The sequence below is a fragment of the Neofelis nebulosa genome, chromosome 1 (assembly GCF_028018385.1).
Source record: "Neofelis nebulosa isolate mNeoNeb1 chromosome 1, mNeoNeb1.pri, whole genome shotgun sequence".
NCBI lineage: Eukaryota > Metazoa > Chordata > Mammalia > Carnivora > Felidae > Neofelis > Neofelis nebulosa.
This window is the reverse complement of record NC_080782.1, coordinates 4008161-4151857: the sequence shown is the minus strand read 5'-3', so window position 1 is coordinate 4151857 and position 143697 is coordinate 4008161. Positions and strand designations below refer to the sequence as shown.

General features: G+C 50.4%; 1 protein-coding gene and 1 long non-coding RNA gene across 12 annotated transcripts; one reads left to right on the top strand and one right to left on the bottom strand.

The window, feature by feature from the left end:
- Positions 1 to 73328: 73328 nt before the first annotated feature.
- ICE1 (interactor of little elongation complex ELL subunit 1) lies at positions 73329 to 131267 on the bottom strand. Of its 4 annotated transcripts, XM_058714880.1 has the most exons (19): positions 130955 to 131267; positions 118141 to 118199; positions 117440 to 117474; positions 115228 to 115246; positions 114373 to 114484; positions 112528 to 112604; positions 111528 to 111565; positions 109317 to 109399; positions 109055 to 109094; positions 108913 to 108969; positions 101032 to 101118; positions 97855 to 98267; positions 90807 to 95570; positions 89491 to 89659; positions 86729 to 86889; positions 83612 to 83802; positions 81242 to 81348; positions 75414 to 75512; positions 74053 to 74382 (listed from the first exon to the last, which is right to left on the bottom strand). In XM_058714880.1, exons 1-19 carry the CDS (start codon positions 131036 to 131038, stop codon positions 74201 to 74203), a joined length of 6777 nt encoding a protein of 2258 aa, XP_058570863.1. In that variant the 5' UTR covers positions 131039 to 131267; the 3' UTR covers positions 74053 to 74200. The 4 variants fall into 4 exon arrangements, with proteins under 4 accessions (XP_058570853.1, XP_058570863.1, XP_058570934.1 ...); XM_058714870.1 differs by lacking the exon at positions 81242 to 81348 and having other exon boundaries at positions 73329 to 74382; XM_058714951.1 differs by lacking the exons at positions 74053 to 74382; positions 75414 to 75512 and adding an exon at positions 79754 to 80583.
- Positions 131268 to 131450: 183 nt separating this feature from the next.
- LOC131503592 (uncharacterized) lies at positions 131451 to 143210 on the top strand. Of its 8 annotated transcripts, none has more exons than XR_009257481.1 (5): positions 131451 to 136829; positions 137198 to 138170; positions 138471 to 139077; positions 140232 to 140908; positions 142344 to 143210. It is a non-coding gene; the product is annotated as an uncharacterized LOC131503592 (long non-coding RNA). The 8 variants fall into 8 exon arrangements; XR_009257482.1 differs by having other exon boundaries at positions 140229 to 140908; XR_009257485.1 differs by lacking the exon at positions 140232 to 140908 and having other exon boundaries at positions 131452 to 136829.
- Positions 143211 to 143697: the final 487 nt, after the last annotated feature.

Genomic DNA, 143697 nt, shown 5'->3' with positions numbered 1-143697 from the left:
GCTTGGCGCCCAGGATGCCTCTAGGAAGCCAGTAGGAGATGAAGCAAAAAGGTCAGCAGAGCCCAGAGCATGAGACCCCGTGTGCACATGGTATTCCACTCGTTCATTCCTTGGTCTTCTCTTCTGGTTTTGCACGAGTGCCTTCTGTGATGTGACCATCACACTTGTCATACTCCGGTGCTATCTCCAGTTCCTCCCTCCCTCAGATCTGAATATCTTAGGTCAGGGAAAGAACTGTCACTGATCACCTAGTATGTGAACCGAACCGCACAAGACCACATAGCGTATTTGGTTTGGGTTTTTCTACAACCCCCTTTGTTAATCTCGGCAAGCCAGATGAACCATTTCTGTGGAAGGTCAGGTAGGAGGCTCGTGACTGTGCTTCAGACAAGGAGCCCTTTACAGAAAACTTCACTCTGCCAACCACCCCACTCTTCCACTCCCTGGGCGCCAGCCCTCCTAATCACTCCCAGGTCCACGGGGGCCTTTGGGGTGTGAATATGCATCACTACTATGTGATCAACTACTGATTGTTCTTGATCCCAGTCATCTTGTGGGGAATTAAGATAATCATGGATTTTTTCAGCCACTATTGTGTTTATGTCCTTCTAGCTCCCTCATGCATAAGAGTGGTATGAGAGTAGTGATGAAAATAGGACAGGTTTTCAGTGAATCGTGCCCCCCACAGCTAGTGCTCTCCTGAGTTCAGACTGTGTTAAACCACTTTTCACAGACACAAGCACTGACTGAGTGTGGGGCAGTTACTGGATTTGGGAGGGAAAAGTGACATCTCTGGGGACAGATGTGATTTCCATTCAGAGAAAGAGAGAAACCAAGTCCCATTATAGCACATTTGTTAATCTCTTGACTGAAATTCTAAAAGGGCATCATGTGCTCCTGTGGGCTTACTGTTTACACACACACACACACACACACACACACACACACACACACACACACACAAAAGACCACACCTCATCTCATAACTATCCTTTTTAAAGTCCAATTGTAAAGTTTTATCCAAAGATAGCACAGGTGGGAAAACTGAGCTCTGAGAACTTTATCAGAGCTCAGCTTTCCCAAATGGGTAATGGAGTTCAACCAATCTTTTTACTTAGGAAATTAGTAGAGTGTTGGGAATCTTCCCATAGGTGCTTAAAAAAAAAAAAAAAAAAAAAAAAAAAAAAACGAAAACCAAAACCAAAACAGTTGACAACTTGGTATCCTGTTCAAGGTTGCAAAGTTCAACCTTCAGGGGAAAAAAACAAGCACCATAACCCCAACAAAAGACACACTAACTTCCATAAATAACTGGCAGGTGGAGACCAAGGCAGCACCTAGGACAGCTCCTCACCTCCCATTCTCTCCCCTCAACTTGGCACCACCTGACTTTCCATCTCCTCATCCACTGTTCACTGGACTGCAGCTCTCAGTCCTTCCTCTGACCAGTCCAGTGGCCTTTCCTTAGTCTTCAGTCCCCAGCTTTAACACTTCCAGCAATGTCTCCTCTTGCAATCCTTTCCCACTGGGCTCCTCTACCACCATCGTCACAGCATCCCTAACATCTGCATTTCCCCTAACTCTCCTCCTACAGTGCCCTCCTTTCAGTGGCTCCCCCCATCCAGCCCAACATCAGATCTGGAGATCCTACTACAGAATCTCATCCAGCCCAACATCAAATCTGAATGTCCTACCACAAATCTCATCCAGCCCAACATCAGATCTGGAGATCCTACCATAGAATCTCATCCAGCCCAACATCAAATCTGGAGATCCTACCACAGAATCTCATCCAGCCCAACATCAAATCTGAAAGTCCTACCATGAATCTCATCCAGCCCAACATCAAATCTGGAGATCCTACCACAGAATCTCATCCAGCCCAACATCAAATCTGAATGTCCTACCACAAATCTCATCCAGCCCAACATCAGATCTGGAGATCCTACCACAGAATCTCATCCAGCCCAACATCAAATCTGAAAGTCCTACCATGAATCTCATCCAGCCCAACATCAGATCTGGAGATCCAACCACAGAATCTCATCCAGCCCAACATCAGATCTGAATGTCCTACCACAAATCTCATCCAGCCCAACATCAGATCTGGAGATCCTACTACAGAATCTCATCCAGCCCAACACCAAATCTGAATGTCCTATCACAAATCTCATCCAGCTCAACATCAGATCTGGAGATCCTACCACAGAATCTCATCCAGCCCAACATCAGATATGAAAGTCCTACCATGAATCTCATCCAGCCCAACATCAAATCTGGAGATCCTACCACAGAATCTCATCCAGCCCAACATCAGATCTGGAGATCCTACCACAGAATCTCATCCAGCCCAACATCAGATCTGGAGATCCTACCACAGAATCTCATCCAGCCCAACATCAAATCTGAAAGTCCTACCATGAATCTCATCCAGCCCAACATCAAATCTGGAGATCCTATCACAGAATCTCATCCAGCCCAACATCAGATCTGGAGATCCTACCACAGAATCTCATCCAGCCCAACATCAAATCTGAATGTCCTACCACAAATCTCATCCAGCCCAACATCAGATCTGAATGTCCTACCACAAATCTCATCCAGCTCAACATCAGATCTGGAGATCCTACCACAGAATCTCATCCAGCCCAACATCAAATCTGAAAGCCCTACCATGAATCTCATCCAGCCCAACATCAGATCTGGAGATCCTACCACAGAATCTCATCAAGTCCAACATCATATCTGGAGATCCTACCATAAATCTCATCCAGCCCAACATCAAATCTGAATGTCCTACCACGGAATCTCTCTCATCATTAGTCCACACCCCACACTTTCTCTCTGTTCACTCCATCGATGTTGCATAAGCACACCTAATTCAATAGGTTGGATGTTGACCTTAACATTTCCCAATTAACTCTACTCTCTAATCATTTCCAGTTTAACAGTTGAAAGAAATTTCCTCAAAAATTTGCTCTTATATTTTTATCCAGTTGTCTTTTGGATCTCTTCTTTTAAAGTCTCTTCTATCTGCATTTCGCTTCCATTCGCACAGCCATATTCACCACTCATGCACAGACTTTTGCAATTATATTCTGTCTCTATCCTCTTTCCCCTCCAGTTCACTTTTTATATGATTGCAAAACTAATCATTATGAACCTTGCTTTGAGCAAGTCGCCCTCTGCTGAACAACCACCAGCAACTGCTCTTTGCCTGTCAGATAATGTCTAACTCCTTACCGTGAACTCACAAGATATCACCTAGGACTCTCCCGTTACATTATTTTCTTTTCATTATTCCTTTCTTCATTCCTTTAGTGCCTGCCACATGCCGGGCACAGGGTTACATACAGGCTACTTATGATTTCCCTGAATTATCACAACAATCTGCCAAGGTTGGCGCTGATGTTCTATTTTGCAGATGAGGGGATGAGACACGGTAAAGCCAGGAGACGTTGGCGGTCACACGCATCAGACCCCACGGATGTAGTCTCAACCGCAGTACGTATTATCATCCATGCTTTGTCCTGATGGCTAAACGTGTGGCTCTATGTTTGTGGCTAAACAAGAGCTCAATGGATTTACTAGATTCAGATCAGCTGCAAACTTCCACTGCCGCTCACATTGTCTTTGCAACGACGCTCAGAGCTGTAGCTTCACTATGCTCATCAAATCAAAGAAGTTTCCTTCTTTTAAATGCTAAGCAAGTCCCCACAAGTCCCCCACTTCCTATAATTAAAGGGACTACCTGGTAACAGACCATAATGATACCTGCAGCCAGTGAGTCCTGGAAAAGACCCAGAAGGGAAACAAACCCAAGAAGGTCCAGGCAAGATGGGGAAGGAAAATCCAAAGAGGCCACGGTATGGAAACCAAGATGAAAGACAGTTGTATCAAGGGGCACTGACTTCTCGAAGGCTACACGGAGGTTGAAACCAGTGATAGCTGAAGGAGGTCGACAGCTACCATTTATCTTAAGTCGGACCAAGCCCACAGAGGACTTTGAAATGTGCAGCATTTCTAAAAAAGGAAAATTGTAACAAATATATGAGAGCAATAAACAAATATAAAAACTTGAACTATTGGGTGTTCTTCCCTAATTGGAAAAAGTAGAAAAATAAAAGCATGATTCATTTGACTATTTCTGTTCAAGAAATTCCTTTGGCCAGAGCTGTGCCTCTTATTCAAGCAAAGGGGAGCTGTTGAGAGACAAGTAACAGACACCAGATGGGTGCTTTGGGATTCTACACCTGTCAGTTCTTTCCCCGTAGAGTGAAGTCCACCGGAGGATCCCAAAGGTGATAGGCTTTCGGCAGAGAACGTTTCATAAGATAATTCTTAGCAACTCATCGATTCTCTTCCATTTGCCAACATTTTGCACCTCGTTATGTGACCATGAATTAAAGATGTGATTATTTAGCACAAGTGGAAAGGAGGGAAAGTCTATTTTACTTTACTCTCTTCACCTAAGAGCTGCACCTAATGAGGCGTAAACCAACGGGGAAACTAATTTTGCTACATTTCCATCTGCTGCCCCAGTTTTAGTCTCCTACTTGCTGCTATCCCCAGCCACCACCTTAAGGCCGTCCTCCGTGGTCAGCTTACAGAACAACCATTAGCGTCTCCAAACTTAAGGTTCCACCCAGATGTCGTTTGGGTTTCGGTTTTAATCAGAGAAATAGCCTTGAGTACCTGCACACTGCAGACTGAATTTTGTTTTAAGAAACAAAAAATGTGAACAGGGTATTTTATGTATCAGTGCTTTGTGAATAATTTTCAAAGTGGCACTGAGTATCTTATTCTCCTTTATTCGTATCTTTCTGTGCGGTTTGACTTCCCGCAGCCACTAAGGGGTCATCGTCGGAGGGCCGAGAATATCTGCTACGTGGACCAGGCAGCATCTTGATTCTTCTCTCCCAGACTGCCCTCCCCTGTCTGCCAGCAGCACTGCACTGCCGTGTGGGGCTGTAAGGCTTCCACAAGGACCCAGGCCACTGAGTCCTGTGAACCCGTGGTCCCTGCGACAGGACACAGACACACGTGCTTACAGTATTTAGCAAGTTACGAACGTAGGGGTCAAGTTCTATCCCAGCTCTCTGGGGGGCTGGTTCCTGTGTTGTCCGACCTGCTTGTCCTCTGGCCTTTGGTCTGGTGACATCACCAGACACAAATAACCTTAAAACCTGGACCATATAGTTATATGTAAATATCTGAACAGTATTCTCTCACAACGAAGTTTCACCCCTAAACCGCCAATTTTGGAATCTAAAGCTGAGTTAATTTCAATATTATGTGTTGGACGCCTGAGTGGTTCAGTCAGTTAAGCATCTGTCTCTTGATTTCAGCTCAGGTCATGACTTCATGGTTTGTGGGTTCGAGCCCCACATGGGGCTCTGTGCTGGCGGCTTGGAGCCTACTTGGGATTTTCTTCCTCCCTCTCTGCCCCTTCCCCACTCTCTGTCTCTCTCTCTCAAAATAAATAAATAAACTTACAAAATTATGTTTTAAAGCACTTTTTTCTTATTGAAAAATGAGTATGTATATTTACCAAAGAAAATTTGGAAACTATATCAAACAGAAAGACAAAATTTAAAATCACTTCTATTTCCTATATTTACAGAGAACAATGTTATCAGTGTATCTTCTAGTATATATTGTTATATATATATATATAACATAGATATGTACACACTATAGATATGTACATGTATGTACATATACACATAGATATGTACATATATAGTACACAAAATATGTAATACACAGTCTATATATGTACATGTATGTATACACAAATATGTACATAAAATGCATAAAGTATGAAATCCATACTTATACATCATGTATGTATGTATATAAAGTATGCAATATACACATTACAGGTGTGTATATATGAGTCTATATACACACATATATATGGAGATAAAACAACAGATGTTTGTTTTTTGTTTTAGACGGGGAGGGGCAGAGAGAGGGAGAGTGAGATTCCCAAACAGGGTTCACACTGTCAGAGCAGAGACTGATGTGGGGTTTGAGCTCCTGAACCATGAGATCATGAATGTGCTGAAGTCAAGAGTCAGAGGCTGAACTGACTGAGCCACCCAGGCACCCCAAAACAATAAATGTTAACTGTGGGAGGAGCCAAGATGGCGGAACAGCATGGAAGCTTTTCCTGTCTCTTGCGTCCATGAAATACAGCCAGACCAACACTAAACCATCCTACACACCTAGAAAACTCACTGGAGGATTAACACAACAATCTGCACAACCTGAACCACAGAATTCAGCAGGTACGTGGCGCAGAGAGCTGAACTTGGGGAGCAAGAAGGTGCAGGAAGGGAGGTGCTTCTGTGAGCGGAGACAGGACAGAGACTGGGGGGGCGGGGGAGAATACGGGAAAAGCACTCCCCCCAAAAGCAGCTGGAGAGAAAGTGGAAAAGTGGAAACAGCCACAGGGACTGAACTAAAAAGGGAGAAGGGAGAAAGGCGAGGGTTTAAATTCCATTAAGACTGTAAACAAGGGGAGCGCAAGGGCTGCAACTCCGCAGCTCCCTACCTGGCGGTGCTCTGGTGGGAAGGGCGAGTCCCCGGGAGCCGAGTGGGGTCCGGGAGGTTCTCGGGCCACACGGGGAGAAGCGGTTCCACTGCCGGAAGGACAGTTGGTGGAGACTGTTGAAGCCACCCGGTCCCGGCAGACCCCAGAAGACGGCCACGTTCGCTGGTGCTGGAACAAGGTCGTTGAGGGTGAAGCCTGGTGCCAGGTGTGTGTTGCGATTTTCCATCATCCCTGAAAAGCTGCTGCTACGCTGTCTCGCGAACTTTTTCTGGGGGGGGGGGGGGGGAAGGCTGGCACCTGGCCGCAGTCTCGGGGCACCGGCAGCAGCAGGGTCCCGCGGGCGTTCCTGGGTGCGGCCGACACTCAGCCTTTGCTCAGGGAGACCCTCCCGCAGAGGGGCGGAGCGGGCCAAGGCCGCGGTCCTTGGGGAGTAAGGGGCCAGGGAAAACAGCCACGTCTGAGACAAGGCTTGGGAGAGAGCTGCTGCCGGGGGCCTGGTCATGGGCGGTGAAAAAGCGGGGAGCAGACGAGAGCTGAAGACGGAGGGCGGGTGCGCGATTGCTGAGCCAGGAGAACATACCAGGTGGCTGGGCGACGCCATTTTCACCATTCCCGCGCAGGCGCATACGCACCTACGAGCGCCCCAACTCTCCACCCCAGGAGTCTACCAGCGCCATCTGGTGGAGAGCGGAGCCGTTACACCGAGCCCCGCCCAACTGGGCCAACCTCGCTCTTCAAGAGCAGAAGTCTCACCGTCTGCTTAGTTTACAGACTATAAAGAGCTACATAGACTGACTTCCAGGGGAAACGAAGCAATTTCAGTCCTATGTCAATCTGTTAGCAGGTCCATCTATTCAAATTTCTTTCTTTTTTTCTTTTTCTCTTTTATAATTCTTTCCTTTTTCTTGAATACAGAAAGAGAAAAATTCATTTTTATTTTTAATTTTTATTAAAAATGTCTTTCTTTAATTTTTATTACTCTATTTTTTACTTTTGTGTAAATTTTTTTTAAATTCTACTTCCACCATTTTATTTTAGTCTACTTCAATGTACTCACCTTTTCAGATTTTCAAACAATTTCCACTTTTTTTCTTTTTTTTTCTCCTTTTCATTTCTTTTTCTTGAATGCAGAAAGACAAAAACTTCATTTTTACTTTCAATTTCTACCAAAAGTATTTTTATTTAATTTTTATTACTATATTTTTTGCTTTCATGTAATTTTTTTCAAATTCTTACTCCCATCATTTTATTTACATAAAATGGTAGATTACATCTACCACAGTGTATTCACTTTTTCAAATTTTCAAACAATTTCTTTTTTTTCTTTTTTTATCTTTTTTCTCTTTTTTGTTTCTTTTTTTCTCAAATACAGAAAAAGAAAAATTCATATTTATTTTAAATTTTTATTAAAAATATTTTTCTTTAATTTTTTTCTCTACTATATTCTTTACTTTTATGGATATTTTTTCAAATTCTATTTTACCCCCATCATCTCATTTTAGTCTACTTCAGTGTATTCATTTTTTCAAATTCTCAAAAGATTTCCTTTTTGTTTTCTTCCCCCCACCCTTTCTTTTTTCTCTAATCTGTCAAACCACTTTCAACACCCAGACCAAAACACCCCTAGGATCAAGCATCATCTGTTAGATTTGTGTGTGTGTGTGTGTGTGTGTGTGTGTGTGTTTTAATTTTAATGTTTTTTTATTTTAATTTTTTTTAATTTCAATTTTTCTACCTCACTAATTCCTTTTCTTCCTTCAAAATGACAAAATGAAGTAATTCACCCCAAAAGAAAGATCACAAAGAAACAACAGCTAGGGATTTAACCAACACAGATACGAGCAAGATGTCTGAACCAGAATTTAGAATCATGATAATAAGAATACTAGCTGGAATCGAAAATAGACTAGAATCCCTTTCTGCAGAGATAAAAGAAGTAAAAAAATAGCCAGAATGAAATTTAAAAAGCTATAACTGACCTGCAGTTACAGATGGATGCAGTGGCAACAAGGACGCACGAGGCAGAACAGAGAATCAGCGACATAGAGGACAAACTTATAGAGAATAAGAAAGCAGAAAAAAAGAGGGAGATGAAGGCAAAAGAGCACGATTTAAGAATTAGAGAAATCAGTGACTCATTAAAAAGGAACAACATCACAATCATAGGGGTCCCAGAGGAGGAAGAGAGAGAAACAGGGGTAGAAGGGTTATGTGAGCAAATCATAGCAGAAAACTTTCCTAACCTGGGGAAAGACATAGACATCAAAATCCAGAAAACACAGAGGACCCCCATTAGATTCAACAAAAACCAACCATCAGCAAGGCATATCATAGTCAAATTCACAAAATACTCAGGCAAGGAGAGAATCATGAAAGCAGAAAGCAGCAAGGGAAAAAAAGTCCTTAACCTACAAGGTAAGACAGATCAGGTTTGCAGCAGACCTATCCACAGAAACTTGGCAGGCCAGAAAGGAGTGGCAGGATATATTCAATGTGCTGAATCAGGAAAATATGCAGCCAAGAATTCTTTATCCAGAAAGGCTGTCATTCAAAATAGAAGGAGAGAGAAAAAGTTCCCCAGACAAACAAAAATTGAAGGAGTTTGTGACCACTAAACCAGCCCTGCAAGAAATTTTAAGGGGGACTCTCTAGGGGGAGAAAAGATGAAAATATAAATAAATAAATAAATAAATAAATAGATAGATAGATAGATAGATAGATAGATACCAAAAGCAACAAAGACTGGAAAGGACCAGAGAACACCACCAGAAACTCCAACTCTACAAGCATCAAAATGGGAATAAATTCATATCTTTCAGTACTCACTCTAAACATCAATGGACTCAATGTTCCAACCAAAAGACATAGGGTAACAGAATGGATAAGAAAACAAGATCCATCTATATACTGTTTACAAGAGACCCAATTTAGACCTAAAGACACCTTCAGATTGAAAATAAGGGAATAGAGAACCATCTATCATGCTAATGGTCAAAAAAAGAAAGAGTAGCCATACTTATATCAGACAATCTAGACTTTAAAATAAAGACTGTATCAAGAGATGCAGAAGGGCATTATATCATAATCAAGGGGTCTATCCACCAAGAAGACCTAACAATTGTAAACATTTATGTGTCAAATGTGAAAGCACCCAAATATATAAATCAATTCATCACAAACATAAAGAAACTCATTGATAGTAATACCATAATAGTAAGAGACTTCAACACCCCACTCACGGCACTGGACACATCATCTAATAAAAAAATCAACAAGGAAACAATGGCTTTGAATGACACACTGGACAAGATGAACTTAACAGATATATTCAGGACATTTCATCCTAAAGCAGCAGAATATACATTCTTCTCCAGTCCACATGCAACGTTCTCCAGAATAGACCATGTACTGGGACACAAATCAGCCCTCAACAAGCAGAAAAAGATCAAGATCATACTGTGCATATTTTGAGACCACAACGTTATGAAATGCGAAATCAACCACAAGAAAAAATTTGGAAAGGTAACAAATACTTGAGACTGAAGAACATCTTACTAAAGAATAAATGGACTAACCAAGCAGTTAAAGAGGAAATTAAAAAGTATATGGAAGTCAATGACAATGATAACACCACAACCCAAAACCTCTGGGACACAGCAAAGGTGGTCATAAGAGGAAAGTATATAGCAATCCAGGCCTTCCTAAAGAAGGAAGAAAGATCTCAGATACACAACCTAACCTTACGCCTTAAGGAGCTGGAAAAAGAACAACAAATAAAACCCAAAACCAGCAGAAGACAGGAAATAATAAAGATTTGAGCAGAAATTAATGCTATTGAAACAAACAAACAAAAAAAAAACAACAGTAGAACAGATCAATGAAACCAGAAGTTGATTCTTTGAAAGAATTAACAAAAATTGATAAACCACTAGCCAGTTTGATCAAAGAGAAAAAGGAAAGGTCCCAAATTAATAAAATCAAGAGTAAAAGAGGAGAGATCACAACAAACACAGCAGAAATGAAAACAAAATAAGAGAATATTATGAGCAATTATATGCCAATAAAATGGGAAATCTGGAAGAAATGGACAAATTCCTAGAAACATACTCACTACCAAAACTGAAACAGGAAGAAATAGAAAATTTGAACAGACCTATAACCAGTAAAGAAATAGAATTAGTAATCAAAAATCTCCCAAAAAACAAGAGTCCTGGGCCAGATGGCTTTCCAGGGGAATTCTACCAAACATTTAAGGAAGATTTAACACCTATTCTCTTGAAACTGTTCCAAAAAATAGAAATGGAAGGAAAACTTCCAAACTCTTTCTATGAAGCCAGCATTACCTTGATTCCAAAACCAGACAGAGACCACACTAAAAAGGAGAACTATAGACCAATTTCCCTGATGAACATGGATGCAAAAATCCTCAACAAGATATTAGCCAACTGGATCCAACAATACATTAAAAAAATTATTCACCACGACCAAGTGGGATTTATACCTGGGATGTAGGGCTCATTCAATATCCGCAAAACAATTAACGTGATTCATCACATCAATAAAAGAAAGGACAAGAACCATATGATACTCTCAATAGATGCAGAGAAAGCATTTGACAAAATACAGCATCCTTTCTTGATAAAAACCCTCAAGAAAGTAGGGTTAGAAGGAGCATACCTCAAGATCATAAAAGCCATATATGAATGACCCAACGCTAACATCATTCTCAATGGGGAAAAACTGAGAGCTTTCCCCCTAAGGTCAGGAACAAGACAGAGATGTCCACTCTTGCCACTGTTATTCAACATAGTATTGGAAGTCTTAGCCTCTGCAATCAGACAACACAAATAAATAAAAGACATACAAATCAGCCAGGAGGAGGTTAAACTTTCACTCTTCGCAGATGACATGATACTCTATATGGAAAACCCAAAAGATTCCACCAAAAAACTGCTAGAATTGATTCATGAATTCAGCAAAGTTGCAGGATATCAAATCAACACACAGAAAATGGTTGCATTCCTATACACCAACAATGAAGCAACAGAAAGAGAAATTAAGAAATTGATCCCATTTACAGTTGCACAAAATACCATAAAATACCTAGGAATAAATCTAACCAAATAGGTGAAAAATCTATACACTGAAAACTATTGAAAGCTTATGAAAGAGATTGAAGACAAAAAAAATGGAAAAAGATTTCATGCTCCTGGATAGGAAGAACAAATACTGTTAAAATGTTGATACTACCCGAAGCAATCTACATATTCTAATGCAATCCCTATCAAAGTAACACCAGCATTCATCACAGAGCTAGAACAAACAATCCTAAAATTTGTATAGAACCAGAAAAGACCCCGAATAGCCAAAGCAATCTTGAAAAAGAAAACCAAAGCAGGAGGCATCACAATCCCAGACTTCAAGCTATACTACAAAGCTGTAATCATCAAGACAGTATGGTACTGGCATAAGAACAGACGCTCAGATCAATGGAACAGAAGAGAGAACCCAGAAATGGACCCACAAACGTATGGCCAATTAATCTTTGACAAAGCAGGAAAGAATATCCAATGGAATAAAGACAGTCTCTTCAGCAAGTGGTGCTGGGAAAACTGGACAGCGACATGCAGAAGAATGAACCTGGACCACTTTCTTACACCATCCACAAAAAGAAACTCAAAATGGACGAAAGACCTCAATGTAAGACAGGAAGCTATCAAAATCTTCAAGGAGAAAGCAGGCAAAAACCTTTTTGATTTTGGCTGCAGCAACTTCTTACTCAACACGTCTCTGGAGGCAAGGGAAACAAAAGCAAAAATGAACTACTGGGACCTCATCAAAATAAAATCTTCTGCACAGTGAAGGAAACAATCAGCAAAACTAAAAGGCAACCGACAGAATGGGAAAGATATTTGCAAATGACATATCAGATAAAGGGTTAGTATCCAAAATCTATAAAGAACTTATCAAACTCAACACCCAAAAAACAAATAATCCACTGAAGAAATGGGCAAAAGACATGAATAGACACTTCTCCAAGGAAGACATCCAGATGGCCAACCGACACATGAAAAAATGCTCAACATCACTAATTATCAGGGAAATACAAATCAAAACCTCAATGAAATACCACCTTACACCTGTCAGAATGGCTAACAGTAACAAATGAGGCAACAACAGATGTTGGCGAGGATGCGGAGAGAGAGTATCTCTTTTGCATTGTTGGTGGGAATGCAAACTGGTACAGACACTCTGGAAAACAGTATGGAGGTTCCTCAAAAAACTAAAAATAGAACTACCCTATGACTCAGCAATTGCACTACTAAGCGTTTATGCACGGGATACAGGTGTGCTGTTTTGAAGGGACACATGCACCCCCATGTTTACAGCAGCACTATCAACAGTAGCCAAAGTACGGAAAGAGCCCAAATGTCCATCGATGGATGAATGGAGAAAGAAGATGTGGTCTGTATATACAACGGCGTATTACTCAGCAATCAAAAAGAATGAAATCTTGCCATTTGCAACTACATGGATGGAACTGGAGGGTATTATGCTAAGTGAAATTAGTCAGTCAGAGAAAGACAAAAATCATATGACTTCACTCATATGAGGACTTTAAGAGACAAAACAGATGAACATAAAGGAAGGGAAACAAAAATAATATAAAAACAAGGAGGGGGACAAAACAGAAGAGACTCATAAATATGGAGAACAAACTGAGGGTTACTGGAAGGGGTGTGTGGGGGGGATGGGCTAAATGGGTAAGGGGCATTAAGGAATCTCCTCCTGAAATCATTGTTTCACTATATGTTAACTAATTTGGATGTAAATTTTAAAAAATAAAAAATTAAATTAAAAAAGCAAAAAACAAAAAAATAAATGGCAACTGTGATTCCCATATATATGTGTATATATATATATATATATATACACACACACATATACACACACACGCCTATAGATAGATAACTATATATATAATACATATATCTGTAGATAGACAAATATATATAATACACATGTCTGTAGGTAGGTAAATATGATTCACTTTTATTGTATGTATATATGCATACCCATACATTTGTCTGAAGTACAATCATGTTTTACTTACCAAATTAAGGTAACCTCTTTCCACGTAGACTGTGAGCATGTTGCCATCCATAAAGGACCCACATCACTGCAAGCACCTAGTTCTGCTTCGACAGCACAGCCATAATAATATCTGGCCATGGGGGGCCATGGCCATGGGGATTCTCAGCAATTCACATGCACCGTTCCAGTTAAAGCATTTAAAGCTCGAAGCCGCACTACGAAGTGGCAGTGGGGAAACTGAGGCACCCGAACTTACACAGATAAAATGTGTTCAGCTGTTGAGATACTGGGGTATAACATGAAACGGATTCTGGTCTTCATCTCCAGGTCCTGGCACAGAGCTCCCAAGAGCCGTGTCAGACTCTTGGAGGGTCCCCTGGGTAGTTCCTGGGTGGAGACTGGTCACCAGAAAGACCAAACTTTAATTGAAAGCTGGGAACGTTCAGCCCCACCCACCTTCTTCTGGGAGGGGAGACGGACTGGATATTGAGTTAATAATCATCCGTACCCACGTGATGAAGTTTCCTTTAAAAACATCCCTAAGTGACAAGGTTAGGAGGCCTTCTGGGTTGGGGAGTACACTCAGGTGCCTGGAGGGCGCAGCCCCCAGACACAGACCCTTTTGGACCCCGCCTTGTGTACATCTTCATCAGGCTGTTCACTTGTATCTGCCACGACGTCCTTTATCATAAACCCATAAAAATAAAGTGTTTCCCAGAGTTCTGTGAGCCCTTAGAGCAAACTGTGAAACCTGAGGCAAGGGGTGTGGGAACCTCCCAGTGGCCAGCTGGTCAGAGCTCAGGCAATAGACTGAGACCTATGGTTGGTGTCTGAAGTGGGGGCCATCTTGTGTCTGACCCCTTCACGTGTGGGGTCTGTGCTATCTCGGGCTAGTTCATGCCAGAATTGAATTAAATTGTACGTTGCCATCCACAGAGACTTGGAGTACTGCTTGGTGTGGAAAACCCGTCATTTAATGGGTCTTCCTATCAAAACTCACAGAATCATAGCTGTCCCCAATGTTATTACTAAAAACGATCTAATGAATATCTTTATGGCCAAATATTCATGTGTATCTGTGATTATTTCTCCAGGATGACATTTTTAGAAGCACGATTGCAGAGCTTAAGTATATGATTACAGTAAAGACTTTTGGTGAGTGACTTCCTAAATTGTGCTCCACTGTTTCTTAATTTGTGGGCTGGTGGGGGAGATACGGCTATTTCTGCTTTTACCTATCATATCATGTACCACAGCAAACTCCTTGTCAGTCAGACAGGACCTCCGTCCCAGAGAGGTGAGGCTCCGTCTCTTCTCTTTCTCTGGGTGGGCCAAGCTGATTCGGCATTGTTGCTGGTAAACCACACGGGGCACTTTTCTGGAGCTGGGGCGCTGTGTCCTCTGCGATCCGGGACTGGCCCTCCACCGCACCTCGTGCCGACGCACCAGTCTGGAAGCGTGGCCAGCTTGTCGGAAGGATCCGCCATCAAGGTCTATCAACAGCTTTATTTGAAGAGAGCCCGTGCCCCGAGACGGCAGCTATGAATGCAGATCAGTATGTGAACGGACACTAAGTCTATTTATGGTCGTGCCCGGCAACCCTTTTCTTTCATTTCCCCTTTACCAGAAGCTTCCAAGTATAATGTGCTCGGCACTGAATTCAATCAATATCTGCATTAACATCCTTTCGAAGGCAACGGCCCATCAGCGTTCTCGCTTCCCGCGACCTTGCTCCACACGTAGGCTTGGCATGTGCTCAGCACCATCCTTGTGACTGCCCTGTCAGCGTGGGGCGGCGTCCGGGTTAATTAACCTTTAGGTGAAAATGCCGAGGATCCCTGTGATACGTGCTTCCTTCTCGCTCATTACATTCAGCTGGAAAAGCAGCGAGGTGCTGCAATAAATGCATTCATTAGGAAAATGATTAAATGCAGTTGCCTTTATTACCTTGGCAGTTAATCCTCTCTGCAAGGTGCCTGAAAAGTCACCCTCATCAGGGGGGAGCCCATGCCGGGGAGAGGCAGCTGTGAGAAGCCCAGGGTCCCTCACTCTCTCACTAGAAGATGAACTCGAGCTTCTACCAGTTCCACAAAAGCCCGGCCCGTCACTCGAGCACAGCATCCTCCCCTGCTTTTCCCCAGAGCCACCCTGCTGACAACGTGTTAGACGAGGGTGTGGACATCTGTCACCTGTCACCAGTGGGGAGTACAGACCACGTGGCCCACAGGTGGGAAGGCTCCCTGGCTGTCTAGCATCTCTGGACACTCAGTGTAGAGTTCTACCGGTGGCGTGAGTGGAAATTAGTAATGACAACTGGTAAGATTGGGCAACGTTTCCAAAGAGAGGTGAAGGGTTTCATTGACAGATGCCCTTACCAAGGAGACATGACCAAGGCCAAACAGCATCCTTCTGGGATGACCGTGCCATCTGATGTGCTGTGTCTCACCCTGGACGGTATGTTGGAACCTGATCTACCATTGCTCAACCCGGAAGTCTCACGGGGTCAAGTTCAATTGCATCCAGTGGGTAAACCGTCCAGAGAACCACTTTCTCTCTCTGCTTTGGGATGTGCTGCCTCTCCTCGTTCCCCTTCAAACCCAACCCTGACACCTCTCACCCTTCCCGGAACCACCAGGTTCCCTCCTACCCACACAGACACCGTTCCGCTGACCTTCCTGCCAATCTCACTGCCACACTCTTCCCAATAAAATGCAATTCATCCACTTACCTCACATTCATGCTCACAGCGTCAGTTGTCCAAAAGGGGCCTACCGCATAGTAGGTGCTCAGCAAACGTTCATAGAAGCCGACTTGGAAGCATAATACATGATATCTTCCATAAAGATTCAAGGAAAGGGAATCAGCTGTGCTACAGACTCCATGTGAAGGCAATAACTAAAATGTGTAAAGCTGACTCTGCAAGCTGACGTAGGACAGAAGGGAGAGGGGCAGAGAAGAAACGATTCTCCCACCTCAGTGCTCCTCAAGACGGACGTGGGTGTCCACTCAACACCAGCAAACCTCCTTATAAAACCACCTTCTGCCCCTCTCTCTGCAGGGGTCCCTGACCTCCTGCCTCTCTGTCCTATCTTCTGTATGCCATCCCGGAAAATACAACTGAATCTCATTAAAGGTAAAGTCCGAGACTCCAGAATTGTGACATTTACCAATTTCTATGGGGAAAACAATATCAAATTATTAAAAATTAAAATTCTTACCTGCGGTGAGTGAAAACCTCTTTTTCCCGGTCGGTTCTACACATTTGCTGTTGACAGAATCACTGCAAAGCCCTGGTGCATCCTGTTCTCTCCAGCCCCCCGTCCCGCACCCTAGGCCTCCGCCAGGTGGGACCGCACTGTGTCCAGCTGAACATATGCACTGAGTTTTCTCAAGGAAATCTATGAAGGAACTCCAGCTTCCTAAGACTGATCTTCCTTTTAACCTGAGTGAAGATTTACTGAGTCACTTAACTATTTACAGAGTGATTTGCTACTCTATTTGGAGAATGACAACAAGGTCCCCCAAATCCTGGAAACATCTTAAAAACTAAATTAACTTCAGTGCCAGAAGGCTTGTCTACTTTGGGCCTCTCATTCACGGAAATTGAAAGTGATGTCAGTGCTCTATCTACGAGGCCAGTCCAACCAGGGCAGCGTAGGAAACGGCAAGCCCTCAAAGCCGGTCTTGGCCCACCACGGGTTGATTTGCACCAGCAAATTGCCCTGTCTGCAAAATTCACTGAAGTCCCAACCCCCAGGACCTCAGAATGTGACCTTATGTGGAAACAGGGACCTCGCAGGTGTAGTTAAGCTAAGAGGAGGTCATACTGTAGTTAGGGGGCCCTCTAATCCAACATGGCTAGCGTCCCTATGAAAAGGGGAATTTTGGACACAGAGACAGGCATACGCCCACGGGGAGAATGCCCGTCCCGGGGGCGGGGGAGAAGCGACAGCCAGGCCTCCCACCCCGCAGAGCGGCAGGACCCCAACCAGGCGGCTGGGCCTGACTTCCCTCTCGACCCTGGCCCACCGCCCCACCTCAGAGAGCTCCTCTCTCTCCTCCAGGGCCAGTTCTTCAGCGACAGGAATCCCTTGGGACTGTGGACTCCATCAATCCCACTTGGAGAAAGCCAGTGAGGACAGGACACAGAAAGACAGTGAGGACAAGAGACAGGACACAGTGAGTGCATGGGAGGAAAGGGGAGGCCCTGGCAGGCCCCCGCCTCAGGGAGATGCCCCCAGGTGGCCCTGTTCAGGCCTTTGTGCCGCGGGGGCTCCCTTGCTCCGGCCCAGCCGGGGCTCAGAGCCAGAAGGAGGACATGCTTCTGCTCCTGACCTTCCCCACCCCGGTCCCTAAATCTCCCCGCCTGGACATCCTCTCAGGAAGTATCTCCACCCTGGGACTCACCACAGGGGGATCATCCCGGGCACCACCCCACTTGGTGCTTGGCCAATGGAACTATTTCCAAAAGTGGTATTTCCAAAAGTGGTTCTTTTTTTCGTGCGCAGACACATTCAAAGTGCTCGCCCGCAGACGCTGAGGGATGGTGCCCGTGCCACCAGGCGCTGGCATGGACCCCACCCCCGCCCCCCGCCCCGCCGGGCCATCGAGTGGTTATGCACCAAGCTTGGAGAAAGGATGCAAAGCTTTTGTACCCCACCCCTAGGCACCGGAGTCCCCCCTCTCTGCTTCCTCGACCCCAGTGGAGATGCACGACCCAGGACGTCTCCCCAACCTCCGCTGCAAGAGCAGCGTGGGCTGCGAAGCGTGGAAATGAGCTCTCTATCTCTCATCCGAGCCAATGTCACCGCGAGGCTGCTCTGACGTTCCCACATTGAGCTAACCTTGACACTGTGCCATCTGCACAGAAGCTCCCCGCCGTCGCATCCCTGCGCCTGCGACGTTAGGGGAGGTCTGTTTGCAGCCGACTCACCTGAAGCGCGCGTCACTCCTTCCTGGTATTCACACCTAGGTATTTTTTTTTGACATTCTAATGACTCTTAAATATGCATAATCATTTTCCAGAAAGGCATTCCACACTTTATAATCACTTGCATAAACCGACCAATTTTGAGAGCTCGCCCCTGGAAAGGGGGCACAAGTGAGCCGTAAATTTAATTTGCTCTCACATCTGCTGTCATTACGCCGGGGCCTCCTGGGCTCGATGACTGTCCAGGACTCATATGTTCTAACGCCTCAGTTTTTGTTGTGACTGTTTTTAATTATAAGCGCTTCCACCAAAATGAATCACCGTTCACAATTCCAGCCGGGGAAGTCATTTTTTTTCTACTGAGCGATACTGAGCCCAAAGCACATTCCGGCTAGAAACGCCGAGGCTCAGAACGAATCCATTAGAAGAGCGTCCTGGTTTGCTGCTGTCACTTTGTGTCCTGGCATGGGGAGGGCCATTTCCCTGGCTCAGTGCACCCAGCTAGAGCTCACCACCCAGCGGGAAGCCCTGGCCAGAGGATGCGGGGGTGGGGGTGGGGCTGGTGCAGGAGCACAGGCCCCCAGGGCCGTGGGGGAGGCTGAGGAGGGCTAGGAAGGGGAGCTGTGAGGCTGGAGCCCCCTCTCCCCATCCTGGGAGGTCTGAGAATCCGTATTCAAACTGGCCTTCCCCAGACGCTCAGAAAGACCCAGGGAGAGAATGTGTTTTATTCAGCAGCTGTAACTTTAACTGCCCTGGATTATAATCTGCACTGACTTTGAACCTCAGTGGGGAGATGGTGTGTGTGTGTGGGGGGGGGGGTCTGCCTTGGCAGCTGGCCAGGTGCCCGGTGCCCCCGTGCTGGCCTGCCCTGGCTTCCTCCAGCGAGGAGGCCCTCTCACAACGGTTCGGTGAAGTCTGGAAAGAAACAAGAGCCCCAGATCGTAAAAAGCACAGCCCCGAACATAAATTCTTGTTGAAGAAGAAAACAAAAAAGCCCCAGCGTGACCCCGCTGTGTTTTATATGGCTGAGGGGGTGTGATCTTTTTCTCTTAGAACCCAGCTTTTTTGAGGGTTAGTAAAGAGAAAAGGTGCTCTTTGGCTTTTGAAGGATAGTTTGAGTCTCCCGCAGAGCGGAGTCCTGACAGAAGCGGCCGCCCATGCTGCCTCCTCCCCTTTCGTATTTGCATCGTTCATTCATTTTTCCTGCGTGCTGCCTGACCACTCTCCAGGGCTCAACTGGGGGCCGGGGGGCAGGTAGATTGCTGCAGGGGCCCTGGAAGCTCACGGAGAGGAGACGTGGCGTGCCTGCAGGAACAGCAGCAGCTTCAGTCGGCTGGAGGGGCCATGAGGCCTCTGGCGGAGGACAGAGTTGAAACGGGCTTGGGGTGTAGGGCTTGGTCATGGGGGTGGCAGTGAGAGGCAGCTCCAGGCTACAAGGGCTGAGAGGAAGAAACAGGCAAGAAGTGATCGCAGACACAGCATGGGATCCAGAATGCCGCGGATACGAGGGGATACGGCTGGAAGTAAAGGTGGAGACCAGTCACAACGGCTTTGCACAGTCTGCTGCAGGTGTGGGACGCTGCGAGGCTGCGGGCGAGGGCACGGCGTGAGGGAGGCGGCCCTTTCTATGTAAGATGCTGCCACTGTGATCATCCTTACAGGGCGCAGCCGATGAGGAGCCGGAGCAAGGAGCCAGAGGCACAGAACTGGGAAGGGAAGGCTGTGGCCATCGGAGGGCCCAGCGCGGGCCAAGGCCACCGCTCGGCAGCCCAGCGGGCCTTTGCGGGTGGTGCCCACTGTGTCCTCAGGCCTCCGAAAGCGCGTGACGCCCACCTTAGAGACCCAGCAGAGACTGGGTCCAGTAAGTTGCCACAGAAAAGCCTAGATAACACACCAGGATCTGCCCTTGCGTCTGCCCAACCCCGAAGACCATTTCTACCCCTTACTTCACAGGGAGGGTATTAGAAATTAAAAACATATGTACCTATGTTTCTGTAAGACTTGGTGATGCCTTAATCTGGGAGTTTGGAAAAAGAAGGAAAATAAACATGGCTCAGTCACCATACAAAAACATGGAAGTTCGGTGGGGGGCGGGGGGGGTGGTTATTTGGGGAAAAGATCAAAAGCCAAGTGTCAGGCTTGTGTGCTTTATGATGAAAAAGGGGCATCCGGGATATGCTCAGGGAATGAACTACGTCGCACCAGGGACAAAGTCTTTGGAGACTGGGACCGAGAGGTTCTAGTTGTAGGTCTGTGCAGAAAAGCGGGGCCTGGGTCAAGGACTCAAGGGAGCGGTTCATTTTATCAAATCAGGAAAGTAAAAAAAAAAAATCAGAAAACAAAAACAGTATGGCCTTAGTTTGGTTATTTTTCTTTAATCTGAGTAGAAACAATCCATGCCTCTCGCCCCCCGCCCCCCCCCGGCCCCGCCAGGGCTAATTAGAATTAGAAGATGGGTCTGTATACCACAGAGGAAAGCAACCAAGCTAAGGCTATTCCAACACCCCATCTTCTAAGGACTGCCCCTCCAGGAGCGGGATGTGCCCGGCCCGGTGGCTTCTGGAGAGCGGGCTGGATTTAGTGACTCCCCTCGGAAGACAGAGTGTGGCAGGGAACCAGGTGTGAAGGGTCCGGGTTCACCAGCACCTCTGCCCCGCTCTCCAGGGAGGTCTCCATTCCGCAGGTGCACGAGAGGTGACCCCGTCCGGTGGGTGAGCTGACACCATGTGGCTCTGTGCAGCGCCTCCCGTCCCCACCGCCCTCAGCCGGCCGCACGCCTCTCACGGTGTCTCTGCGGAGCGGTGGGCACGCAGACCAGTCTGGGTTCCACTGAACACAGACCCACAAACAAACGGATGACGGGAAAGGGAGAGCCGGCCGCTGGAGACATTCTGACCCGGGGAGGGAGGGAGCGAAACCAGATAGGTCTTGGCAGCCTCCCCAGGGGAGGGCTGGGGAATTTCACATCCTGACTGTCCCCAGGGCCTTCCCTCCCATCTCTGTCCCCTGCAGGGAGGCTGGAGAGCAGTGATAAATGGCCTGTCACCTCCCTCGCCATCAGTCTCCAGCTGTTTACTGACACTGGGTTCAACTCTACGGATTCCAGTGACCCTTTTAAAATGGCTTCAAAATGCGTCATCCACCGCTGAACACAATCCCCCACTTTTGAGTCCTAAATGTTGTCACCGCTCGCTTTTCTCAAACCTGGTTTCTTTTTGCCCGGGAAAGGATGCTCGCAGAGAGGCCCCGGTCGGTACAGTAAGCTGCAGTGAGGTCAGGCCAGCATCTGAGGCGGAGGGAGGGCTCGTGGGGCCCGCACCCATGAAATTTCACCCCTGAGCGCGCCCCTCCCTGATGACACTTCTTCCCCCCGGGGGGGGGGGGGGGTTTACATGCGTCATCTCATTTCAAAGAGAAAACTATGAGGCAGAGGTGAGTAACTCGCCTGGTCACAAAGCGGGGAAGTGAGCAGGCCCCTCCAGACCCCTCTAGACCAGGCCCCGGCCTTGGGCTATGACTTCCAGCTTCTCAGCTTGTAACCCCGCCTCCTTGCAGTAACCATTGTGCGTGTGTGCGTGTGTATGAGCACACTTTTTACAAAAATACGATACTGCATAGACTGCTTTTTTAAAAATAATTTTATGGAGGTGAAATTCACGTAACACACAACCATTTTAACGCGAGCACTTTGGCGGCATTTAGCGCATTCATCATGTCTCGCAATCAGAGCTCTGTCTCATTCCAAAACATCGTCATCCTCCAAAGCGAAATCCACTCATCCTTGGGCAGCGTCTTACCATTCGCCCCTCCCCCTCCGGCAACTGCCAGTGTGCCTTCAGTCTCCGCGGATCTGTATGTTCTGGACTTCTCGTATAAACGGAATCATGCAGTATGTGACCTCTGGTGTCCGTCTCCTTTCGGCCAACACTATCCTCGAGAACACGCATCCACTTGATAGCGCGGATCAGGACTTCGTTCCGTTTTACGGCGGAATAAGATACTACTGTGTGGATGGACTACCCTTGATTCATTCATCCCTTATGGACATTTGGGCTCTTTCTGCCTTTTGGCTGTTGCACTTGTGCTGATGGCTATAAGCATGTCCTTGTTGAGTGCTTGTTTTCGATTTTGTTGAGTCTATACTGAGGCGTGGAATTGTAAGGTCACAGGGTAATTGTATGTTTAATTTTTTGAGGAACCACCAAACCGTTTTCCCCCCACAGGCAATGTACAGGGCTCTGATTTCTCCATACCCTCATCAACACGTCGTATTTTCCTTTTTTTTTTGTTTTTTTTTTTACTACTATTATAGCCATACTGGAGGGCGTGATGTGCTATCTCGTGCTTGTCGTGTTCATTTGACTGATAACTAATGGTGCATTTTTCTTCATCAGCTTGTTGGCCATTTGTACATCTTCTTTGGAAAATACGTATGCACATTCTTTGCCCCACTTTCGTAATTGGCTTTTTCTGTTGTTGAATTCTAAGTGCTCTTTACATATTTTAATGTATATATCAACGATCAATGTATAATTTACAACCGATTTTTTCCATTCCCGTATGTTGCCTTTTCACTTCTTCGTAATGTCCTTTGATGACAATATTTTGACGACGTCCAATTTTTGTTTTTTGTTGTCGCTCGTGCTTTTGGTGTCATACCTAAGAATCTATGGCCAAGGTCATGAGGATTTACCCTGATGGATTTCAGCTCCTATACTTAGATCACCGACCCATTTTGTGTTAATACCTGCGTGTGCTGTGGGTAGGGGTCTGACTTCACTGTGTTTTGCGTGTGGAGATGTAGTCACCCAGCACCACCCGTCCCAGAGATGATCCTCTCCTTGTGAGGAGGTGACTAGTGAGCAGTCTTGGCACCTTTGTTGAAAATCAATTCACCATAGATGTATGGGTTTGTTCTGCACTCTCAGTTTTAGTCCATTAGCTATTATCTCTATCTTTAGGCCATTTTTATTTTTGTAGCTGCATATATGGGTTTATAAACTTTTTGGCTTTGCTTAATAAACCGAATACGTTCTGCAATGACAGCACGATAAATGTCCTCCTACAACGTCATAACAAGTCAACCTTTTTTGGGTAAGTGGTCCATATTTCTTCATTATCAAGAGCAACATAATAATCACGATTGTAGTTTCATAAATGACATGAACCACAATCATTCCTCAGAATAGCTTCTTGCCCAAGATTTTGCAAAACTCTGAGAGTTTACATAGCTGTTGCTGAATTCCCTTCCTGAGAAGCTCTGCCAGCTGGTCCGGTCCCCAGACCGAAGCCACCAGCTCGGTCCCTTTTTCTTCTTTTTCCAACTGCGTTCCGTATCATCTCTTCTTCCTTCCAGTGTTGACATGAATCACACGTTGGAAAATGTAGCACACCCTCCATATTTCTTTAGCCCAGAGATTGAAAAAGGCAGCTCCCTTGGAAAAGCCTGAAAGCCCCATTCCTGGTGCGATGGCCCAGCGAGGACGGAGCCTGATCACGAGTGGCTCCTGGCTGATGCCTCCACTGGGGCACAAATGAAATGATGGGTCCCTGCATCCCAACCACACATTATCAGCTCTCGGTGATCGCCTTCAGAATGGAAAGATGTTTGAAACTACCCAGCATAAATAGTTGCTAGTCTCAGCTGAATGATGCTGCTAAACAAAGTCTTCTCAAGCCCGCCGGGCAGGGATGACACAACAGAGACAAAAACATGCCTCCTTTGACATCAGACATTGACCCTCCTCTCTGATTCCCTGAGAAGACACAGTTCTGAAAAATTCCTGCTCTGTGGCTGACACCTCATCAAAGCCACATGGGCTGCAAAGGTTCAGTGAGATGGAAACGTCCTTCGCCAACGAACTCAGAGCAGGGACTGCTGGGCCGCACATGGGGAGAAATGGAAGCGGGCTGGGGCTGCCGCTGTGCACAACAGGGGAGAGAATCAGGTCCCCCGTCCCTGCATGTCTGATTGTGAGATGCACTCTGCAGCCCGGGGCTGCCCTGCAAAGCTTCCTGCCCGGGTCCAGTCCCCGGGTAGGAGCACCGAACCCCTCGCTGCGCTGAGAAGCTGCTTCCGTAGCTGAGTCCCGGGGACAGCCGCTGGGAAGACAGAGCTTCTGGACTTTGCCTTTATTTCCAGGCTCTTTAAAGACTATGACACAGAGCAAATGAAGAATTGGCAATGAGGAGGGACAGAAAAGCAGGTGGAGAAAGTCAAGAACGCACGGGACAGCAGGAGAGAAGGAGTGAGGAACTGGGGGGAAACAAGTGAATACAGACACGACTTTCCGTTTACAGGTTCCCTTCACAAAGCACTTCAAACACCATCATCTGGTCATCTGCTAACTGTACCCCCGGGGCGGGAAGCATCAGCCCTTGTTTCCAGATGAGGCACTGGGGAGAGGAGACCCCCATGGTCTGAGCAAGGTCACGGGGCTCCTTCGCAGCAGATGTTTGCTAACCCAGGTCTCCTGGCTCCTGTTAGCGTCTCAGCTGATGCCAGATAGACAAATAAATGCACAAGGAAGAACATGTTTAAGAGCCCTGATTTAAAGCAGAGCAGAAGGGAGTTAGCAGAATGACTTGGGAGGAAACAAAGGGGGGGAAAAAGAATAGCTCTGAGTGGAGGAAGGGAAGGGGAGTGCGGGCCAGGAACAGGGCTTGGGGACATGGTCACCCCATCCCCATGGCCTCTGTGGGCGGCAGGGAACTCAGAGGCCAGGGAAGGTCACAGTTCAGAAGGAGCTGGCTGGAAGCACAGAAGCCAAGAGTCGAAAGGAGAGCAGCAAACAGCAGGTGAAGAGAAACTTCCAGATGGAGCAGAGGAAGGACGGAGCTCCACGGAGGACTATGCCAGGGCTCTCGCCAGGTTCAAAGCGGGAAACGCCAGGGGTGGGGCGGGGAAACCGAGGCAGAGCGACGCACACATCCGGACTCTGATCACAACCTTACGACACTTGGGATTAAAGGAGGCTCCCCGGGTGCCTTCTCTGCCTATTTGACACCTCCCTTCCAAAGGTGGCTTGAGAAAAGGATATAAAAGTTCACCTAAAGGTTTCCACTGCAACTCTCTGGTGAGGGACCGCCTGCCATGGCTTGTGTTTTTATTTCAGCGCTGTGCATTCACAAAACACGGTGATTTGTTTTCCTTGGAGAAAAATCAGAACAGAGTGGCTTTTAGTAGCCATTAATCCCTGCGACGTCATTCACCATTCTCTTCAAAGAGGGCAGAAACCAGAAACAGATTTCAAAGGAAGGCTCCTCTAATGAGCAGAGACAGACAGGCAATCTGGGAGTAATGATCCCTGAGCCTGTAATCAGCCACTGTGTTAAAAAGTGTCCCCAGACAAGAAAACCCTCGGAATCCAAACAAGCACACATCCTACCTGATGTGGCTTCCTCTCTCCAGAGAAACTCTTCCCCCTGTTAATTTCTCACTTTTTTCCCCCCTTCCTTCCCACCAAGACCCAGGCGAGAGGTTTGGGGAGTGAGAAGTCTGTTTATTTTATCTCGCCCTGTGGTTCTCAAGCAGAGATAACCCCCCTCCCCCCGCCCCTGCCGAAACCAGCACACGTACCGCCCAGGAGACATTTGCGGCGTCCAGAGATACTTTTGAAGGTCATGACTGGGCAGAGGTGAAGGGTGCTGTTAACTCTGGTGGACGGAGGCCAAGGGATGTACCTCACCAGCCTTCAGTGTGTAGGATGGCCCCTAGGACAGGGATCCCGGCCCAAATGTCCATGCAGCAGAGGTGGAGACACCACGGCTAACTGCATGACAGGAGAAATCACGCCTCGCCTGCCGCCTCTGACATCAGAATTAGTTCACACTCAGATCCCGGGTCCGCCATGTTTCCCACAAGTATGGGTTCCAACATTCGTAAACCCAAATAGGGACGTGAGTAGGTGGCTCATTGTTGCCGCCTTATCTACTGCTGACGTGCTGTCTTCAGGTTCAAGATGTTGCTGGCAGAGAAGGTTGGCCTTAATTACACACTGATCTGGGTGGGGATGGCTCCAGAATGTGTGACTGCCTGGGGTAGGGATGCGCCACAGAGAGTTAACTTCGGCACAGTCCACACATTAACTCTTTTTCTGCAAGAATCTCAGAGGCTATATTCTTACCCGCCTCATTTGCTGCACTGCTTTCTAGAAGTCAGCTACGTTCTCATGACTCATCCCGTCCTGATGGGATACTAAGAAAACGAAAGCCCCTCTTTAACCCTGGGCAAGAGGCTGCTGGGAACTTGGAGACTGTATGTGTCTAGAGGAAGAAAGGGTTGTGTAACTTTTTTTAATCGTGGTGAAAACAACAGAGAAAACGTCCTTTACAAACTGAGCATGTAGGGGCACCTGGGGGGCCCAGTCGGTTAAGCCTCTGACTTCGGCTCAGGTCATGATCTCACAGTTTGTGAGTTGGAGCCCCACGTCGGGCTCTGTGCTGACGGCTCGGAGCCTGGAGCCTGCTTCGGATTCTGTGTCTCCCTCTCTCTGTCCCTCCCCGGCTCATGCTCTGTCTCTCTCTCAAAAGTAAATATTTTAAAAAGGCATGTAACAATAGCTAACACGTGGAAACAACCCAAATATTCATCACCTGATGGATGGATTAACAAAAGCAGGAATGAAGGCCTGAAATAGTCTGCAGCGTGCATGAAGCTTGAAAATATTGCACTAAATGGAAGAAGCCAGATGCAGAGACCACGTGTGGTATGATTCCACTTATATGAAACGTCAGTAAGCAAGTCAGGTGAGACAGAAGTGGATTAGTGATTGCCAGCTTCTGGGTAAGCAGGGACTGGAGTGTTTGGGGCAGGTCTTGGGCCGTACAGGTGTATCAGGCAGATTACCTACCTAGTGCTAATTAAGTGACTTCTGATCGACTTCTGGGTAAGCAGGGACTGGAGAGGGGAGTGGAAAATGTTCCCCAACTATGTAGAGGTGACGGTTTCACAACATTGACAATGTACTAAAAACCACTAACATGTAGGCTTTCAAGTGGTTAAATGGTTAATTTTACATTATGTGAATTTATCTCGATTTCCAAAGGGGGGGAAAAACATGTTTTGGGACCCTTCACTTGGGAAAATCTGATAAAATGAGCTCTCTTGAATGGGAGGGAAGTTAAGTATGAAAAACCATTCAGAATCTATTGACTTATGAAAAATAAAGCCAAACAAATAGCAAGAATTATCACAATGTCAGGTGTTCGTGGATGGTAAATTGTATCATCCACTCTTGGCACCCGGTCCCCCAGTTCTGGGACAGAATAAATGAATACATGTCACTGAACATAAGTCAGTCCCTGATCACTGTCCCGGCATATTGTTCTGTCATTTCCATTTTTAATAGCTTTATGCAGCTTAATTTCACCAAGACTCAGAGAGCTGAGTGTAATCATGGTCAATGCCAACCCCCGGCACAGGTGGCTGCCTATCCACTGGGACCCTGAGATCTCCCTCCCCAACCCTATTTCTGCCAGTGGCATCAATGGATACCCAACTCTGGAGTCAAAACCTATTCTGCAGGTAGTCCTGGGGAGGAGACAGAGTGCCATGAGCTGTCATCTGTCAAGTCTGCACTACCCTCAACAAAGTGAATAGCATACAGGATGGTGGCCAGCCTCTGAGTTACCTAAACCACACTGCGCTTCCTACCAAAGCCTGGGTCAAGCTGGAGACCCTGCAAGCTTGCAAAGGCAGAAGACAAGAAGGAAAGGCATAGCCGTTCTGAAAAGGAGGTGGTTTTCAACAAAAGAAGATGGGGTGGGCTCCAAATAGGAGGAGGTAGGGCCCTGAAGGTCAGCTTCATTGCTTCCACCTGCCTGCAGACCCCACCTTGGGCTCAGTCCCCTGTCATACTGTGGTTAGATCTGACCGTCACCTACACGCTCCAACCCTGCCTTCTTTTTTGATGCTGCTAGGAAAGGCAGACTTCAGGGTTCCAGAATCTTCCAGCAACTTGTCAATCCCACAATCAAATTCACAGGGTCAAGGTCATTGCAGAAAAGCGGAAGCCATTCCAACCAAGACATTTTTTACAAAGGAGAGCAGGTGTGTCCAGACACTCAGACACTGGACATTGTTTCTCCTGCTCGTTGCTCATTGCTATGCTGCAACAGCACGTGAACGTGTTTTGGGCATTCGCCAGTGTTAGATTAACTGAGGCCTATTAAAAAATTTAAGAGCTTATTTGAACAAAACAGCTCATTCGGATTGGCAGCATCCAAGCTAGCAGGTAGAAAGGAGATCTGGGGCGCTGTACAGAATTAAAGATTTTTAAAGGCAGAGGTGACTGGAAACAAGGAAGTTCTACCGGCAAAAAAGAAAAGCAGGTTGGCTATTGGAAGGTCACCTTCCTTTAGGAAATCGAAGGAGTTGTAGGAAAGGAAAAAAAAAAATCCTTTCTACCCTACAAAATCCTTCCATCTGGTCTAATAATTTGACTTACATGAGACAGATTAACAGGAGGAAAAAAGCCAAAGTTTTATTACATGTGCTCGGAGACCCAATGACAAAACTGGGACCCAAAGAAGTGACCAAGGCACCCAGTTTTTATGCTTTTTGGACAGACAATAAATCTGGGAGGAATTGATAAGACAAAAATAACTTAACTTTAGGAGCTTTAATTAGTAAGGAATTCTAAACAGAATTTGGGCTGGGGTAGTAAACTAGTAAAAAGTAACAAAGGGTGTTTATACAGCTTTCGGGCTGTAAGTTCCATATCTCTGGTGATCAGGGTGTCTATTTACCTCCTGGTACAGGGAGGGTACCTTTCACACGGGACATTTATTTCCTGCTTTCTGGAGGCAAAGTGGGGGGCACAGTGTTCTTTTTGCACTGGCTGTTCTTAAGTATCTCTTAATTCAAAAATAATTAATCAATATGTCAGAGTGGTGCAGTTTGGGGCAGGTCTTGGACCCTACAGGTGTATCAGGCAGATTACCTACCTAGTGAAAATTAAGTGACTTCTGATTGACTTATTTCTGCTTCCATTTCTGGGAGAGCCCAAACTTCAAGTCAGTTAGTTCTCAGCTTGGTGACATGGGGCTTAGCATAAGCAACTCTGTTTTGAGACTGTTGTCTTGTTTTTGACAGAAGCCTGGGTTATTTTCTTTGATTTGAAGCAGGGTTTAAAAATCACCATAGCCAATGGAAGCTATCCAACCCTTAAGAAAAAATAATTTCCATCTTAAGATTGTGTCAAATGCTAAAATGGGTTTTGTTTTAAACGCTCAAACAACACCAGAAGGCTTTAATAAAACTAAAAAGAAAAACAAACTAACATATAAAGTTTCAAAAATCATAAACCCTCCTAGGCTCCTCCGGTGTGCACTCCCTATGCTTGTCTAAAAATGCACACAGAGGGGAAATGGAGGTTGTTTCGAGTTATTACCCCATCACATAAACAAAGGCAAACACCTTGCTTAGTTACATGCATGGTACCTGATGGCCAAAGCCACAACGTGATCCCTCACACCGGTCAGAGTGGCTGAAATTAGCAACACGGGAAACAACAGATGTTGGCGAGGGCGCGGAGAAGGGGGGACCCTCTCGCACTGTTGGTGGGAATGCAAACTGGTGCAGCCGCTCTGGAAGACAGCATGGAGGGTCCTCGGAAAGTTAAAAATAGAATTACCCTATGACCCAGCAATTGTACTACTAGGTATTTACCCAAAGCATACAAAAACATAGATTCAAAGGGGCACGTGTACCTGATGTTTATCACAGCCTCGTCAACAACAGCCAAACTACAGAGAGAGCCCAAGTGTCCTTCGACCAAAGAAGATGTGGTATGTATATACAACGGAATGTTACTCAGCCATCACAAAGAATAAAATCTTGCCATCTGCCAGGATGTGGATTGAGCTAGAGTGTTAAGTGAAGCGAAGTCAGTCAGTCAGAGAAAGACAAATACCGTATGATTTCACCCCATGTGGGACATACGAACCAAAACAGATAAACATAGGGGAGGAGGAAAAAAGAGAGGGAAGCAAACCATAAGAGACTCTTAACCATGGAGACCAAACTGAGGGAGGTGGGTGGGAGATGGGCTAGATGGGGGATGGGTATGGAGGAGGGCACCTGTTGCGACGAGCACTGGGTGTTACACGCAAGAGACGAATCATTGAATTCTACTCCTCAAGCCGGTGTTACACGATACGTTAACTCACTAGAATCTAAATAAAAACTTGAAATTAAAAAACAAATTATGGTCCCAGAGGCTACGAGAGCACAGCGGGGGTGGGGGTGGGACCAATGCAGTGTTGGTCTGGCCAGAGACCAGCCCTCTCCTCCGCGTTGGCCCACCGGGTCTGGCGAGTAACGGTCGTCTTCCCCATTGTGTCCTTGAAAGAAGCCCCCGCTTCTGAGACCAGCCCTCTCCTCCAGGTCTCCCGAACCATCTGACTCTGATTTCCTCTTCTGCCGGGACCCTGACTGATCCAAGCCTGGGGTCCGGCCCTGTCCGCGACGGCCACCAAAGCCATCACCAAAGCGCCCAACATGAGCTACTGTTTTGTTTCTCCCGGTATCATGCAGCAGAAATTTGAAGACCTCCTGACAACAGAGGCTACGAGAGCACACTGCACGGCCCCTCCTGCCTGCACTGACCTAAAACCCCTGTCTCCTTAACTTCCTCCTTTGGAACTTGGTCTATTTTAAGACTGGGATCAAATATACAGTTGTGTACTAGAGTTCCTCCAAGTCACTGCCCAGGCCCTTGCTGAGGGCTGCGGTCAACTCCCACGGGCCACCACCCGCCCCTCCGCGCCGTGAGGGAGGACACCTGTAGATCGGTGACCGGAAGACAAGGGGGAGTTGGTGTGTCGACTGGGGTTGACGTGGATCCCAGGTTTCTCATCGCCCCCTGAGGGAGGGGAGAGGGAGGCCAACAGGGGCTTCAAGGTGTAGGTGGGAGCATTTAGGGACTTCTTTATACATCTGGAAGATGCACTGAACGTGAGCGTGTGTACATGGTACCCATGTGTGAGCACAAACTTGTAAATACATATAAGCTCATACAAAGATGGGGGTATAAGACACCACCGCCCCCTGTACGAGTCAGCTGGGCTGTCATGAAAAGCACCGTGGACTGGGTGGCATAAACAATCCATTTTCTCTCGGCTCTGGAAGCCCGAAGTCCAAGGCTCCTTCTGAGGCCTCAGGGAGAGTCATGCCTCTCCCCTCACTTCTGGCTTGTGGGCAATCTTTGGCTTTTCTTGGCTTGCGAACACATCACCCCAGTCTCTGCCTTCACCCTCCCTGAGTGTATGCCTGTGTTCAAAGCCTTTCTTTGTCATAAGGGCGCCAGTCACGCGGGGTTAGGAGCTCACCTCCTCTGGTACGACCTCGTCCTCACTCACTACGTCTGCAAGGACTCTATTTCTCAGTAAGGTCACGTTCTGAGGTAATACAGGCTAGGACTTCAACACATGAATTGGGGGGTTGGTCACGATCTCACAGTTTGGGGGATCGAGCCCCACATGGGGCTCCGTGCTGACAGTGTGCAGCTTACTTGGGATTCTCTCTCTCTCTCTCTCTGCACAACCCCCCCCCCACCAAATAAATAAATAAATGTTTTTAAAAAGGGAAAAAGTATTCATGACACTTGGCAAGACAGTAAGGCAGACTTTCTTGAGAGGACTCTCACAATCGCTCCAGGAATCACCACAGTAGGGTTTTGTAGAAGAGGAGGGAGGTTGGGCTCGACTCTGGATGTGAGAAGGAAACATGGGAAGTTACAGCCCGGGAGGGGTTCCAGCTCACCCGGCCTGACAGGACTCTTGTTGGAGGTGGGCCGGGGGTCGGGCGTCACCGGGCCAGTGGGGGGGTCAGAGACCTGAGAGATATTGGGGGTGACTAGATATGCAGGGAGGGCGGTTCTGGCTAAACCAACTTAGCAGGACTTTTGCTAAAAGTTCATGAAGCAGAGAGAGACAGGGAAGTCCGAAAGTCAGGGTCCAGTTGGCAAGGGGGCTCAGAGAGCCCTGACCAGAGTGTGGTCAGCGAGGGGTCACTTGACCGCGTTGGCCCATCGGGTCTGGCGAGTAACGGTCATCTTCCCCATTGTTTCCTTGAAAGAAGCCCCCGCTTCTGAGACCAGCCCTCTCCTCCAGGTCTCCCGAACCATCTGACTCTGATTTCCTCTTCTGCCGGGACCCTGACTGATCCAAGCCTGGGGTCCGGCCCTGTCCACGACGGCCACCAAAGCCATCACCAAAGCGCCCAACATGAGCTACTGTTTTGTTTTTGCCGGTATCATGCAGCAGAAATTTGAAGACCTCCTGACAACAGGCAGGTCCCTCCTTCAACACAGAGGCACGTGAAAGACAGATGTCCCCTCCCCCCCCCCACCCCATGCTCTCAAGGCCTCTCAAAGGAGTGGCTTGTGAATAGGAAAGATTTATCACTGTCATCCCTGCTGGGGAAAACAAGTCCGCACCTCACATCAGAGCATTCCAGCCGTAGACAGCGAAGTGAGACCAAATCGGCCCGTGAAGACGGCCGGAGAGGCGCCTCCCCACCGCCAGACGTGGGCTTGTCTCTCACGAATGCCAATCTGCCTCTAAAGGGGATGGCTCTGGCCTGCACTTCGGAGCCCGCGCTTTCATTCTGAGCCTCCCTTTGTCACCGAGAACGATGCAAGCCCACGAGCCCAGTGCGCGGAGTGACCTGTCTAGTCTTGCTGGAAAAACCCACCGCGACACACGGGTCAGTGGATCATAACTGGGCGAAACGTGGAGGCAACTGCTTGCTGGTTTTCTCTCACTCAAAGTGGAAAGTGACACCTTTCTTCGACTCATCTTCCTTCACTGATGCCAGAGAACAACCACAGCCTAACGGAGGTAAATGCTTCATATCACGGTTGCTCAAAAGCCACCTCACAGGGGTGCCTGGTGCGGCCCCTCCTCCGCCCCACCTTGAACTACACTCTGCCAGAGGCTCTGACAGGGACCCGGGGCTTTCTCCGTCCGCCTGGTCATGCCCGCTTCCCTTCCGGCCCCATCGGTCTTGGCCCTCGCGTGGCCCGTCTAGTTTTGCTGCACTTTCTGTAACTCAACGCCAGGCATCTCCCCCGCTCTGCGATGACAGCTGCCGGGACCGCCATGTGAGGAAGCACTTGGCCCCCGTCCTTGCACAGCACTGAGCAAGAAGTCGGCCTGCAGGATTCATGCTGAGCATCTGAAAGACAAACCGCCTTGAAGACAAAGACACCTGGAGCCCTACTGAGGTTGCTCCGTGTTCTAGAAATCCAACGCAGAGCAGCAAGGTGCTTCCGCTAAAGGGAAAATAAAAAAACTTTTGTTCAATGGAAGGCTTACATGAGTAAAAGCCTCACGTTGTCAGCTGTGGGCAGTGTTGGCTGGACACTAAATAATGCCACCACCCACGAGCGGGAGTCTACCCAGCTCTCACGTGTCCATAGTGCATCTGTGGCCGGTAATGTAGTGAATGCACACCAGACCAGGTGACAGACAAGAGGCTGGTGTCATGGCCCGTGAGCTAAGCCCACTCCGTCTCCTACGTTGCACGTGGCCCATCGAGTATTTGCAACCATTGATAAAATAATTTTGGGCTTTGGTATTTTGAAAAACTGTCTTTCATTCCATAGTGGGTCATTAGAAACGGTTTCCTAATGAACCCACGTACCACTTACCGAACTTTTCCTCCTGTACATAATCTCTACTAAACGTGAGGATGTCTACAAAGGCCTGGGATTAACTTGGGGATCTATTTACAAACAAAATACTTTTCTATATATAGTGTATTAGTCAGGTTGCAGAGAAACAGAACCATAGTGTACGTGTAGACAGAGAGAGATTTATTTTAAGGAACTGGCTCATGCAATTGTGCAGTCTAGCCAGCATGAAATGTTGAGGGAATGCTGGCAGTCTGGAGACCCAGGGGAGGGTGCACTCTGCAGCTCAAGCCTGAAGGCTGTCTGCAGACAAAACTCCTTCATCCTCAGTGAACACCAGTCTTTCCCCCTAAGGCCTTCACCTGATTGGATGAGGCCCACCCACATTAAGTAAGAAAATCTGCTTTAATCAAAGTCTTCTGATTTAAATGTGAATTACTTCTAAACAAGTACCTTCACAGGGACATCTAGACTGCTGTTTGACCCGATGCTGGGTATCGTGGCATAGCCAAGTTGACTCATTAAATTACCAGTTACACATACAGATATAGGCAGGTAAAAGTTAAGTAGTCAAGAAAGTCCATAGAATGTGCTACCTGTCTACGTGCAGGTGCTAATATGTTTGAGCTTTCTGGGCTAAAGTCCTATTAAATAAAATCAAACTCGATGGCATTAGACGTTCGTCATTCATAACAATAAATACCTCTATGCACCTAAGTTGTCCTTTCTGGAAATCGAGGTGATTCAGTTTGCACAAGATATTTTAATAAAGTAGTGTAGTGCAAGACCCAGGGTTTTAGAGGCTGTGCAATCTCAGTTCACACCTTGGCTCCTTTATAGACTCCCTGCGTGATCTCGTACCACTGACCTATCTGCTGAGCGACCATAGAAGCATGGAACTCACAGAGCAATTGTGAGGAGGTGTGCCTGAGACCCATTAGGGAGGCAGTGCCGGGCGCACAGTTGTGGCTCAGCAAACGGTGGCTGTGAAAGCAAGATGGAGAGGGTTTCAAATCACTGTCTATTGTCCACAGTGGAACAAAGACAGACTCAGATGAAGTCAATGAGGATACCAGAGCAGTAAAAGTATCTGAGCTTCAAGGAGGAAGGTGGGGAGCGGTGATGGCCAAGACCCTGCAGAGTTTCTAGGCAGGCGGGGACCTGGGAGATGTGACCAAATAGTCCAGCACAGGATTTACAGGGATGACCGTCTCCACGCCGATTTCATGGCCAGTTAAGAGCAGAAAACACGATCAAGTTGGCAGAGTATCCAAAAGTCATGAACATTCTAGAACAAAAATATTCCAGTGCTGGCATGAGAGCAGTCTTTATTAGTTAGCATGGTCATAGATAGCTGTGAAGAAGATTGGTGGGTAGGTTCGATTACTTTCCCATGTATTACGTGCAAACTTTCCATGAAATCGATTTATCTAACAAATGGTTAAGATATGGCTATACAGTTGAGTTCTAGCTCCACTAATACCAGACTAATCCTTCTCCATGAGAACACCCATAAAATCTGAGAAAATATTGTTGAAATGTATTTAAAGTTGTCAGAAAACTAACACAACAACAACAACAAAAATTACAGAAACAAGCTTTGAGACCAAAATTAAACGGGTGAGTCTAGCATTGGGGGATTTTTGCCCTAGAACCTTCTCCTCCTGCTGAAATGATCAGCAGAACATGTAGCAATGAGCACAGGCTTTGGCTGACTCCCAGGGATAGAGACAGAAACTGGAATTCAGGGCTTTCCTGGTATGGAGGGTGGTTCTGTAAATACATCTAGGCATCGAGTTGGAACATCAGAGAGTTAAAACCTAGGAATAAAGATCAACCAGAAGTAGACTGACCCTCACAGAAAGACTGTAGTCAAGGCACCTGGGTGGCTCAGTCGGTTAGGGGTCCGACTTCGGCTCAGGACGTGATCTCACGGTTCATGAGTTCGAGCCCCGCGTTGGGCTCTGTGCTGACAGCTCGGAGCCTGGAGCCCGCTTCACATTCTATGTCTCCCTGTCTCTCTGCCCTTTCCCTGCTCATGCTCTGTCTCTCTCTCAAAAATCAACATTAAAAAAAATTTTTTAGGGGCGCCTGGGTGGCGCAGTCGGTTAAGCGTCCGACTTCAGCCAGGTCACGATCTCGCGGTCCGTGAGTTCGAGCCCCGCGTCAGGCTCTGGGCCGATGGCTCGGAGCCTGGAGCCTGTTTCCAATTCTGTGTCTCCCTCTCTCTCTGCCCCTCCCCCGTTCATGCTCTGTCTCTCTCTGTCCCAAAAATAAATAAAAAACGTTGAAAAAAAAAATTTTTTTAAAGAAAAAGACTATAGTTAAGCGTTGATCCACGCCTGTCCCTGAGAGTCAAGGTAACCCCAGCTTCGAATCTGCTCACCTAGTTATGGTCCAGAAGTAGACTGAAACCCCCTGCATAGGAAGAGAGCATCATAAAGAACCTCAAATTATCTCTACAACTTTTCAAATACGATGCCTGCACCCTGTCAAAAATTACCACGCATGAGGAGAAAAGAAAGCATTATTTAAAATCCAGAGAAACAGTCAACCCACGAGGGATGCAGACAATGGCATTATCAGACACAGGCTGTAAAGCAACAATGCTCAACGCACTTATGGAAGTAAAATACAGGCTGAGAAATTTTATAGAACTAGACGCTCTTTTTGCAGAGAATTTTGTAGACAGCTACGAATTATTTTTAAAAGCCCAGGTGGATCTTCAAGAACCAAAAAAAAAACAAAACAAAACAAAAAACAAAAAAACAAAACAAAACAAAACAAAAACCCAAACAACAAAAAAACTACAGTGACACCATGTTAATGAATTTAACAGAAAATTATGAAGAGCTGAATATGGAATTAGCAAACGGACAGGTAGGGCAGAAGGAATCACCCAGACAGTATAATGAAGACGACAGAAAGAACATAGGAGATGCAGGGACATGGTGAGGAAGTCTACATGACCTATGCCTGAAGACCCAGCCAAAAGGGAAAAATAAAGAGGCAGAGGAAATAATGATACTTTTCCAAAACAAATGAGAGACCTAAGGCCACATATTCAATCAGCTCTACAAACTCAAACAGGGTAATTGTGACAACCCCACACCTACACACAACGTAGAAAAACAGAAAAACAAGGGAGAAATCAGGCAGAGAAAAAAGACGAGTGGCTTTCAGAGCGATGTCCGTGAGAGTTAAAACTGACTGTTCACGCGAAGTGACGGAATCCAGGAGGAAATGAAGTCATGTCTTCAAACGACAACAACAACAAAACGAAGAATTGAAGTTCATCCGAGTTCTAGGAAAATATATCTCAAGGATGAAAGTAAAACGAAAACATTACGGCAAATGGGCAGAATCTATCAGCCTGGAACCCCACGGGCAGAAAGGCTCGAGTCCTCTCAGGGGAAGAAAAATGACTCCAGGTAACAAAAAAGATGGTAAACATCAAACATGTGAGTGAATCTGAACAGAAGTGTCCATGTCAAGAGCTAATAGCATCCAATCAACGTAAGTGACAACAGGAACACAGGAGGTGGGACAAGACTACATGCAGGTAGGATGGACCACCCTTCCTGCTGGGGGTGGGAGCAAGTAAAAGCAGGAATTGATGTCAGACATCGCAAGTCACAATGCTTGTTGCATTCTCTAGGGCAATCACTTCTGTAAAAACAGTACATAACTGGGGCCCGTGGGGGGGTGGGGGGCTCAGTCGGTTGGGCGTCCGACTTCGGCTCAGGTCACGATTTCGTGGTCTGTGAGTTCGAGCCCCGCGTCGGGCTCCGTGCTGACAGCTCAGAGCCTGGAACCTGCTTCGGATGCTGTGTCTCCCTCTCTGTCTCTGCTCCTCCCCCACTATGAAGCTAACGAGGGTGGGGGATGGGACAATTAAACAAAAATACTTAACCAGTTTAATAAAACAGGCAATCCTAGACAGAAAAACATCTCCTCCAGGTATCAAGGAAAGCAAAGTGTTCACCAAGGAACTGCCATGCCCTGATCATAGAGCAGAGTGTGTTTTGGCCCAGTATCATTTTTTTTTCAACGTTTTTTATTTATTTTTGGGACAGAGAGAGACAGAGCATGAACGGGGGAGGGGCAGAGAGAGAGGGAGACACAGAATCGGAAACAGGCTCCAGGCTCCGAGCCATCGGCCCAGAGCCCGACGCGGGGCTCGAACTCACGGACCGCGAGATCGTGACCTGGGCTGAAGTCGGACGCTTAACCGACTGCGCCACCCAGGCGCCCCTGGCCCAGTATCATTTTTAAAAGTAGCATGACACATTGCGATTTTGCAGCCTCATTCATATAGATATTCGTATGATATTCATATAGATACCATATAGATATAGATATAGATATAGATATAGATATAGATATAGATATAGATAGATGGCTGTATAGTCAGAAATCGTACTTGGGTCGGGAGTGGATGAACCACAGGAAAACAAAGATCTGCTAATGAATCAGATGGGTCACATTCTCCCTGAGAGCCTGTCCCAGATCAGGAATCTCTGAGACTCGGAGGGCCTGAGAGAGACAGCACGAGAAGCCCCAGCACGTGCGACGTCCCAAGGCTTTGCGAATAAGTACGTAAGGCTGATCCTGCTGCTGTCTGCTCAGCAATCACTGCCCTGAGCTCATCCCTCTTTCGCTCTGGTCTTTCCAGTGCAGGAAACAGTGAAATCACGATCAGCCATGATAGTTGTGCCCCAACCCACACCTTCATCGGGAACTCTGAGAGAGCCCCCCTACCGCGGACGGCGTAAAGCATGGGACACTCCCGGTGGAGACTGGCCTATGAAGCTCCCTTCATCTCCTCCGACCCTTGTCCGAGTGCTTTGGCTCGGTCTCAGCCTCTCCCCCCATGGGTCATAGGGCAGGGATGGCATCCTGACTTCAACAACCACACACTTGAAGACAGATCCGTGAGCAGGCTCGCCCAAGAGTCCATGGGATAGCATTTCCAAAAGAATCATCCCAGACAAGGGAAATGAGAATCCGTTAAGGAGAGTTTCCAAGTCTACTAACTGGGCTCATAACAGTAACTATATCCTAGGGCTTGAGGCTTAAATTAGATTAAACTAGATGTAAGGCACCTGAAACAGAGTAAGTTCTGTAAACAGTAGGCATCACCATCATCGTCATTTCATTATCGTCTCCTTCATGCTTGTCCTCATCACCATCACGGCCACTGTCATCACCACGGCCATCATCATCATCATTCTGGAGCTGGTGTGCTGTTTCTTAACTTCTTGGTTTTTTCCAGCCTCCCGCACTCTGGAGTGCTCCACCCCAGACCTCCGGAACTAAATGTGCCCAGCCGTGCCCACCACAGAGGCACGGGCAAGGCGCTGTGTGCCCCCCGCCCTGACTACGTGAGAATAAGCAGGGATGCCTGTCGACGGCCAACGGCACACCACGTTAGTCAGACCCACCACAGCCCGGCCTGGACACATGGCTTTGAGCTCATGGACACGGACGAGGAGGACCTGGGTCCCGGGAAGCAGCGTGACCAGATGGCTAAGAATAAAGATACTAAGAAACTGGCTGCCTGTGATCTTGACTTGTGGCCGCCGGGAGCCTGTTTTGAGACTCTTTGGCCTTGAGGCTTTGAATGGAGCTCAACGTGATGCGTGTCTGTTCTGCTTATTTATAGTGATGAGATAAAACCCAGGTGAGTTATTTGGCAGCAGGGAATGCTGCTGTTTTTAATCAAAGCAAATAAAAAGACAATCTCTTTATTGAAAAGATGTATCCTCAAGGCCTTTTACAGACTGCAGATGTGTGCACCTTAATCTCACATTCCTTTGAAAAGAGAACGCTCTTGAAAAGCAATCTATATGTTCCTAATGTCACAAGGAAATACCTGAATAGTTCTGTCCTTCTGAACCAGAAAAGAAAAGAAAGGGGGGAAAAAATAAGCCTGCTGGGACACGGGAGCCACCTCATGTCACAAGCTGGAAGGCCGCATGCTGGGGGGAAAACCAAGGTCAAGGCCATCAAAGCGGCGGGCTGCTAAGAGGCAAATTCGATTTGGCAACAGAAATGCGAGAAGTCAAGACAATGGCGGAAATGTGAGCACGGAAAGGCTGAACAGACCAGCAGAACCCAGTGTGTCTGTGGCTATGGCTGCAGGTGCACGTACGTGCCGTCAGAAAAGACTTCACACCCACAAGTCAAGGAGAAGTTGCACGTCGTCTGGTATCTCCTATACAACAACGACGAGCGACAGAGGCACATGGGTAATGGCTCTGGAAAAGCAGGAAAAAGCACATCGGCCTCCGTGCATGCTCCCAGGGAGAGACCTATAGGGACAGGTGCCCGGGTCGTGCACACAGGCGCGGCACGGTCTTCTGCCGAGCGGGGCAGAGGGATGATCTCTCTGGTGGTGTTGCTAAGGAAAACCATTCTCTCTTACCTATTCACTTCTCGCGACTTTATAGACAACAGTGTATATAAAATATATCTTTGTCACTGGGTTTCTAATGTGATTTCTTCACCCAACTAGATTAGAAGCAAATCGTTATGCCTAATTTTCTTTGAACGTTTCGTTTATTTATTTATTTTGAGAGAGAGAGAGCACAAGTGGGAGAGGAGCAGAGAGGGAGAGAATCCCAAGCAGGGTCCACACTGTGAGCGCAAAGCCTGAGGGATGATGCAAGGCTAAAGACCCACGCACTGTGAGATTGTGACCCGAGCCGAAATCGAGCGTCAGACAGTTACCCGACGGAGCCACCCAGGCTCCCCAGTTTCTCTTTATTTTTTAAAATACCGGTTTGTGGTTGCAAATACAATTTCTCCATTTCTCCGGTGGTTTCGCTATTCTCGCATGACTCTGACCGCCAAACCCAGTGATACCTTGAGGAGTTTTCATCACAAAAAGAATATGCAGAATGAGCGAAGCCGAGGGGCACTGGGACTCGCGGGGGCTGAGCTCCAGGGGATAAACGCGTGTGTGCTCACAAAGTACGGACCGGGTAGGAGAGCGCCTCTCCCCGGACCCACGTCCACCCTGGACTTCATGGTGTGACTTTATTTGAAAGCGAGGTCCTTGCAGGTGGCATTGGTTCAAATGAGGTCCTTCTGGGTTCGGCTGGGTTCTCGCCCAAGGACTGGTGTCCTCATACAAGGAAGACAGGGACACAGCAACAACAGGGAAGAAGGCCACGTGAAGACAGGCAGCGCACGAGGTAACGTGTCCACCGGCCCAGGAACACTGGGGATTGCCAGCAACCACCAGAAGCGGGCGAAGCGAGCAGAGATCTCCCTTCGAAGCTTCAGGAGAACACAAGCCATCAAGCGTGTGGCACTTTGTTACCGCGGCTGCAGGAAAGCCGTGCCCGGTCCCGTGGCCATCTGGAGAATGGAGTTCACAGAACAGCACCCTCCAGGGACCCTTACACACTGAGCATTCAAGTGCCTTTTGAAATCTGTGAAGGGAAGCACCTGTGCGAGTAGATCAGGAAAGCCCTCCCTTGGGTGACTGTGCCAAGGCGCGGAGCTCTGACGGGTACTCTGTCCTGCCCTGCGTGACGTGCGCCACCGGGGGTCCGCCAGTCCCGTGCGTGTGAGGACCAGGCTGATGGGAAGCGACGTCTTTAGTCATCTAGCCTGCGTTTTCAAAAGCCTGGACTGGCTTTCGCTCTACCGTCCGTGGTTTTTAGCTGAGATTCTGGAAGTCTCACCTGGTCTTTCCGGCTGCCTCCGCATCTGCTATGTCCCGCCCTGCCTCATCTCTCCCTCCCCTGGCCCTTTCGCTCTCCCCCCTGTACGCCAGGCTTCCTCCAGCCCCCTTGCACCTCATGAGCCTTTCTCGTCCCTGCACACACAGGTGCATTAGTTTCCGGGTCACTGACGCAGCACCTCTTTCTCTCTGAAGCAAACTTCGTGGCCGAAACCCACAAAAATTGTACCCTCCCAGAGCTCTGGAGGCCAGACGTGTGCAGTCAAGGTGTCGGCAGGGTCCCTGCGGGCTCCAGGGAAGAGTCCGGTGCCTCCTAGTTTCTGGCACTGCAGACGATCCTCGGGGGTCCTTGGCTCGTGGCCACATCACACTGATCTCCGCCTCCAGCATCCCCGTGCTGCTCTCCCTCCATGTCTCCCGTCTCTGTATCTCTCCCCTCAGAAGAACATCAAAGGCCGAGTAGGGTCCAACCTACCCCCGCACGACCTCACGTTAGCCTCGACAAAGACCCTATTTCTGAAGAAACGCACATTCGCCCTGTACTAGGGGTAGGACTTGGACAGGTCTTCGGGGGGGTGGGGGGGACACAGGTCAGCTGACGGCTGGAGACCTGGCCCTCTCTCCCACTGTCACCGCTCCCTGCCTGCAGCCAGCCCTGCAGGGCAGGTGATGACCCTGTTTCGGAACCTTGCTCTTGCCCGCACAGGGTCTGGGCCTGGCGATCTCTGGGCCCCACGTGTGCTCTCAGCCCTTCTGCCCCTCAGGACACGCACGGGCCCGTCTGCTGAGGGCCCGCCTTTTGGGGGTCAGAGCTCCCCGGTGCCCTCGGCTTCAGGACAAAGCGGCAGACCCAAGTGGGTCCCTGACAGACCACAGCTTCTGGGGAGGAGCGATTCTACACCCCGAATGACATGGTTACTCCCCACGCCGACACCAGCCAGGGCCTCCCTCCGTGACGGCCGTCCCGGAGCCCGCGTGGCCCTGCTCTGCCTGCCGAACTTGAGCAGGTGTGCCCAGGGGAATGAGGCTGCTCGTTCGGGAAGAGGGCTTTGCTCACGTGGGGCCGGGGTCAGCAGGTACAGGCCGACTCAGGCCACGGAAGACCCTCCATGTGCTCGGCTGCCTTCAGCAGCCCCGTGTCTGCCTCTTTGGAGGGTGTCCCGTGTACGGACGGTTCCCCAAAGGAAGACCGAAGCGAGAAGGAGGCCGACACATGAGAGTAAAAGCTAAACACAGCCACCAGTTGTGAAGGGCTCGAGGATGACCTGAGCCCTGTGTTATCAGAACCTCGCCAGAGCCTGGAGGTGGGCATCTGGATCTGATAAGGAGGCCGGGATGTGGGTACAGCGGCCTGTTCGGGCCCACGTGAGTCAGTCGAGGGCAGGGCTGAGGCCTGAAGCCCACAGCGTCTGACGCTGCAGTAGTTAACCACGGTGCCTCTGTGCCTCATCCCCGGGCGGCGCCCGGCTCGGGATGCTCCCACGTCTGCGTCGTTTCCAGCTGCCACGAGAGCTTCCGTTTCAGCTGCAAACTCCTTGGCTCTCCAGCGAATGGGGTCAGGTGACAGCCGGAGCAGGGCTGCGGGTGGAGGTGTGGTGGGATCAGAGCTGGGGCCCTACGGCTGACCCCGGTGCCCGTGGCTGTGTGACTCTGGCACTCCGAGACTCCAAACACCTGCTAGTTCAAGTGGGTGGATGTGGCCCCTGGGCTGGTGTCGCTGAGCGGGCGCTGGGGTTACCGTCGGCTTCCTGGGGAGCAGCGAATCACAACACCCACTCTGATGTGGGAGAAAAATTCCCAGATCCTCACCGTCCTGAAGGAGCCCCTACCACACTTTGCTGGGGCTCAGTTTCTTTCTACATAAAATAAAGAGACTGGATTGTGTCATCTTTGGGAGGTGACATTAGTCTTTCACTAGAAAATTCCCATCAAGACCAAAGCTGACTTTGCCTCCAGTGGGGACAAACCAAAGCAAACCACGTGCAGAAGTCACTGAGCCAAGCGCATGCTGGCCTCCCCAAACACCGCCCTCCCTGCTTGTCCTTAAAGTTGCCAGCTCCACCTCAGGACCTTTGCCTCTGCTATTCCCCCTGCCTGGGATGCCCCTTGGACAGCAGAATGCCTGGCCTCTGGATCCTACCCTTCCTTCAGGGACAGGCGATCTGGGCTGTCCTGGGAGAAGGGAATGTATTCGGGATATGGGTCAAGGACACTGTTGTCCAGATTTACTGAGGGACAGGGACGTGGAGGGAATGAGAAATCAGTGTATGATCACTCTGAGTTCCCAGGCCCAGACAGTAGGCAGGATGGAGCCACTGGGAACCGTGAGAGCAGGAGATAGAGAGCAGGAGATAGGTAGTGAGGGCACGTCAGGGGTTATGTCTAGACGTGTCACATCTAGGATGCCCCTTGGACTCACAGGGGAAGATACCGGATAGCCACTTAGAGATGAAACTCTGGAGTCAACATATTGCTCATGGCTGGAGGTACAAATCGGGAACCAAGAGCTAACGTACAACGTTTAAAGCCGGGAGAATTAAGTGTGAGCAGAGGAGGGAAGAGGCATGAAGGCTTGGAGAGCAGGGAGGGAGAGCACCCACAAAGGAGGCTGCCCAGGTGGAGGGGGCTGAAGCTCCACCAAGCACAGAAGGTGCCGAAAGACAGGAGAAACCAGCTCCTTACAACAGTATGTGAAGTGCTTTTCCTTCTTTCATGTGAGGAAATGAGATAAGTAACTTGCCTAAGATCACTGAGCTGGTGAGACACTGATTTGGGATTTAAATCCAGGTCCACTGGAGTTGAGAAACACAGATATTTCCACCACAGTATCCTTACTGCTCGATAAAGGATGGCATATTCTCTATAGTTATCGTGCCATATGTCATAGGCAGAGGAGTCCCGGGGCCACTATATCATTCACACCCCTTCCGAGTGCACTGCTTTAGGGGTATCAATTCTTTGTTTTTCCAAAGTTTTTAAAAAATTAAATAGAAGAAAGGGGTGCTGGGTGGCTCAGTTAGTTAAGCGCCTAACTCTTGATTTTGGCTCAGGTCATGATCTCACAGTTTGTGAGATCGAGCTCTGCATCAGGCTCTGTGCTGACAGCGTGGAACATGCTTGGGATGCTCTCCCTCTCTCTCTCTCTCTCTCTCTCTCTCTCTCTCTGCCCCTCCCCTGCTCACACATGCTTTCTCTCTCTCTCTCTCTCTCTCTCTCTCTCTCTCTTAAAATAAATAAACATTAAAAAAAAATGCAGGGGTACCTGGGTGGCCCAGTCAGTTGGGCGTCCGACTTCAGCTCAGGTCATGATCTCGCGGTCCGTGAGTTCGAGCCCTGCGTCGGGCTCAGTGCTGACGGCTCAGAGCCTGGAGCCTGTTTCAGATTCTGTGTCGCCCTCTCTCTCTGACCCTCCCCCATTCATGCTCTGTCTGTGCCTCAAAAATAAATAAACATTAAAAATGTTTTTAAAAAATTCAATACAGGAAAATGCATCCAGATGTATACAGCTAGACAAACGTCACAAACTCATCATTATTGATGAGCTCCTGGTATCTGTGAATCAATGTCCTTCATCAGTTTGGGGAAATTCTCAGTCATCATCTCTTTAAAGATCATCTCTGACCCATTCTCTGTTTTCTCACCTTTAGGGGCACTCACTCCATCAATATCTGACCTTTCCCTTATGCTACTCTGTCCTTCCATTCTTTGTCATATTTTCCATCACTCCTTCTGTGATCCAGTCTGCATCGTGTTTCTTCTGTTCCCTGGTTCTCAGGTGAAATTCTCCAACCTGACTTTTGATTCTTGAACATATTCACCAGTTATTTTACAGTCCATGTCTGCTAATTCCACACCCTCTGTTTTCATTACACCATCAATCTGCAGGGAATATTACCTCTCTCGTCAGACTGGTGGCCAGCATGGGGTGAATTCACAGTGGAGCTCCTTCTTTGGGAGACCTGACCGGTTTTTGGTTTACCCCTACTCTTACATGCTATCCTGTGAGATTCTCACCTGAAAGCCTGGACTTCTTCAAGATAGTCTCTGAGACTCCTTTCCTGTCCTTTCAGTTCTACAGATGCTGAGACATTTGGCTCCTGCAGTGTCTTGAGAGGAAAGTGGCACCTGACCTCAGGACTTGCCTCCTCAAATCCTTCACTGTTGAGAGCTCTGCAATGGCTACAAACCGATGAGTCTCTTTCCTTTTTATTGTGTTCAGTTTTCTTATTGTTCTCGGTGGAAAGGTTGTGCTGCGCTATCTAGACTTCCATCACCAGGAATAGAAGTCTCTTCTGAGTTGCTTAAAACACCTTCACAGACGTTCCCCTGAAAGCATTCATCGCCCATCAGCATGGCAGATGCCTAGAAAGACACAGTTCACCACGCAGTTCCCACGGGTATAAACACAAATGACTTCATGCAGTGCCTTAAGCACATTATTTCAAGTAATCTCCTTAATGAAGTTTTCTTCCCCCTGCTTCATTTTGCATCATAAAGGGCCTAAAGTGTTCACTTTTTTGAAACAGTAAATCTCTCTCAAGTTTCATTTGTGTTGTGTTCATAGAAACTGTCCACTCCTCATTAAAGCATGCAGAGCATTTTACTGTAAGTTTCCAAGCAGCAGTTGGGCCAGGATAAGGGGTTTCAAGATGGACAACCCAGCCTCAAACTTAATAAATGTATTTTTAAGGGGCAAAAAAGAACTTTAATTAAGAAAGCAAAATGAGAGATCAGAGAAGTATAATCAAGCAAGTCAATCCTACACAGCCTCATTTTTTTATCCATTTCCTCTTGAGATCCAGCTTGGAGAATGAGAGTCAACGATCAGTTTGAGTTGAACTCTTCCTCAGAGTTAGTCTGTGCTCATCCCCCCACCCTGCCCCCCGACCCCAGTCCTCGTCACTCCCAGGACCCTGTCATGCAGCCTGAGTGTGAGGACTGGGAAAAGAGGCAAGGAAGGAGAGCTTATTGTACAAAGTAGAGATGGGGTTGGGGGGGGGGGGCTGCCCCTGTATGAACAAGCAAAGATGTGCTCACAGATGCGTACGGGCAAGTCAGGGAGAAAACCTTGCAAGCTCCCTGCTTGATGAGTATTTTAGGTCACTTAGAAAACATACTCACTAAAAACATTAATCTCGTGTGCCAAACCTTATCAATTGGCAGGCACTGTGCTCAGAAAGATTCTGAAGCTGCATCAAGGTCAATGGCAAAGAACACTACTGTAAACGGGTGAAATCAGCCACAGGCTTGGAGCTGCACCAGCCACTCCTCCCATTAAAATGTGTACAATGACAAGTATTCCAGAATTGCTGTGACACGTCAGGGTGCATCATTATTTTTTCACTTGTTTCTAACACAAACTCATGATGTAGGTAAGACAGGTATCATAAATCCCATTTTCAAGTAAGAAAACTGTAATATGGAACATAATGGAATTTGACCACATCACCCACAGATCCTTATTGACTATTATCCCAATTTCTACTCAACTTTCCCACAGTTGTAAGGAAGACAGCAGGCACCGGATGACCGGGGCATCGTGTAAAAAAACTGACCAGGCAAAGATATTCGCAGGGCTGGTCTCAAACTACACAACAAATAACTCTCTAAAGAATAGCAAATAATTCTGCCCATTCATGTTAAAAACAATAAACAGATAATTCATATTCTTTTATAAAACATAATTAAAATCTAAAAATTATGAATAATCATGAATATAGACTTTTTTCATATTACTGATGGAATACCATAAGTGGTTAATGCTGTAAACACATAAGAAAATATAAAAGGTGCCTCCAGGATTGAAAACTTTAGCTGATAATTATTGTGCATACCCAAAAACAAGGCAGAAAAAAAGCAGTTCACATCAGTAAAATAAATATTTAAGTGGACCATATACCAAATGCATAGAGTATAATCTATGTATAGGATATACTAGAATATAATCTAGCATGGGTTAGATAAATGTACAAATAACTATGATCCAAGACTAGATATGATACATGGCATTGCAGAGACACAGAGAAAATATCATGGGAGATCACTGAATCAGGAGATTTGGAAATAAGCCTTCAGAATGATGACTGCAGGAGTGTGATTTCATTTTTATAAATATTTAAAATTTACTCTCAAATTCCAGGAGGAAAAAGAGAGAGAGAGAAGGATTTCTTTCAACTTTGTGGATTGAATCTGCTCCTGTTGTCTTTCCTAGAATCCTCAGACGGGTACGAACAAACCAGGGCCCCCCATGTACTCACGGCCATACCCAGGAACCTTCCTTTGTAGGATGTTATATAACAAGCATTCCATAATAAACCAATTTATCTCAGAACTCATGGCATGGAGTTTAGTTTCTGCTTAGAGATCTTCAAAGGTTAATAAAAAGGAAAATGTCTTCTCCAAACGAATCCTAGAAACCAAGAATTGGATGTAATTCCTTCCACCTCAAATAGAAATATTGTTAGACTATCCAACCTAGACTATTACTCACCTACTTTTATGGCTCTCCTGGAAACAAGATATGAGAACTCCTTGCATCAAGCGTTTGGGCACAAAGTCCCTTTGGGCTGTGAGCTCTTCTTCTCTTCAGGGTAAACACATGGGCACCAGGCACGTGGAGAGAGACTTTAGAGCTGCATTACTAATTTCTAAAGTTGCCGGTCCATGGGCAGTCTCAACAGTGGTGTCTCTTTGTTGTTGCCTCCCCTGAGACCTCTCCCTCAAGTCAGGCAGGCTTGTGACTGCTTCAGGCTGTCAATGTGGCAGAAGGGACACCACCTGACTTCTGGAGGGAGGTCATACAAGCCGTGCAGCTTCCATGTGGCCTATTGGAACACTCTCTCCTGGAATGCTCCTCCTCAGAGCCTGACCAAGCCTCGTGGAGAGGCCCTGTGAGGGCACTCCCGCTTACCTGTCCCAGCAAAGCTCAGCCTTCAAGTCTCCCCAGCCCAGACACCGGATGTCTCAGTGAGGGAGCTTCCAGATGCTTCCAATGCCAAACTCAGGTCACCCCAGCCATTCGAGTTTTCCAGATGAGACCTCCAAACCTTCTGCATTCTATACAATTTCCTGAGCCGTTCTGGACCCATAGGGTTTGTGAGCATGATAAATGTTGCTCTACACCTCTAAGCTTGGGTTTGTCTGTTACACAGCGCTCAATAACTACAACACGTATCATGATTCGGGCCACGTCACTCAAACTTGCCCGGTGTCTACGTCATAACCCTCTTCTATCCTGAGCACATGGTCTCTGTCAGTCCTTCTGCAACTTTTCCATCTTTCACCCAATTTGCACTCGTACTTTTCTCATTGTCATATTTGGGTGTGCTCGTTTCCATTTGAAAGCCGTCTTAATATTATGCTCGGGTTCTCTTCCACCGGCTGCAATTAGGGACGACGCGATCACGAATAGCTTTTTTTTTTTTTTTTTTTTTTAATTTTTTTTTTCAACGTTTTTTTTTTTTTATTTATTTTTGGGACAGAGAGAGACAGAGCATGAACGGGGGAGGGGCAGAGAGAGAGGGAGACACAGAATCGGAAACAGGCTCCAGGCTCCGAGCCATCAGCCCAGAGCCTGACGCGGGGCTCGAACTCACGGACCGCGAGATCGTGACCCGGCTGAAGTCGGACGCTCAACTGACGGCGCCACCCAGGCGCCCCGATCACGAATAGCTTTGTATGTGATTCTGTGCTTGAGTTTGGGATTGGTTTTATAAGACAGATTTTCAGAAGTTCAATTACTAGCTTAAAGAGGATTAATGACTGTAGGCTCTGGAGGCATGTCTATGTCACGGCACCCTCTCCAGCTAAATTAAGTTTTAAAATTAAGAAAAATATTAATTTCAAGCATCAAATGCACAGATTAATTTGTCTCCCAAACACATGTGGATGAAGAGTAACAGCAAGGGCAGCTAGAACAAAGGCACGTTCCAGTGTGGGATAAATACCAGATGACGTATGATTTGGAAGTGAAGGAAGCAAAAGAAAATCGTAATGGTCAAGCCTGAGGGAGAGAGAGGAGGCGGGAGGGAATAACGCAGCAGCAGGGAAACTCGGAGGCCATGGCTAGACGGCCGTGCCTAGAAGGGAGAGAGAGAAAAACAGAAAACTCTGAGTAGCTGCGTGCATCACTGTCTCAGGGACGATTCTGAGGCTCCAGTAAAGCCCCTGCAGGCTGAGTATCGAGGGGTGCTAGACGCGACTTCACTCCAGGGGGTTTTCGGGATCTCTGTGTCTGACGAGTAGACCAGGTCTTGACTGGAGGGGCCCAGACAGGAGTCATCAAGAGAACGAGGGGAAATGCTGAGCACTGGGGTCACTGGGATAAAATTTCCACCCTGTTTATCATCCCTTTAGATAAATAGCATTAGGAAAAAAAAAAAAAGGATTTGGAATGGGAGCGAATGTGGCCCGAAATGTGATTCAAATACCCCTACCACCGTTTTCCAACTAACGGTTCGTCTTCTTTCAGGTAAATGTGGTTCTTAGAAGGAAGAAATTTATGAGGACATTCAAGATGGCATTTTAGGGAATGTGTTCCTTGAAATCCCCCTGTTTAATGGCCCGCGTGCTGCGCCGTCCTATTTTTTTCCCAGACACCAAGGGTTTGTGATAAAAACATCTGGCGTACGTGAGCTGGGTTTTGGCAACAGCACGTTATGTAAATAAATATCTGCTTCAAATGCATCACACGGTTGCAACTGATGTCATCGGCTACCCAGTTTTCCAAGAACAATACGAAGTAAACCCCCAATTAAGCTTTCTCAACAGGAAGAGGACAACGGATAGAATGATCCGTTTCGTTCAGGCTCTGCTCTGAGCTAGCAAGCAGGACCCGTGTAATTCAGGGCACGCGGCACTACGGCACTTGCAGAGAGAAACCCAGCTCGCCCCAGATCACGTGCACGTGCTCCGCACATACACCCCACGTGTCCCAACAGAATTTGGGTTTCTGCTTGGCCGGGAAATGGGTAAATTCAATATTCCAGTTGATAGGGTAAGCCATATTTATATATCAGGTGGATTGCCCATCACTAAAGATCACCTGTATTTGCAGACTGACCTGTGGTGTGAGAGATGCTTTCCCGTCTATCCCATTCCCTTCACATAATCCTGACAAAAAACGATCAATATCTCCACTTTTCAAAAAGGTTCCCGGTGGGTCCGACTGCTCGTCTACACGTGAGGAGCCAGTGCTGCGGGCAGAAATCACACAAGCACCACAGAATGTGCCTTCAAATGTGTGTTCTCTGCCTGCACCTGAGCTCCCAGCCTCCCCACCACTCCTAGGCCCCCGGGCCTTCACCACACCCGGGTCCCCACCACGCCTGGGCACACAGGGCCCCACCATACCTGAACCCCCGGGCCCCACCACACCTGGGCTCCTAGAACTCCAGCCACACCTGGACCCACAGACCGCCAGGAGGCCTGAGCCCTCCTGCACTTCCAGCCTCGGTGGGGACTCTGTCTTCCGCCCGAGAGCCCCCTGGGTTCGGCAGCCCTCGCCCACTGTTCCATCATATTCACCAGGTGACCCTGTGGCACCCGCAGTTCTCCCGGTGAACCCAACACAGGCCCGTGGAGAATAAAAGATTTTGTAAGGTCTCAGGGGGTCTGAGGACAGCCTTCGACATCATTTCCTGAATTCCCTGGTTTATAGGGGAACCCCTAATGGGACAGAAAGGCCTCTCTCCGCCCAGAGATCCTTGCTGCCCTCCGACCAGCTTTCTTCCCAGGTAGACGGCAGTCCCGCTTGGCACCCATTGATTTTTAACGTTTATTTATTTATTATTGAGAGTCAGAGACGGAGCATGAGTGGGGGAGGGGCAGAGAGAGACAGAGGGAGACACAGAACCTGAAACAGGCTCCAGGCCCCGAGCTGTCAGCCCAGAGCCCGACGCGGGGCTCGAACTCAGGAACCGCGAGATCGTGACCTGAGCCGAAGTCGGACGCTTAACAGACTGAGCCCCCCGGGCGCCCCACAACATGGTGGCTTTTAACGCTGCTTGGCTAGAGCCCGTGGAAGGTGCTTGCTGGCACCAGGGCCGCGGACTGGCCCCTCCAGCGACCAGCAGGTGCACCTGTCTCTGACCTCAGCAGACTTTACACGCGGGACAGGAACATGGGCGGCTATGGGAGGGACAGGGCGGCACGGTGGGTTCAGTCCCAGAATCCCCAGCGCGGGGCCGGGCAGCCGTCGGTGATGTTTCTAGTCAGGTCCCCAAGAAGCAGACCTGAGACACGGGGTGACGTGCGTGTGATAAGAAAGGGGGCTGAGCAGAAGCCAGCGCCAGTCGAAGCCGGGCAAGGACGGGGACCCAAGCGAGGGGAGATGCCAAGCAAAGTCCCTCGATGGCAGCTCGGCTGACCCCACAGGGAGCCCGGGGTATGAGCTCCGCCTCCCCCATCGAGGCAGCCGGCACCAGGTGCCACACCCGGGGACACGGTCAGCGGTCACCCTGGGCCAGGCACTCCTGCTCTGTGCACCTGGGAGGACAGGCCCAGCAGCCCGAGGAGGCCAGTGCATCAGGGAGGAGCCCCAGCTTCTGGCCACTGAATGGGCGCTGAAGAGGGGGACCAGCACGGAGCAGCACCCAGGGACCTGGGGGGATCCGAGCAAGGACCTGGCTTCGTCCACCACAGGCCGTGACTATTTGTATTATTCGACACTTAAGCAATGTATGCATAGGAATTCACTTCACCCTTGTAACAATCCATTTTACAGACGGGTAAGTTGTGCACAGAGAGGTTGGTTAAGTGGCCAGAGGTCGCAGGGCTCCTCTGTGGTCATATTCCTACAGACGGAAGAGCCAGGCCCCCAGTCCGCCCCGAGGGTCTGCGCTATGACCTCTCTGTTCTGCCTTCGTGTAAGAGCCTGTTCCCTCCTCTGGAAAGTGAAGTAACAACCAGCTAGTAAGGTCATACAGGAAGATCCTTGCTAATTACGAAACCGCTGATGAACTGCGTTCCGGGAGCAGGAAGAACCACAAAGGGAACCTTGCTGGCCCCAGATGACCAGAGGCCTAGTCAGCTCCAGCCACGTGAGCCTCTGGTCCCCGAGTCCAGTGTCAAGCTGGCTCATGGACAGGAACAACTACGCACATGTTTAACTCCACCCTCACGACAGCCTCTGTGCAACGGACACTTACACCCGTCCTCTTCCACGTGCCAGGACCAACCAGCTCCTACAGAAGTTATCCTTAAAAACTGGCAGTTTTGTTTCCTTCACTTAATGGGGATTCCAGAGGCACTGGTTGCCAGCACTGATTCAGTGACTCAGTCTGGATGTCCGGAACGCAGTCTGCTAGTCTCTTGGCCTTCCCTCAAGGTCACAAGATGGCTGCTGTGATTCTAGCCATCACACCCAAACCGCAAGCAACAGGAAGAAAGAGCCGAAGGGCAAAGGGAGAATGTTAAGTGCCAGCTGAGCCTTCTGCCTTTTCAAGTTTTCCTAGAAAGTTCACCCCAGGACACACATCTGTCAGAACAGTTTCACATGGCGACATCGTGAGCAAAGGAGGCTAAGAAATAATACTCCCTGATCTGAGTTCACTGCTGCTCAAGAATGCTGTTTCCATGCGAGCATTATTTTCCTATTTCTTCCATAAGAGAATACCACAAACGTAGTGGCTTGAAACAACACAAATGTATTCTCCTCCGGTGTTAGAGATCAGGTGTCTGACGTGCCTCACCGGGCTAAATTGGAGGTGTGGGCAGGGCTCTGTTCTTTTCTGCAGGCTGTAGCAAAGCATCCGTTTCCTTGGCTTCTCTGGCTCCCAGAGGCCACGTGCATTCTCTGGTTTGGGGCCCCTTGGGTCTTGAAAGCCAGCAAAGCCTCGTGGAGTCCTCTCGAACTTTGGTCTCTCTGGTTGTCCCTCTTCTGTCTCCCTCTTCCACTTTCAAGGGCCCTGTGATTACTTTGAGCCAACGCTGACAACCCAGAATCCTACCCCCACCTCAAGGCCTTCAGGGGCCTCAATGCCCCTGTGCCGCGTAAGGTGACGCATTCACAGGTCCCAGGAAGTAGGTCGTGGACATCTTGCGGGGGAGGGGTGTCATTTTCCTGCCCACCACAGTTGGAAAGGAAATAGACACTGGCTGGGCCACCAGCAACATCTACCCCTTGGGTAAGTGCCTGGATCCTTGCAGTAAAATGTTCAGTGAAAATAATCCCAGTTTCCTCTCTGGGCACGGTTATAATATCAAGGAACGTAAGAAACAGCCACCAAGTACCTGGTTTTTTTGGCACTGAAATTGGAAAGTGAGGCATGAGAGGGCTGACCGGCCTGCTCAGGTCACGGAGCAGCAGAGCTGGGGCTCTTCGTCGGGAATGGGGGGTGGAGGGTCGAGCGAGCTGGGACCTGCTCCTGGGTCTGAGTCCTCACGCCCCAGACGCGGCTGCTCCCCGGCAACCCGCCCTCCTGCCTTCCCCACCCAAGGCGTCAGGACTCCTGGGCCGTCCCTTTACATTTGTGTACACGAAGAGGGTGGGGGCGGGGACTGTGCTCGGCAGGCCCGCCCACCCCGCGCAAGGAATCAGATACTAAATAGTCACTCTTCAGGACTCTGCGGTCTAGTCGCGACCCTCCCACTCGCGGTCCGCGAACGCAGGTGAATGGGCGTGGCTGCGCGTCAATGGCACTCTGTTCCCCGAGGCACCCAGCCCAGCCCGGGGCACAGCTGGCAGTTTGTCTCAGAAACTTGCCGTGGACGCTGCGCTGGCCCGGGCCGAGCCTTGTCGCACCGAGTGGTCAGGCCAGGGGAAATACGGGGGCCTCCGGGCACCCTTGTCAACCTACCGGTACACAACCTGTTTTACGTGTGTCTCTGTTTCAAGACACCTTGTTTACAGTAGAGTTGATGCAAAATCAACACCGCGATGAGATACCACCTCACAGCTGTCAGAATGGCTGCAATTCACTCAGGAAACCACGGATGTTGGCGAGGATGCAGAGAAAGGGGATCCCTCTGGCACTGCTGGTGGGAGTGCAAACTGGGGCGGCCGCTGGGGAAGACAGCGTGGAGGTTCCTCGAAAAGTTAAAAATAGAACTACCCTGCGACCCAGCAATCGCACTACGAGGTATTTATCCAAAGGACACAGGAATGCTGATTCGAAGGGGTCCACGCACCCCAGCACTGTCAACAATAGCCAAAGTATGGAAAGAGCCGGAATGCCCATCAACCGACCAAGGGATAAAGAAGATGGGGGTTTATATACACAGTGGAAGACACTCGGCAACCAACAAGAATGGAATCTTGCCATTTGCAACAATGTGGATGGAATTAGAGGGTATTGCGCTAGGCGAAATAAGTCAGAGAAAGACAAACGGGATTTCACTCAGATGTGGAATTGCAGAAACACAGCAGACGAACACAGGGGAAGGGAAGGAAAAGTAAGATAAAAACAAAGAGGGAGGCAAACCATAAGAGACTCTTAGGTACAGAGAAGAAACTGAGGCTGGATGGAGGGGTGGTGGGTGGGGGGCATGGGTCAAATGGGCGCAGGGCATCCAGGAGGGCACTTGTTGTGATGAGCGCTGGGTGTTAGATGCATCACTAGATTCTCCTCCTCAAGCCAAGACTACACTGTACGTTAACTAACTTGAAAATAAATTAAGCAAAAACAGAGGTCATAAAAAAAATAATAGAGTCGAGTTGCCTCATTAACACTGAAGCTGGGCTGCCTGGAGCCATCCTGCGGAGCAGAGCGGGTTCACCTGTGTGCACCCACCTGGCTGTGGCTCCCCCTGGCACCGCTTCCCATCTGCTACTGACTGTGCCCCCCCCCCCCAAATTCCCATGCGGAAGCCTAACCCTCAGCGGGATGGTATCTGGAGATGGGGTCTTTGAGGGGACCTCAGGTCTCCCCGAGGTCCTGGAGGTGGCACTGCCATGATGGGAGCAGCGTCCTCATAAGAAGAGACACCAGAGAGGTTGCTTCCTCTGTGTCCTCTCTGACACGCAAGGATGAAGCAAGACAGCCCTCTGCAAACCCAGAGCCACCCTCGCAGAGTCCGCCAGCCCTTCGATATCTAGGGTGATGAGAAATACACGTGTGCCACTCGAGCTGCCCAGTCTGTGCTGACTTGTCACGGCAGCCCGACAGACGGAAACAGTAGCCCCGCTCCCTTGCTCCCCAACACCACAGGCATCAGCCAGCAGCACATAATCCTTTCCTCAGGCTCTGCTTTCTGGAGAATGCAGGTTTGGTTCCAAGCATTCCATCTTTCAAATGGAGATCAGAAGGTTGGGGACGGAATCACATGCGGAGAAGCCAACACTTCTTGGGCGTGAGCCGTATACTGATACTGTGCTCAGCAGTTTACATTCAGCACCTAGTCCTCAAACAACCGGTGCTGGGATCCTGTTTCACGAAGCAGGAAAGTGAGGCAGGGAGACTTGGAGAGATTTGGCCAAGGTCAAGTTGTGAGTTCAGGGGCTGCACAGGGCTCCACACTTGCAGGTCTGGCCCCGGACGGCCCTTCTTTACATGATCTCTAAAGCCAGAGGTGGCTAGTAGATGATGGCTCCTCCCTTCCCCTGCATCTGCGTTTACCATTATGATAGAACATGGGCTTTCCTTAACTGAACATACTTTTGTAACATGATAATCCCCAGATGTGTGCCTCTAGCTCCCATGACATCTCCTATCAGCACCCTCCCACGCTGGGAATGGAGTCTCAGAAAAACACAAAATGAATGGACTGTAGAACGTAGGCCATTAAATTATTCTGCAAGATCCTTAAACGTGCCGAAGTGCCCGTCTCAATAAATATTTATTCTCAGAAGCTGGTGTTATTTCTGAAACGACGTGCAGCGTATTGATTCTTATTATAGCCCTGAAAAATCATTCAGTTTGATCGTAGTTAGTTCTGCTTGACTTAATGATTTTGCAAGGAACTTTTTGATTCCAGGAAAACAGATGAACTAAAAGTCGACTGCAGGAATTGAGTCACACTTGAGTTCAGAGCCCCTCGCACTTTTTTCCCCGTATTTTCTGCCCACACTCTCCTCTCGCCCCTTTCCTTTCAACCTTAGAAGAAATGTATTATCACTCGTGGGAAGAAAGCCAGCATGATACGCTATTTGCAGATAATTGGAGATATTGACGCTGGCTACTTTCCGTGGTTCTTGGGAGGTTCTCAGGCACAAGCTGAGCCCAGGGCCCCAGCGGACGGCCCCCCTGGGAGAACAGCAGGTCGAGGAAGGCAGCAGGCAAGGATCTTCATGCCAGAACTAAAGGGTGAAAGCACAGAGCTTGGGCTCAGAGTGGGGGACAGGGAGGCAGCCTCCTCAGGAAGGCTGCAGGGGGTGAGCCCTCGGCTGCTGAGAAGCATGGTACTTGTCCAGAGACTCAAGGCAAGGAAATCCCAGATACAGGTTCCATGAGCAAAGCCACAGGGGATGGAAGTTCGCCCAGCTGGGTGTTCACAGCGCAGATGGTGTGTGACAAGATGGGACTGGAGACACAAGGGGCGAATGCTGGTCTCCCGTGGGCCTATCAAAGAGCCAGACTGGCAGGTGAGTGGAGGTAGGTGATCTGTAAAGGCAGTGAAATTAGCATTCTACCAACCAGCAGGGGAAACCGATCCAAGCCTGGAACGAGGCGAAGGCTTCCTGTGTGCCATTTCCAAGGCGAGGGAGGGGTGCGAGGGGATGGACGGGTTTCCCGGCCCCACCCGGACCCCCGTAGGTCTATGCCTTTGAAAGGGAGGGAAGAAAGAGAGGGGGCGAGGTGCCGGGACAGGAGCGCGTGCATCATCTGGAGGACGGCAAGGGAGGGTCCATCGTGGTGTGCAGCCAGGTCATGTAATGTCCTTAAGAGGAACCGGAGATCGGCTACTGCTGCAGCGTTTCTTTCTAAGCCCCAGCCTTCACCTTCTTTCTGCTCGGGAACCTGTGGCCTATCCCCGTTTGGATGCGACTGTCTTCTTCAACGGTGTGCCGATGACAACCCTACACCATCGGATACACTGAGGATAGCAGGCTGCCGCTGGACCCCATTGTGGGATTCTGCAGTCCACCTGGTGACCCCACGTGAGACGGAAGACGGCGTGGCTCTCAAGAGGCAATGGTGCGACTATGGAAAGGAGCTGCTGATCTGGGGACACAGAAGCAAAGGGCTCCATACATCCCGAGAGGAGGGGTGAGTGGGGAGGCGGAGGGTGAGCGGGACCACATGTATGCTTTGTGTCGGCGTGGGCTGGGGTGGCAGGGTCCAGACAGGGTGGTCCAGCCCCCATGCCCGTTCACTCCGGGGTTCCGGTCCCAACCAAGCAATTCATCCTATGATGACTCTGAGAACCGACATTCACCCACCCGGTGTGTTCACTCTAGAGTAGCCAACGTGATTGCCTTCAGCAGAAAGTATCACGCGGGTATCAGACTGAAACCCTCACAAACCAGAGATGAGGAGATTGCAGCTCAACAAGTTTGCAGTCAACCACTGCTTTTCATTGAGAAGATAATGAACAGGCACATCATGAAGAAGTATACAGTGAGCACTACAGCACTGTTTTAGGGAGTCTGGATTCAGAAAGATGAATGCCCTGGTCCCCCAAAATGCCAGCCTGAAGACACCCTCATCAATCACTTTAAGAATGTTTCTTTCCAAATAAATGACCTTCCCACCAAGTCACCTGCTTCCTCTGCATTGGGAGTATGGGTTCTCCAGAGACAGAGACCAAGAGGACATGTATTGGTCGGGAATATGTAGTTCTGTGTCTCTGGAGAACCCTGACGAACCCAACACCGACAGATGATCGATAGATGATAGATAGAAATTGGTTTTAGATATATCAGATATAGATACACAGACATAGAGGGACCCAGATATGACATGTAGATCTCTGTATCTATTTGTAGACAAATAAATCTAAATATCTATGTACGTCTCTACATCTATATAGTTACCTAGATGGATAAAGATTAGAGAGATTATGTCTATCTATAGATTTATATAAACCTATATATCTATTGCAGATGTGAACCACACTTGGAAAATACCCTCACAGTGACGTGGAGATAGGTGTTTGACCACAGCTGGGCACCACAGCCCAGCCAAGCTGATGCATAACGTTAACCATCCCAGCTGGTACGTACTTCCCTCCCTCTAGAACTTCCATGGGGTGAGAGCAGTCATCTTTCCCCAGAGAGCACACGTGCCAGTGGGTCCACCAGCCACAGGTCCCAAAGCAGAGGGAAGTCAGGTGGTAGGAAACTGAGGAAGGTGGGGGACCTGGGAGGGCAGGCCAAGCCGGCTGTTCTGGGGGTGTTCTGAAGGTCAGATGCTTTGTTCCCCAGGAAATTTCCCTTAAGGTGACTTCAGGTCTGCTCTGTGAGCCTCAAGGGTGGAAAGTACCCAATTTCACACAAGGGAAAAAAAGGTCAATGTAATTTACACACATTGAAATGCTCAGATCTCGAGTGCATTATTCTACAAGTTCTGTGAATATCCACTGAGGCACACAGCACCTTCCTGCATGGAAAGTTGCCTCGTTCCTCCCTGGTCAATCCCTCCCTCCCTGAGGCAAGCTCTGATCCTGATTCCTATCACCATAGGCCTCTTTTACTTATTCCTGAAGTTTATATCTACAGAATTACACAGTATGTGCATTTTCGCGTTTGGCTTATTTCACTCAGCCTATTATTTCTGAGAGTTACACATTGTGTGTACATGTAGTTAATTTCTTCTCATTGCTGAGTAAAATTCAACTGTGTGGACAAAGCATGGTTTATCCATTCTGTTGATCAATAATCCACATGTGACTATTATAAAGGTCTTATGAAAGACTTTTCATACACACAGACACGTTTATTTTGGACAATTTACCCAGGAGTGGGATTACCGTGTCATAGAAGCAGATTTACCACTTTAAGAAACGGACAGTTTGCCACAGCGGTTATATTCCCGCCTACAACGTGTGAGAGTCACCGTGTCCTTTGTGTCCTCCAGGCTTTTCTGTGGTCACCCCTGTGCATCCCAGACATTCTAGTGCAGCATGTGTATCATTATATCATATTATAGCCAATGCTGCATTGGGTTTTTAATGTGCAAGCTTCTTGATGATTAATAAAGTTGAGTAGGTTTTCACAGGTTTATTGACCTGTGTGTGTGAAGTGCCTATTTGCCTTTATCGCTTTTGAAACTGTATTGCCCCTTATTATTGAATCCAGGAGTTCCTTATATATTCTGGTTACAAATACTTGGACTTATGAATATGTCTTCATAGTCTGTGACTTGCTTATTTCATTGATAGTGTTCTGTGATGTAGAATTTTTTCTTTCCATGAAGTCTAATTCATCATTTTTTAAATTTTGTGAGCATGTCTTTTGACTCATTAGAAACCTTTGCTTACCCCAAGGTCACAAATATGGTCCTTTGTGTTTTCTCATTTTCTTGTTTACATTACCTTATTTTCTTGCTTACATTACCTTTACATTTTGGTCTGTCTTAACTAGGATCTTGTATGGAGTGAATTCCATACAACGTTTTAAATGGATCTCATGCAAAGCACATTGTAAGACCTAAATTACAAGGTATTAATATAGAGCAGTGGGATGGTATACTCCTTCCTTCCTCAATTTGGCATTTAATACAGATTTTGACGACCAGCTTTCATACACCTGGGGGCATAAGACAGCCCCCTGAGATCTGCCTGCTTTTCTAGCATTTCCAGCTACTCTCAGGGCCCCACTCGGACCTATCGGCCACACTTGTCTATCGCTGTCCGTGTCCTTGCCACCGAAATAGCACTTTCTTTGCATCCCTTTCTTTGCACCTCCAGACGGATTCACCTCCCTTGATTTCTTCCTCTCTCTACTTCTAATACACACACACACTTATCATGTCCTTTATATTTATACAAATGCATACCTTTTCTGGTGCTCTTTATTGCTTCCTACAGATTCAGAATTGGAGCTGACATTATTCCTCAGCCTGAAGAAATTATTTTAGTGTTCCCTGTAGAGAAGATTTCATCGGGAGAAGTGCTCTTAGCTTTTCTCTTCTCAAAACTTATTTAAGTTAATCTTTTCATTTTGAGATAGTAGTAGATTCATAATCAACTTTAAAGAACAGAGGGATTCCGTGTATCCTGTACTCAGTTTCCTCCAATGATAACGCCTTGTAAAACTACCCTACGATACCACAGCCAGGATACTGACACTGGGGCAGTCAAGGTACGGAGCCTCCATCACTACAGGATCTATTATGGTGCTCCTTTTAGTAACACCTCACACTCTCTAACCCGTCGGTGACCCGGAGTGACCACTAATCTGTCTCCCCTTTCTTTTTTTTTTTTATTTTTTTTTCAACGTTTTTTATTTATTTTTGGGACAGAGAGAGACAGAGCATGAACGGGGGAGGGGCAGAGAGAGAGGGAGACACAGAATTGGAAACAGGCTCCAGGCTCCGAGCCATCAGCCCAGAGCCTGACGCGGGGCTCGAACTCACGGACCGCGAGATCGTGACCTGGCTGAAGTCGGACGCTTAACCGACTGCGCCACCCAGGCGCCCCTGTCTCCCCTTTCTGCAACGTTGCCATTTCAAGAATGAAATTACACAGGATGTAACAATTTGGGATTGTCTTAGCTTCGTTTTTTAAGGCTATTTTTCAGGATATTGAATTCTGGATTGACAGCTGTTTGCACGTGTACGTACGCGTGCGTGCACGTACACGCATGCGTGAACATCCTCTATTTTTCCCGATTGGTGTTTTCCGAGCATTTTGGAATCGTGCGTTGATGTCTCTCGTCAATCTTAGACCATTCGGAGCAAATATTTCATTAAATTTATTCTTCCTCATTCTCTTCTCCTTCTCAGATTCCAATTACAATGCTGCACCATTTGATACTGTCCCGTAAATTAAGACATTTTTATCTATTGTTTTTTTCTGTTGTTTTATTTTTTTTAAATATTTTTCCTCTTTGCATTTCAGTTTAGAGCCTTCCAATTAACCTGTCCTCAAGTTTACCGATCATTTCCTCTGCTGACTCACTCTGATATTAAACCCAATAAAATATTTATTTCTGATATTATATCTCTCACTACTACCATTTTTACTTGATTTGTTTCATACTTTCCATGCGTCTGCTAAAATTCACCCTCTGTTCATATCTCCTGCACACTTTTTCCAATAGATCATTTAACATATTTCTAGTTATTTTACAGCTTTTGTCAAATAATTCCAACATCTGAGCCACCTATGGGTCTACTTCTATTTACTGTTTCCTTTCTTCATCATGGTATACGAGAACAGTAGAGACTGAAGTAAATAGTATTTTTATCTTAAAGGGCACTTCCTTTCTGGCTCAGGCCACTGGTTTGGAGGGACCGAGTAAACGTGTCTTACAATTAAGCCAGGTCTGAGCTTTTTGGCAAGTTTAGTTAATTCACCACGACCTTCAAATGTTTTGAGAATGGGATTAGGATTTTCCATTCTGCAGTGCTTGGGGTCTGGGCTGTGGCAAGATTTCCCAAATGTCTTCATGTTACCCAAACCGCCTGTTTTCCACACCATGAGATCTTGAGATTTACAAGTCAACCGATATTTTGAGCTCTCTTTGCATTCTGGTGCAGCCACGGCCCTTGGGACACCTGTTCTGCCTCGGTACGTGGACGGGCTCTCTCTGCTCTCCCACCCACCTGCAGCTAATGCCCGTGGACAATCCCCCAGGTCTCTTGCTCATGCCCAGCCCTCGGCAGCTGACAATCCACAGCGCCTCTGACTGACTGACATCAGTTCTCATGTGCTGCTTCTCCCCTCCTCTTGTAGGTGGTTGTCTTGGACTTGGAGGAGGTGCCAGGAACGTTGGGGGAATCTCCAGCTTCCTGTCCAGCCCTGATCCTGAGCACTCGAGGAGGGCCTGTGCGAAAGACCAGTTCTGTGACTGGGGCTCCTCGGGATTCCAATCTGTCAGCTTCGTGTGGCCATGCAAAGACTTTTAAAATTCATACCCACTTCTCCTTATCCCCATCTACGGCAGAATCCTGTTTCTCTTGTATGTACACCAAGAATGAGAGTTGCTCTGGGTCTCTTCTCACCTCTGAGAACCTTGCCATTTCTTGGAATTAAGTTCCTTATGGGATTTTCCCCCCACATTTTAAGCTCTCTCACTGGTTTGGAAAGACCACGATTTCGTGGCTTATACATCTTGTTTGGGTTATCAAGAGCATCAGTCTCTTGGGAGACATCTTCCACGCCTCTCACCCTCTATTTCCTATCATTTTTTCTCTTGAGTTGTTTTCTGTAATTATTTGCAGAGCACTCTTATACCAATATCTCCTGATTTGTAACTGATCTGCTTATATCCTGTCTCCCGGCTTTATACTTTGAGATACACACGTGCGTGTCTGCGTCTTGTTTTTAGTTCTGTTTTTCACACCGATTGTCTGATAAACCTCCATCATCCCTTGTCCTCCTGTTATGCTTTCATATTCCCGTCCAATTTCTTTGAAATGTGAAATACTTATTGTGTGTATTCTAAATCTGGGAAATAAGACATACACAAAGTCCATAAATCTGGAGTTTGTTCTTACTGGAAGTTCTCGTCTCTTCAGTTGTTTTATGGGTATGAGTATGAATTCATGCTCCTTGGAACCTTACCGGTGGGAATTCTTTAAGGACTGGGCTTTAAAAACTCTTTCCTCCAACAAGCATTTCCATTCGACTTTTCCAGGCGCTTTAGCACAACTAAATTGGGATCGCTGTAAACTCACCTGGAGGGACTGGGGCCACATAAGTGGTGCACATTCCTATCCACACTCATGAGTGCAAGACGTGGGGTAGGAATTCTCATGCAAGATACTGTTTTGTGTGTGTGCTGGGGGTGATTTTTCCTGTCCCATCCATAGCTGGGATGGAGGGGGGGGTCCTGTCCCTACCTTCTCCTTCTGTGTGTGTTTTTTTTTTTTTTTTTCCTTGGCTTGACCTAGAATTTCATCCCTACCTGGGTCCTGGCTTCATGGGGTGCGGTTGTCACTGATGGAACCCGTGTTCTTCTCTCCCCAGGCCTTGTCACCTCTCCCCTTCCGTGTGGCCCGCACACCTCAATCCGTCTGCCACCTGAGACTGGCTTACTCCCTCCCATTGTCACACAGGCAGATGCTGAAATGATGCCTCCCCGAGTGGATTTCAGCTTCCTTGTCCTGTCTCACCTTCAGCAGATTTTCTTATTTTCTGCCAGCTCAACTGTGCACTATGTTTTAAATGTCTTACTCAGCATTTGTTAGTCTGCAATTCTGCAGAATTCCTTCTTTAACTTTTACTACCTCTGTTGGGCTTTCCTGACAACTAGTGTGCAAGTTTGTGCTTTCCAGGGGCCTCAGGATCTGGATTTTTAAAGCACACTCCAGGACCTGGGTTAAGTGCAGGACAGTTGGGCAAACTTCCACACACTCGTCTGGATGACCACCTTCCAGAACTTTCGAAGGAGAGAGCCTGCTCCTTCCTCGGGCCAGTGGCCCACTTTGACTTTAAAACCTTTGGGTTAAAGTGGCTTTTATATTAGCCTTTACTTTGGCAGCTGTACATGCTGAAGCGAATGTAGATATTACTAAGTTTAAAAGTAAGGTTGAATAAATCCGTGCCAGCTTTGTAAAAGGGAAGTGCGTAATCGATTCTGGAATTACATGGAAACGCCGTGAGCCGGTCCAGGGTGAAAGTGGAAGTAAGTAAACTTGGATTTCTTCACACACGGTCATTTTCCCTTTTTGCAGAGAAGAAACGCCTCCTGCACGGATACCCACGCTGGGGGCAGATGATGGCACGGGCACTAGGAACAGCGGGTTCGAGACTGAAGTCACAGAGACCTGGCCGGGTCTGGGGGCAGTGGGGCTGAGAGCACTCATTCGTCTGCCTCGTGTGGGCCACTGGCTGTCCCGCTCTACTGGCCGGGGCACACCAGCAGCTCCGTTCTTCTGAGACAAGGCGAGTGGCTAGAAATCAGGGCTCACCTCTCAGATACTTTTGTTGTGCCTTTGCTCAGTCTACCTGGATCTGACTCAGGAAACACCGTATCCACGGCCACTGACACTTCACGAGGTTGCTAGAAACAGAAAGAAGCTCCTACATTCTGCTTAGTGCTCTTTACAAGCCATGCCGTCACTGACTGGAGGTCACCTAACCTGCCTGCCGCTCAGCTCTGGAGGCAGCCGCAGCGATGCCCTTCCCCGATTTTCAAGCAGGCTCTAATGCAGAGATAGAATATTGCTCTGTTTTAATAAAATAGTCTGTCTTGAAAAGCTCTACCGAGCAAACAATTTAAACATTTAACCGAATGGGGCGCCTGGGTGGCGCAGTCGGTTAAGCGTCCGACTTCAGCCAGGTCACGATCTCGCGGTCCGTGAGTTCGAGCCCCGCGTCGGGCTCTGGGCTGATGGCTCGGAGCCTGGAGCCTGTTTCCGATTCTGTGTCTCCCTCTCTCTCTGCCCCTCCCCCGTTCATGCTCTGTCTCTCTCTGTCCCAAAAATAAATAAAAAACGTTGAAAAAAAAAAAAAAAACAATAAACATTTAACCGAATGAAATTAGTGGCACTTAATTACTTCAATCATTAACACAGAAGATTGTGATATTTGGGTATAAACATGAACATGTAAAGCAAATCTCCCCTCTCCCCACCCCGAAAAAAACCCAACCGGAATCAACAAGAAGACAATAAAGGCAAGAGAAAGCAATCAAAATAATTCCTTTCCGATGGTGAAAGGTTACTAGCTGTCAATTCCCAAACCACCAGGATCCTGCCCAAATGCTATTAGAGCATTGATGGGCTTTGCTAATAAAAAGCATTGTCTCCGAGGTGAACGTCTCCTTGATGGGGGATCATGGGGCAAGCTGAGGGCAAAATACAGGGTGGTACCATCCCCCCCCCACCCCTCCCCCCCCCCCCCACCATGGTGTATGTGTGATATTCTCTGGACACTCCTGGCTACCCAAGAACCAAGGAGAGGGGTTTAAGTGCTTGCTATGGTGGTGTGGGAAACTAAGGCAAATGAAAAATTAAATTCCCTTACTGCCTGCAGCCCACTGACAAGTCCTTGAAACGGGCAGAGTGACCTCCCTCTAGGAGCTCAGCTGCCTCGATGATGACACTTTGCTGGGGACAAAAGAGCCCCTTAGCTTTTAACACTGTCCCAACCTCGAGGACCCTGTAAGTCCACTTCCTTTATCTCACCTGCCCTGGGACATATGCTGGCAATCCTACTCCAAGCTTATGGTCCCCGATACACAACTGAAAGGGCTGATGACTGAGGTTTTATTAAACGGTAATAAGTGGTGTTTCCCTAGCAACAGCCAGCCCCTCAAGGTCCTGGAAACCTTGCTTCCAAAATACCTTAGAGACTTACTCTATCCCTGACCCCCTCCCAACCTGAGGTTATATAACGAGTTACCCGTCAGGACCCCAGGGCAGCTCTTGTGCCCACGGGTCCCGTCCCCGTGCTTTAATAAAATCGCCTTTCTTGCACCAAAGACGTCTTCAAGAATTCTTTCTTGGTCGTTGGTTCCGGCTCACCCCACCATCACCCTAAAACTTCATCATCCTGAGCTCAAGTTCTCATGATCTGAATCGGCATCGTTCAGGGGTACTGTCCGTATTTTCTACAGAACAAAGTTTTAAGCCCCACCGAAATTTCTTGGGTGACTCTTAAAAAGATGTGACGTATGCGATGCGCGTCTTCTGTCTCGCTACACCCAGACAGAAGACGAGTCCCAGGGACGCCAACAGCCTCAGGAAGTCACAGGAGAACACAGACATTCCCCCACCCACCCTCCACCCGCAGGAGGGTGCGCGCTCCCGGCCCCAGTGGTCCCACGGAGGCTGCCCCGTGATTAACAAGGAAGGGTGTGATCTCTCAGCAGGGTCTCTGAAGGTCCCTGCCAGAAGCCCCTGCCCCAGGGGGAGCCCCGCCACACCAGCTCCCGCCGCCTGTGCGCCCCGTTCCTGCAGCCGGTGCAGTGCGCCCCCTGCAGGCCGGCCAGGCTCCGACGGGCACCGCCTGCACCAGATTTCTTTGAAATCCCAGGCACCAGGGTTTTCTTATTTTAAGATTTTTCTTCTCCCTCTCCTTTCTCTCCACGCGGCCACACTGTGGGATCTCAGAGTGAAAGGGGCGCAGGTAAAGGGCACGATGTAAAAACAAACCGTTCGCCATATCATTTCCTTGATCTCAAGCGGGCTGGGAAGGTGGGGGTGTGCAGTTGAGCAAAGCCAGAAATCAAGCAACGTGAACCGAACAGTTCCTGGAATTGTATTTACCTCGCTTTATTTTTCCCCACGTCAATGTTTCTATTTACAAATTAAAGTTATGTATTTCACAACGGCATCAGAATCCAGAAAACGAATTTCCCCATCACTAAACAGATAGGCTGTCCGAACCGAAAGACGCAGGGACATTTTATTCTGGATGACGGCTTCAGGCTCCCTAAAAATAAAAATACGAGTCGGGAAAGGTCAGGAGGGAGTGAGTGCTTTAAAAACTATTTTCCGCTCCACCGCAGATATAACAAACACGTCTCCAAGGTGCAAACAAAGGCTGGCCCTGGGTGGCGGAGGCAGAGAGGAGGCTGTCTGAACAGCCGGCTGAGTCACGCCCCTCCTTCCGCCCCCCCCCCCCCCCCCCCCCCGTAGGTGGCTCCCCAGGACAGCACGTGTCCCTGGGGCCTCAGGCTGAAAGGACACTACAGACCCTGCAGGCATTCCGGGGATCGCCCTCTGAAAGGAGTCCCCAGCATTCAAAAGAGCACTTCTGCATTTGAAGGGGAGGGAGGTCCACCTGGCTTTCTCCATCAGTCTCTCCCTTGATGTCCCCAGAAGAGAAATGACTCTGGAGCACTGGCCGCCACCACAAAGGACCCGGACTCTGCCTTTCTAGAGGTTTCCACACTAACGAGACTCCGGAGGAAGTGAACACCCGACGACTGGCAGGGCCTCCCCCTCGGGGTCCCTTTCCTCTTCTCCCCAAGGTCCCCAGGGTGACGTGAAAACGGATGATGCTGCGGACGAAATCCTGAGAGCCTCCGAGTTACTGGTGGGGGCGCCCGCCGCTCAGCAGAGACAGGGCTGTGGGGGCTTCCCCTTAACCCTCCTCGGCCCAGGGCAGGCGGTGGGGGAGGGGGGGCCGGCCAGGGCTCCACGGAGCAGAAGAAACCCCCGCAGGCTAAATGCCTGTTTTTGAAAGACTCTCCACTTTCTCCACAAACGTACTTTTTCCCCAAAGGAGAAGCATTGGTGGGAAAACTACAGACATGCAGGTCAGGAGACCCGACGTGCCAGTAGTCTTCCTGCGAGGGAAGTTTCCGCAGGTCAGACTTGGGTTGTCCAGACACCTGCAAACATGACTGCTGTTTGCTATTAAAATAAGGCAAGTCGGGGAGCGCCTGGGGGGCTCAGTCGGTTGAGCGTCCCATTCGGCTCAGGTCACCATCTCGTGGTCCGTGAGTTCGAGCCCCGCGTCGGGCTCCGTGGTGACAGCCAGAGCCTGGAGCCCGCTTCGGATTCTGCGTCTCCCTCTCTCTCTGCCCCCCACCCCCGCCCCTCACACTCCGTCTCTCTCTGTCTCAAACATAAATGAACATTGAAAATATGAAAGAAAATAAGGCCAGTCCTCAATTATCTGCTAGTGACTGATGGGCAGATCGAGGTGGGCTTTCCCCAGTGCCTGTGGGAGCGGGTGCCTGGGCCCCCAACGGACACGTGGGGGTGGTACCCAGGAAGGGCAGAGTGCCTGGCGGTTGTGGTTTCGGCCCTATTGTCAATCGTTTCGCTAACCCCCCTCTGTCACCTTCCATTAGTCCACTCGTTCAAGGTGGCCTTAAATGCCGCATCACACAAAGCAGGTGTAGACAGACACTGACTTGGTTGGCTCATCATAAACACAACCCCCCCCAAAGTTACTAGGTGGTCGTGTTTTGAGGACTGTCAGGAAACCCGAAGTAGGATTCCTCCGAGGTCAGAATGGTTCCCCTATTTGGGGGTTGCTGCGCACAGATCAAAGCTGGTTTTAAGAGTCTGACCGGTGTTGGCGTGGACTTCAGGGAATCATACGACGGCCATCCGCCCGAGTTGGGGTTCAGGTATACAAGCCACCCGAGTGACAGCTGGGTTCAGAGCCACCATGCGGCCCTCCCCGCCTTCAGGGGGAGCAGGACCCCAGCGGGAGTGCCCGCTCCCAGAAGGCTAAGGCTGGAGTGAAGGGACAGCCCTCCAGACCGGACTCCCTGCCACCTTCAGCTTCTGAGGGCGCCCACTTACAAGGGTACACGTGTCCCCCCCAGTCACTGCGGGCCCTCCCGTCCCCGCCAAGCCGGCAGCCTCCCCGGAGGACCCCGCCCTGCAGGCAGGGGAGCAGCAGACAGGAGGGCCCGCAGCCCCGCTGTCAGTAAGCTCTGGGTCGTCGGCAGAGAGGGGTGAGGCGGGCACGCGGTCCCCCACGTTGGCGTCAGGCCATCCGGTGGGAGTCGGGAGCGGCTGGCAGATGTGGAAGGAGCCGCGGGCCCAGGAAGCAGGCCGGAAGGAGACTGGGGGGCCAGCGTGTGACCTGCTTCCCTTTTTAATTTGCTCCATGCACACGGTACAGAATTAACGCGGAAAATTAAATTAAACCTTGCACCGGGTCCCCATTTAAACTATTAAAAGTGGATACACGGTAACACACTTACACCCAGAAACATGGCAACAAGCAGGTCAGCTGTGAACGCGAAAGGTGTGGGGGGTCCAGGGTTGACATTTCCGAGCCCTCGCTTTCCTCCTGTGGGAGGAAAATCATGTGGGAGCTGCGCACCCGTGATGCAGGGTGACGTTATCCCACAGCAGCAATTACCGAGCATGTATTAAGAAAAGAATATTCCAGGGGCGCCTGGGTGGCTCAGTCGGTGGAGCGTCCGACTTCGGCTCAGGCAGTGATCTCACGGTTCGTGGGTTCGAGCCCCGCGTCGGGCTCTGTGCCGACAGCTCGGAGCCTGGAGCCTGCTTCGGATTCTGGGTCTCCCTCTCTCTCTGCCTTTGCCCCGCTTGTGCTGTGTCTCTCAAAACTGAACAGACGTTAAAAAATAAAAATAAAAGAATAAAAAAGAAAGAAAAGAATATTCCTAACGATGCACCAACGACTTAGAACAGACCACGGTTCCCGATGGCGGGAGGTTACCGGCCCCTCCTTTCCCGCTTCCCCTGAAGGGAATGGCGGGGGGGGGCCGTGCCCCTCGCGGGAGGCCTCTTACCCGCGGCCCCAGACCCCCCACTCTGGCACTCGTGGGCGCAGCGGGGAGGCCGGGTCCTCCGAGAACCAGGGGTGGGGGGATCGGCCCGACGGGCCCCTGGCCCCCGAGCACAGAGCCCCCAACAGGGCAGCACCAGCCGCCAGGTATGGGCACCAGGGGCCCCAAGTCCTCCCCCAAGAGCCGGCAGACGCGGTCACTCTCCCAAAACCAAAGTCACACCCTCCACGCCACGTGAGTGCGCCGAACACAGGACCCGGCTCAGGAACCGCTCCTCACTTCAGACAGACCCAAGAAAGTCAGTCTCCCTCAGAACTCTCTTCGGAGGTACGAAAAGGAACGTTCTGCGTGTCACAACCACGCGCAGAATTCCTCCCACCAAGTATCCGGCAAACGGAAGAAGCGAGGAAAGTGTATTTCAGTTAATGGCTCGGCCCTCCTTCTGAAACGCTTTCCCCTATGTTTCTAGAACGTTCCACACCGAACCCCTTCTCTTCAGTCTCCGGCAGGTGGATTAAACTTACCAGTCTGAGCTCCACGTGCGCCACCGACCGCCTACACAATGGTCCTGCGCGAGAGGACGTGTGAGGGACGGCATCTGAACAGGACCCAGCGTGTTCAGGGTGGGCAGGGGGGGTCTCACCGCCGTGCACACAGGACCGGCTTGTCGGGCGAGGGGCCCACAGCCTTCCCAGCCACTATCGCTACGGCCTAGGCACCTGGCCACCTTATGCGTGTATCCGTTCGTGTCCAAGCCCTTTGCTCCAGGGTCGTTAAAAAACATCCAGGAGGGAATCTAACAGGCAAAGCGTGTGCATTTGTGCTTGGCGGGAGGGGTAGGTATGCTCTTAGGTACCGCTGAGCTTACGTGTGACCCTTTCCAAACATTCTCCCCCTTTGCTGCTGGGGAGAATGGGCCGAGGCAGGGGAATCTCACTCGGGAACCAGGTGTCCCGGGGTGAGAGGCTCTGTGAGTGTGCACTGTCCTCATCAGACACATCCCAGGCAGGTGCCCTCTGTGGCCCGGCGGGAGTTGCTCACGGGCGAGGCTGCAGCGCCCTCTAATGGCCACAGTGCAATTCTTCCCATTCCCAAATTAATCCAGGCTCCTAATTCTTGCAGAAATTCAATCTGTGAGTTTCGCCACCACATCTTGAAAAACGAAGCAAGCAGTGACCGAGTGCCATCAGGGTGGAAAATGGCAGCCTGAAGGGCCGCATGCGGGCTGATTTTCGGAACGAAGAGTGGGGACTTCCTGAGCAAAGTCCCTGCAGACAGGGCTCGGCAGTGAGTGACGATCACGGCCACACGGCTCACCGCCCCTGCTCACCGCCACTGTCCCAGGGACAGCTCCTCATCCTGTGCCCTTAGCGTTAGGGGGCCCAGCCCAGAGTGCGTGGCCTGGCCTGCCCCTGGCTGTAATCCTAAACTGTGTGGGGCCCGGCTTGGGCTGCCCAGACCCTGTGTGGTTCCCGGGCACACAGGACCCCGCTCTAGCCTAACGCCCCATCCAACCCCAGGTTCAACTGCACATTCCCTTTGTTGTTTATTCGTTTCCCCTAAGTGATGAAACCTGCAACGGTGTTCTGCCTGGATGCCAGCATTCTCCACCAATGACACCTACCGAGGTCCAAAAGCCGTTCTGAAGCCTATGACCAGTCCATTTACCAGGCAGATTCTCCCACAAGCCTGTCCGCGGACCCACTCTTCTCTCTCCCTTAACGCCCTCTCCTTCGGGAAAGGATCAGGGAGTCCCCGCCACTTGCGGGGGGGCAAAATGCATCACCTCACCTGACCTCGCGGCTCCAGCACAGAGAGACGGCCACCTGCCTGCCTCCCTGCCTTCTTAGCCTTGGCCAGGAGACAGCCGCCCAGGGGCCACCCCACTGTCCCCGGCCCACACAGCCTCAAATGTCAGGAGGTACCGAAGCTGGCAAGTTCTCCTTCCCCGTGATCACACACACAGCTTCAAACAGCCTCCCTACACCGCCGACTCCCCAACTTCTGCCCGATCTCATCCACCCCCAGACTTCTGCCCGTAAAGGCTGCCCCCTCCACTGCCATGTCTCGTGGTCCCCACATCCCAGACGCACACCTAGGACTCGTGATTCCAACCACCGGCCTCTGCACCTGTCCTCAGTCCCGGTGCCCGACTCTTGACCCGGGGATCCCGATTCCGACCTGCCCCTCCCGCAATGCATAGTTCAGCAGTGACCTTACTTCCAAGGGGGACTTGAAACCATCCCACCCTTCGCCCCCTGCACTGCCGCCCCGTGCTCTCCCCCGACTTCCCGACAGGTCTCTGCTTCCCTCTTGCCCTCCTCCCATCATTTGCCACAGTGGAAGGTGACTTCGTGGGACACCTCGGTCAAACCTCCCTCTAAGCACAAACGCGCCCGGGGACCCCGGGTGCCGGCGACGGGCCCTTGCCTGTGTGACTGACTGAACAAACAGCACGCGCTCCCTTCCACAGCGTGTCCGGGCCACACCGGCCTCCTTCCTGCACGCAGCGGGTTCTTCCCTCTCAGAGCCAGCCGCCTGCCCGGGAGGGTCACTCGTCTCCTTTCAAGGCTCGCTCCCTCCGCCCAGCTCCTAGCCTGCCGGCCACGGCCTCAGAGGGACCTCTGCAGACAGAGTCTCCCCTGCTGTTCCGGCGCAAACCTCCACGTTGACCTCACTACACCTGCTCCAATTTCAGACGGCTGATTCACTGGGGGGCCGGGTTTTTCTCTCCCGGCAGCTCGCAGGTCTTTGAGAACACAGCCCAGGCTGTCCGCTCCCCAGCTCCTCCCAGGGAGGCCCCAGCACGGAGCCCACGCTCAGTAAATACTGGTAGAAAGAACAACCCGCCAACAAAAAGCTTCCAAAGGGCAGCGCAGTTATTCATAAACGTCAATTATGTTTGTTATAACTGTTTTAAAAACACGAGGCAGGAGTGACAAAAGAGTTGTCGGATGTGATTTTTTAAAGGGCAGCAATATTCGTAAGTAAACAGAGAGGGGCCATCAGCACGTGATTACGCGGGATCCAGTGACGCCAAGAGCATCTCGGAGAACACTCACGACCGGCTTGATAGCAGCACGTGGCGTATTTCTGTTTTGGAGCGGCCGTCTTCCCTTTGGTTAGAGTGGAGAATTTTCCATCTGTGGTGATAACACCCAGGGTCACCCTTTGCGGATCAGAACAACCACGCGCGTGGCTTACTTTTTATTTTTTATTATAAAAAACACATACAAGAGTTTTAAGAAATGATGAATATAAGACAAATCGGAACCACGGTGAGTTATTAAACCCATTTTCTATGTACAAATACTACAATTCCGAAAGTGGAATATCATCAAATGTGAAACACATTATAGCACTGTCCATATGTACACGGCACACACAGAGACCCACCCGCGCTGGCCTCTGAATCGTTTAGATACACCTCGCGGACACGACCCTGCAAGTGACCTTTGCTCGGAGGCGCTCCTGGTCCTCCTAGAGTGACAGGGTTTTAAGGAACTGCAGAGACAGGAAGAAGACGCGCTATGACGGGGCCCGAAGGCTCTCCCCGGGTTCCCTCTCACCCGTGGCGCCCCCACCTGGAGAAACAATGGAACAGTCCGTTTCCAGCTAAGACCGCGGAAGAGTCTTCTAGCTCCTTCTTGGCCGATTTATTTTTTCCTAGTCAACCATTCCAGCGCAAAGTCCAAAATTAGCTCAGGAACCAAATCAATGCTTTTATATTAAATTCATTATAAAATGCCACTCAATTTTAAAAAGCGACTAAAAGGACACTTTCTGCAGCAAAAAAGGGCTAAGTTCAAGTTTTTGTTGTTTGACCAAGACACAATAATACAACCCACATGTCATGGAATCACAACAGCCTTAAGTGAAATGTATGCGGTTTGGGGGAGGGCGGCCCAGCCCCTGCTGGCTCCGGTGTCCTCGCCACAGTGACGGGCGCGCCTGGACATCCTCTCCTCTGCGACGACGTTCCGAAGCCTCAGTCGGGACTCTGCGAGCTGACTCAACTGTCCGGACTCAGACACGCGAAGGCACTTCTCTAGACGCAGGGGCGCACGGCTTCTTAGCCCACCTCCTCGGCGCACAGGCAGCTGACTTCCTCCAGGCAGCTGAGCACCGCGGAGGGAACGCTGTGAGAGGTCTCTCTGCGCCAGGCTTCCAGGATGCGGGAGATCTCCGCTGGGTTGCTGGGACTCAGATCGCAAAGCGCGTACACAGCTGCTAGCTGTATGCCCCACGGTATATCTGCAAAGAATTTTCCTATCAGTTGCTACGCAAGAAAATGCCTGTTATTCAGAATCTGAATGCCGTAATCTGCGGAAACACTCTTCAAACCCAGGACACTTTCTGCCAGCAATGAAAAGTATCAGAGAAGAAACCCACAGTGAAAAAATTAATGAAGACCCATCCACACGTGGCAAGAAACACAACGGCAAGAGAGCCGTGTGCAGGCCGGCACCCAAGGCACGGCCTGGGTGTCCGAGCAGGAGGCTCCGGAAGGATCACGCTCCACATTTATGATGCGATGGAAGGTGGATCCCGGAGCACCCCTCAAGTAAATGATTCCATTACACAGCCACTGCAAGCGCTTATAAAAGGGCTACTCTGAAAACGAACACAGACACGAGAGGAGAAGAAAAGCCCTCCCCGGGCCGCACTGCCACCCCCACCCCCCCCATGTGCCTGAGAGAGGCAGAGGAAGGTAGGTTACAGCGAGGTCACAGACCACGTGTGCTAGGCTTCTTTCTCATTTAGCTTAAGTTTATTTACAAGTCCTTTAATGAAAATTTAATTTAGCTGAATTTCAGTTAAAACTACAATTCAAAGAACACAACATAAAACCCACATGTGCTCAAACGTCAGTTCTGAAACATAGCTTTAAAAATTACTCACCCCTCAAATAAACATTTTAAAAAGGCGGTGGGGGGGGTGGGGGGGGGTGGTGGCGCCTGGGTGACTCAGTCTGTTGTGTGTCTGACTCTTGATTTCGGCTCAGGTCACGGTCCCAGGATCTTGGGATCGAGCCCGGCGGCGGGCTCTGGGCTGTGCGTGGAACCTGTCCGGGATTCTCTCTCCCGCTCTCTGTGCCCCCCCTCCCCCTCACGCGCATGCCTTCTCTCGAAAATAGACACACATTTAAAAACATGAAAACCACGCATCTCCCCCAGCCGCACGGCAGCGAGAGGTGCTCAGAGCAGGGCGCGCAGGGGGAACTCACAAGAGGCTTAACGGGGCCGCGAGGGACTCAGAACAATCTCAGCGGACCCGGGTCCTACCTTCGTCCTGGGCATGCTGAATAAACATGCCAATGACGGAGCTGATGCTTTTCACAGCAGACGGGAACCCTTCCTTCAAGCCCAACTGGCCCAACCGACCTGGGGGGAAACAAACCGAAACGTAAACGGTCTTTGGTTACATGACAACTCTTCCCGGGAAGGTAAAATTCACGTTTTCTCTCTTCTGCCGTTCCGCACATTAAGGTGAAGGATCATCAAGCCGAAACGGCTCCCTGTCCCCACCCGAGAGCGGGCGGAACAGGAAAGCATCGGGACGCCTAAAGCACCCCTTGTCCCCCTGGGGGGCGGGGGCAACGGTGGCCAGGATGACTAACCGTCCCTTCTTCCGGTCACACGAGGGCGGCACGCACGTGCGGCTTTCTCCGCGGAGGGAGCCGAGAGGGAGCTCAGCGGAGCGCGTGGTCTCGGCAGGCTCCGCGCGACAGGGCTGACTTGTGCTGGGTCGGGAGGACCCAGGCGAGGCCGCGGCGCCGGCAGCCAGGTTCTGGACCAGCACCCTTCCGAGCGGCGCGGCCCTGGCCGCGCCGCAGCCCGGGGGTGGGGGTGGGGGGGGGTGGGCGGGGGTGGGCGCGGGCGTGGTTTGCACGGTCCCCAGGGTCCAAATGATTTTCACAGCGGAACAACGCGGATTAGGAGGCGACCTGCCTCCTTCCCGATGCTAAGACCCAGGCTCAACACCAGCGCAGATCGGACGACTGGGTCCGCGGCACCAGTCACGGCAGCGGCTGCAAGGGGGCCACTGCTGCCACCAGGAGCTCCCGGTGAAAACAGCTACTTTCACGGAACGATGCCCCCTCCGAAGCACCAACAGTTAGTCTTGCCGCGGCCAGCAGCCCGTAAGCTGCTGTGGGTGTGGGGGGCACACGGCACACCGGGGGCCTGGCCAGGCTCGGGCCGGGGGAAACGCACCGCGGGGGCTGCCTGAACCGGGAAGGAGGCGGTGCTCTTCCGAGACACGCCCACATTTCTCTGCCGAATGACTGACAACCTACAGCTATTCGGACCCAGACAGACCTGTTCTCAAAAACGAATAAAGCGAGGAAATTTATCACTGCTGTCAGTGATAAAATGTGCGCTCTTAAGCCAAATTAGAATTTTGGAAAAACTTCCACCAGCCATCCTGCGCCTGACAGCTTCGAAATTTAAAACTTCTCTGATGAGATCAGTGATGACATTAATGTCTGTTTTCTGGATGTTGTTGACGGCTGGAAGATCTGTGCAAATCAGTATTTTCCGAGGGAGCGAGCAGCGCGCCTTATAAAGTCGCCCTGGAGCCCTCAGGACCCGTGACCAGCGGGTGATGCGGCAGGAAGGCCCCCTGGTGACGGTTCAGACCCCACTCCATCCGTTTAGGGAGTCGGCACTTGTGAATTTTTACGTGGTGTCCCAGCATATCCACAATGATCTAAAAGGGCTATTAAAACACTCAGGAGCTCCGTACAAAGCTGGATTTTCTTTACACACTTCAACCAAAAAACCCACTGCAAGAGCCCGGTGCAGCGCGGACAGGCCCTCGGATCCTGGCAGAAAAGAGGATCTGCCCCAAGATAACCTTCTCCTCGAGGTCGGTTTTGTTTGGCAACCACTTTCCATGGAGAATGTCATTTATGTTAACACCGGTTTATCATCACTGGCTTTAAGTGCTAACGGAAGCTCTCCCCCAGTCAGTAGGACCTGCAGTGACAAGCCCTGGGGGTCCTCACGGGGGGGGGGGGGGGGGGGGGGTGGCGCACATCCCGCTGAAGGCGGAGGAAGCACGATGATGCCACGCGCCTAGCCCCGCCCACCTGGATCCCTCCTGTGTTCCGAGGTCGGTGGAGGTGGGCTTGCTTCGAGGTGGAACCCCGTTCCCTCCCTCCAGGCGCGGCCTCGTGGTCTCCGCCCCTCCTCTCTCACAGGAAGGGGATTCCGGACGAACTTGGGTGCCCTTTTATCCACGTCCTTTTCCTGAGTTTTTAGGACATCGCCCTGTAATCTCACTCTTCTGTGTCTGCGTTTTCTCAACTCTACACACACCCTCAGCTGTATCTATGTACGAACCCAGGCCACCAGCTTCGCTGCCATTTTGAACACGGAGAAACTGAGACCTAGGACACTGAAGTAACCTTCATCACTTAGCATTTCCTACAGGAACCAACTCAGTACTGGTTGCGTGCAGCCCAAATGCTGTCACAGACAGCTCGATAAATTCCTACTGATGGATGGATGCCTGGAAAATTTCGAATCCAGGATGAAACTATAGACATCTGGATAATTCCCGGGAAATCTCTCACCGAGGTTGAAAAGTAATGTACTTTACAGATCAGGAATTTCAATCAGTGATCACTCAATTATCTGCTTCCAATTAGATCAAACTGCTGTCTGCCCCCATCTGTCCTCTGAGACAATCTACTAGGGGTGCTCAACATATACGCGACAGCTGAGCAGGGGAAGGGCGTGTGCCAAACACAGACACCGGCTCACTCAGCCCGGGATGCGCATGTCTTCCCAGATAATATAATGGCCCCTTTTCTTTAAATTAAAAGTGCTTAATGAACTGGATTTTATAAGCTCTTTAAATTAATGGAACTTTCAAGGATCAAATGATCAGTAATCATGAGTCGGAGGTAGGTGGCTTGGGGGAAAGACCTTAATGCACAAGAACAAAGATGAGAGACAAATCTGCCCTACAGACGGGAGAAACGGTCCCCCCAGAAGGAACCTGAGTCCAGGGGATTCGGCCACGTGAAAACACAGGTAAGAAACACGGAGTTCACCTCGCTGTCAAAGGTAACAACCCCCAGCACTCAGGGAAGCATGAGGGAGGCAGCTGGGGGCCTGCGGGGAAGATGAGCGAGTAGCCCCCCAGGGTTCCCTCAAGTCTGCAGGTGCAGGCAGGCCACGGAAAACAGGAGTTGAGGCGACGTCAAAGGAAGGGTGAAAGAAAGGCCTGGCAAAAGGCTGGGTGGAAATGGACAAGCAGAGGCTACTTCAGCCTGGCCTGCAAACGCCTGATGTGGGCAGCGCTCCCCTGGCTTCTAGGCTAAATACCAGGTGGGCCCCGGAGGGTTCCTCAGCTCTTAGGGGCAAAGGTGGCGCTACACGGCTTTGCACTCGACCGAGTCCGGCAGCAGACAGACTTCTGTCTCCGCTCGGCCACCTTCAGCGCCGAGGGACCTCAGACGAGGGCTTGACCTTCCCTAGCCTCACCGCCGCCCTGAAATGAGCAGACTGAAGAGGTTCTACCACTTCTCCACATCCCCCTTGATCTAGAACAACCCAAACACTCCCCAAAAGGCTCTAATACGCTATCACTCGAGCACGTCACAAGAAACCCCACTTACTAATCATGTATGACCACCTGCGGACAGCACTGTTCATCCCCCCATCCAACGTTAGGTGACCCCGGGCTGTTCTGACAGAAAGCGTCGTGGCTTTCCCATGGAGTGAAAATTCATTTGGGATTTTGCCAATTTGGAAATAAAAATAAAGACGACTCCTCTATTCTTTGAATGATGAGTGTGTCACTATTAGGAAAATCACGGCTCGCCAGTTTGTGTGCCGAATTTTATAGCGTCAGCTTCAGAAACTGCAGGAAGGTTCTCTAATGGAGTTTCCTCTCGGAAACGGCTCAAACTCCAAATGGGACAGCTGTGCAGGGGGTCCGTGCACATCCGGCCCGGACACAACTTCTCAGAGCTCTGCAGCTCTAGAGAACAGGCCTCACCCGTCTCTGTCCCCACCCCCCGCCCCCATCGCCCAGCGCCATGGCTTCAGCGCCCACAGACGGCCAGAGCTGGCCAAGCTGAGCCGCCCTCTCTGGCACCGGCCTCTGCCCGCTGGCCCGCCCCACACCCGCCTCGGGCAGGGACGCTGCGGCGGCTACGCCGGGTGTCTGCAGACCCAAGGAGAATCCTCCAGGCCCGACCCTGCGCTTGTTTTCACCCTTAGCACAGCCCAGCTATCCATCCTCTGAATCACACTCATGTGTTTATATATTATCATCTCATCCCGTAACGCTGTTAAGTACGCGTCATCGTTTACTCCTAGCTTATGTAACTTCATTACATATGGCTGAATTATATAAGCGTACACATATTCTTTAAGAAGCTTCTCAGGGAATCTGGACGACCGGCCAAAGGTGGAAGGCACGGACTCCGGAGAGCCAGCCTCAGGGGCGAAGCACGTGTGGGGCCGACCCTCCACCACAGGCGCACGGGGACCGCACGGAAGCCAGCAGAAGCGCAGCCCTCCGCTCTCCCACGCCCGCTTCCTCTCCCGTCACAACCACAAGTGTGTAAATGGACAACCTCCTGCAACAACAGTGGCAAAAATCAGTGTTTTGTAAGCGTGACTTCAAAAAGTTTCGTGTTCGTTTCAAAATCCAAAAATACTTTATGGAGGTTGATCTATGTATTTATAGACTTAACATCTTTTCCTAATTTTTTCTTCAAGAAGGTTTCTCGGTTTAAAATAAGTCAGTTCAAACTATGAACATCTGTAAGAGAAGACGCTACCGAAAGGAGAATGTGCAGACACACACACGGCCGTCTGCCGTCCCCTGGCCCTCGTGTCCTTCCTGCTTCCTGCTGTCGCGGACCGTCCCGGGGGCCTGCAGGGAGGGGCTCTGCAGGGCCCGTGTGGCGGCAGCGCCCACGGAGCCGCTCGCCCCCTCCACCACCCACGCCTTATTCATCTCTACAGGTGGCTCCCTTCCTCCACGGTCGCGGGCGATCACTCCGGGCTCGCACGCTTCACTCCAAGTGTATTTTCTGTCCTTTCCAGTGAAATTAGAGTCTCCCTTGAAAGCAGGTTGCCGTCTTGAACCATTTTACACATTTTCTTAGCTCAAGGTTCTTAGGTTTGCACGTGAAGCAGATACAGAGCAGGAACCCTTCTTGCCGAGACGGTAACAAAAGCAGCCACGGACAGCTCTAAGTAGAAGACTTACTTAGACAAAGTAAATAATACTCTCAAACCTTCTTTTGAGCGGTACTGTCTTGAAGTTCTAAATAATTCAACTCTAGAGATACTTGAAAGTCGCAGGAAGTACCTTCAAGGATCTGAGGGGCTACAATGCAGGTTATCAGACGAACCTTGTTTGTTGTGTGTCGGGGGGCAATGCTACATGCTGCAGACAGAGAAGTCAGTTCCGAGTAAGGAGAGCCTTCTGAAAGGTAACAGATGTCATCACGTAAATCCCGCAGGGCTTAGAGAGCACCTCATCAGAGACGAGGCAAAGAGGAAAAAATGACTAACACTAAGAAATAAAAATCTGTGGGAGACAGGGAGGAGCAGAACCAAAAAGCCACTGAGGTCCTCCTTATCTGAGGCCTCATTTAAAATATGTTTAAACAACGATTTTCATTCCTACATATCAGCTTGGAGGAAAACAAAGTTGGTTCCCAGTCACGGCACCACAGGACGTGACCCTGCCGAGGCAAACAGGAAAGAACCCGGGTGCCTGGCGGGGAGGCAGCCGACTTTCAGGAACCAAATGAGACCAGAGTGTCCTTTAGAGCAACTCTGTGCCCCGGCTGGCGTAGGGCAGTGTGTGCCTGTGCGGCTACGAACAGTACGAACTGAGAAGCACACGTTCAATCATACACAAAATATACTGGCACGAAAACTTCATCTCTGGCAGAGTGGGATAAAACAAGAATTTGTAAGAGTAGGAGTAAGGAGAGTAAGTGAGAAAATATCTACCGTGATGGTGATAAAGTCACTCGTTATGGTCAAGTTTCCCCCAACGTATATTATTACACCTTTATTCCCCTACCAAGATACAATCAGTAACAAGAAAAGGCTTAATAAAACAGACAACTCACCAATCAGCCTCAGAATTGATGCTATAATAATGTCGGGAGTATATGCAATGTTTGCATGTCCTTTTCGGTATTTTATCCACTTATCCATGACGGGCCACAGCTCTTTACTACAAAACAGTAACAGCACACGTGCGTGTTTATGTACATGTGCAGGAAAAGAACGTATGTGTGTCACCGCTCAGATATCAACAACTTGAAACTGGCCCATAAAAGACAGACAATCAGTCAAGAAAAGGGACTTCTTAAAAAAAATTTCATTTGTTTATTTATAAAAACAGGCTCCATGCCCAACGTGGGGCTGGAACTCACAACCCTGAGATCATGAGGCACACACTCTACCAAGTGAGCCAGCCAGGCGCCCGAGAAGAGGGACTTCTGAAGATGTAACTTTTTAGCTTAAAATGAGAACAGTGACGGGAGGCTCACACACTCTCCAACTATTCGGGGCGTCTCTGCCCACACTGGCTTCAAAGAGGCTACAAATAGCTATGTTTGCATCTTGATTCTGTTTCCGCCCTTTTCACAAGGCTTTGAGTGGAGAAGCTGAACGAGGTCTCCAGGTCCCGGAACTGGCGGCGGTGGGGGTCCGGATTTTCACTGGGACCCTCCAGACGTGCGCGTGGCCTCTGTGTCCTAGAAGCCTAGCATGTCCTCGGAGGAGCACGGAGCTCAAGAAAACCACGCTTTCGAAACTTTCTACTGACTGAAACACTGCCAATCCTCTTTGCTTTCTCTCCTTCCAAAACCCGATTTCCTTCTTACATAGCATTTGTAGTATTCGAAAAGCTGAGTGACAACACACAGGAGAGTAATGTAACTTAAAAGTGCCCCAAATAGCACATTTGCAGAGAATGTTACTCCACTAATTCTGGATTTTTCTTTCCACATGCTTCTCCACGTGCATGTACGTAAAAACCTGGGGAGGGGGACCACAGCGCTTAGGGCTCTGGGACTGGAGTTGCTCAGGCAGAGACCCCGGCTTTCCACACCCTGTCCTCACGCCCAGCACGGGGCACTGGCCAAAGGACCTCTGGTGAGAACCACTTCCAGTGGTCTCATCGGTCACCCCGCCCACCGGGCTCCCACCAAGAGCCAGGGGATGAGGCCCACAGGAGGTCCGCGTGCCTTTCCTGACAGCACTGGGCAGACGGCTGTCACTTCCTTACTTGTCAGCAAAGGACTGTGAGATGCCGTCATGTCACTACCCGAGCACCCGCTTGTAGCTGTGTATTTTAATACAGCCGTACCTCGTTATACAGAAGTACCATCGTTCAATTTCCTACTGTTTCACATTTACGAGTATAATCTTTCCCTAGTGTTAAGGAGAAAAAAAGGAGGGTACACTTTCCCACAGAATACATTCAAGTATCTCCAGGATACGGACTATCAATCCTTTGTGAATCCTTTTTCGTGTCATAAACTCCTTTAAACCAGCCTTTCTGGGGCGCCTGGGTGGCTCAGTTGGTTGGAGTGTCCAATTCTTGATTTTGGCTCGGGTCATGATCTCACGGTTCGTGGGAACAAGCCCTGCATTGGGCTCTGCACTGACAGGGCAGAGTCTGCTTGGGGTTCTCCCCCTCCCTCGGGCCCTCCCCGCCCCCACACGACCCCCCTATGCACGCACACGCACACACGCACGCACACACACTCGCTCTCTCTCTCAAAAATAAATCACCTCAAATAAATAGATAAATTAATTAAATAAAATCAAAAGACCCCCCAAACCCTTAGCCTTTCTAAGTCAGGTCCCCAGACAATTACGATCTAATAAGAACAACTGTTTGAGCAGCTATTTTCTCCGTTCCCCCATCTCCCGGTCTCCCAAAGATGGCACGCTGCCAGTGCCAGAATTCTCCAGGCCCAGAGAAAGGCAGATTCGTTACATAAAACAGATGCCTGGGACTCCGTTCTCTCCTGAAAGGCCAGGTGAGGAGAGCCGCTAATCTGGGCTCTCACTCTGCCTGTTGGCGTGGGTTTTCCCAAGTATTTGAAAGTTAAGATGCGATCGTCACACTTCATCCTACGCTACTGGCTGAGCACTTCCCTCAGTGGACACTGCTCCGCATGCCGGCTTATGCCAGTGAGCCCACACCCCTCCTCCAGGAGACTCCTTTCCCCTTGGGACAGAGGTGGTAATAAAACAATCTACGGGAAGAAGTCACAGGCACCACAAAAAAACAAAGCAGAGATGTGACGATAACACGAGTCCTTCAAGGGTAGTTTTGCCAACTCTTACCCAAATCAAGATGTCATTTGTACATGTTTCCTCTACCTTCAACAGCAAAATCTGCTCCAACCAAATTCAGCAACCATTCAACAGACTACCTTCCAATCCAACACCCCAGCTCTGAGTCAGTGAAACGGCCGTACCTTATAATGTTATCATGTGTCCAAATCCATTTCTGGTGGCAGCACAGCAGGTCAATGGCAAATATGTACTCCCAAGTGTTATCACTCAAATCCTCACCAAATTTTTCACTGGACTGGAATTCTGTTTTTGGACACAGCTGTATGGTCAAAAGCAGCTTAGAAACCATGAAACCCACATCCACAGGAGCATTCTAGCAAACGAAAAAGGAAAAAAACAAAATACAATTTAGACTTCAAATACAGCACCTTTCATTTGTAATCTTGAGTGTAACAAGCATCCCATGAATAATCATTTAATTTTAAGACACCTTTTGAAAGCTGTATTTGAATAAGGAACTACGTTTATCTTAGTCATAATACTTGTCCTAAGCTGATTATAAACCGGTGGTGGGTAGGCCACAAAAAAAGCTCCAGGCGGGATGCAGAATCCAGTTAGGTAGAAAACAGAGCAGCTGCAATCCAGATAGAAATGCAAATTGTCATTACCTCAAAGCAAACAATTAAAAAGTTATAATAAAAAAATTTTTTTAACTTCAAAAAAGTCCTTTAAGTTCTAACATCTTCCTGACCCTAGATATTCAGTCTTGTTACAGACATTGATAAAATTTAGTCACCCAGTACTGGACTCCTTGGCCTGGCTTCATTCACACCTGCGCACATTTGTTGATATTTACCCACGTCCTTGTACCTATTGGCGGTCTGAACGCTCCTTGCTGCTGAACAGTTCTCCATTACATGAAGGACCGGTGTGCTTATCCACTCACCTACTGACAGGCTTCTGGGCTATTCCGGCCTCAGGTGATGCGTGAGAATGCTGCTGTGAACACACACGTCTTCGTGTGGACGTTAATTCGACTTCTTGGATAAATACCTAACAGTGGACTTACAACTTTTTCTTTCTCGTCCTATTTTCTATTGGGTTTTGTTATCAACGGTAAATAGGAAGCTTTCGATCTTTTCTTATACTTGCAAAAGACTAGAATAACTTAGTTCTTTATAAGGTGAAGCAAAATTCAGGTGGAGCCTATACGTGCGTTTTATGTTTTACATCAACTTTTCCACCTCTTCTATAAACGTTAGCTGACAACACTGTTTCTTCAAGTGTTCTGCCCCAAAACCAAATCTGATACTGTTTACTTTGTTAGAAACCGTCCTTGGCTTCCAAATCTGCCGCCATAGTTGTGGCTAGTGGTCTTCTCGCACTCTTTATCCTACGACCGTAGTTCTATTTTCTTTCTCGTTTTGAAATCTTCAATATTTTCCCTTTTCTCTTTTTTCATTAGTCCGACCTGAGAGCTATCTGTTTTGTTACTATTTTTTAAAGGCAATGTGTTTTTCTTCTATGTGTTTTCTTTTTGTTCACTGCTTCATACCTTTTAAGCTATATTCTTTTTTTTTTTCAGATTGCTTCTCAGATTTTTAATTTTTAAAATAATTATCAGCCACTTTATCAGTTTAATAATGAAAACACTCAAACTATGTTAGTGAGTGTAAGCTTTCCCAAAACTAGAGATCCTTGGTATGAAGGGTTTTCCTTTTCAATGATTTGCGAAACACTGACTTTACTTTTGAGTTCCTTATTCCCCAACTGTCCAGGATCACATATGCCAACTTTCAAGATGAGCGGGGGAGGGCACAGAGAAGGAGACGCAGAATCGGAAGCAGGCTCCAGGCTCCGAGCTGGCAGCACAGAGCCCGACGCGAGGCTGGAACTCACAGACCGCGAGATCATGACCTGAGCCGAAGTCAGATGCTTAACCTACGGAGCCAGCCAGGTGCCCTGGGAATCTTCACTTTTTAAGAATTAAGGTTTTCACGTAACCAAATTCCTGATGGGTCTGCACATGTGCTATAGGCAAACAGAAAAATTAATATTCTTCATTCAAGTTTACTTTACATATTAATGAATTCCAGTGCGTCTACTGCTTTTTGTCTCTCTGAGAGAGAAAATCTGCAAGTCTTGTACTATAATGGCATCCTTCCCCCAAGTATTACTCGTTTTTGTATACCTTGGACTTGATATTTTTATTTGATATATGGCAAACACATTTCTTAAAATTCTGCTTTTTTCATAAAGAATGTCTTTTATCATCAAATCACCCGTATCTGGTTTCATCCTGAACAGGCCAGAGGAGCAGGCTCCAGTGCACAAGCAGGGGGACCAGGCAGGGGCACGTGGCCCCGCAGGGGACCTGGGGGTGGAGGTGTGATGGTGGCCATCGCGGTCAATGGCTGGAGACGGAAGGGCCCTTCTGACTGAGTGACTGATGGGAATCTGATGATGCCTCCCAGGACTACACTCTGCTTTGTCTAGACAAGATGCCAAACAGATGATAACAGACTTGCTTTTAAATATTTCCTTAACTTGTATCCACCAGTAGCCCTTTCCTGTACTTTTCATAAGAAAATAGAAGTCTAACGAATATTAATATCAAAAAGTACCAAAAAGGAAAGCAAAACGGCATATAAAATTCGACTACGTGCATGGGCCAGGATAATATTAAGAGGATATTAATACACAGTCATTTAAAAACAAACCAAAGTCAACCCCTCACTGAATTCGACATCTCTTCGAGTTTCCCACTGGCAATTCAACATCCAGAGATTCTCATTCGATAGAAGCTACACACAAAGGAATGCCAATCTAGATGCCATATTAGCACTCAGTTACCAAATAAACACATAGGGACAAAGTACTGAAATAAAGAGAAATCCCATCGACCAAAAAGAAAAAGAGAGTACAGATTGAAAAAAATCAAAATGAGCACTTGAAATTTTTCACCTCACCATTTTTTTTTGCCTCTCCAAGTGCCTACTGCAGACAGCCCCTCTGAGCCCTGCACACATACACGTGGACTTCACCAGCCGTAAACCAGTGGACAGAAGAAACTTTTGTTAAATTAACACAACACGTAAGTCTACACTTCTTCCCAAGCTGGCCCGTGCACATTTCCCGAACTAAATGCATAAGCTTGGGCTAAAATGGTTTTTTAAAGGATCTCATACAAAGAGGAATGTCTCTGAAATGCTGGTGAACGAGTACGACCCGAGTGAGTACATTCACGTAAGATCTACGAGACGAGCACGGTTATGAGAATAAGTAAAAGCCAGCCTCACCTTTTCCCAGTTGAGGAATGCTCTCAGACAGTTCCGAACCTCTCCTTTCGCACGCTGCCTGGCAACCAGCTGCATTGCTTTATTAATCACCGACTGGGAAATAAATATATCATGCCACATGTTTGCAATGAACAAAGTCAATTTTTCTGATTCCGGAAAATCTATGAGAAAGACAGACAGACGATAAACCTTTACATCTGATCAAATGAATAAATTACAAGCTAAGAACCAATTTTAATAATTGTGCTTGTGCCTCGCAAGGCCTGCGTACAGTGAAGGGAGGGAGCCCGAAGAGGCCCCGGCCGCAGTTATTTCAAAATCTCCTTCCTTCTCCCGCAAACCCTTCGCTCTGGTAAACCTTCCTTAATTACATCTGAACCATGACAGCTCAGATACGCCACTGAACCATGAAAAGAGCCACGGAATCCAAAACACGAAGCCAAGGCAAACCGCTCTCTCCAGATTCTCCAACCCTAGAACCTTCCCGTTTCTTAAGTGTCATTTCAGGCCAGTTTTTATGCATCTGTAAGACAGAACTCACCGGTACAACACTTTTATAAAAGGCTTTCGACTTGGAGAGATGTTTTTATACACTGCGGAGGACGACCTTCTATCGTGAATGCTCTTGCCCACGTCTGGCTTTGTTTAATCAACCTAAGCCACGTACAGCTCACACACAACAAAATGCACCCTTTTCAAGCAGACGGTTTGGTGAATGAATGGATCTGTGTGGCCCCCACCGCATCAATTTAAGAACATTTCCGTCACCCCAAATTCCCATGGTCTGACCCTTTCCAGTGTGTCACTTAGTCCCAGATACAGACAACTCTGATCCGCTTACTGCCACTTTCAATGAGTTGCTTTTTCTCAAATACGTACGAACGGGTTCGGACAGCACGCACTCCTTTCCGTCCGGCTCCCTGACTCCACAGAATGTTTCTGCGGTTCACCCGTGTTGCCACGCACATCAGTGGTCCCTCGCTTTGCGTGGCCAAACAGTGGTCAACTGCTTGATATAGCACACTCGTTCCTTCACCTGCTGAGGGATGTGGGCTTCCAGCCACAGGCCCCTGCAGATAGAGATGCTACGAACAACCGCGAGCCGGTCCAGTGAGCGTATGTCTCTACTTCTGTTAGGGAAGGACCTACGAGTGGGATTCCTGGGTCATTTGGTAAGTGAGTATTTGAATTCTGTAAGAAACTGCCAGTGTTTTGCGACATGGCTGAGCCAGCCAACACAGACTTTTACCCTGTTTGGCAGGAAGCGCATCTCTCCCGTTTCCTGTTGTATCTCACCTAACGCTGCAACGTGTTGAAAGAGCAGACGACCAAAGCATAAACTCCCTGCACTCTCTTGATCTGTTCTTCCTGAAATCTTGGGTCCTGCCCCAGGACCTCTGCACATCCGCTTCCTCTGCCTGGCGTTCTCTCCCTCGCTTTTCTTGGATACACTGCCTGGCATCTTGCCACCTCAAGCTCAAAGGTCACTCTGACAAGGAGAGCTTCTCTGACCCCACAGACACTCACAAATCCTCCCTCCACAGCACTATTCGTTCACTCATTCAACAGATACTCCGTGACCGTGGACAGCGCATTGTTCTGGGGTCGGAATAAGTGGGGACAAGACGAAGTTCCTCCTTTACGGAGCATGCAATCTAGTGGAGGAGAAAGACAAACACATTCGGACACGATGGAAGCGGGGGTGAGGGCCATGAAGAAAACGCCAGGAGAAAGACCGCAGGAGTCCGTGTGGGAGGTACCACGTGAGCCCCAAGAAAGCTAAAGTGAAAGCTTCCCAGGGGAGAAACCTGTGCCCACGAGCCTGAGGGGAGCGGGCTGAACCCCGGAGGGGGCTCAGCAGAGCGCACGCAGCTCGCCTCTCTCCTGCCCACCACTGACGATGCCCTACGCGAGCCGGGGTCACGTTGGCTTGTGCGCATCTGGGTCGGGCTGTGGCCACCACCCAAGCCCGAGGCCTGGCACGCACCCCGTTACCACTGCTGAGGAAAGCAGGGCCTGAGAGAGTAAACAAGGCGAGGGAGAGGGCGACACACAGCAGTCTCACTCGCAGCCCTGCAGGCAGCGGACATGTCCCGTCACCCGATGCACACGCCCCCCCCCCCCCCGCCCCCCCGGAAGATTAAAAGATTAAAGGTTAAAAATCCTCATGATCCAGGTCAGACTTTCTGGGCTGCAGTCAAATCACATTTATGCACCGTGTCACCGTTCACAGACATTGCCACCGATGACGTGTGATCAGGAAGGAGGCTCCTGTGCTGACCCGTCCGTGGGGACGGAGGGAGCGGAGGGGCGACGGGGCCCAGGGGAGCCCTCCTAGGGTTCCACGTCTCTGGTCCTCGTCTTGTGGGCTTTACGGCTCCGTTTCAGACGCCGCCTCTTCCAGCCAGCGACACGGCAGCACGCTTTGACACCCACCTTACAAAACCATCCTCCCGTCTCGTGTGGCCCACACCTGACTCTTGAGTGGCTACACTAAGAACAGACAGACACACGTCGTGACGACACTCTATGCACAAGCGGGAACGCAGGTGCTGCTACGAGCAGGTCAGCCACGGAAACTGCCCCCCCGGGCAACGAGGCACGGCTTCACCCGGCCAAGGCTCTTCACGGCCTCGGGGAAACGCACCAACGTCCTGCGTATTTGCAAAGATACACAGCGATCCCTCGGCTGCAAGTACAGACTAAGTGTCGCGGGGAAAGTACACAGATGTCAACACAAAACGACCACCGTGTGAACGCACCTTCCTTCAGTAGGCTGTAGCAAAACAGGCGGGCTCGCTCCAAGTCTCCCAGTTGCCGGCATATGCCCACGTACACCCTGCAGAGGGCGTGGATGTAACTGCGCTCCAGGGAGATCTTCTGAATCTTCAGTTCTGAGAGGATGGAGTGAAGCAAGCACTCTGCTAGATGCTGGGTCGAAACACAAAGAGAAAACACAACGTGTGCCGACATTTCATCTGCTTGCTAAACAACGGCTGCCACTTACAAATGAAGTCTGTCTGTCGGGACCACACAACGTGCCCCGGAGCAGCAAGCAGAGGAGAGCGGTGACCGCGGAGGACAACCCGCCTCGCTCGGCCCAGTGAGCCACGCGGCGCGGGGGTCAGGGGCCGCGGCCGTGGGCTGCCTGCAGGTGCCACAGGCCGCGCCCGAGCACGCCTGGGCCCCTGAAGCCGCCACCTCCCCACCAAAGTCCGCTTCCTTGCTTTTCTCCGAAGTAACTCTCTGATCTACTCCAGTTCCTGTTTTCTGAACTCCTTTAGATCTCAAAAACACCGGGCAACGTTTGTCTCACTTTGGAAGAAGGGCGTCGAACAATTTGACCCATTTGTTCGTTTCAAACGAACCTCCCCAAGTCACTCGCGCTGCTGTCGCGCTTTCTGAAAGTACGCGACCCAGGAAAACGACGCGCGTGCTTCTACCACTCCACTGCGAAGGGGTGCGGGTAAGCAACACGGCAGGGGCACCGGAAGGAATCCGCACAAGGCGTCGACACGGGCACGCAGAAGACACAGCCCTGCGAAGGCCCCACTAAACCACCTGTCGGTCTACACGATGCTCCCATTTCTGTTCTCCCATCTGGAAGCCAGCACGTGGTCGGGCTTCGTGCGTGACGTACGTCAAGGGAGGGACGGGAAACCCCGCGCTATCTTTGTGAAAGACGCTCACTCTCGGGTGTGTATATGGTGCAACTCATGGAAAAGAAAGGCTCCACCACAGGAGACAAATCTGCTGCTTTGACACAAATCATTTTGAGCCTTTCAACAGCCCAGAATCGATGGAAAACGTGCAACTGTGGTCCTGACAGACACATTTTTCCTTCCAAATTATCAGGTATTTGATAAATACAAATGATCAAATCTCCACTGCCTTATCACATCCCGCGTGTATAAAATGCTGACTAGAAACCAAGTACGGGTCACAATGTGGACACGGGTAACTGTCCACCTCTGGAATAAAAGTCCTGTTCAGGGCCATCTACCACCGGGCTGCGAGCAGACAGCCTGCCTCCGAGCACATGCAGTTCCTAACGCTCGTACAGAAAAGTTCCACGTACCTTTTTGGTTGTGCTGAATTCGTGAACAACTTCCTTCTCTTGATCTCTCATTACGGGCTTTTTGGAGATATTTCCCACATACACGTGACTCCGAATGACAGGCAGGAGATCAAAAGACGACTCTGCAATCTTCTTCAGCGCGTCAGCTATGGCTTTGTCGTGGGACTCTACAGTTTCTTTCGGGTTTGGAGGCAACTGTGAGGCTGTACTGACAGTCGGAAGAGCACTTCTCTCCTCCTCTGTCGTCACGCCTTCAGCCTGAGGGAGGCTCCTCCGGAGGGTCTTGTGGACTCCTTCTGCGGCGGTGCTCCCGGGTTCTGGTTCTGGGGACCCGCTGTCCAGCCGCAGTCTCTTAGCGCTCCTCAGCGTAGATGCAGACAACGTCCTTTTCCCACCTGAGTCCTGGTGAGTCCCCGTATCTTTGGACTTATCCTGACTGCAGTCACTCCCAGAGCTGCCCCCCGTTTTCACAAAGGCGGTTGACGTTGACGTGATTGCTTTGAATCCTGTGATGGCGCCGACGGGCCCTGCTAAGTTCTTACAGTCAGCAGGTGGGCCCCGGGCGAGCTGAATGTTCCCTTTGAGGATGTTGAGGGTGCGGGCCCTGGCAGACAACTCCGGGTACATGCTGTCAAGGATTTTGACGGAATTCTCCTGGGGTCCGGCCACAGCCGCATGGGCGGAAGCAAAGGGGGGGAGGCGGCCCGGCACAGGGAGGGCATGCTTTGGCGTCGCAGCACAGAACTGCAGGGGAGACGACAGGATCCTCTCGCCGGCTGCTGCGGTGGATGGGGACGGGGACGTGCGCGGGGGCGAGGGGCATCCGGGCTCTTCCGGCAAAGGAGACATCGCAGGAGGCACCGGGATTTCACACAAGGGAGAAATGGGGCCGATGGGAGAGGCGGGGGAGGAGGGAGTGGAAGCGGCTATCAGAGGAGACACCGGCCGGGAAGTCCGGGGAGGGGTGGCAACCAAAGGAGCAAGCAAGGGTGGCAGAGGGGGTCCCACCTCCTGCCGTATTTTACTCAGGGTGTCAGAACAGTCCGTGGGGGTCGACGTGTCCGCATTGGCTAGGATGGTCTGAGTTTGATTTCTCTGGGTTTTTGCGTTCTCTCTTTCCCCTAAAAATGACTGGGAGCCTTCACTCTGATTAGCTTCAACTCTGCTTGACGCTGAGGTCTTTGCTGGCTTGTTTGACTGATCTTTGTTGGTCACCTTGGATCGATTCTTATTCTTGCCAAACGGCTCTAGTTTTGAGTTAAAATACGTGTGATCAGACGCAACCACCTGAGACTCGAAGTTCTGGTCGTAGATTTCGGAGCTAAGCCTCACACTAGGTTTGACCGGCCTGTTGCGCAAGCGACTTTTATCGAAGTTGGTGCTCTGACTACTGCTGGAGATTTCTTCCTGGGCACCCGGGAGGCTGCCGCCCCGGGGCTCCGGAAACGCAAGGCCAGGGTGACCGGTCTCTGGAGACTTGTCCACAGCAGTGACGGAGATGAAACCGGCTCCCGGGCCTCCCGGCTCCGGGGAGACAGCGATGTCCTCCGGAGTGTCGCACAGTATAACCTGGTCCACGTTGGGCATGAGAGCCACCCCGTTGATGATGGTCCAGTGGTCCCCTTTTTCAATGACTAGATTCTGATCCTTATTGATCAGCACATTGATGACTTCGGAGGTCACCGTAGAGATCTGGCACTGGAATGTCGTTTCTGCCTCCCCTTCGGCACCGCGCTCCGCCGTCTGCCCCGCTCCCGAGTCGGCGTGCAGGGCTGAGGGCTCCGCCGCTTCTGACAGGCCCTCCTCCCCACCGCGGTTCGGGCTGGTGACGTGGGAAGCGGCCTCGGGTCCGCCGGGGGCGCTTCCGTTCCCCGCGGGACCGCTGCCGGGAGAGCCGCCCTCGCCGGCCAGGCCGGGTGCTGGAGGGGGCGTACCCGTGGGCAGTGGCGAGGGGTCCCCCGCTTCCCGAGGTGGGCCGTGCTCTCGGACGGGCCCGGCGGTCACGGCGTCGTGCACGTTGAACAGCACGAAATCGGCAGCATCCTCTCCGGCGGGGCCCTCGCAGCTGGCCTGAAGCTCCTGTCCGATCTTGGTGAGGACCTCTGACAGCGTTTCCAGAGAGCGCCGAGAGAGCCGCCGCGTGCCCCGCAGGGGCCCGTCCTCCTCCTCGGACTCGAGCCACTCTTCCGGGGTTTCGAGCGCTTCTTCTTCACACAGCTGCTTCCTGTACTTTTCTCCTGATGGCTCACCTGGCTTTAACTCTTTGCTCATGTCCTTACTCAGGGTTCCTTTGCTAGAACATTCTGAAACAGAGTCCCCGGAACTATAATCTCTCAACTGACAACTTTCGAGAAACATGACGACCTCGGACGTAGAAAGTCCGTCTATCTCCGACAGAGTACTGATGTTGAAGTCCTGCAGGGCCGAGGTCAGACACCCCACCTCCACGGAGGGCTTGCTCTCGGCCGCGCCGGCCCCCAGGGCTCCCCCACCTTCCCCGGAGGCGCTGGCGGCCCCGTGCTGGGCGGCCCCCGTCACGGCCTCGGGCTCGCTCTCGCCCTCGCTGCAGCTGGGCGCCTCGCTCTCTTCCACCTCCGTGTCGCCGCCTCCCGCCTCCCGGATGCCCGTGTAACAACACGGGGCCGCGGCCAGGGCACCCGGAGGGACGCCGCGCGTCTCTTCATCTTTTCCGAGACCCGCCGACGGGAGCGCCGTCCCGGAGGTGCCTGGGTCTCCGGGAGAAGTGCCGCCCGGGGTCGGCGACGGCAGCTCCAGAGACCCCCTCAGGCTCTGCCGCCCGCCAGGAGGGTCCTCGGGCACGGCCAGGGCCCCCCCGCCAGATCTGCCCGAGCCCCCACACGGTGCTCCTGCACCAGGAAAGCTTCTCGACACGGGTGCCGGCGTGGCCGGAAGGCGTCCATCCACAGGCAGCCCGGACGAGTCCAGATTCGGGGCACGGAGGAGCAGACCTTGCTCCTGCACTGCTTCCGGTGCCGAGGCTCCCGTCAGGACATCCTGGTTCGGGACTGGGATCTTTTCACAAGAGAAAGACAGTTTGCTACCTGTGGAACAGTGAGGATTTTCTACAGGTAAAGAACCGCTGGGAAAATTGAAATCTAATTTTCTCCTTGAGGCAGAAACTTGTGGCGAGGTCCCCCCCGTAGCAGCCGCCCCCGGCATATTCCAGGCCGGGTCCTCTCTCTCTCCACCACGTCCCGCTCCAGACGCCGTCACGAAGGCAGGCTCAGTCCTCTGCGGCCCCCAGTGCTCTGACCTAGCCCCGTGTGCCGTTTCGGGTCTGGCCTGCTTGGTGATCACCGAAACTTGGTTAGGCAACAGTGACGGAGCGGCCCTGAGCCCCGCGGGGTTATTTCCTCTGGCAAGTTCAGGCCTGGACGCGGTTCCCCTGTTTTCTAAGGCTGGCACTGCCTTTTGTAACTGACGGTCAGTCTTGTGTTCGTGTTCTGATTTAGCTCTCAGCCTTTCCTCGCTACCTCTCCTTAACAGGTCACTCTGGTGCCAGGAAGGGCTTTTCCCGAAGCCAAACCCACTCTTGGTCAAGCCGCACTGAGACTCTACCAACGGCGTGGAATCCGCCCTGGTCAGGGAGGGCTCAGTTCTCGGACCCTGACTTCGACACTGTGCCTCTTTCGCAGCGTTTACAAACACTGACTGCAGAAGTGAACAGACTCTGGGCATGCCTTTCCCAACGTCTGTGCCCTCGACCTCACTGCTACTTAGGTTACTAAAATGTGATGGTCCCAACTCGGGGCTCAAAGCATACAAGCTGTTTTCCAGATGGTTCTCTCCGGCAGGACACTCTGGGGGCTCGGGCTGCAGGTCCAGCAAGGTGAAGGCCTCAGCTCGTAGCTTCTGTTCTGAGCGCTGCAGCTCGGTGGGGGCGGAGTCAGGAGGAAGGTGTGCATCAGAGGAAGGCTGGGAGTCACTGCACACGGACGATGCCCCCGAGGTAGGAGAGGAAGAAAGCCTGGCGTCAACACCGAGCCCCGTGGTGCCCACTGTGTGACCTGCGTCGTCTGCTGGTTCAGGCGAGGCTCCTAAAATGTACCTCCGAACATCTCTGTCTTTTCCCAATACTCTACACATTCCCTGAAAGTGGTCAGAAATGGATACATGATCCGATTCAAAAGGGATTTCGTTTGTCAGTGTCCACGTAGTAAACTGTGGTTTGGGCGATTCTATCATTTCAGACAGCAGGGTCTTTCCTTCAGATTCCACGAGGTCACTGAACGGTCTGCTGCCGAGGGGAGGGTGATGCACATCAGCCCTCCAGAGGGCCGCCGCCCCGTCCTGGGCCTGGCGGCCAGACGTCCCCCCACACATGCTTCCTACCGTGTCATCGAGCGTGTTCTCCGTCTGCACCGACTTGTCCACCTCGCGACCCTCTCTCAGTCTCTGTGCCTCATCTAAAATGCCTCTTTCCCTGTCACTCGTGGCTTCCGAGGACACTGCCCAGGGTTGCTCGCGAGCTAAAGCGCGTGTGGCTGAAGGCTCTCTCAGGGCCGCTGTGACTGTCCCGAACCCAACCGCTGTCACTCCGTTTACTTCCAGTGCAGTCAGAGTTCTGGAGGCTTCATGCGATGTGAGCTTTTCCTCCTGCGTATCCCTCCTTCCATCACTTCTTCTGGATGAGCCAAAGTAATGCGATTCAGACGTCTCATCTTCTGAAACAGACGCGGCAGAATTTCTAGGTTGGGACGACTCATCGTCACTGGAATCCGTATACTCTCCGAAGTAGGATTCCTGAAAAACGAAGGAGTTGTTCCCGTTAGTTAAGACTAACTGAACCGAGTGAACACAATTTACCAATTGCATGCATCACAGAACACACTCCTGCTTCCTGAAGAACCCGTAACACCCATCTGCAGAAGGAGCATCTCCTCGTGTGCAGCCCACAGGCGACGGGCGAGTGGCAGCAGGAGCACAGACAGCACTGCCTCGCCTCCACCCTGACCCTGTCCCAGAGCCCCACCCCCACCGCCGGCTCCTCCCACAACTCACAGCCCCACGTGGCCTGCGGTCTGTTCTCCTAAGGCGGGAACAGTCCCTCTCTCCAGCTCTTCCCCTCCGTTTCCTGGCACAACGGTGTCCAACTCGGGACGCACTGCCCTCTAGTCCCCGGCCTCCGGGTCACTCTGGCCCAGGCGCCCAGCTCCGGCCCAGCGCCACCAGTGTGGGCGGTGCACCTGGCCCCCGCTCTGGTGATGCCACGTAGACCTCTCGTGCCAACAGCCCCTCCCACCAAGCTGCACCCGGGGTGCCACTAACAAGCGGACGGGCTCCACTCTTTCAACGGTGCGCACACAACACTGCTCCTTCCCACACAACCCGCTCTCCGCCTCCGTTCCAGAAGCCCTCCACCACCCCTGGGCAGCCCCGCGGCCCGGGTGAACCGGCCCCCATCACACAGCACCTCCAGGAGAGCTACCTCCTCAACCGCGGGGCCTCATTCCACAAGGGAGACTACGGACCGGCGAAGAACAGCACGGACGTACGCTTGCCCCACTAAGCCAATCCTTTCCTCCCCCGAAATCTTAGGCACTTTTATCTGGTTCTCTTCCTGTCCTGCCACTCGTCCTCAACCTCCTCTCCTCTTCGATGTGGTCACCTTCAGGCAGATGCGCTCCTGGGACCCCAGCCTCTGCTGCTACCCACCCACACCGAACAACCTCCCAGTCCCACGGCTTCTGTGACACCCCGAGGCTGGGGAGCCCCGACGTCTGGGCCCGCTGCAGCCTCCTCCCGGGCCCCACGCCCGTGGGCCTAACGTCGCAACGCATGTGTCGCCTGGAAACCCACGCACACCTCTATCCGCACCTGACACCGTGCCTTCCCACCCACGCAGGGTTTCTTCCTTCCTCTCCTTTCCAGCATCGCTGACTCCTGAGCCTCCCTTTCCACCACGTGGAAAACCTCGCCAGAGGCCGCTCGTTCACCTCCTACCATTACTCAAGCCACCCCACCTTGAACCCCAGTGCCGCTGCAGGGATATGACCTGTGGAGAAGGTCGGCAACGGCTGAGTCAGTCAGTGACGTCCCCGTCCACGCTCCCACCTCCCTCCGGACTCTCCCCACTGCCTACACTCTGCCACACAGCGGCTAAGTGGAACCTTCCAACTGAAAACCTACCAGCAGATCCGCCTCCCGGGATCCACCGCTTCCCAATGCCCCCACGATCAACTGGAAAGTCCCGAGGCCCCAGACGGCCCTTGCACGCCTGGTGGACGTGAACATCCTCTGGCACGGGATCACCTTCAGTCCCACAGGTGTGTAAAGAGCTCCAGCACCGGACACACCCTGCCCTCTTGAACACTCAGCGGGCTCCTGTCCTCCCAGAGCTTCTCTGCCCGCCCTGGCCTCCCTGAAGGCCGAGCCTCCGGCCTGGGTCCACTCCAGCTCCACGGTGTCCCTCACGGCCGTGCAATCGCCTGCGCCCTTCCCCACCCCACTGCCAGGCGCGACCCCGCCGAGTGGTAACCACGTCACCTCGCGTACCCAGTGCCGAGCACGGCCTCCGGAACAGAACGGACACGCGCTGCTTCCCAAATGAAGGGAGCGACTCAGAGGAGCAATGCTTTTACCTGGTCCTTAAGCCAAAAAGCATACAAGTCTGCTTTATCGAGACTGGCTTCCTAAGAAATTACAACAAACCATCATGCAAACACACAAAAAGATGACGAATTCATCAAGCGAAGGTGGGGAACTGGGCAAACGCGGGTTAACGGGCATGTGTGCTACAAACAGGGATGCCCCATCTCTGAAAACAACTCCGTGCCTACACACATTGTTTGTAGGGACTCAGGATTTGGTTGTGAATAAAGACAAACAGAACACGACCCTAACACAAGCCACCAGTGTCACGGCAGCCACGCTGGTCCCAAGAACACGGGCACGCCTTACGCAGTTCTCACTTCGTCCCCAATAAAATCTGGCCCGAGTATCACCGAGCACCTCCCACCGAGCATGGCTAAGTGCCAGGATGGGCAACGTGCCCACTGGATAACTCAAATCCAAAGCGCAAACTCACAGGTGCGAGCGAAGAAGGTAACGTGCTCAGGTGTGGTAAGGACACCAGAGGCGGGGACGGCACCGGAGACAAAAGAGGAGGGGGAAGTCTGAAGAAGTCGACTGCAGCCTGGAGATCTTCATCAAAAAAGTGATCACGATCAGAGAAGTCAGCGCTGTCCTGCTCACTCCTGTGCAGCAGGACCTCAGGATTCCGGCCCTCGGGAGACACGCGTTCGGGACGGTGAGCAGCGGCACCGGGCCCCTCTGTTCCCACACTCTTACAGGCAGGGAAGTCGCCCTCTATCTCCATGGACAGTTCTGTCAGGCACGTCTGCACGGCTGCGGCTCTGAGGGGACCGCCTCCCGCCGGAGGGGGTGCGCCAGCATCTTGGGACTCTCTGGGTGCGGGGGGGTTTTCTTTGGCGGGTTTTTCTGTGGGAGACAAAAGCTAATACTAAACATCTATAATATCAAGAAAACTTACAAAAAATATGCTAAACGTTCAAAATGCTTGTATTATTGAGTAAATTCGAATCAACAGAAACATCCTTTAAAAGGCAACCTGCCAATCCCTCCCCACAGATCACCCTAGAAGACCCGAGCACATTTCCCATAAGCACAGTTCCCTAGCAACAAGCAAGCCAAGAGGGCTGGCAGGCAGAGGGAGGGGATGCCCCCCGCCCACCAGCAGCACGGTGCCTGGGTGGAAGGCACCATGACGGCGGGTAATGGGCCTGGACGGCACGTGCCTTCTCTCAGTAAATCTTCCACACAGTGAGTAGTACTGGGGAGGAACGGCTCTGTGCATAGAGGCTGACGGGGAACATGATCTTCAGGTCTGAAAAGCAATCAAAAATCAGCCAACATCAAGCCTATCCCATGGTCATATTTATACAACGCTCTAATTAAGGGACTCGGCTAGGTCACATAAATGCTTTGTATCACAGCGCACCGGGAAAATTACAGTAAAAAGCCAATGGTTTGGGGGTCTTGATTTTGGTGAACTGTAGCGAACTGTCAAGGAAGATGTTTGTGTCCTGGGAAGTAACTGGAAACAACCATTTGTCATCTATGAAAGTTGTAAACATATGTTTTACACAAGGACTCAAGGCTGCCTGGAGAAGTGACTGACTGACTGGAGGGCTGGGGGGGGGGGGGGGGGGGTACCTGAACATCTCCCAGAGCCAGAAAGAAATTCTCCAAACAGGCTGGGGGTGCCTCAAGGGCCCCGGAGCCGACCTGAAGATGGACCCAATCACCAAGTGGGAAAAATCTGAACAATGAAATGATATGAGTTATGATGCAAATACAGAATTCCGATTAATGTGTGTAGAAGGGATGAGAGAAATACAAGATCGCTAACAAACTAAGTAGTAATTGTAGCACAGGGGCTTTGCCAGTGGGCTCGACTGGGAGAGAAACAGACTGTCTGCACAGCATCCCAGTGTCCCCCTTCAGGCGATTCACGGTGACTTGCGGTGGAGAACCCTGGTGGATGCCACCTTAAAGCAGCAGCCCTGCCCCCCCCCCCCCGCCCCGTACACGTGCCCCCTCCCCTGCAACGGCCCGAGCACAGCGCCAGGCGCTACTGGGGACCTCCTGCCATAAACACGGTCTTCACCTAGCACGACAAGACGGTACGCAGACGAAACTGATGGGTTTCCTCCCTCCCCGAAGACGTCAAAGACAAGAGACAAAGCGAGATGGATGGACCACAGACTGGGGGCCGAGATGCGGGCTAGGGGCGCTGCGAGGGGCAACGTGGGCTCGGGGATGGAAACACCTGGAATGGAACTGGAGGCGTCCGTGTGAGGCCCACCTTGGCTCAGAGACCCGCGCTGAGGGTGACATTCAGCGGAATCTGGATGAGGAGCCCGAGGGGGATTCTCTGCCTTATTTTTATGAATTTTCTCATAGAAAAACAAAAAATTCGAAAGAAAAAGAAGATGTTTTAGGATTTAAGATTCCAAAGATGCCATGTTTTCCTTTTTACTTGAAAAAGTTACCACTAAGCCATAGACTTACCCCTCAAAATAGTTTGCTTTTAAATAAAAACATCGGATTATTAAACAGAAAGCCCTTTTCATAACACCTTTAACGACAAGAAGTCGCGTGCTCATAATAAAACACGCCTACTACCTGCTGAGGCAGGCGGAAGAGTCCCAGGGTGCTTCTGGCTGAAGGCACGAAGAGAGCGATTCGGGACCGCAAAGACGGACTCACGAGACGCAGGCCCCACCGGCCCGTTGGCGGTGCGTCTACCCAGAATGTGACAATCTGCTTAGAAGCACCCCATCGCCGTGCCTCTCTTCGCCTCACAAAGCCTCACGAGTTCCGAATCGAGCACCGATGAGAACCAGGAACTTGTCTAGCAACCTTTTTCTGCAGGAACTTTGCCTGCAGAGCTGGAGACTAAAAACTAGGTCCACGTTTCTACAGATTTAGATCCTCAATGATCTGGCAATTCAGAGCAGCTAACCACAAGAAACTACTTACACCGAAACAAAAACGGCCGAGAAACGCTTTCCTCTAACGCGAGACCACTAACTTCTCCCCATCCCCGCCGGTACGACCAACCCCGATTTCCAAATCCTAAATCCTGGGTCGGGTGCACGTGGGCACGTGGGAGAACGCCTCCGCAGCTTTCCCCTGCAAATCGGGGTGTCCCGCAGATTAGGTCAGACCTCCGAAAACGCATCAGGGGTGGCGCTGCGCAGTGACCACGTGACGTGACGCCGTGAAAGGAAACGGGCTCTCGTCTGACCACAGCGGTCCTCTAAAGGAGCCGATGCGAGTACGGCAGGTGGAGGCGACAAGGTCGACCAAAGGCACCGAGTAAGTTGCAGGGAAACTACACACGGCTGGGCTGCTACTGGATTCAGAAAGGGCCGTGGCCCCCGGCGTCCCGCCGGCTCCCGCCACACGGGCTCCGTCGCGTGTGTCCGTCCACTTTCTCTGCACGTTCTCTGCTGGAAGCCGCCATTTAAACGGTAAAAGCCGAAGGCGCTTTCAATTTCCTTTTGATTTGAATTTCAGGCCCCGCTGAAGGGAAAGGAGCTCCGCGTGACGAGAAGGACCCACGCCAGCCCATCTCACTCTCGTAACGGGAGATGTCACAGACTAAAGGCACACGGTACCCCGGGTAAACGCGCCTACTTCCACGTGTGAGAAGTGCTTGCGGAAGCTGTGCTCTCACCTGGGACACACCTGCTGCCTTCACCAGGCAGTCTGTGTGTTGTGTTGATACAGAGCCAGAGTTCCTTCAGAAGCAGTTTTACTTTTCCTGCGAAAAAGAGCAGAGTATTAAAGATGGGTCACGTGGCCCAGTCCACCCAAGGCCAAACACACTCGTAGGAAATCGAGAGCTCCAGGACTAGGTTCCCGCAACATCGCCCCCCGAGCGCAAGCACTGCGCGTAACACGCTCAGCCGCAGACGGGAAGGCCTGCGATGCTCCAGCTCAACACTGAAGGCTGAATGCACGCTTGGTTTTGTTCGAGGGGCGGGGGAATGAGAGGGCACGGGATTCGAAGGACCAAATCTACTTGCTGTTGAAGGTCTCTATCGTCTTTGTATGTGCGTGGGCCAAACACATCTCTGGCCTCGTCACAGAAGGCGGTGAGAGATGAGGGACGGAAGCACGGCCAGAATGACCGACGTCAGAGATGCCGGCTCCCCGTATACGACAGACAATGTCAGAGAGGCACCCTCGGTCACAACAGGGTGTCAGAGAACCTGTGAGAACTGACCACGCTGTAACTGACCCGGGGGCTTCGTGGATAATTGAAAGATCCATTAATGGTCTTCAGGGGTGACGGGGTGGGAGACAAAAATACGTGTGTATAAACACTTGGAAAGGAAGGGATCATCACACAAACAGACACACAGAGAAGCGTATGCTTTTATAAGGAAAAGTGAAAGTCTCTGAATTTGTATGAATTTTCAAAAGGGTCTGAATTCCTAAAATAGTTCAGAACCATCGGTTCAGGTTGAAAGGTAAGTATTTCTATAGATTTAGATCCTTGATGATCTGTGAATTCAGATTTTTGTAACTAAGACAGGCCTAACGAAAAATTCGTGTAACATTAAGAATATGACACTATGGTTTTTAAGTGAGTTTAGCATTAATGTGTACATACATTCCAAAAAACTCCCAGAACAAAGAATATTCTTAAAAACTTAAGTATGAACGAAGAGCCTGTGGTCAAATCTGCATCAAAAGACCAACCACGCTAAGGAAAGTTCAATTAAAAATGCGCTTTAAGTGTTAGGTAATTTGAGGCCATCTCAAGCTCTATTAGAGTTTCCCTGAAGCTCTTAAATTAGCCGGAAGCACTTATTGAAAATACTGAAATCTTTAATCCGGTTCTAGAGAGGATAAAAGACCAACCTTTTAAACCAAAATATCTGCAAGAATTCATACTTTGAAATAGGTCGGCTCTACGGAAGCTGCTGGACTGCACGGCCCCAGAAAGGGGACCAGGATAAGTGGTGAGAACACAGTAACAGGCAAGTTTAAAAGTCTGACGTTTCCAACCTCTCCTGAGCCAGGTCAGCTTCCGACTTGCACTGTGTGTGAGCCACATCCATTCTTGAGTTCCAAAATTCTTCAACAAGCAACTTATCCACATGGCGATTTAACCTACCCCAAAGCCTCCTTCCAAACACTGTAATGCCCTTTGCTTAAATGACCTGACAGGGATCCCTGCTTATTACGTATACCCAAAGCAGCAAACAAGGAACCTTAAAAAAAAAGAAACAGAGTTACTTTTCTATCCTTACGGAGGCTACTGCCCACAACTACGCCTGTTCTGAGCATTCATTACTTCTCATCGGACAAACACAAAAGTCGCCCTTCCCAGTAAAGCAGGAAAAAATCCACCCTGTGCTTTCCTTACTCAGCTGTGAAGAGGAAACCTCACTGGGTCCAACTGCACACCTTCGCCCACGCCTGTAAAGTCCTCCCTGAATCAGAATCTAAGGCGTCGACGAGCATCTCTGAACCTGTCTGCTCCACGGATTTGTCAGTTACACCACATGAACACCACGCTTCCTTCATCATGATGAGCTCCCAGTTACGTTTTGATGTCTGGGTGGGCGTGGGCTTTGCTCAGGTTCTTCCTTCCCAAACACTCGATTATTCTAAATACCTATTCTTCCTGATAAGCCTCGACCGCCTGCTTGTCCTTCCCCATATGAAACCGCAGCGGGGTCTGCGTAAGACGGGAAAACTCACATCTTTACACAGCGAGTCTCTGATCCAGGAACGCAACGTTCCCTTACACGTTCTGGTCTTTAACGCTCTCCACGGGGTTTATGGCTTTCCCCGCTGAGGCCCGGCGCACACGGTTTTTAGGTTTTCTCTTCCTAGACGGCTGACGGTCCCGCCGCCTTTGGAGGATGGGCTGTTCCTGTCCCGTCCCTATTCTGACAGGTCACCGTCGGGCACCGCACATCACACTCTGCCAGCAGAGTCCACAAGACGGTCTTAACCATCTGCAAGGATGACAACTCTGAGCCTCCCTTATCGGATCTACAGCTCGCCCTCGTCTGTGCTGGCCCTGCTCCACTGCTGACGGCCTCCAGCCCACACAGAGTAGACGGCACAGAAAGCACGCGCGTCCGCGTCTCACGGTAGTGACAAGGCTCCTCCGTTTCACCTTTCTCAATTTCAAAATGTGTTGTTCTCGGGGTGCCTGGGTGGCTCAGTCGGTGAAGCGTCCGACTTCGGCTCAGGTCATGATCTCGCATTTCATGAATTCAAGCCCCACATTGGGCTCTGTGCTGACATCTTAGAGGCTGGAGCGGGCTTCCCATTCTGTGTCTCCCTCTTTCTCTGCCTCACCCCACTTGTGCGCCCTGTCTCTCTCAATAATAAATAAACATTTAGGGGGTGCCTGGGTGGCTCAGTCGGTTAAGCGTCCGACTTCAACTCAGGTCACGATCTCGCGGTCCGTGAGCTCGAGCCCCGCGTCGGGCTCTGGGCTGATGGCTCAGAGCCTGGAGCCTGCTTCCGATTCTGTGTCTCCCTCTCTCTCTGCCCCTCCCCTGTTCATGCTCTGTCTCTCTCTGTCTCAAAAATAAATAAATGTTAAAAAAAAAAAAATTAAAAAAAAACAAAATGTGTTGTTCTATTATTACCTCACCACGTATTTTTCCCTGAGGAACGGGTACTTTTTCTCTTCGGCAGCTGTTGTGGCATTCCTGAGACAAATCTGTGAGTCGTAACTTGTGTGTGTTCTCTGCTACTACTAAACTTGAGTCCCCAAAACTTCATCTAGCGTCTTGCAGCCACGTTCCTGAGTGACCGCGCTTGGAGTCTTGAGGATGTGAGCACGGGATTCTCAGCCGCCTTTGGTACTGGCCTATTTGAGTTCGAGAGAATGACATGGAAAGCGGTCCGTGTTTTTCTAAGTTCTAAAATGAATACATAACAATAAAGACATTCGTCTCATCCACTGGCGCCTTTACAGAGCTCCCTTATAAGTCATCTGGATCTTCGACGGTGTTAGATCTTTATTTTATTTTAATTTCTTCTGGGTTATTTTTCCTGTTCAGGTTTACAACTATCCCGACTCAATCTGAGCATGCTTTCCTTGAAAATGGCCCATTTCACAAACACGATCAAATCTGAATATAAATCTGTGAACTAAGTAATTCTCTAACTGCAGTTTTGTTCCAGTTTTCCCAGTCCTCGTGCTTTTGTCCCTTCCTGTCTCGGTCACACCTGCCAAAAGGAGCTGTGGGCTCTACCAGCCTTGCAAAGATCCAGCCGTTCCATTTAAAGGTCCCAAATCAATTGCTTTGTTTCCTATTTCATTAACTTAGGTCCTTCCTTCCATTTCCCTTAGTTTCTGTTTTCCGTTGCATTTTCTTACTTTGTTATTCATCTTCTGTAGGTCTTGCTTTCTAGAATAATCACATAGGCCCATTCGTTCCTGTGAATGCCACACTGGCAGGATCGCAGAGACTTCAATACTGCCCTACTGTTTACTTCCAAAAGGGCTTAGTATTTCAGTTATTTTCTGTTATCCAAGAGGTGGTTTGTGTCTATGCACATTTAGTTACCAGACAGGTTTGGTAAGTAATTTTCCCCCCTTTGGGTGAGGGCAGGATTTTTGTTAATATCTTATTAAATATCAGCATCTTAATAATATATTAGGCTATAGTTCCTGTTGTCTAGTAGTCAACCTTCATATATGTTTGAAAAGTATTTTAAAGAATTCTACGTTTGTGGTTTAAAAGGATTAGATGGAAATCACCAATCTGCAATTATGAAATCAACTCTACCTCCTACTTTGTCTGCTTTTACAAAATCAACTGTTTCTGAGAAGAATACTAAGGCCTCTTATGGAAACAATGTGACTATTCCCTCCAGAATTTCCAGGCATTTTTACTTGATGCAGTTTCATGATTTTAGGTCTATGACCGTAGCATTTGCTTGGTGAACTGATCAGTCACCAACTGATCAATCAACTTAATCAACCTGGATATTCCCTTTTAATTCATGTAAACTCATTTCCAGGCTGGAATTACTTTTTGCCTGATTACGGCTTCAAGTTAGCATTTGTTTGAAACTTCTTTATCCATCCCTCTATATTCAACTCCATTTGATTTTACAAATACTTCCTACGACATGCCAAAAACAAAGGTCATGCACAAGAAATCACACCCAACACCTGAAAGGCCTCTCTAACATAAATATCACGTGTGTGTCCTGCTCCTGAGTTTCCTTCAACTACTTCTTGCCGACCTTCTGTCCCGAGGGCTCTGTCCTCCCCTCGCAGAGGTCCTGCTGGAGGACCATGGGGACATCGCCGATCTGGCTTTTCACAGTCGAGAGCCCCACTGGGTCAATTTCGCAGCCGCAGCCAACGGGTATGCTCTTAGACTTTCTCTCACGACATTACCTCTATTTGTAACATGTTCTCCTCGTTCATGATTTAATCCTGTTTCTTCAGGGTTCTTCTCCTTGAGTGTGGTGGCTTCCTTTCACATGACTGCTGCCTCTCAGTTTTAAATGAAAATCGAGGCAGGACATCTTTGAGAGCCAGTGTGTACTTCTTCAGCCTCCACTTCCCTGGCAATAAACGAAGGGTCTCATTTCACGGGCCTACAGGTCTCTACCTTCGGACGGAAGGGATGCAGAGTGAACCAGTTACGAGGATTTACCCGGAGAATGTAAGTAGCCCATTTTCTGCGAACCTGAGTGGCTACCCTTCAAAGCAGCCATAATTCCTCAATTTCCTGATTTCCTTACATCCACACCCACTCTGAGTGCCTCCTGTGCCATAAATGACACTTCACAGACCCGAACTCTGAGCCACAGCATGTGGACAAGTTCCAGAAATGGCTTCTGACATGGAAAGGCTACAAAATGTTCACCCTTGAATCAATTACCTGGCAAACCTCTCCTGTCCTGCTCTTTCTCCCACTCCCCGTGCCCCTGCGTGGAAGCAACACAGGGCTTCTGCAACAAAACTTGCTTTTCGAGGGCTGCCGTTTTCTCTGTCGTTTTCGGTTTCATCACCAACTGACGCCACCTGCTTTACACCTTCCTCCACTGCATACTTTTTTTTTTTTTACATTTATTTATTTTTGAGAAACAGAGACAAAGCGTCAGTGGGGGAGGGGCAGAGAGTGAAGGAGACACAGAATCTGAAGCAGGCTCCAGGCTCTGAGCAAGCGGTCAGCACAGAGCCTGATGCGGGGCTTGAACCCACGAACTGTGAGATCATGACCTGAGCCCAAGTCGGACGCTCAACCGACTGAGCCACCCAGGTGCCCCCACTTTTTAACTCTAAAGGAGAGTTTTGTGTTATTTTTCCTTTCCCTGCCATTTTTAATGGAACTTAGAAGGAATAAAAGAGAAATGTGGCATTCAGGCAGACTTTTTAAAAATGAAGTCAACCCAATACTCTAACTTATGAATTCTTTCGTAAGTATAGATGGCCCTTGAATGACATGGGGGTCAGGGGCACCAAGCCCCGGCAGTTGAAAATGCACATGTAACTGTGACTCCCTTAAAACCTAATTACTAATAGCCCACTATTAACCTGAAACCTTCCTGATAACATAACAGGCAATAACACATATTTTATGTTATACACATTATATGCTGTAGTCTTACAGTAAAGTAGGCTAGAAGAAAGCAAACGTTGTTAAAAACTCAGAAGAAACATTCACAGTGCTGTACTGTAGTTACAGGAAAAAAGAATACCCACATATAAGCAGATACGTGTGTAATTCAAACAAGTGTGAAGGGCCAAAAGAGTGTATTAAGAGAAAAAGTGTTACTTAGGAATTAAATCCACCAAGGTCCTCAGTGAAATAATTCACAGATTCCCAAAGACTTCACTTACTTAGAAGAAGTAAAACGTACAGCAGACAATATGCTCAGCGTCACGGTGAGGGGAGGCAAAAGACCAAAGAAAACACAAAGCCGGGCTAGAGAGCAGCCAAGGGGATGGGGTGGGAGGGTTCGGTCTGAGACGGCGAGGCCTGAGCACATCAGATCCTCAACCACCCGTCAGCGCAGAAGAGAAGACGGGGACACCGGCAGCCGACAGGTGGCTGCGAGAGGCCAGCCCAGCGTGCCCGCTGCTTCCCTGGGCAGCACGTCTGCCCAAAGCCTGGCTTCCCGCATGTAAAGGCAGGAAGAGCAGGGTCAGAGCACACGGAACGTAGCGAGAGCAGTGAACAGCCAACCGGGGTCCAGGCAACTGCAAGGCGTCAACTATTAAAGCCTCAAGCCCAGGAAAAGCTGGTCCTATGCTCGGAATTAAAAGAAAAAAAAAGGAAGCAGAGACAAGGTAAAGGAGACTTCCGAAGAGACACTATCTACACGCCCAGAACGACACGAGTGGTTTTAGTAATTTCCGTTTGGATGAGAAATAACACGCTGGTGAATGAAAATACCATTAGTTACTTATTTACCATTTTCAATCCATCCCTTCCCGAGAAAGTGTGAGACAGGTACAGCAGAAATTCACAATCTAGGTTTTAAAAGTGAAAAACAAGGCGCCTGGGGGGCTCAGTCGGTTGAGCTTCCGACTTCAGCTCAGGTCATGATCTCACAGCTCATGGGTTTGAGCCCCGCGTCGGGCTCTGTGCTGATGGTGCAGAGCCTGCTTGGGATTCTCTCTCCCTCTCTCTCTGCCCCTCCTGTCTCACTTTCTCTCTCAAGAAAAATAAAAGTGAAGAAAAAAGAAGGAAAGTAAATGGCCAAAGATCAAACAATGAAGAGGAAGATTAAAGCAAAAACTCCCAATTTCTCAACTTCCAGAGTTAGACCTTCTTGCCTACAAGATAACACACCGAACGACAAATGCACACGGACGCAACCCCTCGCTCCCCCACGACTGCCCTTTTACTTTCCTGTATAAATGCTGGCCTCCCCCAAATGCTTCTGTCCTCCAAAAATACAGCAGAGGGCTTTGACTCCAGTTTTCCTGCCTGACTTTAATAATCATTACACATCTGGCACCTAAGAACGTTTATAAATTAACTTGAGAAACTTCGTAAGAAAACTATACTTATTTATTTATTTATTTATTTATTTATTTTTTTTTTTAATTTTTTTAAAATTTTTTTTCAATGCTTTTTTTATTTATTTTTGGGACAGAGAGAGACAGAGCATGAACGGGGGAGGGGCAGAGAGAGAGGGAGACACAGAATCGGAAACAGGCTCCAGGCTCCGAGCCATCAGCCCAGAGCCTGACGCGGGGCTCGAACTCATGGACCGCGAGATCGTGACCTGGCTGAAGTCGGACACTTAACCGACTGCGCCACCCAGGCGCCCCTATACTTATTTATTGACAAGTATGGAAATTATATCTCTGACAGTTTCCTTTTCCAAACAATATTGCTTTCTGAGTCTTTCATTCGCTATTTTATTTGATCAGACAGCAAGGTGGTAACACGTGCAGACCTGAGGGAGACGTAAAACAGGACAGGACGCCTTGCACATGAACACCCGCTAAACCTCAGAATCTTCCTAATTACAGGTGAGAGCAGCGAGCCACCTCCCAAACCACTGAAATCACGCACAAGTAAAAAGAAATCTGTAATATACTCACTTTTATCTATGCTTCCGTAAGAATCGCTTGAAATTTGTGTTCCAATATGTCTCAACTCTAAAATCATGGAGGAGAAAACTGTTAATAAAGAACACTGCATGTCGAGCCAGGATTTTTAAGTAGGCATGAAGTGAATACTCACCCTTTGCAGTTTTCTGTTTAGAGAATTCATCCAGCCGTTCCTGTGAAAACAAAAGGCTGCCAGTGTCTGTAGGGGACAGAGGGGGACACGGAGCGCAGGCGCCCCACACCCAATGTGAGACAGGGAGCTGAGCGGGTCCTGCGGACTCTTTCGTGGGGTGGCCCCGCTCCTGACTCCCGTGGGACCAGGACCCGCTGGGCTGACGGACAGGACAAAGCCCCGAGGCTGCCAGTTCCCACGTGTGTGTGCTATTATCTGTTACCTGTGTCTTCCTAAATTCCTTCTCGAGTATCTTCTTCTCAGTCCTCAGTTGCTTGAAGTCCTGAGTTTGCTTAACAGCAGCCTCTTTCAAGAGTGCAACGGAGAGAGAGAACGATAATTTACCAACTTTACAACTACCGTCAGCATAATACTCAAAATGTAATCTGAGTTTTCCTTATTTCACAGAACTTTAACACAAACTTTGCAAGTCGCTGCTCCTTCAGCGTGTTATCGGTCAGGGATAAATGTAGGAATGCTTCGCATTTACACTGTTATCTGTGAAACCACAGACTTGGCTCAGACCCTAAGACTCCTTTCCGATCCCAGCACAAGCCAGCCCGTGCCCTCTGGTCAGGCAAGAACCCGATACACATGAGCCTTCCAGAAGGAGGGGCACTGCTCCCCCTTGCTCTTCAGCAAGAAGCAACGTTCACGCTTCAGGCGTGTCAGAAGCGTGGCTTCATCTCGGAAGAGTTCCTACCACCTCTGTATTGGGGAGGGGGGCAATCTTTGCCATGCTTCTTCTATGTTATGCCTTCCTGGAGTTCCCTTCAAGTACATACTTCTAGCGAGTGCCTTTGCTCTAGATGTACTTTTAAGGAATTGTTACAGTTCTTCCCTGGATCTTCAGCAAATTCTTCAATCTGGCTTTTGGTTCTGAAGCACACGCTCCAAATACATTAATCAAGAATTTAGGGGAGCCTGAGTGGCTCAGTCGGTTCAGCATCCGACTTCAGCTCAGGTCATGATCTCGTGGTTCATATGTTCAAGCCCCACATTGGGCTCTGTGCTGACAGCTGGGAGCCTGGAGCCTGCTTCGGATTCTGTGTCTCCCTCTCTCCCTGGCCCTCCCCCGCTCATGCTCTGTCTCTCTCTCTCTCTCTCTCTCTCTCTCTCTCAAAAATAAACATTAAAAAAAATTTAAAAAAAAAAAAAAAAAAAAAGAATCTAACCAGCATTGACTTCATCTGAATATGTTCAGACACAGCTGCCATGAAAACTAAACTCCCATAAACCACTGCAGTAACGATCCATCCCTGACTGCTCCGACAAGCCTGAGTATTTCCTTACCTGATTATTATGCCACATCACTCACGAGGAAAAAATATTTTTGTCACACGGGAAATAAAGGCTACACTTTCGCTTCAAAGGAAATCTGTTCTAAAAGCTATACACAGTCTCCCAGGCATTTCAGATGTCTTTGAAACATTTCCTAAAATAGACACTTCTCTCCACACACTAGCAAGAGAAAGCAACACTTAACAAACACAGTCATATCGTGTTTGCTACCATATTGTCAGTGTTTGTGCAAAAACCCAATCAGAGGAAAACTTGTTAAAATATTTATAGAGTTTAAATCTAAAAATGTAGGCTCAGTCTAGGTAAATTAACGATGAGAAATATTTTCAGCTAAGTCTCTTCCCTGTGCCCGATCCAACTACGTTGAAATTCTTACTCCTCACTACATGAAAAATGAACCACGCTCTGAAGGAAGGTGGGATCCATCTGATGAAACAGCCCACGCAGGAATGAAAGGGGGACGCGGAGACCCGCAAAGCCCCACTGGTCTCTCCCTGATGTATTTCCGTGTCCCAACCACGTAACGGAAGGGGAAAGAACCCAAAGGAAAGATCTTGGGATCAGTTCCTGAAAGGGCTATTAGCCGTCCCGTGAGGACTCAGCTGACCCTCTCGCGGTCCCTCTGTGTTCTGCCTACTCAGCGTAGACCAGGAGCCCGAATCCAAACGCTGGGGCGGGGAGGGGGTCAGAGACAAAGGGATGATACCCAGGGCAGGCAATTTCTCGGAACCTTTCCACGGATGTGTCAAAACTGTCTAAAAACATCAAGTTTCCTGGCACCAGAAGTAGTATTTTCTTTCTACTAACCTCTTATTTCAGGGAACAGTGAGAAAGCCTCCTCAAACTCAACTTCCCGAATTAAATCCTTTTCCCGACTGCTGCTTTTTAAGGTAAAAACACGGGCCACGTTTCAGACATTTGCCACACAGTATGCTCACATTCCTATTCCTCCCCCGGAAGGGAGCGTTGCCGCCGACCCTCCCGCTAATTGTGCCCTCGGCGCGGCCACTCAGGGCCCGCCCTCGAGAACCACGCAGCCACCGGGCCAAGCACTACAACTCTGTGAAGTCACCGGTGGGACTGGTGAGAAGAGCAGTGACCCCACCAGCGAGGTGACAACAGTGCCCATTACCTTCCAGCTTCTTCACCTTGGCTTCTAGCTTCTTCTTCCTATTGAGACAATTTTATAAGTTAAAAAGGTAAAAACGGTCAGCTCTCAAACCAGAAACATGTACGTTACAATTCACGGTACATAGATTTTCTTAAATCGCTACAATTTACACAACAAAGGCACGTCGGTCACGATCAGTCATGACGAGCCTCGCGCCTCGACCACTGAAATCACGAGCAACTGTTCTGAAGGCAGAGGAAACCCAAGAGAGAGCGCTACGCGGCTTAGCGTGCGCTGGTTCTAAAAAAACTCTCTTTCCGCCAAGTCTGGGGTTTCCCGGAACTGCAGCGGCCTCGCCGCCAGGCCGAGCCGAGGCGTGCAGACGGGCTCCCGCAAGCGGTGCGGCACGGATGCGGGCGGGGGGACTTCTGGGGCGCACGTGCCGGCAGTGCTCACGGCCCCACGTCCCAGGAGGCAGGGGCCGCCGAGCTGCACCGGTTTTCAGACAGACTTTGGAGTCAGAGCGAGTGGGAAACTCCGAGAAACCGTCTCTGAGTAACCACCGCGTCAGATCCACGTCACCGCACTGTGTGTTTGGCTCCCAAGCTTTGTGAGGAGCGGGGAAGTGACCAACTGGGTGCCTTCAGACAGCTCTTTTTATTAATGGTAACAAAGACCCCACCGCACAGGGCACAGGGCAAGGAGCTGACGGTCGTGTCCGAAGGCACACGGAGACGCGTGCATGCACGCGCAGGCAGACCTAAAAACTCTGGAGTTCTTTCTCTGTGCAGCTCTTCAACGCGCCCAGGCTTCTTAGTCCTTCTTATAACCTTCACGCGAGGTGTGACCTCCGTTTTACAGATGTGGAGACTAAGGCTGAAGGACCGACTCGTTTACAACCACAAGGTTATTAGTTACAGGCAACAACCCAAAGACAGAGAGACAAATGGTACCGATGGAAGGATTAGCTAGCTCTTTTGGAAAAGGAAAACCGTATTTCCACAGTTATCTTAACACTTACTGAGCATCTGTTTTCAAGCATTCTTCTTTCACACGAGCATACTCCTGATGAGTGTCCTGGTACAACTTCAGAGAACTCTGAGAAAAGATAACATACCTTATCTTATCACCATCAGTGATAACTTATTTTCACCTTGACCAGCAAAATTATTATTATCACTTAACAGTAAGAAGTTAACCAGATGAATACATACATTAGGCAGGAAACCACCATATAATTCTTTGAACATTTTAATAAAGATAACCAGATCCTTAACGTAAATTTAACACGATTAATAGTCTCATCAAAGAAAGCTATTAAGAATGTGAAAATGTAGGGGCGCCTGGGTGGCGCAGTCGGTTAAGCGTCCGACTTCAGCCAGGTCACGATCTCGCGGTCCGTGAGTTCGAGCCCCGCGTCAGGCTCTGGGCTGATGGCTCGGAGCCTGGAGCCTGTTTCCGATTCTGTGTCTCCCTCTCTCTCTGCCCCTCCCCCGTTCATGCTCTGTCTCTCTCTGTCCCAAAAATAAATAAAAAATGTTGAAAAAAAAAAAAAAAAAAAAAAAAAAAAAAAAAAAAAGAATGTGAAAATGTACTAATTTTAGGGCAACTCCAAATCTCTGTAATACGGATTAGCAAATATTTTGGTCTCAACCAGTTAAAATTCAACAAAACCTGAGGAAATTTTAGAGCTTAATAAATATAAGCTATCATTTTTACCATACAAAAATATAAACAAACCGTTATACTTAACGATAACTGGGACAAATGTGTTAACACCCATTAACGTGTATGTCCTGATGGCCAGCACAGAACGGGAAAGACTGTCACCGAGCACTGTCTCCTACTACGTGCACATGCGGGGTCTCTAACTGCCACAGCTCCGAGAGGGGTTTCACGACCCCCTTGTACACGAGGGGTCTGAGGATCCACAGCTGACTTATTCCTCTAGAGCCACAGAGAACGAGTGACGAATGAGGGCTTGTCACTGGGGTCTGATGCCAGTGTTCCTGCTTCCTCTCGGCTGTGGCTGCCGACATGATTATGTGTCAGAGGCAGCCAAGATTCAACGTCGCGGCTGTTTCCGTTTCACCTTCTTGGCATCGTTCGACACAGAATAAAAACTTTCTACAAAAGTTATTACGACCGGTCACTGTTGAAGCAGGTCAGACAACCGATGGGTGCACGGCATTGCTAGAACAGCACAAGGTGAAGACTGAGAGGCACAGACACTATGGTGACAAGGGCTTGGAGGACAGGCTGAGAAGACCAGCGTTGTCCCAGCTTAGCTACGACATGTCTCAAGCAAACCAAGCAAGCGACTCTACTGGCCTCTGACTTACAGTACCTGTAAAAGCCATAAATTCTCTCCCAAGACTCCTGGGAAAAGTAAGCCGAAATTCATACCGAAGTGCAAGTTTACAGCACTTTTTTTTCCACCACCCCCCAGGTTTACGGAATTTTAAATCAACTGCAACTTGATTTTGAAACAGAGAACACGATCTCTCTACCTTTAAGTTTGAATGTTTGCTTTTCATTTTATAACTAAAGCAAGACCAACGTGAATAGGCAATCGACGCAGGACACACAATAGCCCTAAAAACCCACACTTAGCAGGTTCCTCCGGAGAACCTCGAAGAACACAGAAGCGATGAACACAGCATTATAGGGCTAGCGATTACCATGAGGACCAAGCCACGAATCAACCCGTGCGACCTTCTCTAAAAATAGTAATACGCTTAATGCTTCTTGACTAGCACCTGTTTCCTTTGTGAAGACGTAAAATGCCCCCTCATTCCAATGACAGTGAATAAGCAGACCTTAGCTTACGGAAGGTAAAGCTTTGTGGGAAAATCCCTTCAGGTACCTTCTTCTCCTCTAGCTCTGCTTTTAAAGATCCCAGCTCTTCCTGACATTTCTGCAGAGGAGAGATTTTCTGAAGCATCTGTTCCACTTGGTGATGCAGAGTACTGTTCTCTCTAAAAATGGACAATGCGTTAGCGTCAGTCGACAAAAGTATCTCCAGCATGTTACTAAACAGACCTACTGATGATTTCCTGGTTTCTCTAACTTGGACCAGAAAAGAAACAAGAGAATGTCTCATTTGAAATGCCTTCTCTCTATTTACATCAACATGACCTTCATGCTGCCCTTTGTTCCTTTGACAGGATAGTCTATTTCTAATAAAAAGTATATGAAACAGCTACCTGAGACGCTCTCAGTCTGACGGAGAATATATTAAAGAACAATCTGTCAGATACTCTGGCTTTTCCGATCTGGAAGTCATCTCCATTTACTCAAACTAAGCGACGGGCAATTTTGTGATCCAGGTCATAACAATGTTTTGCCTTCTTCTAGGTGACGAATGTATTCAGAGTATGAGACACTGCTAAATGTTAAGTCCGTTTAAAATTGTTTAAAATGCACAAGATAACCGCACTTAACAGTCCAATTCATACAGACTACAATTTGATTAACAGTAAACTTCATTTCAATGGCAATGCCATGGGTTCAAGTATTGAAAAGTCAAATGCCAGGCTGTAATTTAAGACCTTGATAAGAAATTGATTTGGATAAAAATGTAAATCTTCTTCTATTATGACCATCAAAGCAACATTGTATACAATGGATCAATCCTATGTGACACTTTGATTGAGGCTGTTTAAAAAATCTAGTCTTTTAAATGTCTACCCCAAAACAACGATGAAAACAGGTAGCTTACCTTCTTGCAAACTGCAGCTGTGAAACTTGTTAAAGAAAACTCTTGAGAGTTTTATGTACTGACACTTGTCTGAAGATTAAACTCACTTTAAAAGTATCTGTAATAATCTCTGTTCAATATACATACAGGCAAGATCACAATTCCTAGAAAACAATTATTTCACGTGCCATTTATAACACAGCAATAAAAATTTTTACTACATTATTCTATTTACCACACCATGTACCTAAAGTCAAAACACCTACTTCTCTAAATTGAAACAAGGTATTCAATTTAATACAGATTAATATGAAATTCCAAGAATAAACACAAGGTAATATTCAACCAACGAGCAACACCTCCTATCCTGTAAGTAACAAAATCCTGAAACAACCTACCCTGGATTTCTCAGATGGTCCCCAGCATAATTGCAGCAAACAAGAGTTTAGGTTCTTGCACAAACCATCTACCACTATACTTAATGAGCAAGGAGAAGAGAAACACAGGGAGAACAGGAAATCTAGACGACCTTACTCTGACAGCGTCCATGGTATGATCACTTCACCCCCATCTCACGCTGCCAGGAAAACGTGCTAAAAGAACAAAACAATTATCCCTTTAAATTTCACCTCCTGGAAGTTTCCACGTTTACAGCACAATGTGGCAAATGTCTACAACATCACACCTCCACCTCCTCCCAGAATACAGACTGCTCCAGATCAAGGACTATATTCACTCTTACCAGTCTTTGCAAGAAAGCAAAGTTCAAAAATATCGAAAGGAAAAATAAAATATACTCTCTGTCCTTCAGAAAAAGGAAATAAACTTAACACAACAACCAGAATTACACAAAAAAGTAGGAAATGAAGTTACAAAATAAAGCCATTTAAACCTGCACCACGAGCACCGTGGACTGCGAGAGCAAGCTACTGCCCACGCGAGGTACAGAAGTCCGTACTTGGGACCATCGCCAAGTACGCAGCTAGGCCGCAGAGGATCAGAGCACAGAACGCGCATTAAAGAATTAAGCCCGAGGCTTACCAGTTTTTAATAAACTATTCTAACAATTTTGACTTTAAAATTTGACAAATTTTTGAAAAGTGAATCAGTTTTCCTGCTAGATTACATGTGTTAATTACCTCAAAAATTTATGCCAAAAAAGGATATAATGAAAGTATATACTCTTCTAATACTGGAATCGCCTATTTCCCTATTCAGCTAATTAAAAGTATTTCTATTAATTGTTTCTGCTCAGCTTTCATGATCAAAGATATAAAAGATACTATTACTATCAAAGATATCATTGCTCTTACCGTAATATACATTTAGTTAAACAGACTGCGAATTTCAACAAATAAAGCACAAGGGGCTTTCATCGACCTATTGTTTTTAACATAAAAATCCAGCACTAAAAATAAGTCTAAAGCTTACGCCTTCATTTTATTACTCGAATCACACAAGTTAGGTACGGTAGCAGCAACACAAACAATCAGTGATCACACACAAGCTCAGGAAAGTCAGAAAGAGGATCGAAGCAGGCCTCAAGTTCCTGACAAAGCTGAACAGCAGAATGTGTCCCGAGACTGAAGCTGAACTTCAGCGAATCCTCACAAATACACCTGTGCTATTTTTTACGGGGGAGATTCCCTTCGTGATGAATGTTTTCACCACAAAATGCAGAAAAATGAATCACACACACCATCTGCACCCTCGCAACAAATTACTTCGACGGTTACTGAACAAATGCTGGCCGCGAGTCCACGCCTGTCTTGTCAACACAAATCACCCCGATGAGGGATAACCTCTATAGTAATTCTCTACAAATCAGAAAGCTAATTAATAAAAGTCAATTTTCCAACATTCTGACTATTCCTACAGGGCAAGTCTTTCAGAAATTCCGAAACATTCTCACATTCAGCTTCACGCTATTCCTAAACCCGCAGAACATACGTCCCACCTCCTCAGGACAAATGAAGGAGACCCACGCGTTAGAAAGTTAGGAAACCTGAAGAAAACCGAAGCCAGGGACAAAACCAGACTGTTCTAAAACGGACACTCACAGTCTTTGTCATTCCACGCGGTCACAGGAAGAGACTCACGTCCATGCTGTGTTCCTTCCTTAGAGGCTGTAAATCCCACCTCCCGAAAGATAACTGAAAATCCCCACGGTTCATTAAGAAACTATAAAGATGTAAATGTTAAAATTCGAAGGAAAAAGCTGGTAAAAGGATATCATCACATTTCTTCTGATATTCTGTTAATAAATTACTGCAACAAAGAAAAGAATTACGTTACCTTTTTGATCTGGAAAATACATTGTTAAAATCACATTTCAAAATATGCCAGGCACCCTTGTTCCTAGGTTTCTGGCAACAAGTTTATGCTTAATATGTATGCGTGTGTGTGTGTGTGTGTGTGTGTGTGCATATATATCGCAACTGTATCATATATCAAATATATATGTATATATACGTACACATCACCTTCAATTCCTTAGAAGCAGCGCTGCACTGATACATGAACTTTTAATTTAAATCCCTTTGACTGGAGTAACATCTTAGCCTATAAATTCATGTGACTTTTAGAATATTAAAAAAAAAAAAAAAAAAAAGACTAAATCTCATCCCATGACTATGAAATACTTACTGTGAGGAAACCTGAGGTCCAGTCCTAAAGCTAAGAGGGCTTTAAAGGCAGAAAACAGCTTGAAACAAAATGTACACTCTGTCTAGCACAGATCACTTCCCAAGCTGTAAGGCTGGCTGTGAAGGCCTGTGGGCCAGTAACGCAATGTGAGTTGCACTGTGACCCACAGCACGCGGGCTCCAGGTGACAGACTCAAGGTCTCTTTGGCCCAGGGGTCTAACACACCACCTGCTCCGGCTTATCCGTTGGGTTCATGAAGTTCAACCAAACACTTGAAAACATACTCACTCTGTATTAATAATTTTTTGCTTCAAGGTAATTAATGCTTCAACATACTCGTTTAAATTCTGAAAGACAAAAACAGCTACAGTCAGCTACTTGTTTCATAAGTTACTCTACACACATTCTCTGTGTAACATATCGTGAAACACAAACATACCGTTCAGTCACTCTGTGACATAAAAGCAGAAATGAAGACACTACTCACTTTACCTATAAACACAGACCCACAGACTCCGAGTGATCTTGAACCCATGCTGTCTCTCTCTGCATTTTTACGTTAATGACACTCTCTTCCCGACAGCAAGGGAGCCGTGCAGAGGCCGTGACTTGTGCTCTCAGTGACAGAGTCTGGTGGGTGAGTAGTCACTACCTTAGCTCACCAACTACCAGTAATCATCATTCTACAACTTACTCTGCATTGTTTCTGAAGGGACTGAAGACAACCAAAAAGACACAGAAGTTACAAACACACACACACACTAAAAATTTAAAAAAACCACAGGAAGGACAAATAGGAATATTAAAATAGGGACAAGATTCAATAAAAAAAAAATTGATTTTATAAGGATCTGTAGATTTTAGGGACTAACTACAAATCTGGCTCTACATTGCTACTATTGACAGGGAAAACATCATTAATTACACTGCTCGAAGTGTTTCTAAGATTTAAAAGCAAAAATTTTTTTCCTTAAGTGACTTTTTTCCCCTTCACGTCTGCACATTTCATTAGCAAGTATTTCAGAAATAAGTACTTATTTTCACCGATTATACCAAAACACCTTTTTCTAGATAATCCAAATGATTTTGAGAATTAAAGAAACATCTCCCTCTATGGTGCCACGTGCACCTTCTTCAGTCCTACGCGTAACGTGATCGTTAAAATAAAAACCGTATACACGGAAAGACATAAAGAAAAAATCTTAGCTCTCCTCTGGCCCCACCCCCCAATGGAAGACCTCGATTCCACGTCGCCCATCTCCCTCCGGAACCGCTCCCACACACGACACTGGGTGTGCTCAGGGCACCAGGGGCCACTGCGGGACAGGCGGGTTCGCCTCAGCCTTCACCCGCGCCCCACGAGCGTCCCTGCCCATCCCCTGTGAGACGCTGCTCCCCGTCCTTAGGATCAAGTGCAGACAGGCTCCTGCAGCAGGGACAGTTACGGGCAATGCAAATCTCAGGGCCCTTATTTATTTTTTTTTTTTAACGTTTTATTTAGTTTTGAGACAGAGAGAGACAGAGCATGAACGGGGGAGGGGCAGAGAGAGAGGGAGACACGGAATCGGAAACAGGCTCCAGGCTCCGGGCCATCAGCCCAGAGCCCGACGCGGGGCTCGAACTCACGGACCGCGAGATTGTGACCTGGCTGAAGTCGGACGCTTAACCGACTGCGCCACCCAGGCGCCCCCGTTTCTCTTCTTCTTAAAACCCTTGTTTAAATTTTTTTTTTTAATTTTTTTTTCAACGTTTTTTATTTATCTTTGGGACAGAGAGAGACGGAGCATGAACGGGGGAGGGGCAGAGAGAGAGGGAGACACAGAATCAGAAGCAGGCTCCAGGCTCCGAGCCATCAGCCCAGAGCCCGACGCGGGGCTCGAACTCACGGACCGCGAGATCGTGACCTGGCTGAAGTCGGACGCTCAACCCACTGGGCCCCCCAGGCGCCCCATCAGGGCCCTTATTTTTTCATTTGTGTTTCTCTAGGAGCGTGACTGACAAACCTCTTCTGGCTGCTCACGGTTCTTCTCCTCTTAGTTAACAGCTCCTTCCTACTGTTTGCTCACTGGGAAGTTGCCCTTTCCGAGGGGCTGCCGCATCTAAGGCACGGCGACATTTCATTAAATGTTACAGATGCATATACGGTATGTCGGGTGACCACTGAAATACACCCACGTAGGCATGTATACGTTTTAAATACTCAGAGTTGAATCCGTCACTTTTTACAAAATTCCGGGTTCCTGATGTATTTAGAAAGTTCTATCCCACCCATGACGCTAAAATAAAAGGATTCTCCTCTATGCTATCCTAGTACTTTCATGCTTTCATATTTTGTATCTCTAGCTTTAACCGCTCTGGTGCTGGGTACAATCCAGACTCTCAAGCCTGAAGGTCAAAGGGGCAACAGGGGGCCCATTCATTTTTGTATTCAATGTATACTTGGCCTCCCACGTTGAAGAAACAATCTTTCATTAACAAATTTGGGGTGTAGCAACAGACTTCCGGGCCCAGAGGGTAAGGAATGCATCTGCTTTTACGCCCTCCCTAAGAACCAGCTAAAACTGAAGTCAAGGAACTTTCCGCCAAAGACGAGGGCAGAATAAGAGACCAATGGCAACTGGAAAGCAGATTCAAGAACACGGACTCAGGGGGCTCAAGAGAGCAGGGGGGTGGGGGTGGGGAACGGGGACACCAGGTTCCTCTGAGACCAGAGGCCGGCAGAGGGCGCTAACGTGAGAGCTGGCCGCAAGCTCTCTTGCAAGCATTTAATCCTCAAATTCCTACCTCTCTGCCACCATCCAGGAAAAGGTCTGCTGTGAGGAATTCTCTGCCCGGGACACTGAACGCAGTGCCAGAAACAAAGGGACGAGCCGCTCCTAAACACAGAGGGGGACGCTGACCACCTCCGGGCCCCACGAAGTTCCCAGACGCTGGCAGCCAGTCCTTTTGCCCTCCGGGCAGGAGACTGACCACACTTGGTCGGAGGAAGTGTAACCAGCCTGCAGATGAGATCTAAAGGCACTGACAGGAGATCTGCTTCAAATAAACGGCCCGCCACACCTTCTGCGTGAAGCCCGGGGTCCTGAAGCCCCACACTCAGCATTTCCCGCCAGCACCTTAGCCAACAGTTTTAACACGAACAAATAATCAGGGATTTCCGCACATCAGAGAGAACCCTGAACGTGAGCGAGAGAGACCAAAAGAAGACAAAGCAACTTGGAGTAAATAAAAACTGAGACGAAAACTGCAAGAACGGTAATATGAGCGGAGGTTAAGTGATGTTACCTTCACCAAACAGTATTTTTAAAAGGAATATACAGAGTTCCTAGGAACTTTACTATAGCTCTCAAAAATTAAAAACATATACACGCACGAGGACGGCTAAAAAACTCAAAATGACAGACAACAGCAAGTGCTGGTGAGGATGCAGAGACCGGAACCCTCCGAGTCAGGGGTGGGGGGCAGGAAACGGTGCAGCTGCGCCGAACAGCTGGGCAAGGGCTCACATGTTAATCACCTGACCATCCAGCAATTCCACTCCTAGGTCCGTGCCCCGAGGAACCGAAAACACACGTCCCTGCCAACCCCGCACACTGTGGTTCACAGCATTAGTCACGCTAGACAAAGAAGTAAGAAATAAGCTAATGAAACGGATAAACAAAATGTCACACAGCCACATAACGTGATTACTCGGCAATGAAACGGATGAATGCCACCCGCTACCACGGGGGTAAACCCTGCAAACATCACGCTACCCACACGAGCTCACAGAAGGCTGTATGACTCCATTCATGTGAATTGTCCATAACAGGCAGATCCAGAGACAGAAAGCAGATTAGCGCTTGCCAGGGACGGGAGCGGGGGAGACAGGGAATGACCGCTAATGCCTAAGAGGTTCCTGGCAGGGGCGAGGTGGGGGACTCGGGTGGAGAGGAACGTGTTTTTTACAAAGTGGTGACAGGGTTGCAAAACTGTGACCGAACTAAAAACCACTGAATCGCACACATAAAAAGCATGAATTTTATGGTATGTGAATTGTATCTCAATAAAACTGTCAGAACTAAATTAAAACCAGGAAAGCAAAATAAAAACCTCAAAAGAGTTGAGGATAAAGTTGAAAATAAAAGTTCCCCAGATAAAACGAAACACAGACCTAAGAACAAAGTAAAATAAAAAGCAATTAAAGTTATCAGTGCACGGTCCCACATGCCCAACAAATAAGAGTTCTAGACACAGTAATTGGAAAGATGGACAGATGATCAAAGTCATTGTGATATTCAAGGAAAGCAAATCTCAGAACCAGAGCCAGACATTTCCAAACTGAAAGGTCCCAGCACATAAACAGAAACAGAATCCAAACCAGGAAACATCAGCACCAGGTTTCAGGGCATCGGAGACACAGCAAAGAGCCGACAGGAATCCTGGAGAAAAATGAAGCCAGCCAGGTCGCATGCAGAGAATCTGGAACCAGAATGGCTTCAGCCTTCACAACAACCTGGAACCTAGAACCCTGCAAAGTCTTGACGGAAAAGTGAATTCCAAGGTAAAATTCTGTGCAAGCTAGCAATCAGCTGGGGTGGTAAAACTGACATTCTTGGTGTTTTCTTCCAACGAGATTTTACGTAAATTCAAGTAGTTGAAAATAGACTCTTCCCAGTCAAAAGTTCTACTTCGCAGACATCCTTACTGAGGGAGGTACTGCAGGTCACGACCACACGTGACCCCCCCCAACTCCTGGAGTAAAGCCAGAGAAGGCGGCGTGGCACAAAAGACAGAGGTGACGAGAATCGAGAAAGCGGCTGCGCCCCGGAAAGGAGCAGGCCCCAAGGCTCTGCACGGAATTTCCACCCCCTTTTTTTTTTAATTTTTTTTTTTTTAACGTTTTTATTTTTGAGACAGAGAGAGACAAAGCATGAACGGGGAGGGCCAGAGAGAGGGAGACACAGACTCCGAAACAGGCTCCAGGCTCCGAGCCATCAGCCCGGAGCCCGACGCGGGGCTCGAACTCACGGACCGCGAGATCGCGACCTGAGCCGAAGTCGGCCGCTTAACCGACTGAGCCACCCAGGCGCCCCCGGAATTTCCCCCTTAAGGAGAAAACGACAGAGCATCTGGCGGAATGAAAGCCCTGAGGATTTTCCGCCCTAACTGGCAGAGAGCTGCAAGTAAATGTGGTTGGTTCGCACCATACATTTAAATTATGATTTTTTAAGCACAAGTGATCCTTCCTTTTTTCCCATCCTCTTTCCAGTTCTTTGCCAGTGGATTTCATCTTCCCCACCTTGCTTCCAGATGCTGTTCTACAGTGCTAAGTACCATGCAAGAGACATTCCAGAAACCTCTAGAGTCCCACACAGCTGGATTCGAATTCCTGCCCCACCTCCTTCCAGCCCGGGAACCTTGGGCAGATTTATTTAGCCTCCCTTTGCCTCAGGACCCTTTCCAATCCTATAGATAAGCAGACAGAGCACTGGGAGGGACAGAGCTGGCCTGCTATCGGAAGTAAACAGGATGAGCCAGGAAAGGGTCAACCCGTCCCTGGCATACAGCAAAGAGTCCTTAACATGTTCAAGATGAGCAAGCTGAATAAAGGCTAGAATCACTCATCGGGGGAAGCAAACAAAGAAACACAAGAAAGGAAAAGTAATCATGATTTACTCAAGTACAGCTCTGAAGACCATACAGTCAGAATAACATCCGCTCGGAGCAGGGACGGCACCGAAATTACACACGGGCTGAGAAGGCAGGGGAGCAGAGGGAGGGCAGGGGCCTCAGGGGCAGCAGGGTCCCGGCTGCAAGGAGAGCTCAGCGTGCACCTGCCGAGGTCAGCCATCCGACAGGACGCCTGACACCGAAGACCAAGAAGCAGCAACACAAGTCTGTCACTTCACGCTATTCAGGTTCGTTACAACACGCACCGCGAACAACTCAAAGCGGGACAGGAGGGAGGTGGGGCTGGGGGCTGCTGGCTCTTGTCCATCCGTGGACACATCTTGTCCATCTGGCCACCTCTCTAACCTGTGTTCACCCACATTTGCTACGGGTAAGAAATGAAAACCACAAAACACAGCACCACACAGGGGAAAAGCAGACGAAGCAAAGACCAAACCACAGCACTCGAGGCCCTGACTTTTCCCTCTGAGCCCGCCTTCACGGCAGCTCAAATCCGGGCAGATCCTGCAGCACCCTGACAAGTCTTCTGTGTCTCTCCAATCTGGTCCGAACCGTCTCTAACCAGCACATCTCAGGGCTGTGAGTGTGCAGCGGGCTGTGTCTAAGTGACTTTTGCTCATTTACGAGTGCACACGGCCCTACGCCGCCCAGCCTCGGGAAGCAGGCAGGTGTGGGGAGCTCCCCTCCAGGACAGGCTGACGTGACGGGGTTCCCGGGACCGCGGCTTCTGTCCCAGCCGTCTGGCGCTTCTGGAAGTCGCGCTGCAACGTCTGCCGGAAGGCTCGGGCTTCCTCCCGGTGGTCCGCCATCGCTAACCCCACCTTGTGTCCCCCTCCAGCCCTACGTCGCACTTACTCACTCGTCCACCAATACGGCTCCCAGACCAGCACGTCCTGTCACCCCGACTTACTCCCCACGTACTCCTCTTCCACAGTGCGCTGTTTCGATCTTATCCACGAAGATCCTCTGGACGGTCACTGAGCGCGTCTAGCACTTGACGGAAGTAAAGGGCACCACCGTTTGCTTACCTTCCCTCCCTTCTCCCAGAGACGTGGAACGGGAGTGGTGGCGGAGGGCACAGGGCGAGGAGGGGCGGGACAACCTGGCAGGGGGCCGGCCCGCGGGCCTGGGGCAGGCGAGATGCCGCCGGTGCGTTTAGGAAACCGGCACCGCCACCAAAGGGGTCAGCAGACGTGCAGACAGACAGCAAGTCAGTTAGCAGAGGTGGCAACAGAAGTACGGTGCCCAGGTCGACCTCCACACTCCCATCCGGGCCGGCAGATTCTTGTCTGCGGTGGCTGTGCCGTGCACTGTGCGATGTTCGCGGCGTCTCTGGCCTCGGCTCACGAGGTGGCGGGAGCACTCCCTCGGCCCCCCCGGGGCACGTGTGGGAACAAAGGACACGGCAGGTCTGAGACTGTCCCCAGCAAGGCCTGCTACAAGGGTGCCCATGGTGGTGTGTGGGGAATTGGGATTCTAGAGGGTTCCCACCCTTCGCTCGATGCTAAGAGTGGCTCCCTGTGCTGACCTGCAGTGTGGTTTCTGCCGAAACTTGCTTTCCTTCTGGAACCTGAGCGTGTATCCGCCCGACCAGCCCCCAGCAGACACTCCGTGTGTGTCACTGAGCACTGCTGGGTAACGTCACTTGAGTCCAGTCACCCTCGCTGGGCTGCCTCAGGGCCCCACCCCAGGGCCTTTCCGCCCGGCAGACTCTGCTTTGTGCGCTCCGGCCGGCCGTAAGGCCCCGGGCGAGGAGGAGGGCGCGCTCACGTGCGTGCTCCTGGCCAACCCCTGACCCCGGGTGTGGGCTCGCGGAGCCCTGACACAGCGTGGCCCCCACAGCGTCTGCAGACCCCGCCAACGAGAACACAGGCTATGCTCCTGAAGCTTTCAGGGACACGAAATTCAGAGAGAGACTCCACGGAGGAGGCTGAAGAGACACGAGTGCTCTACAACACGTTTTCCTGAGCGGGCCTCGAACCAGCGAGAGGCAGAAGCTCCTCCTTGGCCCGGAAGCAAACTGCGAGGGGCCCAGGGACTGGGCGAGCGGCTGCACCGACGCTCGCGTCAGGACTGGAGGGCAGCGGGCTCACCATGCTGAAGGGTGCCCGGATTTCAGGGCAACACAGCCCGAAGCGTGCAGGGAAGGCGTGTGTGCACAGCAGGGACGAGGCCCACGAGCAAACCCCTGGACAATCGGCGAGTGGGGTAAAGAGAATGCCGGAGTTCCGTGTGCTATTCTGGCGACTTTCTTGTACGTTCTAAGTTAAGTCGTTTTTTGTTTTTTTTTTTTCCCCAAAAGAAATGATTTTTAAAAATCACAGTAATCCATTAACCCCTAGGCTGGGGGTGATGTGGCTCGCTGCTCGCCTTGAATCCTCTCCAGGGTGCCACATCTCCGCCTCCTCGTCCTGGTCAACTTTTTATCAACTGCAATCATTTAAAGTCCACACTGATCTCCACCAGAGCGGAGCGTGTCTCCTGAGCGGTGAGCGAGGACCCCCCTGTGGACTCCTTGGCGTCGAGTGGCCGGGAACACAGCAGGAAGGTAGGGACGCCCCCCTCCAGCGCTGCTCCGGGTACTTCCCCGCCAGACCAGCTGAGTGGCTCCGCTTCCCGGGAAGGCAGGACAACGTGGCCCCCCTTCGGGCCACAACACTCTCCCCTCACTCTTTCTCCTTTCTCAGCTAAGAATCATCCTCAGACCTCAGTTCAGATTCACTTCCTGTAGGAAGCCGCCTTCCGCTGCCCCGCCCCTCGGTGCTCTCGGGGTACCCCGTGCATCCCCCAACGTGGTACCTGTTTCCTACACTTGCTCTGTGGTTTTCTCGCCATCTGTAACCTGAACTAGAACACGAGCCTCAAGCCCCTTCTGTCCATGACTGTATTCCAAACTCATACCATGACGTGCACGCACACACATTTGCTAAGCGACCGACAATGCTGGGAGTGTCCCTTGTAACACAACCACTTACAAGCCACTTCCAGTATGTCTAGGAGAGAACAGGTTTCAGGTTCTAAACCACAGGCAATTATCAGTGGCAGTCCAACACAAGTTTACATAAATCACAGGCTCGATTCTGCTCTGAGGACGGCCAGAGAGCATCTGTCCCACATCCAGTCCAGTGACACGAGCGCAAAAGGATCACCATGTGCTTTGGCCTCTCATCAGGGTTCCCAGGGTTAAATGGTTTTGCTCCGCAGGGAGCGGAACTGGTGGCAAGGGGGCCTCGCCTCCACCAGAACACAGCAGCCTGTGCCAGACCTAAAACAACCAGCTCAAGAAAGGTCACTGGCAACAGAGTAAGGACCCACGCTGGATCACGTGGTGTCTTACACTCAGGAACCCATACGCACCTTGGGCCAGAGCTCAGTGACAAACCATTATCACTACTGAGGGTGACAAGAAACAGGAGAGGAGGCACGAGACTACAAAACACAGAGGATGCAGAAGATGTGGTTAATCCGCACCCTGCGGGACGTAGCGCCGACCGCAGGGTACCACGAAAGAGAAAGACGGAGTGGGCAGGAGGAGGGGGGCAGGAGGGAAGATTTCCAGCGCAAGGACAGGACCGCGGGACTTAGGACAGACAGCCAGCTTCCCGCCACGGTCGGGAACCAAGGCCTAGCACCCGCCTCCCGCAGGGATGACACCTGCCTGCTTGCCCACGGTGTGCGAGATGCGGGGAGCTGTGCGACACTACACAGCAGGCCACCCTCTCTGTGCAGGGCACCCCCTTAGCTTCTCTGGCACAAGGCGGCCTCAAGTGTGGAACCCGCTGCGGTCCTGAGGCACCTCTCCAAAAGGTGACCCCGCTCAGGCTGTCAGATCCCTGCTCCCTGTTCTCCACGTTCTCCACCCTGACTTCACGGGCTCCCATTTCCCTGTGTCCTTCTGTCCCCTTCGGTCCACACTTGCCTTCCGTCAGCAGCTTTCCCTTCATGGACCCCTCACGACAGCACCTCGTCTCATGATTGCCGCAGAAGTTTCCAAAGTTTCCGTAAGTGATAGAGCGTACCCCTCCGGGCCACTTCTGTTTTCCTAGAAGTCCCCTGGGCACCTGGGGGCACCGTGTACCACACAAATCGCCACACACACCACGTGTGACTGCAGCTGGGCATCCCCAATCCCGCGGTCGTTCCAGAACCTCACTCCCACGTTTCCAACGTCTCTTCCGGCCGCGTTTCTACTTCCCTTCCCTCCACCAGTGCTCAGCTGCTCAGGTTTTACTCTCTGGTCTTCCAGTTCCCAGACCTGGGACCCGTCTCCTCTTTGTAGATTCTCACATTTAGACCTTTTTCTTCTTTGTTCCCATCCCTGGGAAGCTTCAGTTCCCCCAGGCTTTTGTTATCACTAATGTACCACAGCTGGTGGCACCCCCTCTAATCCAAGCAGCACATCACCACCTGCTATTTTTAGGGAAGACACGGCTACTACGCAGCAATCGTGCAAGACCTCGCTCTAGTCCCTAAGCTGAGAAAACTAACGCAGAACTGTAAGGTGGTGACCAACAAGATCTTCAATCGCCTGCCACAAACCTATTTTCCCAGCCTCACTTTGCAAAATCAAAGACTTGCTCGAGGCTCTACGCGTATCTGATCCTCCTCTTCCCCTAAAAAGACGTTCCAGGCAAAAACCCAAATGCAATGGAGTGTCCTGATTTAGGGAAGAGGTCTCCAAAAGCAGGCCCTGCTTTTGTGAATCAAGTTTCCCTGGAGCCCAAGCATGCCCGCTCCTTGCCTGCTGCCCCCACGGCACGTGCCCTGCGATGGCCAGGGGAGGAGCTGCCAACAGCCTGGATCCCGATGACCTTGCCCCCCACGGAACCAGTCTGCAGGCCCCTGGATTGAAGAGACTTCACAGGTCTCCTATTGCTGTTCTGAGACCCAAGAGTGGGAATGCGGCAAGGGCAGGAGAGGGGGAGTCCGCGGCAAGATTCAGCGAGAATCTCTAGGCCAGAGATCGCGCTGGGTCACACAGGCTGGCAGCAGTGGGGAAGAGCAAGGAGTGGGGGGAAACGAACGCTGGGTCAAGGGAATGGGTTGATAGACTGGATGCACAGGATGTGAGAGAAAGACAGGAACCAAGGATGACACTTAGTTTCCGGCCTACAAGACGAGAAAGCTACAGTTGCTACTTTCAACTACCAGAGGACAGGAACCAGCTCCTGAAGGAGGACCAAATCCACAGCTGAAAAGTGAAATTCACACCAGTTCTGCACAGAAGCCTCCAACAGCTCATTGTTCTTTCAGAGTAAAAGCCAAAATCCTTACGGTGGTCCAGAAGAGCCCCACAATCAGGCCCTCCTCATTCTGCCTTCATCAGACTCCCTGACTGCTAATAAACTCCACCCAAAACTCACAGGTTGAAATCTGATCCCCAATGTGACAGCGTTTGGAGGTGGGGTCTTGGGAGGTGTTTAGGTCATGAGGGCAGAGCCCTCAGGAATGGGATTAGTGCCCTTTCCAAAAGACCCCAGAAAGCTCCCTTCCCTTTACACGGGGTGAGGACACGGTGAGAAGACAGACAGACACAAACCAGGAACCAGAACCACGCCGCAGCCCCCCACCCCCCGCCCTGAGCCCTAAATCTGCCTGTGCTTTGATCTAAGACCTCCCAGTCAACAGAACTATGAGGAATGAACTCCCATTGTATTTTACGGCGTTTTGGTACGCAGCCTAGAAGGGGTATGACATCCACGTTCACTCCACTGCAGCAACACTGGCCTTCTCTTCCCAAGCACATCCAGCATGCTCCTGTGTCGGGCGTCCACACCTGATCTGCCTGCTGGACAGGACGCTCTCCTCCCAAGATGTCGACGGGCTTCGTTCTCTCACTCCCCTTGCTCAAATAGAACCTTCTCAGAGAGGCCTTCCCAGGGCTTCCTACGTAAATTCCACCAGCCAGTGGCCCCTTCCTGGCCCATTTGTTCTTTCTACCTCCTTTGCTTAATTTATCTCCAACGTATTTATTATTTTCTCATGTAACTTGTTTAATCTGTTCCCTCCCCCCACCTCCTAAAATAGAAGCTCAAGAAATCAAGAATGTATGCCTTTTTCCTCCTGCTGCCTAAAACACAGCAGGTTACCTATAAATAGTTTTGGATGAAACTGGCCCAAAGAATGCGGTTTATGAAAGATCCAAGAGACCTTCACTCAAGTTCCTGGGGTTTTGAGGGAAAATAAAAGCACATTATAGACACCTATCCAGCGCAGCAGCTGAGCTCAGAAATGATTTTCCTGCCAGTGCAGGACTCCCTTTCTCTCTCCCCTGCTCTCAACACTTAACATTTGGGATCATTTCACAGATAGCGCCCTTAAAAAAAAAGAAAAACAACAAGAAAACACCTTATCTTGATGGCCTATCTGGCCTACATTCTTCTCCGGTCTCATCCCAGCGGCCACTCTCCCCTCCACACTGTGCTCATGCCAAGCAGACACTGTTCTGCTCCCCAAAGACCCACTGCTCCCTCCCACCTCCGAACATCCCACCTGTTGACCCCTCCATGTTGACCCCTCCACGCAGGAAGGTCCTCTCCCGCTCTTCGGCTCAACATTCAGGTCTCCCTACCTCACCCCCTCAAAAACCCTCTGCCCCCACCACCGCCAAGAAGCAAGACCACCATTCCAACTCCTCCTTTTGTTTTCCTCCCAATCCTTAAAATCCTGTGAAGTCTTACTTGCACACACGAGTCTTACTTATAAAGGCAGGTCGTGTGTTCTGCTCACTATGTCCCTGGTGCCTAGAACACCAGGCAGAAGGCGTGACAACTTCATGACATCTAGTAGGTAGGGCAGGGAGGGGCCCCACTTTACCACTAATGGTGCTGACAGAAGTTAAGAGACCCTCGATATGAGACAGCTAAGAGGATCAGGTCGGACACAAGTGCCTGGGACCGTTTCTACTACCTCACAAGACTCGGGGCCAGACACTAGTAACTCCTCTCCTGTCACCGTAGAGAACAGTCCCTCCTGCTGTTAGAAACTTCCAGTACGTGCACACGCCTTTGATGAATGACACTCCCCGCCAACCAGCACGGCCTGCCTCCGGGCAAGAAATATTTCAAGATGAGCCAGAGCAGCCCCAAACCTCGTCCTCGGAGAGGCAGCGGCCCCGAGCATTTCGCCCATCACCCGTCGGCCCCGGGGAAGCCCTGAGACTGGGGGAGTGAAGCAAGGGGCCCCGCCAGCGCTCGCTCACGCTGCCCCCCGCTACCACCACCGCATCCCGGCCAACGAGTGCCGGGTTGCAAGCCTAAATAAAGCAAAGGAGGAGGTTCCCAATACAACTGCAGTAGAAAGGGGGGCGGGCAGGGGAGGAGGGGGAGCTTCCGCCGTGGAGCGGGCGCAGCGCGCGCGGCGGGACCCCCAGCCCCACGCCCCGGCCGGCCGAGCTCCTCCGCGCCCCCGGCCCGGGAAGGCGCCGCACCTGCTGCAGGGAGGCGCAGCCCTGACACCGCGAGAGGTCCGCCGCCGTCCCGGGCGCCGCCGAATGGGTCTCTCCCGGCATCATGGTGCCAACGCCGGGCCCGGTGGGCCCGCGCGCCTCAGGGACCCGCGGCCCGGGCCCTGTCCTCCCTCTGCTGACGCCGCCGGGGCCGCCGCCTGCCAGGCCGCTTCCCGCCGGGTCCGGGCGGGTCCATCCGTGCACAGAGGTCCCCGTGGAGCTGGCGAAGGGCTCTCCCAACCGGAGCCGCCTCGGGCACTAGAGAGAAACGCGACCCGGCGCGGCCCCCGAGCGCGACAGCGCCCAGCCAGGACCCCGCCCCGCCCTAGCTCGCCCCGCCCCTCTCCGCGGCTTGGGGCTGCCCGCGGCGCCGCCTGAGCAAATTAGGGAGCGGAGCCGAGCCGAGGCGGCGGGAGAGGCGCCCACAAAGGAAAAGTCAGGGAGAGCAGAGGCATCGGAGTGCACCCCTTGCGCTGAGTAGGGGGTTAATCTTTTATTGCCGGCTGGCTGTGTGGCAGGTTCCCGTAGACACCTACAGCCCTCAGCGAGGGGGCGGTGACCCCCTTGATGACGTCACTCAGGCGCCTGCAGCAATGGAAGGTCCCGCGCCGGGACGGGCAGGTGTGCGATTTGGAACTGGAGGGAACCGCTCTGTCCGAGCCCGGCCGGGTACCCGGAGGGGAAGGACGGACTACGCTTCCCGACGCCCCGTGCGGCGGACGACCCCGGGCGAGTCCTCCCGCCGTGGCGCGGCCTTCGCGACAGCGGCCGCTCCTTCCTGCGGGACCGTGGTTCTTCCCGGCAGCTGGCCGCGCTTGCGGCGGTCGGTCGGTCTCTCTGCCAGGCCCTCCCTGCGGCCCGAAGCCCTGGCTGGGGCGCAGCCGGTGACCCCAGTCACGGACGGTAGCAGGCCGCTCCCAAATCTCAAGTCTATACCCCTTGAGAGGGGAAAAAACAAAACTCCTCCCCCTGGCCGCAATTCCTGGGTGAATTCGGGCCCTGGTCCTCGGCTTGGACCGCAGGTCTTCACCTTATCCCCCGGCAGCAGAATTCTCTCCTTAACGATCCCAGCTCGTTGCCGTATCACTGCCTGGCTCAGAAACTTCCCGCGGCTTCCCAACGTCCAAATTCTTAGCATTCGATACGAGCATTGTATGTGCTACCTAGACACCCAGACTTCACGGGCTTTTTCCAAAATGTTCAGTACGGACACTGCGACGGGAAACGGCCCTCCCCAGAGAGCAGTCTGGTTCCTCTACAAATACCGCACCCCTGCCCCTTCTTACACAATCTGTGGCTGCCACTTGCTGTGGAGCAAGGGACCAGGGCTCCGGACCTGACAGCCAGATTTCCTGTCGTTGACACCTAAGGCGGCCCAGTACCTGACGGATCCATTTACCCCTGAGCGGAAAACAAGACGAGCAGCAGTGCAGCGGGAAGCAGATGTACCTCGGAAGACCGTCGTGTGACCCATTAGAGAAAGGGGAGAGCAGACTATGTCTGCGTCCTGATGACTTTCCATCTCTGGCTTCTGATCCAGACAAACGTGTCTTAACAGTAACTTCCCTTTTATTTAAGGTTTCCCAAGTGAGTGTTTTTTTCCCAGGTTATTTGAGTGGAAGAGGCACCAGCTTACCCTCCAGCCTTATCTCCCTCTACATTGCCCTCCACACCCACAGTGCACCTGCTGTTGCTGGAACTCAGAACGCTCACTGCTGCCTTTCTGCCTTTGTCTTTTGGCCCGTTTCTACCCCTTGCCTGGAACACCTTCCTCCCAGGGCTACTGGTTGTCATCCACCAAGTAATCCTTCCAGGTCCCACATTTTATTCCACAACCTGAAGTGACACCTACCTTCTTTTCTGCCCTTTAGCACCGACTGATCTTTTGTTGTTGTTTTTTAATTTCTTAAACGTTTATTTATTTTTGAGAGAGACAGAGCACGAGCAGAGGAGGGTCAGAGAGAGAGGGAGACACAGAATCCGAAGCAAACTCCAGGCTCCGAACTGTCCGCACAGAGCCTGACGCCCGACGTGGGGCTCGAACTCACGAACCGCCAGATCATGACCTGAGCTGAAGTTGCTCAACCGACTGAGCCACCCAGGCGCCCCCTGACTGATCTTTTTGTAACCCCGCATTTAGACTTGGATTACAGTGATTGTCACGTCTTCTGAAACCTCTCAGTTTTCCTCATAAACCTCGTGAAGTGCTGTACACAGTAGGTACTCAGTGAATGTCAGAGTGAATCAAATTTGCTGCAACTAATTGAAGGTAAAAAAAAAAAAAAATAAGCATTTAACATTCAAAACTGAATGCGCATTTTCTCCTTTTCTCAAACCATTCCTGAAGACGTTCAAAGAAACAAACGTTTTGTTCGTATAACGTAGGGTAGACAAACTCTACAAAGGGCCACATAATAACTATTTTAGGCTTTTGGGGGCCACGTAGATCTACTGCGTATTTGTCATTATTTTTTGGTTTTTAAAGAATCATTTAAAAATGTAAAACTTGGGGTGTTTGGCTGGCTTAGTCCATGAAGCATGCGACTCTTGATCTTGGGGTCATGAGTTCAAGCCCCAGGTCATGTACAGAGATTACTTAAAAATATATATTTTGAGGCACCTGGTGGCTCAGCTGGTTAAGCATGTGACTTTGGCCTAGATCATGATCTCGGCATTCGTGAGTTCCAGCCCCGTGTGGGACTCTGTGCTGACAGCTCAAAGTCTTAACCTGCTTTGGATTCTGTGTCTCCCTCTCTCGCTGCCCCTCCCCCTCTCACGCTCTGTCTCCCTCTCTCTCTCTCTCTCAAAAATAAACATGAAAAAAAAAATAAATTAAGGCTTTTAAAAAAAATGTAAAACTCATTCTTACCTTGCAAGCTGAACAAAACCACATGTTATACGTGGTGATGGAAACTGATGTAGGGCCACTGATTGAGGAATGCCGAAAATTACATTTTTCCTCTTTCCCCCATTTCCCACAGCCACACCTGTCTCATTGTTGTCATGGAAAAAAGCCAGCAAACGTCTACACTACAGAAAGTGGCGAGCAGTGAATTTGGAACCACATACCTGCCTTTAAATTGTCAAGTGAGTGGCCTATTTGAGCCGGTGTTTTCTTATAAAGGATTACCTGTCATTTAGGGGAAAAGCAACCAGGACAGATCCAAATCCATAGGATCTATGAAGCAGAGAGTAGTTAGTAACAAGTTATCGATGGTATCCATTTCGGAAAACAAATATGTCTTTAGCTTACTTGTAGAAACCTAATTTGTGGTCTCTTGGGTTTGGTTTTGTTTTTTTTTTTAATCATTTTTTCATACCAAATTTACAAGAAAAACATTGCATTTTTCTGTCCAAGCGTCCTCAGGCCTGGAGGGATGTCTAGATTCTGGCTTCTGATGTGGGGGCTCCCTTGTACATGTGGAGCCCAGTCGGTTGTTTAGAGGAACTGACTCAAAGGCTCAGTTCTTGCCTCACGACCTCCCGGATACTCAGTAACGTCTCCAAACTAAAGCTTTAGAATGTAACATAATTCGGAGGTTAGTTACACTGATGACTTAATTCATTAATGTAGTCTTCCCCTGAAATGGTTAATAGATTTGGTCTAGAAGCCAAGGAGATTTTTATCATATGAACTCAAAACAGAAAGATACTTGTTCTTTGCAAGTTCCTATGTTTTGCTTTACGAAGAGCTATTCCTTCATCTTATGTGCTTCTGCATAATAAAAATAAACCACATTATGTCTTTTAAAATCCCTGGGTATGTTTCATGGAGTGGTTTCCAGCTCTGACAGTTTATAATTCAGACAGCATCTGATGAAGTTAATTTCTGGACCTGTGATGTCATGCTAACAAATGGCCACCAGATGTCAGTCTTTCCTTGTGTTTTTAGACACAAATGGACTTTGGAACCACATTTAAGGTTCTATTTGTGTGGCATCCTCAGCGGAAGGCACTTTTCAGGGAGCATCTGCCCCCTCACAGTCCACCACGCATGGTCCTAAGCTCCCTTTGCTCCGGTGTCACTTACGTCCTGGGTTACGGCAGTGACTTGTCCCCACGGGCCACTACTCGGCCCTGGGCCCTCGCTTAGAGCCCAGCTCCCACCCTCGAAGTGATGCAGAGTTGGGGGGAAACGCGGCCGCTTTCTGGAAGATGGAGCTTGCTCAGAAAGCCGAAGAACCCATTTTTCAAGACAAGCATCATTGGGAGGAGAATGCAGAACCCATGTGAGTGTTAATGATGAAGCATGACTTTAAAGGACTTTCACGCTTGTATAATCCTTTCCACGGGAGTTCAGGCTCACTCCCCTCGTGGGGTGTTCTGTGAACACCAGGCAGCAGTAAACCGTTTGTCCTGAGTCGCTTCTGGGGATTTGCAGAGGGAGGTTGCGGTCTCGGGGGCAAGGGAGAGAGGCTTCCCTCAGGGAGGGCTGGTGGGCGGGGTGCGACCCACCCACCCCAAAGGAGAGGGAGGGAGGGTGGGAGGGGGCTGTGGGATGGCCCACCCCAAGCCAGGCACATGCCCTGGTATGATTCCAAGGGGACCCACTCCTGAGGCTGTGGGAAGTGGGGCGCGCGGGGAGTGAGCCGCGCTTTCGCGGGCGGGGGACAAAAGGTGAGGGTTTTCTGCCCACTGGATATCGTGGGCCTCTTGGTGGAAGCCGCCGGGGACCCAGAGGGTGGCCCGAGGGAGGCGAGCTGCCTGGCAGGTGTTCCCAATGCCACGGCCAAGGCAGAGTGGAAAGCAGGCAGCTGGACGTCCAACGTGGCTCCTCCGCCACCATCAGAAGCACTGCCGCTGGGAAGGGTCCGCTTGGGCCCCCTCCTGGGTCTTGTACCAGCCGCAGACCACGGCAGGGCAGCGGCCCAACAGCGTCAGGTTTTCCGAGGCATTCGAGAACTCCCTGGCCCCCCGGCCCCTGGCGTGCAACTACCTTCTCCCGGTTGACTGTCAGCTGCAGGGGCCTGGCCCAGAAGACCCTCTGTGCTCCTCACTTGTCCCCCCAGGGAGCAGAGAGGAGCCCCAGGGCACTGAGGGGTAGGGAGCTCCCGCCTCCCAGCCCCACCCCTCCTCCCCTGCTACCCGCCCTGCGGTACTGGGACCCTTGAGCTGGGCCTGCTGGGCTCCTGCTGCTGGGGACCCGCAGACTCTGCCCAGAGGCTGCTCCTCAGCAGTGGGAGGAGGGAGAAGGGCCTGGGCCTCCCTTTTCATACTGGCGGATTCCAGGCCCTGTCAGTGTCTCTGCCTCGCTTTGCCCTGGGCCACATCTGAGTCCTCGGAGAGTCCCTTCCCAGACCCACAGGGCCCCTCCTCCCACATCTGAACCTGAGCTCCAGGGGACGTCCTCCAGGCGTCCGTTCTTGCAGGTTCTGTCCTTTGCCCGAGGTCGCCTGCAGCCTGCGGGGTGGCAGGTGCCTCTGGCAGCACCGAGGTCCCCGTCCTGAAAGGAGGGGACTGCCCCCCCCCCCCAAAGCCTGCTTGTCCACATCACACTCTGACCCCGAGCTGAGCAGCCTGTGAACCCAAGTCACCGCAGAACCAACCACGAGGGACCGTACCTTCTCTGCCTGGAGGGCCCAGGCCCTGGCTGCAGCAGAGAAAAAGGCTGCCAGGCCTCCCCCCTCCCCCACCCGGCCTGGCCTCCCCCTCCCCCAGCCTCCCTGGGGCATCCCAGCACAGGCTAGAGCTTCGCCTGTGGGAGAAGTCAAGCCCAAGACAGGAGGTGAGCGGCCAGCAAGCTGTGCTGGGCTTCGTGTGGACGGAGACGCCTGCGAGGCCACGGGCCCAACAGGGGGTCCAGGGTACCAGGGGCCCCAGACAGCCCGCGCCGCGGGGACCGGCGACAGAGAGCTCGGTCAGTGGAGTGGCTTCGCGTCGGCTCTGCCCAGCGTTGTTCTTGCTCACCTGCTGCACTTGTGCGGACCCTGCGGTCACCGCCCTCCCTCCTCCGCCCCCCCCCCCACCCCGTGCTGTGCCTCCAAGGGGGCTCCAGGCACCTGGCTGTGCGGCCTGCACAGGACGCCCCTCTGGGCCGCCACTGAGGGGCGGTGCTGGGCGTCCCGGTGGCGGCTCCTCCCCTGGGAGTCTCCTTGGTGCTGCTGGGCAGGCCTGGTGGCTCGTCCCCTCCTTGTCTTATTTGGCTGTCCTCCCCGCTCAACCCCCTCGCCTCCCCACACGGCCGATCACCTGCGGGCCTGCTGGTGCCACGTCCCCGCTGTCCAGCTCCCCTCCACGGCCGCCACTACCGTCCGGGGACCGGCAGCCCCTGGACGGCCCAGGAGCCCCCCACAGCCAGCTCCCGCCCTTCACCCCCAGCCGAGATCGGTGTCCAGCTGTCCATGAGGACGACACTGCCGACAGGAGAGAGGCGGACAGGCTCTGGATCGATGCACCGTCTCCCTCTCTGCCAGAAACAGGATTTGGACTCCTCTCCACCGTCGCCAAGGCTCCCCGGGCTCCGGTCCACGGAGCTTCGTGCCACGTGACCCCACAGTCCTCCAGATCTGGCCGGCCCTCTGCCTCACCCGGTCTCAGCCCAGATGTTACCTGCTCAGACCTTCCAGGCCCCTGTGCCCCCCCCCCCCAACACGGCTCCTGCGTTTTCCTTCCCCACAGTAGCCCCGTTCTCCCAGGAGGAAGATGAATGTGAGATGTGAAGGGGCCTCGCTGTGTCCACGCCGGGCCTTGTCCGCTGTCCTCCCTGGACGGGGGGCGGAGGGGCAGCCGCCCCCCCAGCCCCTCTCCGCCTCCCCCGGCTCTTCTCCGTCTTCGGCGCTTCCTGCAACTGTACCTTAGCAGGGGCCTCTTCCCTGCTCACCTGCAGGTGCCCTGAGACCAGACCCAGAGACCACGCTTCGTCCACCTTCTTTCTTCCCTTCCCTGGCACTCGTTCATCACGCGGCAAACGTCACCGAATGACCGCATGCACCAGGCACACGGCGCCTCGGAGAGGGGAGGCCGGACACGGCCCTGCCCTCGGGCCGCTCGCTCCCCGGCTTCCTGCGCAGCCCCTTTGTCTGCCTGGACCCTCCTCAGCGACTCGCTCCTTACAGGCGCCCGCACCGCAGGCCCAGCCAGCTTCCAGCACCTTCCAGCGCCAAGACCTGCTACGCAATTTGCGTGGCCCAGTGCAAGATGAAAATGCCAGGCCCTGTGTTCAAACGTACTGAGGCTTCGAAGGCACCGACAGCAAAGCGTGAGAACGAGAGCAGAGGGGGCACCGCACGTCCAGGGAAGCTCCCTGCCAGCGGCCTCCTGGCCACACCCCTCCTGGCCCCCTCACCTGCAGGACCAGGCCTCCTCCCAGTCCAGAGTCACAGAGTCACCCCACCCTCGCCCTCAGACTCTGCACACTGAAGGGGCGCTTTGCCTCTAATGGCCCGGCCCTCCCTGTTCTCGGCACATCCATCCGGCCGGTCCACGGGCACCGACCCATATCACCCTCACCAAACTCGGATTCCGGGTCTCACATTGCCCTTTCCGTCTGTCCGTCCAGGCCCTTCGTGATTCCGGTTACACAGGAGCTCTCCTGCCCGCCCACGCTGGATGTCTGTCCTCTCTCCTGGGGCCATGGACATAAGACCCGAGGGAGCCCTGGGACACCTGCCGAGTGACCCCAAGAGGAGCCTGAGAATGGAATGTTCCTAAGAGGGAACGCTGGGGGAAAGGCGGCTTTGGGAGCAGCTGACCTCACAGGATTTTTAGGCAGATGGAGTGACCACGTGTGACCTGGGGGACAACGGACTCGATATCAAGGGGGTCAGACCTAGAGGGTGGGGGATTCTGGGCAAACACTTGGCAGGACTCTTGAGGACAACGCAGAGATGAGCATGCAAGCCAGAAGGCGGGGCCTGGCCGAGCAGAGGGTCAGAGCCTGGCCAACGCTGGGTCAGGAGAGACTGTCACGATGGGAGGCAGCTACTGTCACGGGGCTCTGGTCCCCACCACAGCACACCTGCCACCAGGCCTCCTCCGGGATGCCTCCTTGAGGAGGGCTCTCACTCCCAGAGAAAACGGACCTGCGCCAGAGTGAGAGCCGAGGCCTGGTGAAGGGGTCTCTGCTCCGAGGAGGTCCCCCAGGGCGTTTCCACATCAGACGCCTGGTAAAGAATCTTCCAGCCTTACCACCTCGGGGCTGAGAGGGTGGGTCCCTGCATTGGGGTGACAGGAGCAAGGCAGGCGTCACAGGGATCCCTGCTCACCGATGCCCTTGCTAAGGCTGTCCGCTGCCTTAGTACCTGCCTGCTGGTTTGGATCTGATCCCCTGGTCCTTCTAGGTAAGTCTGAAGGAGGGGGTCTCTAAGGGGCGCTGTCCAGGGAAGGCTGTGCTCCTTCAAGGACGGACTCCCTTGTGGGAGTCCCAGCTGCTGAGTTGCCCAGAACCCAGGGCAGCTGTCGCCTGCCAGCTGCACTGCCCACCCTCTCCCCCTGCCGCGGCCCTGGAGGTCCCTCCCCGGGGGTCTGGTGCCACCTCCCTACGTCCGGCACAGAGGCTAAGCCCTCTGCTGACCTCTGGCCGTGGGCCTCACAGGGTGCCAGACGTTCTGTTGTAGGGTTCCTCAGAGACCGCTCTGATTTTCCATCCCTCTCCGCGTGGGGGCCCCCGTGCCGTCCCCTCACCCGCTTCCACCGTGCGCCCTCCCAGCCCTGTGGGTTCAGGTCCCACGGCCTCCGCCCATGCGCCCACATCCTCATGGCCCCGAGCACCTGCTCTGGAACTGGTCTGTTCCTGTACTGCCTGACGTTTCCTGGGCTCCTCTCCCTTAGCACCCCTACCTTGCTTACCATCATCCACGGGACTGCCTGAGGTCTGGTGAGCCCTATTCAAGGTCTGGCACGACCTAGCCCCCTGGTGTCTTCAGTCCCACGCGGGCAAGTATTGTCACAGATTTGTGTGCTTGGTGTAGGGGGTTTCCACTGGGCTCTGCTAGGGGGCCTGAGGCTGGGGGCTACTCCGAGCGGGTCTCCTGGGTCTCCGGCCGGGGCGATCCTATGCCCTGTGCACCGTCCCCCACGTCTCACGCCAGCCTCCAGGAACGCCTGGCCCAGTCCTGTGGTCGTCGTAGCTGTCTCCGGACTTGCCCCACGACCTGGGGCAGAGGTGGGGGTGGGGGGGGGGGGAAGGCACAGAAGCTCCCTGGTGGGGAACTGCCACTCTACATCTAAGCAGTGGCTTTTGAGATGTTCTCGGTGGCTGGAAGAGGGCCATTGGAGTCAAGGGAAAGGCTTTTTTTTTTTTTTTTTTTTTCTGGAGAAGGAGTGAAGAAGCAGTCATCACCAAAGAGTTGTTGAAAGGATCAATGAGCACATGAATATGTGGATATTCATCTGAATAAAAGTATAACCTTGTGAGATTAAACACCGGGAGCTCCGGCAATCACACTCCTTGGTATTTAAACAAATGACTTGAAGACGTATATCCATGAGAAAGCCTGCACACATGTTTACAGCAACTTTATTACAAATTGTCAAAACTTGGAGGTAACCAAGATGTCCCTCAGTAGGCGAGTAGATAAACCGGGGTCCATCCAGACAGTGGAATATTATTCGGCACTAAAAAGAACTGAGCTGTTGAGCCGTGAAAAGACAGAGAAGAATCTTAAATGCGTATTTTTAATTTTATTTTTTTAAGTTTATTTATTTATTTTGAGAGAGAAGGACATGATCGGGAAGGGGGCAGAGAGAGACGGAGACAGAGAATCCCAAGCGGGCTCCGTGCTGTCAGCACAGAGCCTGACGTGGGGCTCGAACTTACACATTGTGAGATTGTGACCTGCGCCGTAATGAAGAACAGGACACTTAACCAGCTGAGCCGCCCGGGCACCCCAAATGCATATTTTTCAATGACGGAAGCCAATCTGAAAAGGCTACATGTTGCAGGACTCCAACTCTGTGAACTTCTGGACAAGGCAAGACCGTGAAGACAGTAAAGGGGTCAGTGGCTGTCACAGCCTGGGGGAGGGGGGGCTGCGTAGATAGAGCGCAGAGGATCTTGAGGGCAGTGAAACAACTCTGTGTGCTGCTGTAACGACACATACACATCATCCATACGTGCATGAAAATCCATACAGTGTGCGACACCAGGAGTGGACCCTAACGCTCCCCATGGACGGGGTGTGAGGATGTGTCCGTGCGGGCTCATCAGCTGTAACAGACTTACCACCCGGATGCTGACGATGTCGGAGGCTAAGCACAGTGCGGGGGGCAGGGGCACGCGGGAACCCTGTACCTTCCGCTCTATTTTCCTGCGAACCTAAAGATGCTCTAAAGAGTAAAGTCTATTAAAAAAAAAAAAAAAAAGAACAAAAAGTTGCAGGTGCTGGAGGTGACAATAGAGAGTCTCCAAGTCAGAAGTGAATTTGGCACGTCGAAGCATCAGAAACCAGCTCAGAGTCTGAAGTGTAGGGAGTGGGAAGCCACTTACTGGAGTTGATTGCTTGGAGGGCAGGGTAGCACCTGCTGATGCCACCAGGGTCTTGGAAACCAGGGTAGACATGTTTTACACTCTAGGTGCAAGGAGCCGCCATAAAGAGTTTTCAGACATGGGGGTGGCATTCTCGGATTTGCATGAAAACCTTTGGTTCCAGCTGCCTTCTGGAAATAGACTTGGGAGCCTGGGTGTCGTCTCCCCAGTTGGGAAGGAAGAGTTGGTGCTGGGTAGGTAGGAAGTCAAGGATGTGTTGATTCAATGACGTATGCAGCCTAAAAGAGGTTTACTTTTTTTCGGGAAAAACACACAACACAAAACTCTCTGGACCCCAGAGTGACAAAGAGCTTTTTTGAAAAGCAGTGTTTTGAGTTTCTAGGTGGTCTTGAGAAGCCACGGGTCTCAAAACTTCCTTATTTCTGAAACTGATGATTCAGATTGTGAGTTGGAATGGTGTTATTCTAAGATCGTGAGAATATAGTACATTCTGTAAATTATCCAGGCAAAAAATTATTGCCAAGAAGGGGGTGGTGGCGAAAGTGTCTTTCATTTAGAATAAGTGTGTAGCAATTGTTTGAATTTTAGATAAAATGATACCAAACATCTTCGGCCAGAAATTTTCCTTTGGGCTCATCTTCAAACCCTGCCATGAAGAAAAATGGTGCTGACTTGAACAGTGCATTCCAGATGTGTAGCGACTGCTCCAAGAGTTGGAGACCATATACCAGAATAAAAAAAAAAAATAGCTTAATGTTCTTTATCGAAAGAAAGATAGGGAAGTATGACCCCCAAATGTCTCTTGGATACATCCTGTTGAACTTGCGGCTATACTCTGCATTTCTATTTAAGAAGAGATTTCGGATCCAGTAAGGCATTTTATGGTTGATGAGGGGAAAACTTAAATCTCTATTTAAACACCACTCTCTTTCTTCCCTTCTGCAGAGAAGATGGAATTACTTCTCATTTGCATGAAGAATAAACAAATCCATCACGTTGGGTGGGAGCATCGGGTGTCCTCACGGCGGTGCAGAATCTTCCGTGCGCGATGGTGTGTGTAGACCCTGAGCTGGCAAAGGAGTTCCTAGGGCACATTTGGCACGTGGGCACTTCAAGTCCATTGGACACTCTCGCAAATGTGACTTCCCAGAGGTCCAAGGTTGAGGCGGTGTTTCTGTCATTTTATTCCAACTGCGTCACGCGGAAGTTAATTTCCAGGAAGCAGCCACCCGCATGGGAAGGCTGCCGGGCAGGGGCCAGCAGGGAGCTGTCGCCCTGGCCTGTGGAGCTGGCAGGCAGGACGGAGATGCTGGGTTTCTGCGGCTGCAGCCTGCTGTCTGGGCCCTCACGGCCTGCACCCAGAGGTGGCTTTCTGGTGCCCAGGATGCAGCTAAGGGTGCGTGTTCGCGGGGACATGGCTAAGGCTGCGCGTTCCTAAAGCAGGCTTCCCGCAGCGGCCTCCCCAGGCCTCCCCTTCCTGCCCCGGGTAGGGGACGTAGCTCTACAGAAGGCCTTCCAGACTCATTCTTGGAGCCTGGGGCACAGACCACTCCTCCCTTGGACGCTGTTGGCAGCACACAATTCTTTGCAGGAGATCTCTTCCTGCTTGAAATAGCTAGTGGGGCACCTGGGTGGCTCAGTCGGTTAAGCGTCGGACTTTGCCTCAGGTCGTGATCTCATGGTTGGTGAGTTCGAGCCCCGCGTCGGGCTCTGTGCTGACAGCTCAGCTCCTGGAGCCTGCCTCGGATTCTCTCTCTCTCTCTCTCTCTCTCTCTCAGCCTGTCCCTGCTTATTCTCTGTCTCTTAAAAAGAAACATTGGGACGCCTGGGTGGCTCAGTCGGTTAAGCGGCCGACTTCAGCTCAGGTCACGATCTCGCGGTCCGTGAGTTCGAGCCCCGCATCGGGCTCTGGGCTGATGACTCAGAGCCTGGAGCCTGCTTCCGATTCTGTGTCTCCCTCTCTCTCTGCCCCTCCCCCGTTCATGCTCTGTCTCCCTCTGTCTCAAAAATAAATTTAAAAAAAAAAGTTAAAAAAAAAATTAAAAAAAAAAAAAAAAGAAACATTAAAGGAGCACCTGGATGGCTCAGTCGGTTGGGCGTCCGACTTCGGCTCAGGTCACGATCTCATGGTCTGTGCGTTTGAGCCCCACGTCGGGCTCTGTGCTGACAGCTGGAGCCTGCTTCAGATTCTGTATCTTCCTCTCTCTCTCTCTCTGCCCCACCCCTGCTCTCACTCTTTCTCTCTCTTAAAAATAAATAAACGTTTAAAAAAAAAATAAAAAAAAATAAATACATAAAT

Excerpts from the sequence above, each read along its gene's own strand:
- ICE1 (XM_058714870.1), bottom strand. The coding sequence starts at position 131,038 with ATGATGCCGGGAGAGACCCATTCGGCGGCGCCCGGGACGGCGGCGGAC. Across the intron at positions 112,605-114,372 it reads CAGAGCTAGAGGAGAAGAAG|AGTTCTCTGAAGTTGTACCA; the intron begins GTACCTGAAGGG and ends ATCTTTTCTCAG. Across the intron at positions 108,970-109,054 it reads TAAACAGAAAACTGCAAAGG|AGTTGAGACATATTGGAACA; the intron begins GTGAGTATTCAC and ends CCATGATTTTAG.